Source organism: Colius striatus, chromosome Z (assembly GCF_028858725.1).
Source record: "Colius striatus isolate bColStr4 chromosome Z, bColStr4.1.hap1, whole genome shotgun sequence".
Lineage (NCBI taxonomy): Eukaryota > Metazoa > Chordata > Aves > Coliiformes > Coliidae > Colius > Colius striatus.
The window spans coordinates 2355978-2480539 of record NC_084790.1 but is presented as its reverse complement, the minus strand read 5'-3'; the positions used below and the strand labels follow the sequence as shown (position 1 = coordinate 2480539).

General features: G+C 44.4%; 5 protein-coding genes across 10 annotated transcripts; 3 read left to right on the top strand and 2 right to left on the bottom strand.

The window, feature by feature from the left end:
• Nucleotides 1–21362: 21362 nt before the first annotated feature.
• Nucleotides 21363–46725, bottom strand: BRCA1 (BRCA1 DNA repair associated). Its single transcript, XM_062019432.1, has 22 exons — nucleotides 46675–46725; nucleotides 45814–45912; nucleotides 43230–43283; nucleotides 42820–42900; nucleotides 42329–42417; nucleotides 41276–41418; nucleotides 40490–40598; nucleotides 39564–39609; nucleotides 38959–39101; nucleotides 35102–38440; nucleotides 34362–34447; nucleotides 32630–32811; nucleotides 30699–30865; nucleotides 29938–30260; nucleotides 29280–29367; nucleotides 27782–27859; nucleotides 27312–27352; nucleotides 25903–25986; nucleotides 25430–25484; nucleotides 24160–24233; nucleotides 23579–23639; nucleotides 21363–22567 (listed from the first exon to the last, which is right to left on the bottom strand). The coding sequence occupies exons 2-22, from the start codon at nucleotides 45891–45893 to the stop codon at nucleotides 22464–22466; spliced, it is 5427 nt and encodes a 1808-aa protein (XP_061875416.1). The 5' UTR covers nucleotides 45894–45912; nucleotides 46675–46725; the 3' UTR covers nucleotides 21363–22463.
• A 623-nt stretch (nucleotides 46726–47348) lies between these two features.
• On the top strand, nucleotides 47349–67668 carry NBR1 (NBR1 autophagy cargo receptor). Of its 3 annotated transcripts, none has more exons than XM_062017228.1 (21): nucleotides 47349–47588; nucleotides 51425–51487; nucleotides 53372–53390; nucleotides 53772–53794; nucleotides 54652–54870; nucleotides 55448–55522; nucleotides 56624–56841; nucleotides 57904–58068; nucleotides 58560–58766; nucleotides 59048–59207; nucleotides 59708–59995; nucleotides 60382–60534; nucleotides 61006–61081; nucleotides 61414–61524; nucleotides 61988–62176; nucleotides 62289–62423; nucleotides 62760–63123; nucleotides 63419–63513; nucleotides 64058–64136; nucleotides 64851–64956; nucleotides 65340–67668. In XM_062017228.1, the coding sequence occupies exons 1-21, from the start codon at nucleotides 47418–47420 to the stop codon at nucleotides 65511–65513; spliced, it is 3090 nt and encodes a 1029-aa protein (XP_061873212.1). In that variant the 5' UTR covers nucleotides 47349–47417; the 3' UTR covers nucleotides 65514–67668. The 3 variants fall into 3 exon arrangements, with proteins under 3 accessions (XP_061873212.1, XP_061873211.1, XP_061873213.1); XM_062017227.1 differs by having other exon boundaries at nucleotides 65337–67668; XM_062017229.1 differs by lacking the exons at nucleotides 47349–47588; nucleotides 51425–51487; nucleotides 53772–53794 and having other exon boundaries at nucleotides 65337–67668.
• Nucleotides 67669–67757: 89 nt separating this feature from the next.
• On the top strand, nucleotides 67758–78250 carry TMEM106A (transmembrane protein 106A). 2 transcript variants are annotated; one of them, XM_062017230.1, is made up of 8 exons: nucleotides 67758–67936; nucleotides 70285–70517; nucleotides 70960–71023; nucleotides 71368–71527; nucleotides 72017–72157; nucleotides 72700–72743; nucleotides 73379–73432; nucleotides 76655–78250. In XM_062017230.1, exons 2-8 carry the CDS (start codon nucleotides 70319–70321, stop codon nucleotides 76773–76775), a joined length of 783 nt encoding a protein of 260 aa, XP_061873214.1. In that variant the 5' UTR covers nucleotides 67758–67936; nucleotides 70285–70318; the 3' UTR covers nucleotides 76776–78250. The 2 variants fall into 2 exon arrangements, with proteins under 2 accessions (XP_061873214.1, XP_061873215.1); XM_062017231.1 differs by lacking the exon at nucleotides 67758–67936 and adding an exon at nucleotides 67962–69665.
• Nucleotides 78251–80109: 1859 nt separating this feature from the next.
• DHX8 (DEAH-box helicase 8) lies at nucleotides 80110–97294 on the top strand. The gene is made up of 23 exons (XM_010195501.2): nucleotides 80110–80257; nucleotides 80614–80699; nucleotides 81740–81812; nucleotides 82253–82338; nucleotides 83527–83636; nucleotides 83723–84034; nucleotides 84334–84478; nucleotides 85167–85370; nucleotides 85832–85919; nucleotides 86257–86354; nucleotides 86856–87003; nucleotides 87365–87546; nucleotides 87686–87880; nucleotides 88737–88922; nucleotides 89405–89615; nucleotides 89922–90103; nucleotides 90746–90886; nucleotides 91117–91272; nucleotides 92066–92203; nucleotides 92594–92722; nucleotides 93702–93898; nucleotides 94011–94190; nucleotides 95231–97294. The coding sequence occupies exons 1-23, from the start codon at nucleotides 80146–80148 to the stop codon at nucleotides 95448–95450; spliced, it is 3579 nt and encodes a 1192-aa protein (XP_010193803.2). The 5' UTR covers nucleotides 80110–80145; the 3' UTR covers nucleotides 95451–97294.
• An 11062-nt stretch (nucleotides 97295–108356) lies between these two features.
• Nucleotides 108357–121855, bottom strand: ETV4 (ETS variant transcription factor 4). 3 transcript variants are annotated; one of them, XM_062018301.1, is made up of 12 exons: nucleotides 121776–121855; nucleotides 121580–121676; nucleotides 121349–121396; nucleotides 117445–117498; nucleotides 112670–112796; nucleotides 111904–112062; nucleotides 111269–111510; nucleotides 110935–111009; nucleotides 110776–110844; nucleotides 110280–110449; nucleotides 109209–109310; nucleotides 108357–108619 (listed from the first exon to the last, which is right to left on the bottom strand). In XM_062018301.1, exons 1-12 carry the CDS (start codon nucleotides 121818–121820, stop codon nucleotides 108398–108400), a joined length of 1410 nt encoding a protein of 469 aa, XP_061874285.1. In that variant the 5' UTR covers nucleotides 121821–121855; the 3' UTR covers nucleotides 108357–108397. The 3 variants fall into 3 exon arrangements, with proteins under 3 accessions (XP_061874285.1, XP_061874286.1, XP_061874289.1); XM_062018302.1 differs by having other exon boundaries at nucleotides 110280–110467; nucleotides 121580–121661; nucleotides 121776–121820; XM_062018305.1 differs by lacking the exon at nucleotides 110935–111009 and having other exon boundaries at nucleotides 110280–110467.
• Nucleotides 121856–124562: the final 2707 nt, after the last annotated feature.

Here is a 124562-nt window from a genome sequence, read left to right as displayed (position 1 = left end):
GGGGTTAGAGGAGCTTCTGACCCCTCTTGTGAGGGCTGATAAAATGTCTGTGTGCAGGCCACGCTAGGTCAGCAGCTCTGCAATACTCTTTCCAGTAAACTGGTTAATGAGAGATAATTAATCAGCATATGTGGGAATGGCAAGGACTGTAATAAAACTCTATTATGATTCCAAGTTGGGTTTTAAGTGTTAATTAATAGGCACCTTCCAAGGCAGGATAACGTTGCAGTGACACTTTCCTGTCAGCAATCCCATCTTTACTAATTAATCTGGTATTTAGTGTAATAGCATCGTCCATAATTAACTTCAATTATTGAAAGGAGATATATAAAACTTTTATTATTCATTAATACCATCTTCCTGGTGTATTATTTTAATAAAGTTCCATGACCTGTAACATTAACAATCAGGACCCGAGGGAAAAGGAAGCAGAACGAATGATCAAACAGAAAGGAATCAAGAGTTGCTCTGAAGAGTTCATTTCTTCTGTTTCAATTTACTTTCGAGCTCACAAATTGCACTAAGGGCATAAAGTCTTTCCAGGTTTGACCACTAAGTTAAGGGTCCTCTTGCATTAGAAGGAGAGGCTACAGGAGGATGGCCAAGATGCAGCATCTATTTGAATGGAAAGTGCCTTTTTTGCTTTCTGACAGCGAAGTGAAACGAATATCAAAGATGCTTCAAATGGACCGTCTGAAATGGAAATCTGTCATGGCTCACTGCAAAATGGACTGAAATGAAGGTTCAGTGTGCTCAGGCAGAGGTTTTAAAGCACACAGGGCACAGTGCAACTGCTTACTGCAGGACCTTAGCTGCAATGTTAAGGTGTAATTGCTGAGGATGCCATTGTTTGCAGGGGAAGGGTTGCATGGCACTGCCTCATGGTCTTGCACTAAGCTTTGGTGTCTTATCAACAGTGTATTGTCACTCAAAAATGTCCCCTGTGCTCTTTCAAAACATCTGCTGCTTCCTACATGCCCAGGATGATCCTGGAGGTATGTGCAATCATCTCTTACTGGTTGTTTTGATTGGCTCTAGATAAATCAAGCAGTTTTCTAGTTTCCTGTTGGTGCTTGCTGTGAAATCACAGGATCCCAAGGGTTAGAAGGGACCTGCAAAGCTCATCCAATGCAACCCCGCTGCCAGAGCACCACCTAGATCAGGGCACACAGGAACTCATCCAGCTGGGGTTGGGATGGCTCCAGACAAGGAGCCTCCACAGCCCATCTGGGCAGCCCCTGCCAGTGCTCCCTCACCTCAGCAGGGAACAAATTCTGCCTTGTGTTGCTTTGGAACCTCTTCTGTTCCAGCTTGTCCCCATTGCCCCTTGTGCTGTCATTGGCCATCCCTGAGCACAGCCTGGCTCCAGCCTCCTCACACCCACCCTTGATGCATTTGGAACATGAATGAGCTCACCCCTCAGGCTCCTCTTCTCCCAGCTGCAGAGCCCCAGCTCCCTCAGCCTTTCAGCACAAGGCAGATGCTCCACTCCCTTCAGCATCCCTGTGGCCCTGAAATTCTGCTGCAACTGCAGCCACAGTGGTCTAGAAATGAAGATTTGATAGGTACACTGATAATTAAGCATGGTGCCAAATGTCAGTCGTCCCTCTGACGTCACCCACACAAGTGTTTACGGCAGATGACACGTTTCAGACACACTACTCTTCCAGTACAAGAACCCATTTGCCTCCAGTATCTTTTGTGATGTTTTTATCCCCTTCCAGACCTTTTAGACTTCCACCCTGCCAGGAATGAAATGAGATCATTTGCTCCAAAGCCATCAGCCTCAAACCTTTTGCTGTGATTTGACTTTGCAGCCTCCAAGTGCTGTGATTTAATAATGTGGTTTTTAGTCAGGGCAGTGGTGAGCAGACACCCACACCCTCTGGATACGTGCATCTCTGTAAGTTTGTTTTTATTAGTCCAATCATTGCAATGCCTGGATAAATCATGGTCTTGTTATGCCTAGTGCCAGCCTTACATTTTTTTGCATGGCAAAGCGTGTCTGTTTTACAAGAGCACGTTATTTGCTGTTTCTTTGGAGCTGTGTGGTGCCCAGGAAATGGTGCCATTTGGTGTGCTTGATCCTTCTGATTATTGCTCTACCTCTATTATCATTTTGCCTCTTTGTTTTTCCCCTGGAGCACTGGTGCTCCTTTGCATTAAACTTCCAAGTCTCTAGATTCCCTTAAGCTAAGACATCTGAAAAACCATCATGTCTTCAGCAGCCACCAGCCCCTTGCCTAACCAAGTAGTGTTTTGATTTGGCATTCCTCAGTCCTTTGTCGCTTTGCAAGGGGTTGTGTCAGGAAATCTCACGTCTCAGCTCTGCCCTTTGCCCGCCATCTGAATGATCTGATTTCCTTTGGGTAGAGCATTATCTTGCTGTGTGCAAGTCGACTGCATACTGCTGTTTGACAGTCATAGAGTGCTCTTACAAATCTAAACAGACTGCAAATGTTGAGTTCCTGTAGTATTCAAAAGAATCAGCACAGAGACACGAAAACAAACCATTTAGGACAGAACACAGGCATGGTTCATGCTCAGCTGCCTGTTGGCTCACAAATGAGAAACAGCTAATTACCACCAATCTTGGCCTCTATAAAATATTTCTACTAGTAACAAGAGAAAATACTCTCTGACAATCCACTCCCCTGTTAGCGTTTCTCCTTTAGGAGCAAACGTCTCCTGTGCCCACATTCCCTGGCTTCAAAACCCGTGTGCATTCTCACTCACAAGTTCTCAGCACTGAAATCGAAGTGCATCTGAAGCGGTAGTGTGGAAGCTTTGACAGCAGATGCAGAAGAGGGAGTTGATTTTGCTGCTGATGCGACTGGTACAGCGGAGTCCTGTCAGATACAGTCTTGTCCACTGAGCAAAACCACACAGGAATCAGTCAGCTATAGGTGTCTCAGCTGTAGGTATCTCAGTTAACTCAGCTACAGGTAATTTCAGTACTTTGCCAATCTAAAGTGTTTTCCTCTATCTCAAAATATTCCACACTGCTTTACCAACCTTATTTGCTGAACCTTTGCATGCAACTTCCTTTGTCCACAGCAATCTCTCTCAGCTCCAGCAGCTGAACTGCTTCATGTTGATCACAGAATCATACAGAATGGTGGCAGCTGGAAGGGATCTCTAGAGCTCATCCAGCCCAACTGCCTGCTAAAGCAGGTTCTCATTGATCAGGGGGCTCAGGAACGTGTCCAGGTGGGTTTGGAAACCTCCTGAGAAGGAGCCTCCACACCCTCCCTGGGCAGCCTGGGCCAGGGCTCCCTCACCTCAGCACCAAAAAAGTTTCTCCTTGTCTTTAAGTAGAACTTCTTGTGTTCCAGCGTGTGCCCCTTGTCCTGTCACTGGCCTCTACAGAAAGAAGACTGGCCCCATCCTTCTGCCACCCACCCTTTAGATATTTATAAGTGCTGACAGTGTCATAGTCTTGAGACATTTGCTGCTTAGCAATGGCTGAAAGTGATGAAAACCAACCAAGTATACACAGGGACAATTATGTCAATACTCCAGCTGAAAACTAAGCACCAAATATGTCCAACTACCACACTTCAAGTGTGCACATGAGGCAGGAGACCTTCCTGTGTCTCCTTTGTAGTTGGCTAAGGGCCTTTGACCGTTAATGATGGCAAACTGCCTAACTATGAAGGCAAATGTCTTCTAGTGTGGCAAAGAAGAGAGAAGCAAGACCACAGAGAGCAGTGTCATGACATGGAGCATCAGGGAGCTCACAGTACTCCGGCACAGCAAGAGCATCCTGCCGGGAAGCGTCTCCTAAGCCTTTGGATAGTTAAATCTGCTTCACATTTCAGAAAGTGTCCTGTGTAGATCTGTCTGAGGTGGGACTGATTTTCTATGACAAATCGAGTGGTGGCATCACTTCCCTGGGGAAAGTCTCTGTCTGGGTGCCTAATGGGAGTGGTGTGTGAGACTGGTTCCTCAGCCTGGCAGCCTGCTGTTCTCAGTGGTAAGATCTTTATGGGAGTGTTTCTTCAATGGCAGAGCCATGAAGTAACCAACTGACCCAGAGCTGGTGGAATTCAAATGTGACAAGTCTTGCTCACACAGAGATGCAACCAGGTACCAAGCAGAGACAAGGTGTTCATCTTCTTTGTCTTAGGGATACTTCCTAGTGACCTGGCAGTGCTGGGGGATAATAAACTGCCCATGAGCAGCAACGTGGCCTCGTGGGCAAGAAGCCAGTGGCAGCCTGGGGGCATCCAGCAGAGTGTGGGCAGCAGGGCCAGGGAGCTTCTGCTCCCCTTTGCTCTGCTCTGCCACATGTGCTGAGGCCTCATCTGGAGTCCTGGGGCCAGTTGTGGGCTCCCCAGCTGCAGAGGGACAGGGAAGTGCTGCAGAGAGGCCAGCACAGGGCCACCAAGACTGGATGATGTCTAGGTCCCTTCCAGCCCCCACCATTCTCCAGTTTTGTGATTCAGCAACTACCCTGCAACAAACACCAGCATCATGCAAACGTGAGATGAGCCATTGCAATTTCAGTTCCTTTCTGTCTTTTCCTCTGTGAGCCTCTCTCCCAGTGTTCATAATTTCTGGTTTTTTGTCTCTCCTCTCTTTACACTTCTCTCTCTCTCTTTTCTCACACTCCTCTAAGCTGCTGGGAGGGGATAAACTCTTCCAGAGATGTAGCTACCTCTAGAGTTAAGCTGGAGATGGGCCTGTTTGGCCTTGGAAAAACACTTTTCTAAAGACAAGCTCTCAGGAGGCACAAGATTTCCCAAAAGAGCCTGAAGCTCTTAGGGGTTGAGAAAGTGGATGAAGCGATGGGCAAATCATTTGTATTTGGGGAGAATAAAACCCCACATCTTTCCAGCCATAGAAGCTAAATGTCCAAGAGAAACTTCTGCAGATGGAAGGGAATAGCCAGCAGTAGGAAGCTGTGGGGCCAAGGAAGTGAGACCTGCTCCTAAAGTTGACTTACCAGGAAAAGATCAAAACCACATCTTCATACTTTCAAGCATGCTTTGTAAAAGGCAGTTCTGCTCTCCAAATCTGCAAGGGCTGACACGCCTCCCAAGAGAAACTGAGTTGGAGGACCAAACTGTGACTAGGCAAAGCTGGGTTTTTTCTTTGCCCTTGCAATTTAAGACGTGCCAGATGAATAACAAATGCAAATAGTAATAGTTTGCCAAGAAAAATAACACAGATTTGCAAGCACAGCTGTTAATTTTTATCTATCCTTTCATTTTTTTACCCTTTTTGTACTTTTGTTGTCATAAGATCTATATGAAGATACCAGATACCTTTTGGAAGCACTTGGACTGAGCATCAATCTGATTATTTAGTGCTGTGAATCAGAAATTAGCAAACAAATGTGCAGTCTGTTGTATATCAAACAGGAGAAAAAGAGAAGTAGTAGATATGATGTATAAATGAGAAAATCCCTGTATGTTTTCATAAGCTGCCTCTGGTACTAAACCAAGCAATTAATACCAGGGAGTTTCCATTAGCTCTTAGGTTTGGTGGCTGCTAGCAATGTTTATTTAATATCTATTGGAAAAAAGGTGTCATATTTTAAGGTGGCTTTGCATGATCTGTTCTGTTTAGTAAATATTTGCCTCAAACACATTTAACAAGAGTCTTTTCCAAGCTGATCAATCTGTGCTTAGACTTGCTGATGAAAGCAAACCTGAAAGTGATTCCAGCACAGATCACAAGAGAAACCCCAGAGCCTCCCTGCAGAAGAGACCTCAAGATAAGAGGTAAGAGCCAACCACCAACCAGGTCACGATCTGGGCAGAGCAGGCAGAGTATGGCACTGCAGGTGCTCTCTGGGCACACTGTCCTGTGCTCCCCTCCAAGACTGACCTCTGCCTGAGCTCCTAATCTTGTGACAAGTAGGGATATTTGCTGAGGGCCATGGGTTAGTGGTGGGCTTGGCAGGATGAAGGCAGAGGCTGGACTCCATGAGCATAAAGGTCTTCTCCAACCAAAATGATTCTGTGAGTCTATATCCAAGTCACGTTCAACAGAGTGGCACGGAGGCAAACCTTTGTAGCCAGCATGCATGCTCAGTTTTCCAAACACAAAGCAGAACACAGCCAAGACATGGCATTTCCTCCTTGTCAGCCCCCCTGTTTACATTTCTTTGGCATTTCTCAACACATTCCAAGCACACTATTCAACAAGATAGATGCCTGTGGAGAGAAGGTGTGTGAAACACCTCTGCAGCCAGTGGACCATCGATAGTATCCCATGTGGGCTGGTGAATATGCTCCATTAGTGTCAGTCAGTCCATGCTGGGGAATACAAAGGGAACAAGGATATTGAAATTCTATTCTCAAGCAGTGTGTGACACAGAGCAGTGCTGAATGGCCGTCTCCTTCCTCAGCTCACTCACCAAGGCCCAGGAATGCATAGACAGTATCCCATGGCAAGTGTCTGCTAACTTCAGCAGCTGTTATTAACCTAATCCTATAACTTTTCAGTCCATAGGTTGTTTATTCTTTAATTAATAGCTTATTCATGCTTACTGAGACCAACATCTTCTGTATCATAGAAATGGGAGTGAGTCCCCTGACAGCCCCACCATGAACTGAGCATCCCAGGGAGCTTGTTCCTGCCCATTCCCACAGCTTCCTTGGGATAAACTCAGTGCAGCTCAGTTATTAAAAGCTCAGCAGCAGTTTACTTACTGCAGTAATTTCAGATGGAGCAGGGGCATGCAAATTGGTACAGAGGTGGTCACAACCCTTTTGCTTTCTAGGAGAGACCGTAATCATAGAATGGAACACATGGGTATCAACACCGAGCCCTGGAAAACCTTATTAGTGATGGAAGGGCTTTCTAGCAGCCCACAAGTCCACTCAAGCCAGAATTTAGGCCTTCTCTGAGAGAAGTCTGTGCCAGGCTTCTTACTAACTGTGACTTTCCACCTCTGTCCTGTGCTGCTTCGGCTTTGATTTGAGTTCCTGGAATGCTGTCGTGTCTCAGAAAGTCCAGAAACCAACAGATTAAAACCTGTTTACAGCAGAATGAAATAATCCCATGAAAAGAATGTTGCCCAAGTGTACCAGAAATTCTAAGCAAACCTCAAAGGACCCGAGCTCAGTTCTCATTTTGTTTTCCCTTCGGAATAAAGAAAAACGGTGTTGCGCCTTGCCTAGCGTCACTTGGCACTAAAATCATGGTACTTCTCTAAAAACTTTAGCCACAGACACCTAAAACCACTTTGAAAAAAGAAACCCTCATGGCACAATTTTGTAATGGCACTTCAGCAAAGCTGATCTCAGGAAAGCTCAATGGTGTAATGCCCTGTGCTGGAGCAGCCTCCTCATTCTACTAAATCACATCTCAAGAGTCCAAAGGGGCAGGGAAGAAAACGTGCTGCATTGTTTTCTTCAGATGTTTTGATTTGAAATCCCAACAAACTACTCATCCTGGCCTCGGTTTGACACGTTCATGTATTAGCTCCCACTGCTTCTGTTCAACAAGGTGGTCACAGGAATGAGAAAGGGAAAACCTGGAGGCTTCATTCTTAGGTCTGCTAATTCTTGCTTACCTCTCCCTGACACAAAGCTACACCTACAGCCCATCTGAGCCTTTGTTATTCTACAGGAGAGCCATAACACAAATGTGGTTCTGACCTTATTTGGACACATCCAGGCTACTTTGGCTGCCACTGCCTTAGTGTTCTTGTTTCAAAGGGGAGGTAACCACATTTTGGAGAGAGCTGCACAGAGACTTTGCCTCCTGCAGCGAGAGGATGGTGTAAGGCAGAGCTGATCAGCAGAGCACAAAGTACCCTTTCTGCAGTGCAGGAAAACATGTTGTAGGTTCAGAAGTGAATAGTTATTGTTGCTGATTAGCAGAGCAAAGTGTATCTGGTAACGGTCAAACGGCAAAGATCACAGACTGAGGACTCGGAATGATTTGCTCGGGATTTGTTTGCTTTAGTTCACAACAATACAGCCTTTTGAGCAGTTTGTAAGTGTAATGCATATTGTCAGTGTCCTTCTGTCAAAATGCAAGAAAATGTAACTGAAGGCAAGCCTCCCTCTGCATCTCACTCATTTGGGCTCCCTGATAAGCTCTAATTATGATTTGACCTTGGTCACTGTCTGAGGAAGGCACAGAAGTATGAGATGCTGTGTAATTGCTGTCAGAAGTGGTTTAGCTCATTAAATGTCTACATGAGGTTCCTCAGTTCCTGGCGTTGCCAAGTGGGCTTTAAGGAAATCAAAATCCTGGGTCTTTGTAATCATTCCTCTAGCCAGTTGGGCGATAATTAATGAACATATCTGACATCCTGAAGGCAGCGTGTATTCCTCAGCATCACTGGTCAGCATTAACTACAAGGGTGGCATAAAGAATAGTACTGGAGCATTTGAGGGAGCTGCTGCTGGAACAAGTGGAGGGCTGCAAAAAAATCCCACAGGCTGGAAAGCATCTGGTGCTTCGTGATGATGGATAGGCAGCTTCCTCCTGAATGTATCCAAAGCACTGCATTCATTTACAGGCATCAGGGGCTCCTGCAGCTGACCATTGCAAACCCATGAATTCATTCTTAAAACATCAGGAAATACTGTTTTCCATGCCATGCAAGTGGGAATGGAAGTACACAAGGATGTGGCCTCATCTGGAGTCCTGGGGCCAGTTGTGGGCTCCCCAGCTGCAGAGGGACAGGGAAGTGCTGCAGAGAGGCCAGCACAGGGCCAGCAAGATGCTCAGGGCACTGGAGCATGTTCCTGCTGAGGAAAGGCTGTGGGCCCTGGGGCTGCTCAGGCTGGAGGAGACTGAGGGGGGAGCTCATTCATAGTGACCAAGATCTCACTGGTGGGTGTCAGGAGGTTGGGGCAGCACTTTTTGTCTGTTGTATCCAGTGACAGGACAAGGGGTGATGGGATGAAGCTGGAACACAAACAGTTCTATTTAAACATAAGGCCAAACTGTTTCAGTGCTGGGGTGAGGGAGCCCTGGCCCAGGCTGCCCAGGGAGGGTGTGGAGGCTTCTTCCTTCGAGCTCTTCAAGACCCATCTGGACGCGTTCCTGTGTGACCTGATCTAGGTGGGAGCTGCTTCTGCAAGGGGGTTGCACTGGATGAGCTCTAAAGGTCCCTTCCAACCCCCACCATTCTGGGATTCAATGTGCTCACAGTGAAAAGAAGAATTGGTGAAAGAATTAGAAACAAAACTCTGATTCTTATTTTTCTCTTTATACACAATTGAAGACAAGTGCTCCCTCCCTTGCAAGGATAAAGCTGGTTTCAGCACAAGAGAAATCCTCAGGCATTTGCCTGAGACCTTTCAAAAGCACCCAGAGCTAACAGTGAGCAGTGGTTTAACAACCTGAGTCATGTCCCAGGGAATTATACTGTTGACAAAACTAATCTCATTTTACCCACAGCTTGTATGATCCACCTGGGTACATCTGGTCCCTTCAGCCATACCATGAAAGGCTTCAGAATGCATGTAGCAGCCAATCTGAAATCCTCAGGAATAAACAGGGCTGGTGCCTTTTCTTGTACCTGTTGTGCTCACCAGCAGTGCAGATGTTTCTTGGCTGTGCAGACACACGTGCATGCCTGCCCCCAGTAAGCAGAAAGCCGAAGTCTCAGAGGGTTGCCTGTATCCATTAAAGAAAGAGATCTTGGATACGACAATCAGGACTAACATGCTGATTGTTTTTGTTTAGGAGCTTGGAAGCAAGCTAAAGCAAAGAGAATTCTGACATAGATTAGGTGATCCCTGAGATAATTAGTGGGTATACTGAGAAAATACTGTTTACCTGCATATTAATGTGTCTACTTGTCTGTGAGTATCAGACACTCTCACTCTGCCCTTTGCATCCTCCAGGTTTGGGCCTGACAGTTGTTTGTTCATTATGCAGCACCTCAAGCTGAGCTTTTAAATTTCCACCCAGCCTACTCTAGGACTTAATTCTGAGGATAAAGTCTCTAATTAGGCAGCAGTAATTTGACATTTTCAGTACAAAATGCCAAATCCCCTCTCGGAAAGGAAACGTTTCTGATCCATTCCAGTAGCAGGAAAGCTCTGCAGGCAAAGTTGGGCATTGCTGAGGTTCACACTTGAAGCTGGTTTTTTGGGGTCTTTGAGAGCTGGGGTGGTTTTCATTGCCTTTGTCCCTGACAGCACTTGTGGCATATGACAAGTACAGGCATACTGAGCCAGCTGCCATCCATAGACACGCTGGATTTGGCTTCCTGCAATCTTCTACAGACACCCTCTAACAGTAACCTTTTTTCCTAGTGAAAAGCCCTTTGATTTGCATCATTGTGTGAACTCTCAGAGCCTGTGTGGTTCTGTGCACTCCCTGGGTGGGTTTTACCCACTTCACTCATGTCTTGTGTGGCCCAGAGATCACTTGGTGTTTGCCAGCTCTTTATAGCAATCTTGCTGTTCTGTCCAAAAGGCCAAGGGCAGCAAAGCAAGCTGGAGCAATCCCATATTGGCACACTAGAGCAGCCTCCATCCCAGGGGGAATCTGATGCGAGCTCAGGCACGGTTTGTAAGCACACAGACTATTGCTGTTTGATTTTTTTGAGCAGAGGTTGGACCCCCAGACAACTCCACCAGGCTGCACAGACCCTTTAGATGATCCTACTCCTACCTCAGCAACCTTACTGAATCAGATGTTAGGCACAGGGACAGCTTCACTGTGTTTGAGCTCAGAGAAATACGAGGAGCTGCTGTAGGAAGTAAGGCAGCTTGTTACCAGCTGCCTGCAGTCACACAGTAGCAGAGCCATTGGAAGCAAGACCAGGGCAGCAGCTTTGGTGCTACAGAGTAGGACTTCAACTTCTTGAATGCAAGAAAGGATCCAGCATCATTCTCAGCTTTGATCAGGGCCATTAAACTTCCACAGTCATGGCAAATAGGTGAGAAAGAAATGCCTAGTGTAGCTCTAAGACCAGAAGCAGAGAAGATAGGGGGGTTTGTTTTTCAGTGAGCACTGTCTGCATCTATCCAAGTTCCTTCTTCTGTTTTATCAATGCTCTGTTCCAATAAAGTGCTCAACCCACCCCCTGTACTAAGAAATGACAGAGAACCATTGATCTGAGGTGAAAAATCGAACTGCAAGCGACCCACTTGTCTTTTCCCTGTGTTTACTCTGACCCCAGCTGATTCCTACAACTGTCACTTAATTAATCATCTTCTTTCACATAATCAATCAACCCATTGTAAGTAATTGAAATGTATGTATGCAAAATGGCAAATGCTTCTTTGCAGGAAGGGCCTTGAGGGAAGGTGCTGTCAGCAGCAGCCTTCTGCAAAGCTTCTGCCATTTATAAAAATGAATAAATACAAATGCTGATGACTTCATGGCCTGAATATTAATGCAGGTAATTAAACATGCTCATTCTGGCAGGTAACAGCATGCCAGCCCTTGGCCTGGGGAGGCTTCATGAACAGAACCTCCTCCCTGAGACTCTTGCTCTTTTCCTGTGCTACATGAATATATCCTTGGCCCTTGATTCATCTCCACAGAAAGGTGGGAAGAGGAAGCACAAAGGCAGTCAGATAGTAAGATAATGATGTGCAAGATGAAATTTCCTTCTTTTCAAGTCAGCTTGTTAATATCTCAGCAGGGGAACAAGCCTGGCACGTTGCTTTGAAATTGTAACTGAGGCTGAAGAGTGGCTCCTTCTGCCTGGTGGTTACAGTCCTGTGTGGATGTGTTAAAGACCTTAGTGGGCTGGAGTAGTCTCTGTCCTCCTTTGCAATACATCCCACAGCTCTTAGTGAGCTGGAGTATTGTCTGTTCCCCTCTGCAATACATCCCACAGCCCTTAATGGGCTGGAGTAGTGTCTGTCCCCCACTGCAATACATCCCACAGCCCTTAGTGAGCTGGAGTAGTGTCTGTCCCCCACTGCAATACATCCCACAGCCCTTAGTGGGCTGGAGTAGTGTCTGTCCCCCTCTGCAATACATCCCACAGCCCTTAGTGGGCTGGAGTATTGTCTGTCCCCCTCTGCAATACATCCCACAGCCCTCAGTGGGCTGGAGTAGTCTCTGTCCTCCTTTGCAATACATCTCTGCGAGTCTTTCCAAGGGAAGCCTGGTCTGGGGCAATTGTTAGCTTCAGTGGGAAGGGTCTGCACATACCTGGGGCTCTGTCTATGCTGCAAGCTGGTGAAACAGGCTGTGTTGCTGCAGTTTCCTTTTCCTTCAGGCCCACTTAGGCACCTCTGCACCATGATGTAGTATCTAATACAGACACCACCTCATCGAGCACATCCACCTCTGCTCCATCACTGCCTTTGTCCCATTTGCTCTTAGCAATTAGCTCTAAGTCCAATTAATCTGGACATTTCTTTTAGAGTTATGAGCTTTATGATGAGTTCTGGGATGTTTCAGGGAAAGGAAAACCTTTTAAAACAGTTGACAAGACTCCATCCCTTAGGAGGATCACTTCTCGTTTCACTTAGCAGCACATTCCCCTCTCCTCACAAGCCCATTGAAGAGTTTGTACTTGGAATCCAGGCCAAGAGGTATGTCCAGGACCTGTTGTTCACACATCTGCCAGTCAGAGCACTGAAATGGTGCCAGTCAGTGGCTATCCTTTTCCAGCCTCCTACCTCCATTTGCAGGATCAATCAGAGACAGTTCATGTTGAGACATTGGTGGTCACAAACTTTATCTGGTGGAGGTATTAGAAAACTGACACCACCTCTCTCTGTCTGGTTACTCCCAGCACTGTATCTTAGCCTTAGTTTTTTACAGCTGTTTTTGTTTTAAGCCCTCATAACTGTGGAGAGTTAAAGAAACATTCTATAGGTCATGCACAAGGCCACGTCTTCAGTTGTTTGCCCAAACATGCTTTGCCCACGTCTAGCCAGGTTCTCAGCTGTTTGGTTTTAATTTACAACAGCAGAAGGCATTGTACTTGCTCTGGGACTGTGGCAAGGGAGAATGAAACCCCTCTAGTCTGGTTGCCAGAGTCAAATTAAGATTAAGCAAGGGTCAGTGGGTTTTAGAAAACTGCAGAGCGATCAGCAAAATAATGAGCTGCTGCCATAAAACAGAGTTTGCTGGGCAGGGCTCTGGCAGCAGTTCTTTGATTAGTATTGCCAGCACACACTTGCACAGATACATGTCTGGTTGCTTGGCTAAGGTTAGAGACAATTCAGTCTCCTTTCCTCCTCCTCCTCTGCAGCTCTCGAGAGGAGTATTAACTGCAGGACACACCACAAGCCTCTCTACCATTCCCTTGTATTAAAATGGTGTAATTTTTAGATTTAAAGTAGCATTTCTGTGCCCACAGTTTGCAAGGAAGGGGTACAGAGCTCTATACGACTCAGTGAACTCAGCACTGAGTTTTTTTCCTGGGACCAGGGGAAACACGTTTTATTTATCTGCTGATCCAGAGCAAAATCCTGGTAAGGAGACAAGAACTCAGTTTCCCAGACCAGCAGCAAGAAGACAGGCCATACCTGATGCTTCGAAGAGAAGGAACATCATCAGTCCCTGGAGCTCCCTGCATGTCAAAGCTCTCCAGTCCAAGTAAAAGCTCTAGTTCCCTGCCATGACAAATAGCCACAACCACCACGTGAGAAACAGGGTATAGAACATTCTTTAGAGACTTCTCTTACACACACTCAGTTCTAGCTCTGGTGGCAGTTTGTCAGCACTTGGTTGATGAAGAGGCTTTGGGTACCAACTCCTTTTCCTCTGAAGTATGAGATTTTGATCTATGTATGTTTAATCCCAAACAGGTCTGAGGCATTTCTCTCACCAGCGCTGATTATTTCTTAAGCAATCTCTTGGGGAAAATAGAGCCTCAGTGAATCAAAAAGTCCTTCAAGCCAGGAATGAGAAATGTGTGAGAGCACAAGCAGAGGGAGAAAAACCTTCACACACCTCCCAAGAATATTTCTGGAGAGGTTCTTATGAATAGGAGAAAATGAACAAAAGGAATTAAGAGCTCGTGGGAAATGCTTGACCTAGCATCCCTGCAGGAGCAGCACAAATAGCTGCCCTGACTCGCTGCATTCACATTGGATCAATCTTCCCTTTGTCAAATCTTGCCTGGTACATGCTTGAAGAGTATCTCAGCAGCAGCTCTGCCAGCTTGAAGAGGAGTCTCAATCTTAATTTCAAGGTTTCTTCCTGTTCTGCATCTCTCCATCAAACTGGCTCCTGTAGCCTGGTTTGGCTGGAGGAGCCAAGTCAGACCCTAATACAGCTAAGGCTGTTGGCAACCCTGCCCTTCACAAAGGAGCTTAGTCCAAGTAGCAAGTGGCCAGCACAGTGTTTTGCACTAACACCAGCTTGAGCTGGAATGGTGGTTTTTTATCTGACTCACAAACTGCATTTCAGCAGGATTCATTAGCAGGACACAGCCACATGCTGACAGCTTTTCTATCTTTGGAACTTGTAAAGGTTTTCAGCTCAGTAAAACCCATCACAGTGTGACACATCCAACTTTTCAGCCTAAGACAAGCTGACTACAGCATAGCCCTGACTGAAGCAGTTCCTCTGCTCCAAGTTCAGTATCACTCCTTCAAATTTTCAACAGGCTGCTGGAACAGAGCCCACAGATAAACCAGCCACAGCCTCCACTCAAACCCAGCTAGGGCAAACCTGCCACCGTTAGGACAGGGCACTGATGCTTTTGTTTCTAGATGTACCCTCATCAGCTGGCTTGGAAACACTTGGCAGATACGTATCGACACAAGTGACTGCTATACCCATCTGCAAGATGCACGCATGGAAACTCTTTTGGATCACAGGGAAGAGAACTTCGAGGTTGCCTGGGAGATGTACAAACAGACACACTCTCAGATTTCATTAGCTGATAAAGCTGTAGCAACCAGGAATTTGTTTGCTGCATAGATTGTGACTGGACAGGAACAGAAGAGTGTAACAGGCAGGAGGGTACTGGCTGCATGCCCATTCCATGCGATGGAAACATGAACCCTTGCATGGTAGGCACAGTGAGGCAGGAGAGCTATCACAGAGAGTCTGAAGGGCCAGCTATGCACCTGAACAATTTTTCTGATGAACAGTAGCACTGTTCAGCAGATACTGAGAAGCCAGCTCACCTGTTGTAGGGTACCCACAGGAAACTGGAAGGAAAGAACTGTTTTACTGCACAGCTTGGTCCAGATGAGCACAGACTTTCTTTTTTGCTCTTCACACAGGAATCAGGTCCCCATCAGGGATGGAGAAAAACACCCAGCCACACCAAAAGCTGCTTTTCACAGAAAGAACTTGTCAAATCTTTGTCCAACCAAGTGCCTCATTTCAAAGCCTGCAACAACCAGACTTGCAGCTCATGAAAAAGAATAAGAAATCCTGGCAACAGTTCTTCCTGCAAACTTCTGTTTTCCAACAGCAACTCCAGTACTGGGATTCTTTCCTCTGCAGGTGGGCAGCAAGTCACCTGAACAGCAAAAGCACCTGTCTTGAGTTGCATTCAGATCTCCTCCCTCTGTAAGAGCCAAGTGCTATGGTTATTTTGCAGGCACGGCAGTGAACACGGTTGAAGGGAGAGCCTGGCTACTGTTTTGACCAGGTACACGAAGATACAATTGTTTTGCATCCTGCTGTAGAGAAAAAGACTCTGTTCCTCTAAAAAGCTCAACTTTACAGTAAATAATCTCCTGGAAGCTTTTTTGGTTTTGTTTTTTTAATTGACTGTTGCAGCAGCACTCGACACATGAATAAGTCACGGCCTGCAGAATCAGCCCTCCCTCATGTGCCTGTGAAGATAAGTACCTGTTGCCTGCCAAATGCTGCCATTCCAGCATTCTCAACGTGAAAAGCTCAGAGCCCAATGAGCTGGGAGCCTTTGCTCCACAGCAGAACAAGGAACTGCTTTGCACAAATGCTCTTTGCATCAAAGAAACAAGCAAATAAGAATCCGATGCTTTCCAACTCTAAGCTAAGGCTCATAAGCACGTAATAACTTGCACAGCCTTTCAAAGAGATAAACCTGCATAGATGAGTTCAGTCTAATGTGTATATGACTTGAGAGCAACTGTACCACCCTCCTCTACTCTCTGACTTCTTGAGAATATCTTTGTCCAAAACTAAAACTATCTGAGACCTGGCCCTTCAACAGGCTGCAAGGAATAGAAATTCATCCTCATCCCTCACCTTGCTGCTGCCCAGCAGTTAGTTGCAACTGAAGATGGACTTTCTCCATGCTTTGGGCAAAAGCTTGGAAGGGCTGTCACCACCAACTGCTTTTCTGCTTTCCTTCATTGACTCCTAAACTGAGAACGTTGTGTCTGAGAGAGGTGGCTGAGTCTTGACCAGCCTTCTTTTTGTGTTGGCTGATCCTATCTAGAATCAGAGGGGCAGCACAAGTGACAATCTGCACAGTTTTGCTCTTCTCCAGCAGCATTTACAGGATACAGTCACCGTGTCACCACAGAAATCAAGATTTCTCAACATTTGGGAAGTGTTTCATGGGTAAATGACTTGTTAAAGCAAAGGCCTGAGGTTCAGACATTCTTACGTGAGTCCAACATCATCTTATGAAGCCACCTCTAAACTGCAGAACAGTCTCCAACTGCCTCTGTCACATCAGAAGAACAGAGGAATATGCCTGTTCTCTCCCCTTGGTCTCCACACTTTCTGGCCTCACCCTGCAGGTAACCCTGGCACACATTCCTCAACCTGTCTGCAAGAGCTGCATTGATTCCATAAGCACAAGTTCTTAAACCCCTTCAGAAAAGCCCTTCTCACCTCTTTTTTTGGGAAGGCATCTTTTCTCAGTGCCTGTTCAAGAAAAGCTATTGCCTATACTCCAAACAATTAACTTGATATCAAAGTCCTGTCACTCAGCAGATTCCACTGTGACCCAGGCCCAAAGCTTAACACAGTGCAGAGGGTGCATGGTGCAACTTGCACTAAACAGTCCCTGCACAGAACCTGATGAGTCTGAACCGTCCTTTTGCAGTCTCGGGATCATAGCTAAAGATTCTGAAGGAGAGCCAACAAACACTCAGAACAATGTACAGAGAGGAGGACAAAGCCCTTACCTTTGCTGCTTAGCCTCAGCTCACATCATCTGTCCTGTGAACCAGGTGAATCTGTGGCCATTTCCCACCAAGATGGATCACTACAGATGGAGCACAAGGTTTTTATTCATAATATCAGCAAAATAAAACTAACACCAGAGCCAAGATGAAAACAATCCAGCAAATCACCAAGAATAATTATAGGAACACGCTGAATATTTCTTTGATTTACCATTAACTCTGGTAATGAGTCAGACAAGCATTCTAATTGCATCCGTGAATAAGCTGCTCTCTCGTAAACAGCTTCAGATCTGCAAGGAAGTAACGCCTTGTGCGTGGCTCCAAGTGCAGAGGGAGGATTTTAAAGGGTAAACCACTTCAGTAAAAAGCTATCCATGTAAGTCATTGCTGCTCCTCAGCAGCGTTGGTAGGGCAGGTATCGAAGTATAGACAGCTTTACAGAATTCAAAAGGAACACTACTTCAAATTTAAGGCACTCAGGGCAAAAGGCAGCAGAATAAAGTTGTTGCAAAAGACACCTTTGTTGACTAGATCCCTACCATCCCATCAGCCCTTGTCAGCCTCCTTTCATAGGCAAGGAGCAGTTGGCCTGGCAAACAGACACTGTCAAGGGCTGGGATGCCTCCAGCCCATGCACAAAAAACCTCTCCTGATCTATCTAGGATCATAAACAACTCAAAGCAGGGGCAGTAATGTCTAGCCTTCAGTGAAAGGGGAGCAAGAGAGAAGGATTAATCCTGTCTGTAAAGTGTTTTGAGACTCATCATTTAACCTTGTAATCGAGGCAGTGCCAGAGCCCGTGGTCCTTTAGTCAGCCTGCACCAGCCCTGCTGTAGCAAAGGTTCAGGCACTCTAGAAACCCAGTGAAACAAAGATTTGAGACTTCCCTGTGGGACTGTGTAGACAAAGACCCTAGCCAGACAATACCACAGCCTCACTGGAATCCAGCTTTCTCTTCTGCAAGCCCTCTGACACCTTAACTCACCAAATTCTGCCACCAGTCTCATAAGCAGGGAGCTACTGCTCCTTTGAGGGAAAGAAACAAGTTGGAGTTCCATTAAACTTCTGCAATAAAGCTCCTTTCCAAACAACAGTCACAAGAGTGAAGTGGCAAGGCAGAGACTGTAGGCTAATGAGCTCCCCCAGCCCTTAAACCCCAAGCAGGAACGAACAAGGGAGATGTCTGTCCAGCCCAATTGCCCTAGCTGCTGTCTTCTCCTTCCTTTGCCTCCTATGTAGGTTAAATAGATTTGCTCCTTTAATATTCTTTTAGAGCTAGCCTCAAAGAACATCAGCTGCAATGCACAATGACTATTAGGATCTGCTAGTAGATGCATTTAAAAATATCTACACTACAGCACAGAGAGCAAGCCCTCCCTTCACCTCCTTTTTGAGCAGAAGCTGCCATCCATAACCTATCAGAAATGTAAAAGGTGTTCCCCAGCAAACAGCCACCACCACTACCAATGGCCTTGTGAGACTACAAGTCAAGATGCAGAGTTAGAGGTGGAGAAATGAGTGTGCTGGCACCTTCCTGCATGTTCAGGTTGTAGTAAAAACTGATGCATTTTGGCAGCTGTGTGAAAGGGGCTTCTCAGTTCTGCTCTCTCCCCCTGCACTTCTCTTCTGCGGGCTAAATAAACCCAGCTGGAATGTCTAGCATGTGGACTCTTCATCAGTCTTCAACATGTATGCTATGCAGGTGCTTCCAACATTAAGCACCAGCTGTGGTTGCATCTTAAAGAGTTCTGAGCAAGGAACTGGACCAAGGAGGGAAAGAGAGGAGTGCTAACGTGATTCAGCCTCATTCCCTTATGCAGGGACTGTCTGGTAGAGCAAGGACAAAAGCAGTAGAGGCACTGCAAAAACATTTTAGATATAGATGTGCTGCATCATATTCCACGAGACACTATGCTGGTTTATTCTCTTAAGGACCAGAAATTCCCTTTGAGAAGCAGAATCCTATGTCAAAATCCAATACTGACAAACACAAGGGGCTTGTAAATATTTAGTAACATTTAATTCCGTGCTTTGCTTCCTACAATCCACAGACCTCTCCCCATTGCTTCAATCTGCAGCCTCGACAATAAGCTATGAAGCAAGCAGCAGTTACACATTGATTCCAACATTAACATAACCTGAGTGGGCTCTGTCAGTGCATAACTCCACGCTGCCTAGCAGCAAAATGTAAAGGACAGTCTGAATTGCTAACAGGATGCCTACTCTCTGCTGGCCTCCACATCAGCATGGCTGATAAGGATGCAAGACAAAGCTAAATCTAATTAACATACATGAATTTTAACCAGGAATCCATTCCCATGTACTAGAAAACAAGCTCTGGACAGCTTCTGCCCCCCCATGGCTTGTTAACAGTTTCTCTGGTAAGATAAGGCAGCCTCAGAGAAATACTTCAACTCCTTTTTGCTGGTGGAACGGCAAGAATAGAGCCCCAGAACACCTTTGCAGCACCTGAAGCTTGGGGCTGTGTCTGGTCTCAGATCCAGGCTAAGTTTTTGATGAGCCTGCCTGGTGCTACAGCTGTGTCTCCCGCTCTACATAGCTGAAGCACCAGGCAAAATGTATTACACAGAATTAGATGCTCAGGAGTCTCAACAACACCTTAAGGGGGAGAAAAAGAGATGAGCTGCAACAAAGTGCAGTGGGTACAAGGCAAAGCCAGCCTGGTACTGCCCCAGCACGAGTTGAGCTCTGATTAGCACAGGATGTACTTCATTCTCCAAAGCAGCGATTTCCTCTGCCTTGCATTTACTGTACACTAAAGCATCGCTCTGATGCATCGTCTCCTACCGGTTCAGAGAAAGTGTGGCCTGAACACGGTGTCAAGAGAGAACTGACCAGAGATTGGATCAAAGCTCTGTGTCCAACAGAGTTGTCCTGCAGCTGGGATCACTGGAAGGGTAGATAGACTGAACAGCAAAGCTCAGGTTTCTTGGAAGCTGACCCTGATTCAGCTGCATCTGAATCGAGCAAAGCTCCTGGTAAGTTACAAAAGCAGAGCAGTTTTAATTACAAATACAGCACTTACCCGATGGCAAAGCCTCAGGCAAACCTACAGCAAGCATCAGCCTTTCCTTTGTTCCTTCCCTCACTCTGGTGAATAGTAGAAAAGGCACACACTGCTTACCAGGAGTTTGCATGCAGATCCTTTAACCAGGTGTCTAGTTCTTTATCAATGCTTGATTCTGCTACTCACTACCCTCAGGTAATTACTGTAAAAGGCATAGAGTTGGCCTAGCCATGTCTCAAAAAATGCTTCCTACCCTTGGAAGCATCATAAAACAAGTTGCTCTGGTACCTGAGCAAACAGGGAGCAAGCATGGCTGCATCCTCACATATAAAACAGCATTTCCAACCCCCAGAGAGGCAGTGAAGCTCCAAGTGCTGGGGCTTTATTAAGGAAGCTGCCTGGACATGTTCCTGTATGACCTGATCTAGGTGACCCTGCTTCTGCAGGGGGGCTGGACTGGATGATCTCTAAAGGTCTCTTCCAACCCCCACCATTCTGTGAAGCTGGAAGTCAGGCTTGAGAAGTCAATAGGGATTCTATGACAGAGGTCACACCAGCTCCCTTTAAATTGTCTGCTTCTCTGGAAGCATATCCTTCCTTTAGCTAGCCAGCTGTTTAGTCCAACCATTTCACACCACTCAATTCTTAAATGAGATGCAGATTGCTATAAAAGTTCCCATTAGAAACAGTTTTCACAGGCCTACGCTAGTCACCTCCAAGGAAGAAGGGAAACATCACAGATGTCATTCCTACAGACAATTTTCTAGCTGGTACTACCTTACCTGCTAGAAAGGACAACCTCTGTGTCAAGATCTGAGGGACAATTTCACAATGGCAGATGCAAAACAGTCTTGCTTGGCCTTTAACTGGAATTTAACAGGCAGCATTTAGTCATCCTCCCCCCAGCTATCTTTGAAATGTAGATTACAAAAACCCACAACAGCCAATCTGGGCTCTAGAGATAAAAGGAGCATTGCTCTGAAGGTGAGGCTGTGTTTAACAGCCTTGATAGTTATGAAACACTGTCACATAGGAGAAAACAGTATGTCAGACGAGCAAATGCTTCCAGCATTTGCTGTACCAGTAGCAATGTCTAGTTAGGCCACATTTGCCTCCACTTGGCAACTGCAAGACACTTGATAACACATTTGCTTCTGTGGTTGACGGAAATCAGAACTCTCATTCCAGCTCTGAAACGTCAATTTACATTTCTGACCTCCTCCAGCAGTCTCCCCTCCCTTCTCCCCCTTCTCCCGTTCCAGGAGGCTGGACTTCAGATATTGTTTTTCATCTCTGCCTCGGTGCAGGGACCAAGTGACCGATTCACGTGAGAGCTACACAACACAGCAAGACACTTGCCAAGACAATTTTATTTCCTTTGAACGTTCCAACACTCATAAACATACTTGTTCTAACTTTCCAAGACAACCTTTGCAGCATCTGAGCACCCAACTCTCTGACCTTAGCTACAACGTTATTACTTCTTTTCAAACAACAACTTTATGAAAACAGGTTCTCTTTGTGCTCTTTGAAGCACAAAGTTATTTGTGGAGCTGAATTGCTTGGCAAGAGAAACAGCCAACGTCTTCTCTCCCACAAAAAGCAATTTATTTTCTTTGCAGTCTCATTGTGCAGGCAGGGACTAATAGAAGCAGATTCTTACAGAGCTTATTATAGATCACTGGGATAACTAAAGTGCATGTATTACCTATACATAGGTGCCACAGGTGCTTCTCAGAAATAAGGCTGACACAACTTTATATAGGCTTGTGGTGTTAAGGATTGGTTTGTGCTGAGAATCAAGGGTTGGCTTTTCAAGGGCTGTGCTTGTGGATAATTCTCCTAGCTGGGGCAAGGTGGCATTTTTATATGCAACAGGAGAGCTGTTTGTTTAGGATTCAACAAAACTAAAACCCGTGGCCTAAAATTAACCAGGCTGAGGCATTCGTAATCACAAAATAATATCCCACTGTATGAGCACACACAGGGTATGTATTTACGCAACTTGAAAATACAGAGGCTGCTCAGCAGTGCAAGTACATTTTCAACCCTTGAGCCCAAAATTACTCTTTCAAATGAGTGTTTCCTAAATGTCCTCAAGTACATAAAACCGGGAACTGGCTGCAGTGGTAAACACTGTGTTGCCATTTCTCTGAAGAGGCCACATCCTGCATTTTCTGAGTTTCAAAATCAGCTTTGCATTAATTTAAAGGACTATTCTGAAAGCAGAAATGTTAATCTTTGAAGAGTGGTGGCTAACTCCATCTTTATCTGGAAATGTTGTTTAAGTAACTTTGCCAACAATAAAAATGCAGTTGTTCTACTCTGAACAAGAACACTATGTACATAATCTCTGCATATGTAACTTAAGAGTTCTCAGTCCTTAAAACAGTTTCCTATTGCTATTAGCACAGAGGAGGAATTATGAGCAAGGGAAAAAGAAGTGCAGACCGCCCTTAGGACACAAGGTAAGCATCCAGCTTCTGGCACTCATAGCAAGACACGCTGTCAAAGACCCACTCTCGAGTCACCATGGCAACCTTGTTGTTTAGCTGGATTGCTGTAAGACAAAGACACAAACAATTAAACTGTTACACAAGAGTCAAAACAAGCTTCATGTGAGCTTAGCTTACTGATGGCTTCCAGATTAAGCTATTTGCTTGATCTTTGACATTTTAAAGACCTTGATGAAAACCAAGATCCTAAAAGCAGTAACCTAGTACTGCTACTCCTAACAATGCAGGTAAAATTGCTGTTCCAAAAAGAATAGCTGCTTCGCAAATGGTCAGGCAGGAAGTCCTGAACACCGAGAGAATAGATGCTAAAAGCAAAACCTGCAGTCCTTGTTATCTTTTAATTTAGGACGTCAGTGACAGAGCCTCAGTTCCTGTCTGCTCGGGCATATTGAGTATGTGATAAGCAATGAGTCTCATTAAGAGAGAAGCAACAGAAAATTACTGAAGTGCTCCCAGGCTGTTCTTCAGTGTTTCAGGATCTTTTTTATTTTCTCATTTTCCCAGTACCATAGAAACAGCTGTTGTTTTTACATCATCCTCCTGCTCCATTTGTTTGTTGAACTCCGCTGCAGCCTAACTAGCTCCCATTCATCCCACAACTCCCACCATCTCATTGAGAAGTATGTCAGCCTGGAACACTTGTTCTTTCAAAGTCTCATGGTTTCTCTGGTCCATTTTGATGGGGGGAAAAAAAGGACAAATCTGTACAGTCAATGCTTGGTAGCTGGGTACTCTTTGCAGTCAAAGAGAGGCTTTCTCCTTGATCTTACCAGTCCCCCAAGGGCACACTTCCCCACTTTTTATAGACTATCTCCAATCAGAAAATCTTCTGTAAAGATGATGAAGTGCAGGACAACTGAAGCAAGAACAGGATTTGCCTGCCAGGCTATCTTTTCAGACCCCATTGCTGAATCTTCATATACCTCATCCTTTCAAAACCATCGTCTCCAGATGCAGTAGGTCCTCTACAGACCTCTCCGATATTTGACTGTTAAAGGACTGAGGAGACAATGACACCATGTACCAAAAACCAGTCCATGACAGTGTTGTTTTACCTCTGTAATCCTTGTTCTCCACCCAAGCATCTGGCTGCACAACCACGACAGCAGTAGAATTCTGGGATTTCAAGATAAGAACATAAAAATGCTACTGTTATCTGTCTGTTGTTAAATCACTCTCGCATCTATCTGCAGGGAGCAGCAACTGGGTTAACTCTGCTTCAGTGCACCACTTCAGAGAAGGGTTTAAGTAGTGGTAGAGGGAGAAAGACATTAAATCCTGAGATTTTTTTCAGTGATGTCTCTCCAGGAATGCTGTGACTACGCTAGGGCACTAAAGGCTTTTTGCACCGTAGTGCTTAGTGCTGATTTCTAGAGAGACTGGCTATCTGGCCTATATAGAATACACTGGTCAGTCTTCCACTACAAGTTAGCCTGCCTTCTAACACAGTGTTAGAACACAAGAACAGTGTGCAGTGTACAAGAACTGCCATGCAGTTTGGCATCACTACTGTGCAGACAGTTCTCACTTATCTGTATGCATCAGTCTTTGACAAGGCCATCACCTTTCAACATGTTGTGTATTAGGTCTCTATAGACCATTCACTATGTTAAGTAGAACATCCATTAACACTTACTGGGGAGTGTGTGAATAGATGAAGTTGCTTCACAACAGAGGCACCACAAAGCTCCACCATCCATTCTAAGTGCTCTAGAGAAATAGGATAAACAGTCTGTTACCTGAGTGTTTTACATCACATTGAAACCAACGCTATCTCATAGGCCCTCAGTATTTATCTTGCAACAAACACACATCATAATTTGAAAGAAATATAAGCCCTAGTAGGGAATAAATCCTTTTGCTTTCTAGCCTGCTGAGGAACATCAACTCAACTCTCTTTCCCCACCCTCTAGTCAGGACTAAACAAAAAACCCCTGAAAAAGCAGAACATCAGATGCCCAAAACACAGAGAAAGTCACTAACAATTTACTACTTCCCATCATAAAGATGTAAGGCATGTTATTAAAACGAAAATCAGAAGTGGGAACTGTGATTATCTCTCATTAGCAGAAGCAGACATAGTATTTAATTTCCACAAGTTTGTTGAACCGATAGTGAAGAAGATAAACAAGTCTCTCAAGTATAAGAGGCATAATTGATGATCACTGCAGCAGGTGAAAGCACTGCATCCTCTGTAGCAATTATTGTAAATGTCAAGAGGTGTGAGGATGTTTCACCAAGCCAAAAATAAAGTTAAATTGGACAAATCAGAAAGTACCTGCTGAATGACTCACAGAAATGAGACGAGAGATAAAACACTTCAAGCAAAAAAAACCCTCTAGCTTAAATCTCCAGACTATCTACCACACTTTATGCAATTTCAAACCAACCAAAAGAAGCTATCCTGCATAGTTTTTCCTTTGGACATAAACTTCTGGCTTTGTGGTGTTTTTCACGTTTAACATCTGCTGCTAGAGCAGGAAAATTACACTGAGGATGTGCCAACTGTTAGGAAAATGATACTTAGGAACTGTTTACTAAGATAAAAGTAGAAATGCTCCATTACAAGGGTTCAATAGCATCTAAAGCAATTACCAGGCAGCATGATATTAATGTGTTCCCTTCACTGCTAGAGAATCAGAGATAAACTAGATAAAGGCCCGTTTAGAAATACAGTGAAATTGCCAGAGCAGTTCTCTGAGGAAATTCAAACAAAAGATTGTTTCCATTCTATCTGGAATACCCTACCCTACACCTCATGTAGCTGTTTCAACAGTTGCAGAGTAACAGACCTACAACAGTATCCAGAGGTCAAATGTAAAACTCTGAATGCACATAAACTCCTTCCAAATACTTTCTATGCTAAGAGTTCATTTAATTCCACTAAAATGACTAAAATGACACACCTGTAGTCATATTAGTGAAAGGTCCACAGCAACAGATCTCAAAGTCTTTAAAGATCTGAAAAACAAAGAGTATCTTAAAGTACATACGGTATCTTTAAAGGGAAATACTTAACATGCTGGTCTCATTGCATTTCTGGACTGGTTTTCAAGCTACTGATTGCTACTCCACAAAGTATATCCGAATATCATTTTAACCTGAAAACCAAAGAATATCATCAAAACTTCCCAACCTCGTGCTATCCTGTACTGATGTTATAAAAAGACAGCATTCACTTTGAGCAGAGTGAGTCACTTGAGTATATCTGCTCTGCTGCTGGCAGAGTTCACCTCTCATGTATATAAAAAAAGCTTTATTTATATAACTACGAATGTACAGAGCAGCAGACAAACTAGAAGAGATTCTGGTTACTTAGCTAGCACATCTGAAACAGTCACACAGCAGGACAGGATTTTCATCCCTGATGTGCTCATACCTTTTCAGTTAGAGACTGTCTAGCTCTCTTAGGACCTTGGTGGTTTCTCCCATTGATTACATCCCCTCTCACTTCAAAGGCCTCCTAGAACATAACATAAACAAACAATCAGAAGTTAGAGACCATGAACACTTTCCCCGCTCTGCATTGGAACAGGAAGAAGTCGCCAGACTTCAGAACTGGAAACCTTACAATTAAGTGTGTGCAGAAAATGAATTAGAAAGGCTTTCAAGAAAAATGATGGAGAGCAGTAATGAAACCCCTTCAGCACCAGACAATTTTTTAAAGAAACAAATTATAGTCAGATTGTATACTAGTCTAGCAAGCGGTATAAAAGAAAAGGGCACACTCAAGGACTGTAATTAACCTTTCAGTAAAGTCTCATTTGATAGAAGTTAATTATCAGTACACAACCTCCAGATCTTCAACATCTATTTCTTTTCAAGGCTTCCACTCACTATACAGGAAAACAACAAATACAGAGCTGCATTTGGTAATTTCAGGCCTACGGCTGACTCAAACTCTCATTTCTCCAATACTTTCTTGAAGCCTCTCCAAACCTCCCATGTAGTCTAACCTGCTACAAGAGTATAAGGAACAGCTGTGTATTTTCAGTTTACTTATAATGAAAAACAATTTTTTTTGCAGTTGGAGGCTCTTCTTGCTTAAAGCAATGTGAGAGTGTATGACAATGGCAACAGCTGTCCCATATTCCAGCATTCCCTGCCACTTCTGTAGCAACTCCCCTCTTTCACCCCAAGCACAAAAAGGCCTTTAATACCCCTTCCTAAGGCTGATTTTTCTTCACACTTAGCTTGACAAAAGGGCATTTGGATTTCATACCAGAAAGCACTCTTTTAACCTCATTAGCTAGATGAAAAGCATACCATGTCCCTAACGTGATTGTCTCCAAAAGTCTGTACTAGAGAATGAAAAACTAAGTACTACCCAGGAAGAAAACAGAAAAAAAACCCGACTTGAATCAGAGTCATATGAAATAAGACATTTCTAGTGGGAAAGGTAGTAAATGCTGCAACAAATTTGCAGTAGTTGGCTATTTTAAAACCAAAGCTATTGATATAGCTCCTAACATTCCTGCCTTATACAAAAAAAAAATAGATCTTTTTGTCTGTGCTGTAATCTGTCAACAGCAGTAGCACCACTTATGGAAAAAAGTGCCTAAAACTGTTCCAAAAATAAAAGATCACAAGGATCCACAGTGTCTGCAATAACAATGAATACACACAGCCTACGTGTGGCTTTTGGTCTTAGCATTCGGTAAAACTAGAATCCCAGTTTTCAGAGCCAAGTTTCTATACCTGTCCATACAATATCTGAGGTTGTTAACAGGTCTATGTGACAGCATTGCTCACACCTTTGACGTTTCACTCTTAAGGTAAGAGACCTACCTCATCCAGTATTCGTCCTTTTTTAAAAGACTGGATTACCCCTAAATAAAAAGAACAAGGCAAGTCATTTTACCCAGCAAAACTTCTTCCATTGCCAAAAGCTTGACTTTATTGCTATATTAAATTGAAAGTATTTGTACTAAGGGAAAATGAATACAGCACGATACCTGAAAGAACTTTCATAAGTAACGTTAATTTTGCATTAACTGATGTCACATATCTCAAATTAAGAGGGAGGAAAGGATTTTGTCAAGGCAGGAAGCAATCCAATATGTTTTTTTGGAAAGGAAAGAAGCCTGATGTTGCTGTTTGTTTGGGCAGTTTAGTTTTGTTTAGAAGAATTTCTGCAAAGCATCAGATAAAAGCATGAAGAGATTTTTTTTTCCTCCCCCCCTCACTCGAACAAGTGAAGGAGGATATTTATAGTAGAAGGGAAGAGACCATTTAGCTCCAAAACAAGTTATACTTACATTGATAATTAACTACCCATTTTTTTCCTGCAATACCCAGAAAGTACTTCAGTGTTCGTTCACACACCAGGTCCTTATCTGCAGAACAAACACGAACAAGATGTCTTTCAGTTTTGCTATCAATGAGAATTTGCCAAGCACAGCAGCAAAACACCAAGACTATGTAGAGGAAGGTTTTGAAACTCTAGTGTCCTGACTCCACTAAACTGAAGGAAGGTGAGCAGAAACTAATCACATGTACAACTTCTGAACCCTCTTCTAGTTGTTCAGTAAAGAGCCAAGAAAAAGCATGAATACTTGTCAAGACACAGGATACCAACAGTAGGATTTAGTGCCTAACACTGGCAGAAACTTACAGATGATTAGCCATTTAAAATATGCTTCTACTCTACCAGAACAGGCAGAACTTCAGAAGGCAGTTTATCCTATCAGTATTTTTATGAAGGCAGAACAATCTAACTTTCCAAACAGCGGTCACGGTGTCTGTGATATCCTTCCTGAAGTCAAGGGCAGAAATTGAATCCATAGGTCTGGAGTAACAGGATTTTCTGTCTCCTTTGCAATGTTGGTTCTCAAAACCAACAAAGGTTTCTGTGACGGACTGTGCTCAAATAAGAGCCAGCTAGAGGTGCTTCTATGAAGCAAAGCACAAGCACAGTAAATGTCATTCACACACCCAGATTTGGCTCGAAATATTTTGGATTTTTTTAATAAAATGTGGGTTAAAAGCTAACTAGAAGGTTCAGCAGAGAGCTTAAATACAACTTAATTTTACCAATGAATGTTAGACTTTCCTGAAGTCAATGTAATGCTGTTTCAGGACACGTGTCAAAACTGGAACTGTAGTATCGTACTGAGGTTTCTATAAAAGTTCCTTCAAGCTGGTAATAATGGGACTCTTGAGTTCTACCAAAGAGCCAAACCTAATCAAAGGACATTAATTAAGCACTAAAATAACAGATCAATGAAATGCTAGCACTGCTTTGTATGGAAGCACAACTTCACTACCATCAGTCATATACTTCCCACTTCCAGCTCTCTATTAAAACCAAGTTCCTTTCAAAAATTCAGAATGAAATGGCACCTGTAATCCCCATAAAGAAGGAGGAAACCAAAACAGTATCTCATTTTCAGAATGTCTGTATCTTATTTCTTTAGAGACTACCTTGTTTTCTTTTGGGTTGATTCTGAGCTACTTCAAGTTAACATGCTGTAAATACCTACAAATTGTGACCAAACAGCTAGAGAGAAAAAAATCAAGTAACAGTAGCTTCAAATCACATAGAGAAAACAAAACATACCCTCAGTGCTGGTTCTGTGAAACAGAATAAAAAAGATTCCCAAGTTAAAACAAACAAATTATGATCGAGAACATTTAATACCTTCTCCTCAAAGTTATTAAAAGTTATTGCTGAATTGTCTGCTTGTTGGTTAGCCTAGAGTTAAAATTCTCTGTGGTGTGTACACACTGGACCTGTTCATATAGCTCCCAACAAACCTGTTTTCATTATGACATGGGTTGTTCCTTCAGTAACGTGATTAGATAAAGTGCTCCCAGTTTGTCTCGCAAACTTCTGGATCACCAACTGAAAAGGAGTTAACAGAATGAACAGCTAGCAAAACAGAGTTAAAAACCCCAACAACTCCAGTTGACAGCACTGTAGCATAGTAAGACAGCTGCTTTAAAGTTGGTGTTGGTGCACAGAATGTCTGTTTCCTTAAAAGTCAGTAATTTAAGCACCTTGCAACAGACCAAAGTAAATAAGAGCCCTTGGTCAGTTATTTATAAACCAAAAGCCATATTCTCTTGGAAATGGATCACAGATCAGAAGGGATTAATTACAGAAACCCTCACTGTGGTTCAGAATTTGGGCAAAGCTGAAGCATCTGAGAACATTAAGAGAAACAACCAAACAAGCCTCTCCCCCTCCCATGCCTCAAGACTTTCTTCCTAAAGTCCCCTTGCTTTGGAATGACATGCTTTCCCTCAAAAAACTCAAACTTCACTAAGTTTATTAGCATTTTTGAGTGAAAAAGGTCGACTTGAGTTGCTCTAGTACTAATCTGCAATTCCTGTAAGATGAGTTTCCATTTTACCCAGGTCTCTGTGTCAAGGACTGTACTGGTAACCCCCAAAATTTCTGAAATATACTTACAAGCTCTGTTCGATTCAGACCCGATGCCACAATTGACATTTCTTTCCTATTGGCCACAACTAGACTTGTAGCATTTTCTTTCCCAGCTGCCCTGTGCAGAACAGGTACAGGAAAACTCTCCCTTTTTTTGGATTCACGCTCTCGAGCACAACTTTTGTCAGCATCCTGAGCTACAACAGAACTATTTGTTGCTTCTGCAGTTTGAGGTTGAAGAAGCCTTGCAGCTTTAAGAAGCCTTGGACTGATGGTTCCATTTCCAGAGAGATTTGTTAAGACAGATGCACTGTCCAGTCTGATCTCAGATTTCTGCTCATCTGCACTTTCTGAAAGAAAAAGAGAAATTACTCCTTAAAACAATTTCATCCTTCTGGTAGTCCTGTTGGAAAGCTGTTGTTCCACCTTTTAAGTTTAAGTTCTGCAGTCATTTCATCTAATTTGTTTACTACTTCACCTTTGCCTCTATCATTACTTTATAGCTGAGAAACTAGAGTATCTGTGAAACTTTTAGTACCATTATCTGTCAGGAAGCAGCAATTTATGAGAGACAGATAACTCCGATTATTACCCCATCCTGATGGGCAGCTATACAGTGAGGCTAACAAACAAATAACACATTTTTAAATTGAACGGGAATATATAAATCAGAATCCTTTATTTGCAAGAAAAAGTTGTGTCCTGCTACTACATAAAGACATCAAAAAAACCCCAAACCAGGAAAGAGGCAGAAATCAAAACGACGTTGAATCCCTTTTAAATCTTACCTGCTTCAGACTGACACTGACTGTATTCTTGCACTGCTTCCTGCACAGGTTTTGTCTTTTCTGAAGGAGCTTTGTTTTTCAGGACACTGTCACACTGAAGGCCTTTCTCCAAATGTGACCTCTTCAATACAGAGGATTTAGAAGATGGAAGCAACAATTCCGGACAACTTGAGAGGAAAAAAGTGCCGTTAATGCCTTTTTAATCTTTTAAGTACTAGAACCACAGAGCAGCAGGTAAAGTTACTGCAATTGCTCAAAAGCTGAGAGGTATTTATTTCAAGATTGTTATTTTCTTTTGCTTTTTTAAACACAACATTACAAATGAAAGTAAAAAAGCAAAACCAAACCAAACACATTTACCTGTCTTTTCCCGACCCTATTTCACTCCCGAGAGAATCGCTTGGCAAAACACTGAGGTCACTGGCTGAAGATCCCTTTGAACTGCTGCATTTGTCATTTTCAAAGTTCCCTTCTGAGATTGACTCTGCCCCTTTAGAAAAAGGAGAAATAAACAAGTAAAATAAAAGCAAATGTTCTTAATTGCTTCTTCAGGTACAAAAGTCAAGCATTCTCTAAAAATCTCAACCCAGGTACACATCAGAGATCCAACTGTCCTAAAATAAAAAAAATGTACACAAAATACTAAGCCATCTGAAGCACAGCTAACATTCTTCACTTTCTCTGCCTTCCCTTCCTCCATGAAGAAGGTTCCTGAAGCAGGCTACACTCTGTAAGCTGACTTAACACACAAGCAGAAGACTTACAGGTATAGCTGCCTGATACTGGCTGGTATTTTCAGTGTTTGCATTTTAAGGTAGAGATTATTAATCTAAAGGTCTCACACCTCACAGACCATCATTCAGGGGATCAAAAGCAATCTACAGATCATTTGGTGATATTTCAGCGATGAAAGCTTTTGAAACGAGATAGAAAAGACTCCGCAGTGAAAACCAGAGTAAAGGCGTGATAAGACACTAAATAACTAAATTCCAGGATGGTGTTATTGTAGCTGCCCTCAGAAAACAAAGAGCACTGACTGAAACAAGACCACAGAATGAGAAGTAAGTTTGTGGCAGCATGTAGGACAATAAAGCACTGGTGCAATTTGTCTAACAGTTCAATAAGCATTTCATCTTGGAAACCTTTTAAACAGCACTGTGTGCCTTTCTAGAGCACTGAGAGTTAAACAATGAACATCTGAGCTTAGTGTAGCCTTTGTTCAAAGAATGTTCTACACTGTTACAGATAGGTTGTCAGAACAGTAACCTCAGTCTTGCCTTAAAGAAAAACCTTAAATAAAGCCAGCTCACAGTTACTCAGGTAGCTGGCAGCAGCTCACTTCATCCTCAATGCACAATATGCCTTTGGCAAATACTGAAGTACTCTTTACCATTTATTTACTGCCTTGTGCAGTGCACTTTCTAGCTAGGAACTCGGCGTCCCTGTCCCATTCAGGGGATTTACACACCTCTGTATGTATTCTCTTCCTCTGTAAACACCAGCAGCCTGGCCTGCACTGTATTACTTTTCACATACCTAGACTCAACTACTGTCTTCTTGTTCCATATGCTAGAGGACAATTTCTACCACAGCAGAGGCCAAGTCCTCTTCCAGTTCCTTACCCATTCCAAGGCAAAAAACAAGATTACAGCTAGAACTGACAGAACAGTGACATGAATTAGCCCAGCCCAGCCACAAGGCCTATTCACACTATTTATACCATGTAACCTCATACAGCTCTGCAACAGGAGTTTTATAGACTAGGTATAGTACCAGAGCTGAACAAAACACGTGTCTGTTGCTGGACAGCTGAATTTCAGTTAAATTCTGCTAATGAATCAATTTTAAATTAACACTACCATCTTTGACAGAGGGGAAAAGAACTTGTAGTAGCCACAAACTGTAGGAAAACAGTGAGAACCTTTCACAGCTATTTACCTCTTTTTTGCCTCATTTGTTCCATTCCAAGAGCTCCTTCACTACTGGAACATGCCTGCTCCTTATGGTCAGGTGAAAGTTCGCAGTCCTGACTTCCATGTTGCTTTAGCACTGCTTCAAGTTCAGCCATTTCTTGCTGGAGTTTTTTTAGGTTGTTTTGCATAGCATTCTTCTGCTGCAAACAACACACAATTGTGCCAACAGTAGCAAATTCAGCTTTAAACAGGTAAGATAAGTTTATCTTTAACAAACATCTGAAAAATTAGAAACAGCCAAAGTACTTCAAAACAGTTTTTACCACCCGTTCAATAGGTGACTGTGTTGCTTTTACTGTGCTGAATCAAAAGCAAACCAAAAAACTCCCACCAAAAAACTGCAGTCATTTTACTGTTTGAATTGTTTCAGTTAAATTTAAAAGTAAGGGGAAAAAAAAGACCCCACAGAACTCTTGCAGGAAATTCTTCAAAAGTAATTTTGTCCCAACTGCATCAGCCACCTAAATTTTAAATTAATAACAAACATCAAGTATTGAGATACTGTACTTTTCACTATTACTAAAAGCCCCAAAGGATGTTTAAAAGGGATAAAGTAAAGGAGCCTTACTTGCTCTCTTAAAAATTACAATATCCTAAGAAAAACACATCACATACAGATCCTTCTAAGAGCTCAGGGCTTCAAAGGATCCTGTTAAAAGCCTAAAACCTTCACCATACAGGATTAAACAGTTTCCACAGCACTGGATATTACATTTGTAGCTCTTGCACTGGCACCATGTGGAAATTCCTTGTTACTGAATCAATAAACTCCCCCCCAAGGCAAAGAGAAAACCTCCACCAGACAAACTTCCCACCAATCCATATTTCTGCTATTCCATTTAGCCCAGACATAACCTAGAAACTCCATCAATGACTCTGCATTAGGGAGCAATGCCCTGCCAGTTGAACATATTTTGGGCTGATGCAGTCAACAGAAGAACCACCCATTAAGCACAAAGTGAAATTCAGTCTTTGACATACAATAAAACCCATACAGCTGTTAACCCTGAGGAGAGAGATTTGGCATAAGACATACTTTAAAGTCACAGAGGACAAAAGGGCCCAAATATCAAAAAAAGCCCACAAAACAAAACACACAATAAAAAAAACCCCACATCAATCACATCAATACATAAAGTCAGGCCACTAAGCAGTGAGCAGGAATTTCACAGCAGAGAAAACACTCTGTGCTAAACACTCTTTTCATTGGACACTGCTTGTTGAGTCTTATATCTATAATATTCTAATATGGAATGACTTGATTTAATCTTTACCCTTCTGTGGCAAGTCCCTGTGCTTCTAAATATCATAATGTATCAAATCCAATCCTTATCACCAATCATTATAAATTCCTATCAACGAAGCTTTTAAATACAGGAAGCTGAGGTTTCCAGCAATGTCAAGCCTGGAGACTCATTAACTAGCATAGTGCACAATTAAGCACTGTAATCAGTATCATGTAACAAGTTATACCCATTAGAAAGTAATGTTACCATGGAAGGCAAAGTTGGACAAATGAAGGCGTAGAAGCAGCTCTACAATTCTCCATTGACTGTGCCCTTGGAAGTAATCCAGCAACAAAAAGAATTAGGGAGAAAGCAGTTTCCCCACTGCACTTGACTTCACAGCTCTCACCTACTTGCTTATACCCTAGAATGCAAACTACATTCAGAATTTAGTACAAACTCACCTGGGTAGTAAGGATTTCACCCTGAGAGAACGGATCACATGAATCTTCTACATAACTTGCTTCACTGTCGTATCCAGATGCATCACCTTAAAACAGGTGGAAGAAAATCTGAGTTAGTTAAAGAAAAAGATACAAACCTCAAACATTATCCATAATCTCTTACCACATGGACTTTTTAGCCATTACCTACAACGATAACACAATGAGTTTCGAAGCCACTGAAGTTAGAAGCACAGATGTACTTTAAGTGAACATTTTGAGGAATACCATGCCACACGTCTGGCAAAGTAAACAGTACTCAGTGTTTCAGTAGGGATCAAAGAGCCCTAAATATTTACGAAAGCCATGAAAAAAAAGGTTAAAATGAGCACTGCAGGATTCTACAGTCAGTTTCAACAGACATTTCATCTGGAGAAACAGCTTAGGTAAGCTGTATGAAATGTTGCTGGTAGATGCAGGTTATCACATTGCAGTAAGAAAGCAAGCATTTCACTCAAAAATTAATCCCCATCAGACTCAGCCCAGCCTCCAGGGCCCAGACTATTAATTTCTGCTTGGAAAAAGAATACTGGGAGAACTTAATTTATCAGGAAATAAACCACCGAGGGGTTTTTGTTTAAAGTGGCTTTAAAAGAGTAAGCACCACATAAATACAGCACAAAGATCCCATGCAAACACCAAACATTTAGATGCAACAACATGACAAACACAGCTGCAGAGATAAAAATCTTGGTTTGTACCTAGGTTTGCTCCCATGTTTGGGTCTTCGTGGCATTCATCTTTGAAGCCAGTTTTGCTTCCCTTCAGCCTTCCATTACAACTCTGAGCAGTTTCTTTACTCTCATTCACATTGCTCACTTTGGATGTATGACCTTGCCTTGAAGGTTTCTTCTGCTCTGGTGCTTCATCAGCCAATTCTTCTGACATGCTGGACCGGGAAGAAAATAAGCTGATGGAGCACTCTGACTCCTGGCTTGGTGAAGCACACTCGTTACTTTGGGCAGCTTCAGGCATTTTCTGCAAATCCTTGTCCTCGTGACTTCGATTGGCAGGCAATGTGACAGGACTTACTGAAGGCTCTACCACAGATGTCATCCATTTGTCAGTCTGCAAAGGTGTGCTTACTGGCTGGCCAAATATTAGTTCCTGAAAACAGGGTAAATCTTCATCCTCGCTGGATTCTTCTTCAGAAGACTGCAGTTTCTTAGCTCTTCTTCGAGATCTTCGAATCCCTTGAGATCTTGGCTTTGAACTGACATTTCTATTGTGTAGCTCGTTTACCAGGGCATTGCCACTTCCTTTTACAAACACGGCAGATGTCTCTCTCTTGTTGGTTTCAGAAAAGCTGCTGTTCTCTTCAGGATCCTCATCAGAGCACAGTAAGCCATCAGGGGTTTCAGACAAACCTGTGAAATCACTGTTCCCTTTAGAAGGTCCTTCTAGAGCCTCTGTAACTAAACTCTCAGGTATCCCTGTGCCAGTAGCTTCAGTTGCTTGTCCTTCATTCTGCTTTACTTGGTTTCCTTTGCTACTTTCTTTCCCCATGACTTCAGAGATGTCAGCAGGTCTTTGCTGACAAGTCATTGATCCATACTGAGAATGGAGTATTGATCCTTTGCCATCAACAGCTCCAGCCTCTTCTGGCTGATTGCTTTCTGAAATGAAGCATGTTTCAATAACTGTGTTTAAATCTGTCCTTTTGAAAATGTTCTCTTCTCTATTACCCTGACCACTCTGGCTTATGTTACTTTTGGCTGGATTCTGTCTCAACTCACTTTCTGTCCCTGTGTCGGTTGACCCTGTCTTTTCATTTCCCCGCTCTCCCTTTTGTGATCTGTTTTTGCCTTCAGCCCTAGCAGTGCTCATTCTTCTTGGTGTCAGATTCCCTTGATTTGCAACCTGTGAAGCATCTTCTTTTCCCCCTGTGTGCAGACATTCAGTGTTGCTGGCAACACAAGTCACAGGACTAACACAAGCAGGTTCATAGGTTACAAGCTTCTCTTTCTCACCAACCCCATTCAAGCTTTCAGCTGCTGTTTCCTCTTCTTGCAAGTTTCCTGGTTTTAAGTCTTTGCTGTATTTATTTGGTACCTGATCAGCACATGGTATCTTTAGAGTTTCAGAATCACCATCTACTGCACACACCTTCATGGGAGCAGGGTAAAGGCTAAACGACAGACGTTTTGAATGCCTAAATATATTTCGCAGATCTTGGGTGTCCAATTCACTATCTTCAACTTCCTTGGTCAATTCCAAAGCATTTTTAGCCATTGGTAACTCTGCAGTGCTCAAGCCCCTTGGAATATTTTGTGTATCACGTCCACCATCCTGAGGAAGAGCAGCAGATGATTTAGTCATCTCTTCAGTTGAGTGGGAAGCAGTTTGTGAAACACTGTCTGAAGGAGGCTGTAGGAGCAATGGGCTACCCAGCATTTCGTCTTCTTGAGAAGCAGAACCAGATGCAAGAGAACTGCCATTCAAATGCTGACATGGAGAAGCAAAATTGAAGAGACGTTTTCCAGTTTCTGCAGTGTCAGGTGAATTCTTTGGACTAAACTGCATTTCATTTGCTTCCAGATCACCAACCTTCAGATTGGGAAGGGGCTTGTAACTCGGTGTACCCTGGGGCTCACATGGGTCTTTGCATTCAGAAGTGTGAACTAACACATTCCTCTGGGATCCTTCATGATCACTGTCATGTTTTTTTCCTCCCTTAATTACTGTTCCTTTTCCTGTTTCTTTTGCAATTTCCTCAGACAGTAACCGAAGCCTTCTGTTGTGCCTGACTTGTCTTTGCTCAGAATCAACTTTCCTTGCTTCTCCACTGCTTGGATAGCTATCAATCTGTGGCTCAGCTGGATCAGGGGAAACAGGGTCTCTATCCACTACTAACTGCAGAGCACACATGGTTCTGGTAGAACGCCTGCATCTTTTTGCTGAAGAACTTTTAGTGCATTTCTGATTGCAGTTACTCAGTTCTGGCTCCCCATCACAGTGCTTGCCAGTCACCTTTGCAGCAGCTTTTTTCCACGTGGATCCTCCTCCTTCCTCAAGTTCTGCTACTGTATCAGCCTCTCTGTTCCCAGAGAGGTGACTCTCATTAACAGCAGAGCTTTCATCACATCTTTTCTTTTCAGCACCTTCAAGGCACAAGTTAGCACTTTGAGGGCACCCATCTGCCGTGTCTGTATCTTTTTTCTTGATGAAATCTTCAGGTTGCAGGACACAGGCACTCTTCCTTTTTCGTTTTGGTCTGTCTTTGATGGAATCATTCAAGCACTTCACAGCAGCAGTCACAACTTCCTTTCTTGTAGTAGGTAAAACCTCTTTCAAGATATTAGGGGAATTTGACTTCCTCTCTCTCTTGTAAGTTCTCCCAAATAGTTTGTCTTTGATGCTGCCTGCTGTTTGTTTTGACCATGTCTTGTTTCCTTTAACCTCTGGTATTTCCATGAAGTCTACCATACAGTCATTCTTTTCTGAAATACAGCAACCTTTACCTGATAAAAATGTATCTTCTTCACCTGAAACATCATTTGCTCCAGTAGAATCATCCTGGGAAGAACTCGAAGACAGAACCTCATTGCTTTTTGAAAACCATTCATTGACTTTCTGAATGCTTCGCTTCAGTCTCTTCCTGGAGAATTGCTTTGGAGTAGCACAGCGAGGTGTCTTTGGCTGAAGTAGTTTCTCCACAGGAAGCTCTTTTTCATTACAAGAATCATTCTTAGGTTCATACATTTCTACAGCTTCCACACTTTCTACACAAGTGTCTGTTTCTTGGTTTTCATCCAACCTGCTCTGTGACCCATCTTCTAAGTCGAATTCTTTGCTTTTACTATTGCACTGAGTTTGTTCTGCATTCATTTCTTCTGTGTTCTTAGAGAGAGATATATCCTCATTCCTTAAGGGACTGGCATCACCTGTTCTGTCACGCTGCTCTGTGAGGAGGTCTACAGCAAGAACATTTAAAGGAGAACTCTGGTGTTGAGTCATACTCGCTTGACCAGGTTTGGCATCTTCAGTGATGCTCCCAGTACTTTCCTTGCTCAAGCCTTCCTTTGAGAAATCATTTTCACCTGAAGATTTATAGGTATTATAAATTATTAAGCCCTATTTTACACACACAGGAACAAATGACAAAGCTTGATGGCTACTTTGTTTTAAAAGAACTGACCTTATTTCCCCCCAAATCAAAACACTACCCTGCACAGATGTCCCTCTAGACAAAGGAATAAAGATCAAAGTACATGACATACCTTCATCCAACTTGTTATGTGAATTACTAGAGTGCTCAACTTGTATCATAAGCAATATGTCTTACGTACAACAGTGTAAGTTTTTCACTTTGATCAAGTTACTTTTTTCTTCTCTGTTCTTGTGCACAGAATATCCACATTTTAAGTGGATTTTAAGTCTATAGGTACAGTCTTGTATTATATTGTCACTAACCGTAGGCATCAACAGAAGTACAACACACAAGACTGCAAGTGTGTGTGTATAAATATATATATGTATATACAATCATATGAAATCAAAATGTTAACATGTGGTCTTTCCGCTTTAATTGTTTTTGTCACCAAAACAGCAAACACACCTATGACATTTGATAGAATTATCTCTTTAGCATCAGGCTTGTCAGGCGCTGTACTGCAAGAATATTCACTCCCCTTCTCAGCACTCTGAAGTAGTTCTGGCTTTTCTTGAGATGGAATCTGAAGCATTTCTTTGTTTTTTAACCTGTTGGGAAGGTAAATCTACTTTTGTTACAGAAAAAAAACCAACCACCCCACAACAGACATAACAGAAGATGATACTTAATCTTCCCTTTTTGCTCTCTGAAATAGTTTTTGGAAAAGTTGGGCAGGTTGATTGACACCACAACTACAGCCCTTCAAAGTTTCAGGCCATTTCCTTAAGAGATCTCCTCCCATGTTCCCAAGTTAAATCTTAAATTTCTAAAGCATAGTATATACTTCTCTCTTGAAGGTCTGATATCAACAAAACTTATAGAAAACAGCTTTAAAGCACATTATGTGACAAAAAATGATGGGAATCAATTGCCCACTCTATCCCCTGAAGTTGAAAAATCCTTTGTCAGCTTCAAGAATTCTCAATACTGCTGAGAAACTAAAATATTGGAATGACAATACTGAACTATTGTCTTTAGAAAATACTAATTACTTAACCACATTTACTTACTCAGTATTACTTGTCTGTTTAAAAAGGTCTTCAGATGAATCAGAGCCTAAAAACAAATCAACGGTTACTCTGCTTGAAATATTTCAGAGGAAGGTGACTTGCCAGATTCAGTGTTTCTTATCACAGAAGCATGCATGCTTAGTTCTTTCCAAAAGCAGATGCTTTCAACTCTTGTCAGGTTAAATCAATTTCAATTGTTGCACTATTTTACCTAGTTGTAATGACTTACATGTATAAATATCTTCATGGTTCCAGCATAAAGTTCTGCTGGTAACAGAGCACTAAGAGTTAATTAGCCAAGACTTAATTTCCAACTTCTAAATTTATACATGAAACAGATCATAGTATTTTGAACAGGAAGTTAGAGCAATAAATTCAAACATCCGTCTTGGATCCTTCGATTGGTCTCAGTGAAAGGAGTAAGGAAAAAAGAGAGGCAATGAACACTATTTGTTAAAAGAAGCAATTCCATCCTTGAAGGAACGGGGAGAAAATGAACTATGCACAGCATCTATCTTCTTTTCTCATAGCAGTCAGCACCAGATAAAATTAAAGTTTGAAAAGCTAGGATAGAAAGAAGTGAAATATTCTTTTCTCAGTTAGATTTTATTAATATCTCTGGTTATTAATTGAAGCCTAAAACACTGGTGGCAATATTCTTGATAACAGTACTTGTCATTAGTTATAACAACTGTCTATAAGCATCTTCTGTTTGGATCTTGTACACTGAGGCTGAAAGGTTTACTACAGCAGTATTATTTCATGTAAAAAAGCCATTGATTTATCAACTTAGAATTGTCCATCATTTATCCCTTTGTTCTCATTTTGAGTGTTGAGAAGAAATCGGTGTTTGTAAAGACTTTGAACTCTCATGACCTTTTATTACTCTGCAAGCGTAACACACAAGTTCAAGTAGTGTATCTTACCAAACTCAATATAAACTTCTTTTCGAGAGTCAGATTTCTGGATTTTGCTTCTCAGGGAATACCTCTTGGCCCCAGTATGTGTGAGCTGTGTGTTCACTTTAGCTTCCTGCTGGCAGAAGAAATTAATAGTTATTTATAATTATAGGCTATTTAAAAAAAGGGTAGCAATTACTTCAGCTACAGGGGGGGGGCTGATACATATGAACTAAGTATTTAAATTGGTAGCCTCTAGACAAAAATCCAATATGGTTAATTTATCATACTGATACCAATAGTGGAATGTGTCTCTTTTGAAACAATCACCATGCATTTAACAGCTCAAAGCACTAACAGTTTTCTCTTAGTTAACATTCTATGCAGCACTGAGCAGATGAGGTAAGACACAATGTACCACAAACAAACTCATACACATGACAATCACCCTGTAACGTCTTAAGACATATTCTTGGGTCTTAGCACTAAAAAAGTATTAAAAACTACCAACAGCCTCACTAAACCAGCAGTGCAAAAAAAGCTTTCAACCTGAGTTTCATCAACAGAATATCTTACAGAAATATGATCTTTAACTTCAGGTAATTTTATGCAAAAAACTTTTTAGAGTAGGACAGGAGGAGCAAAATATTATTGTAGAAAAGGACATCTAGAAAGTCACATAGTGACATGGAAGTGACCAGCAACCCCATACCTCCTTCTCCATTCATTGATATACATGCAGGTACACACATTCCAGATAAAACATTAAGCAATCCACAAAAATAAACTAGGGGGAGGGTGTGTGGAAATTACCAAGATGCAGTTTTCTTGTCCATTTTCTGTAGTACTTTTCCTCTTTCTGAAGCCCTTACTTTGGATGACAGAACTTTCTTTACAGAGGAACTCAGCAGCAGTGGCTTCCTTGGATGTTTTAGGGTAGTGAAGACTGTTTGAAACTGAATAATGTCAACAGGAAACAAAAAAGCAAAAGTATTTCCTTACATTGAGGATGACAACAGGTATTACATGTTAATAAAACAGCTTTGCACAGATTCTCTGCAACTAGCACACATACTGCTATAATGCAAGTATCAGGAAAAGAAATCTGATTGAATTATTAGTCTGATCTTTACGAGTGGCCTTGAAGAAAAATTTTGATCTTCCTGAGTAATTTCCCAACTAATTTTGTTTATATGGATAATCTATCAAGGACAGGATTGAATTCTAGTGATTTTAGAATGACTGAACAAGTTTAAAACAATCTGAAAAGCAAGTCCAGTTTTTATAGCACAATACACTGAGAAGAAAACCCCAAACCAAACCCTACAAACCAACACTTGCCTCCAACAACATCTTGTTTCTCAAAGAATAAATGAGCATGTGTCTGACTCGACAACATCTTTCACAAGGCATGCAATACTAGAAACGATAAATTTGGACTTTAAAAGGATACAACTGAACAGAACAAGTTACTATACAGTTACAGCACCTGCTAATTGAAGCTGTAAGACTGCCTAAAAAGTTAAAGCTGCGAGGCTGGGCATAATCTAGAGTAGGACTTTGCCACACAGTTACAGATAAAAGATTGAGATATTTTCAGTTCCTGAAATATAAGAGAATGTAAGACTGATTAGAGTCAAAGGCACAATAAAAACTGTTTAATACTGTTCAACAGGTTACTGAAGGAAAACCTTGGGAACTTCATGGAATTTATACTTTTACATCCAAGAGAAAACCAAACCTTTGACAACTCTTCCCATATTGAGTACTGCACAGGAAAGGAGATACCCTGCAAATACTTGTGATACAAATGTCAAAACCTTATTTAAAATGAAGTGTGTGGGGGTACACAATCACAACACTTACACTTTATTCCCGTGTCAAGCTCAAATGCGTGGATAGTTTCCAATAGTCCTTCAACTAGTTTCTTAAATCTCGAATTTTCTTTCAGGCTTCTGAAACAACATCAGCACATGAGTTGTTTTAAAGGCAAATGTAGGGGTCAGCTAATTAGTAGTTCTCCTAGAACTTAAGCTGAACAAAAAGCAAAGTAAAACTACAAAAGGGAAGATGAGACAATGAGAAATTGATTGCATAGGACAGTCTATAGCACAATAATTTGCTAAGAATGGTGTTTTCACCTGTGATAACTTCAAAAACGTTTATATTGAGGTAAGGCACTGAGTTACTCTTTTAGAAACTGACAGTTTACTTAATAACCACCTTGGACTCAATCTTGAAGGGTTTCTCCCCCCAGCCTAAGCCATTCTATGATTCTGCTAAGACATTTTTAAGACAGTGATTAACTTTCCTCCAAGAGTTCACACTTCTCAAGCCCACTTATAAAGATGCATTACCTCTTGGTAACTTCAGTCTTACACAGGGGACATTGTGCCACACCTTTTTTATTTTTGCTGAGAAGTCTGAACATGCAGAACCTAAGGAAAAAAAAGCCAGTAATCATGATTGTAACAAAAGGGAGGATTTTATTTTCTTTAAACCTAGTCATGCACCACTTAGCAGAAATCCTTCATTACCAAGTCGAATGCCTGTGGTTTTGTTCTGGTGTTACAATCAATTTATCAATTCCCTTTGACACATCTGTGAAACTGCAGTTATTTCTTATTCAGAATTGACTATTTCCTCCCCTAAAATACCCACACATCAAGTTATCAAAACACACCATACATTATTAGCACTAAAGAAGTACACAAGGAGAATAAAAACAGGTTGACTAAGCATTGCAATTACAAGTTTTCAAATCTACCTGCAGAATGTGTGATCGCATTTTGTTGAAATTGGCTCTTGTACAATATCCAAGCTACAAAGAGAAAAGAAAAGAAAACCGAGAACACAGAAATTACACATTAAATAGGAGCATTAAAATGAGATTCAGAAATACAGTTACTTTTCTGAACTTAAAAAAAACCCAACAACACACCTCAATGGGGAAAAAGTAGGACATATTGATAATTTTTCATTTGAGACCCAAGAGGAGTAACAAATCCTGTCATTATGTGGTATGTACATATCTACTAGCTCTTCATAATCTTTGCCTCTGGTAAAAAGACAGAGTTTTCTGGAAATGTGAGTTGAGCAACGCAGGAAACTTGCTGTTAGAACACTGATGTCTCATTTTTCAATGAGGCCATCCCTTGAGATAGAGTAAGGGATTTCCTTTGAGTGCAGGAGTCCACTGGACTCTTATCATGTTTCTATGAGTCAAATGTACAGATGTGTGAACACAAATAAATACCTTAGTTATTCCTTTCTGCCCCTGCAGTTTCCTGCTCTAAACTCAGTCCTGTCTAGCACAGTGTGAAAACTGACATTTGATTTGATACAGAATCATAAAGGTTGGAAGGGACCTCGAAAGACAATTTAGTCCAAACAAGTCACTTGTTCTACTCACTGTAAAATAGAATTGACTTCGAACACTTACTGAACATAAACAAAACATCATTTGAAAAAATACTGCTCTAATCTAAGCATATTTCATGTTACAAACCTTAGTTACATAAGAAAGGTTTCCTGAGTTTCATAGACCATGTGTGCATACAAGGAAGCCCTCCCTGTGACTGTTCTCTGTCTACAACCTAGTAGTAAGTAAAAAGGTTTATATAACTATTGCAATTAACCCACCTCAATCACATAATTTGAAAAAAAGCAGACAAAACAAATACAATCCTATTACTGCAGAACAGTCTTAACTTGTGTCTGAATCAAAATATACAGCAAGAGCCACAAGCAACCCCAGCTTTATTTTTGTGTGCATTACTCATCCACAAGCCTCACTCTGTTGTATTTTGGCATATTTGAATCTTTTAATTTGCCTTAATAGCAAAACAAAGGTTATACTTTTATGCCTTTGTGGCACACATGGAAATCAAGCCAGCGAGACAGGCCCAACTTCACCATATTCACAGCCCAGTTAATTACCAAGGAAACTGCAAGGTGCCTTAAAATCCTGGCTTTGAGCTGCCATCAACAGAATATTAAGGGTTGGAAGGGACCTTAAAAGCTCATGCAGTGCAACCCCTCTGCCAGAGCAGGACCACCTAGAATAGGGCACACAGGAACTCATCCAGCTGGGTTTGGAATGTCTCCAGAGAAGGAGACTCCGCAGCCCACCTGGGCAGCCCCTGCCAGTGCTCCCTCACCTCAAGAGGGAAGAAGTTTTTCATTGTGTTTCTTTGGAACCTCCTATGTTCTAGCTTGTACCCACTGCCCCTTGTCCTATCATTTAGAACTTGCCTTGCTATTTAAGGTCAACAGTACACACTTCCATTAAAATCCTGGTTTTGAACTGCTACTAACAACATGCCTTGCCATTTAAGCTGGACAGTTCACACTTCTATGATCTTTAGTGCATAAATATAAAAAGAGTAGACATTGAAAATCTCCATTCCATGTTGCAGTCAGCTTCCTCCCACCAATCAGCAGTACCATGTTGTGTGTAATCAGTTTCTGAGACTTCTCACTATCCCAGTAAACTCCACGTGCAATAAAGAACAGCAGACGTAGGAAACAGCTTCTATCTCAGCTCTTGTAAAACTGGCTAAGTCAGTGGATAACCAAGCCAACCATCCAAAGGCAACGTTTCAGCCACTGCAGAAAAGTTTGGATGCAAGTTTTCTCTCTTTCTAGTGCCACAGACATTCTATGTTTTCTGCTCTGTGCTTGTAACAGATGTTAGTATCAACACAGAAAGTATTTTGTGTCACAGGAAAATCCTTCTGAATGGATTTAAAATGTAAGGATTTTCTTTTAAGAACAGACAAATATCAGCAGTTTGGTTCAATGCAAGAGTCTTTCCAAAGCTTATCAGACATTCTGTGTTCACAGGCTTGAAAGAGAATCTAGGCTATCTCTGCATCTGTTTGCATTAAAGAACTAGAGACATCACTTCCCACTTAGAGACAAAGGGTAAAGTGCCAGGCTGGTTTACAAACATCAGTCCAATGAGCTACATTTTTTCTCCTAACTGCATAGAGGACTGACACATATAGTAGAAGATCAAAATGCAGGTTCTGTCTTACACTTTCTCACTTGATCCATACCAATTGTCATATAATCTTAAGGGTTGGAAAGGACCTCCAAAGCTCATCCAGTCTAACGCCCCTGCCAGAGCAGGGCCACATAGAGTAGGTCACACAGGAACATGGTCCAGGTGGAGTTTGGAATGTCTCCAGAGAAGACTCCACAACCTATCAATAAACTCGTCTTAAAATACAATTCTTTTTGCTTTCTGATAACCCCTATAACCAGTAAAGCTTTGAAAAGAAAGGGGAGAAAACCACAAGACTTATTAATTATACTAATGTAGAGTTCATGTTATTCTCCTGGCATACCATATGGGGCACTCCAATTTCTCCTCCATAGCTGTAATCACGTTTCTTACATCTTCAATAGCAATTGGTGTCAAGTCCATCCTTTACACCCAAAATATCCTAGAGAAAAAAAAAAGTAATTAGCTTTGTTTAAATCTGCTGCATCTCACAATCATATTTTCTCTGGCATGACTTTTCTGTAACGTGCTGAACAGCATCAAACACTTGGCAGCTACATTTTCAGCACGGTTTTCTGCTAAAACCTGTTGAGTCTCTTGTAGTCACAGAATCTTAATGGTTGGAAGAGAGCTTGAAAAATCTAGTCTAAACCCCCTGCCAGAGCAGGGCCTCCTAGAGTAGGTCACACAGGAACTGATTCAGCTGGATTTGGAATGTCTCCAGAGGAGACTCCACAGCCCATCTCGGCAGCCCTTGCCAGTGTTCAATCACCCTCCCACTAAAGAAGTTTTCCCTTGTGTTGCTTTGGAACCGCTTGTGTTCCAGCTTGTCCCCGTTGCCCCTTGTTCTATCATTGGCCATCCCTGAGCACAGCCTGGCTCCAGCCTCCTCACATCCACCCTTGATGCATTTGGAACATGAATGAGCTCACCCCTCAGGCTCCTTTTCTCCCAGCTGCAGAGCCCCAGCTCCCTCGGCCTTTCAGCACAAGGGAGGTGAGCTGACAGAAGCAGCGCTCAGGAGAAACTCAGCAAGTGCACAGAAAGGCATAACGGCAGGGAAACAAATCAAGAGTTTTCGTTGTGGGAAAGGACATAAAGGAGACAGCTGACATGGAAAGGGGCACAGGAACCGGCTGTTTATGGAAAAGAGCCTCCCAACTGCCCACATGCCCCAGCCCAGGTACAGCCCTACAGCAGTTACCTCAAATCCCGAAGACAAACTCTTTGACCGGCAGCTCGGGAGCAGCGACGTGCCGCGCAGCGAGGCCTATCGCCAGCCTGAAGCGAAGAGCCCCAGCACCCAGCTCATCCGTCGTCCCGCCGCGGCGGGAACAACCGCTCGCCACTCCGAATGTCTACCGAGACGCCATCGAGGCGCAAACAGCGACCACAGCGACCACAGCGACCACAGCGACCACAGCGACCACAGCGCCGGCAGCGCGGAGCCTCTCAGCCGCCCTCAGGGGCTGCCGCGCCGCCTCGCATTTCGCGCCCTTTCCGCCCCCTCCGCCACAGCCTAGTCTCGGCAGCCAATCAGCTCCTCGGGCCGCAGCACGCGGGCAGAGCAGCGCCCTCTGATTGGCTCGTTCTCTCCGCCTGCCACGCCCCCTCCCGCGAAATCGGGGCGCTGAGGGGAAAGGGGAAGCTGATTGGCTCCGCCGCCGCCGCGTGACGCCGGCCGCACGTGTTCCGCCGGAGTGCGCAGGTGCCGGCGCGGCGCATGGGGGGAGCCGCGACACAGCCCCGGAAGTGCGTGTCTACTGCCGCCGCGCCCCCCCCCACCGCGAGCTCCCCGGCTCTGTTTATTGTTATGATCCCACGGCGTCCGCCCCTCCCCCTTCGCTCCCATCAACCAATCAAAGCGCCGAGAGCGATGAGTGGCAGGCGCGACCGCCAATAGCATCGCGGGAAGGGCTCAGAGGGGCCGGCGGCGCTCGGGCCGCCATGTTAGGCTCGTCGGTCGGGCTGACAGGGCGGCTGCAGGCTGCCGGGGAGCAGAGCGTGGAGCCCGGCATGGAGCCGCAGGTCAACCTCCGCGTCACCTACCGCGGCGACACGCAGAGCTTCCTGGTGTCGGACTCGGCGCACACGACTTGGGCGGACGTGGAGGCCATGGTGAGTGCTGGCCGCGCCGGACGCAGGGCGAAGGGCCCCGCCGCAGCGCTGGGGAGCCGTGGCCGTGAGGGGCCCGGAGCGTCAGCGCCTCTCTGAGGGCCCAGCGTCTTCCCTCTCGGCTGTCTGAGCCGTGTCACTCGTTTCACAGGCTGTTGGAGCCGGAGTTTTGTGCCGCCGCCGTCTCGGCTTGTCTTTGTAGCGCTGGCAGTAACTTTTGTTCCTGTTCTATACTTAGAGTGGTGTGAAAAGCCGGTCTTAGATAAAGCTTCTTACGGGTCTCTTGCTTCTCTGCGTGAGCAGATGGCTTTAGCTGTGTGTTTTCCTGTTGTCCGGTTACTGACATTTCATTTTGGCGCTGTACCCCTATAAAGCACAGCCTGTGCCTCTTATCTCCTGTTCTTTTCCTCGTTAAAGTAGATACGGTTGCTTATATGGTTGCTTATATACGGTTGTTTATGTACGTTTGCCTGAAGCCTTACCTTTGCTCTCTGGGGTACTTGAGTCACAGAATCTCAGGAGTTGGAAGAGACCTTGAAAAATCATCTAGTCTAAGATGATCTAAGTCCTAGAGTAGGTCACACAGGAACTCATTCAGTTGGATTTGGAATGTTTCCAGACAAGGAGCCTCCACAGCCCATCTGGGCAGCCCCTGCCAGTGCTCCCTCACCTCAACAGGGAAGAAATCCTTCCTTATGTTTGTTTGGAACCTCTTCTGTTCCAGCTTGTCCCCCTTGCCCCTTGTCTTGTCATTGACCATCCCTGAGCACAGCCTGGCTCCAGCCTCCTCACACCCACCCTTGATGCATTTGTAAATGTTAATGAGGTCATCCCTCAATCTCCTCCAAGCTGCAGAGCCCCAGCTCCCTCACCCTTTCATCATTTAGTTTCTCGCTTCCTGGTGCCTGATGTGTGCTAGTCAAGATGTAACTGTTTTCCTCTGCGGGCCACGCATGCGTAGGCAGTTGCTAATGAAGGACTGTGGATCACGCACTTGGTATATTTAAGAGATTTTTGTTTGGGTGTTTACTTGCAGTGCCATTTAGTGCAAATTCATGTATTGGCTGAGGCAGAAATGGTGTAGTGAGGATCCCTTTGGTTACAAGGAAGCTGCAGCAAGGTTTTTTAATTCTCTAGCAGCTGTTCTATTGGGTTTTTTTTAGCCTGCTCTCAAAGTTGCACTTAAGAGGTCCTTCTGGTGATTTATTTCCTGTCTTTCAGTTCTTTTTCTACCTGACATATTCCAGTGTATCTTGTAGGAGGATCTTGCAGTGTGAGTTGCTCAGATTCAGAGTTTGAACTGTGTTGTTTTCACTCACTGTGAAGAAGAGGCATTAGTTCAGACTTAAAGCCATCGGTGGCAAATAAAGCTTGCAGGAATGTCTGAACTAGTCAGAATGCTACTTGCACCAAAGCTGGAAGCAGATTACTGTGTAGGTATGGTGTTGCCTTTAAGATTAAGTAGCCTGGAGTGAGGGTGTGTTTGTTAAAGGTGTGTTGTTTTATTATGGTGGTGTTTCTGTCACCAAGGCAGCATTGCTGGGTGGTTTGGGTGGGTTTTTTTTTGCTGTGTCTTGTGAATTATTGTTTCAGTATCAGTTAAATTGTGTCATTCCTGGTTTTTAAGGGATTGATAAACATGTCTGGTGTTTATAAGAGTCAACTCCATCTTTGGGGAACAACATGTGTTACTAGGCAGTGTAGATACAGACCACAGTTTCTTCTTGATAAGCTGAGTTGATTATCTTGCTGCACTCCCAAAATTAATTTGGGATCTATCACTGGAGGGAACTGCCTGTAGCACATTCACTGCAGAAGGTACGTGGCTATGTTGCTGTGTTCTTGTGATACTCTGTAAGTTCCATCCGTCTGCTGCCTTCTAAGGGCACTGCTGTTCTGTTAGGTCCAGGCTAGCAGAGTGCTTCTTGGATAGGTCCGTTTTTCAGAGAGGGTTTGTGTCAAGAAGCAGCTTGTGTAGGTAAATGATACAAAAGTGACTGTGAGCCTCAAAGATTATTTGACAAAGGGCAACAACCACCTTTATTCGTGCATACAGCAGAGTGTGGGCAGCAGGGCCAGGGAGCTTCTGCTCCCCTTTGCTCTGCTCTGCCACATGTGCTGAGGCCTCACCTGGAGTCCTGGGGCCAGTTGTGGGCTCCTCAGCTGCAGAGGGACAGGGAAGTGCTGCAGAGAGGCCAGCACAGGGCCAGCAAGATGCTCAGGGCACTGGAGCATGTTCCTGCTGAGGAAAGGCTGTGGGCCCTGGGGCTGCTCAGGCTGGAGGAGACTGAGGGGGGATCTCATTAATAGTTACCAGTGTCTAACTTGTGGATGTCAGGAGGTTGGGGCAGCACTTCTTTTCTGTTGTATCTGGTGACAGGACAAGGGGTGATGGGATGAAGCTGGAACACAAACAGTTCCATTTAAACACAAGGCCAAACTGTTTCAGTGTTGGGGTGAGGGAGCCCTGGGCCAGGCTGCCCAGGGAGGGTGTGGAGGCTCCTTCCTTGGAGCTCTTCAAAACCCACCTGGACATGTCCCTTTGTGATCTGATCTAGGTGGGACCTGCTTTGGCAGGGGAGTTGGACTGGATGAGCTCTAAAGGTCCAATCTCCCACCATTCTATGATTTAAAATTCATGTGAGGCTGGTTTTTCTGCACTATTAGTGCAAAACACGAAATACGCGCTCAGCTTTATTCTCCTCATTCTGATCTCTATAACAGATTTATATGTTCAGATGTACAGTGCATTAGCCAGCAAGTAGCAGAATGAGGTACTTTACTCATTTTAGTACTTGAAATAATCCTACCTTCTCAAAACACAAATAGAGTTGTGGGACAAAAAAAGTCTTCCTAGGGCTTTTTAAGGTACAAGTTAAAAGTTGGCGACTGTTGTCTTTAGTTTCTGTATACTGAAGTCTGTACCAGGACTGAGTCCATTAACCCTGAGCTAGTCCTCCTGTAATGGAAAGGTTATTATTATTTATTTTGTGGTAAACATTAACTAGGGAGGAGAAACGTCAAAGAAATTAATGGCATCCTGACTTGTATCAGGAACAGAGCTGTCAGCAGGAGCAGGGAGCTGATCATTCCCCTGCACTCGGCTTTGGTGAGGCCACACCTCAGATCCTGTGTCCAGGTTTGAGCCCCTCTCTACAAGAAGGACATGGAGGTGCTGGAGAGGATCCAGAGGCTGGGCTACCAAGCTAGGAAAGGATTTGGAGCACGTCTCAGATGAGGAAGGGCTGAGGGATCTGGGGCTGTTGAGCCTGGAGAAAAGAAGGCTCAGGGGAGACCTCCCTCTCTCCAACTACCTGAAAGGAAGCTGTAGTGAGGTGGGGTCAGTCTGTTCTCCTCAGTAACAAGCAATAGAACAAGAGAAAATGGCCTAAAGTTGCCCCAGGGGGAGGTTGAGACTGATGCGAGGAGGAATTGCTTTGCTGCCAGGGTTGTGAGGCATTGGAACAGCTGCCCAGGGAGGTGCTGGAGTCCCGTTTCAGCACCGAGGGCAATGGGCTGGTGGTTGATAGGGCTGGGACAGAGGCTGCCCTCCATGGGCTGAAAAGTCTCTTCCAGCTGAAACCATTCTGTGATTCTGTGAATATATATTTTTTTTTTCAATATAGAAAGTTAGTAAAGGCTGGAGGAAAGGAGCAAGGCACTTGGGAGAATTGTTCACTTCCAGAAGAATGGCTTTTGTAAAACTGTTTATTTCAACAGAGAAACTGGAGGGAGGGATGGAGGAGTTAAATCATTTTTTTCCCTGTTAGTAATCATGATTAACTGAAAATGCCTGTAATTCTGTCTCATTCTGATTTTATGCTCTCTTTCACTTACAGGTTAAAGTTTCATTCGACCTGGACAACATTCAGATCAAATATATAGATGAGGATAATGATGAGGTAAAATACTGTCTGCCCCACCCTCCCAACAAGCCTATCAAATGTGACTGTTGTGAGCCTTCCTGCTCGTGATAATTTGTTGTGGCTCGTTCAGGAGTCTCTATCACAAATGATATTTTTTTGCTGCTTCAATAAGAAAATAGCTGTTAGTCTTGTGGTTTCACTCTTAATGTAGCACACTTCTTTTTCGTAGAGGTACTGCTTTTCTTTTTCCCACCCGTAGAAACAGTCAGTAGCTCCATGTACTCTGAGTCAGGGGTGCTTCTGTTGAGGGACTTCTTTATCTTTTCATTTCATGAGAATGAGGTAGTTGTCAATATTTGTGTTTGCATCCATGGCAAAGCCCTGTCTCTTCAGTCTACACTCCTTCCTCTGTCAAATCTAGGTCCTCTATCATTAGCATATGTTTACTTCAATGACCTGGTGTACTCAAATCCTCTGTTTGTTTTATGCAAATACTATAATCTCCAAGCAGATTACTGACTCAGAAAACAAATTGATTTGGTTTTTGTTGTCCTTGTTGAGTAACTTCCTGTTTGACATAACCTCACCTTCTCATATTCTCTCTGTTTATCTGGAGATTTAGAGTGGAATGTGTTCTCAAACAGAACATAACTGTTGCAAACTGTTTTCCACTACTTGGATTGTAGCTCTAATAAATTGCAGGAATGGGGGTCTTTGGGGTTTTTTTTCCCTCTTAAGAGGCAATGTAAATCTGTAACAAAAAAAAGTCACTCTCCAAACCCAGTTTTTATAGTTTAAAAAGCCAACATTAGTTCAGTGCAGTGCTGACTGTGTGGAGGATCTCTCTTCCTAACATGCACACTGAGAGACAGGAGAGCAATCCTTAATAGACATTACAGAAGGTGAACTACCCACCTGCCATTTGTGCTTGCAATACAGGGTGATGGTTAAAATTATTTGGGTGGAGAGTTGAGGAACATGGTCATATATGTTTAGCATGTACTTCTATTAGCTTGTTACCATACCTAAGTTAACTGCTGTTAACCTTAATATTAAAGGTTAATGAAGCAAAGTTCTCACTCCAGGCACTGTGGCCTTGCTGAAACTATTTTGAAGTTGTTTGTCTGCTTGGGTCCTGCTTTTTGTATCCAAAACTTAACTGTCTTGCTTCTGTAAGGTTCCTATATGTCTGGTTGATTTTTTTTAACACACATAACCCTTTACTTGCAACTCTCTCATTGTTATCACTCAACCCAGTCCAAGTCATGCTTGTATGAAACATAGTACTAAATGAGGAGATGTCTGTGGCAATCCTTGGTGTCAAAGATGCTTCAAGCTACATTTCAGGGAAAGAGTCTCCCCTTATTTTCAAGCCTGTATCTATATAAATCTATAGATGCCTCTGTTAAGGTTCTTTATCAAATACTGCTAGAGTAAATATTGTTCAGAATCAGACAATGCTGTAATAATTAAATAGTTTCTTGCATTAGCAACTTCTATGTGCAAAATTGATAAATGAGCACCTGTAGAAGATGAGCTTAGGTTGTATCCATGTCATGAAACACTTAACTGTTCTTTTGTTAGGCATTAACAGCAACTAAGTCCAACCTGTGTACTCATGTAGTGAACACAGTGGCACTGGCTTGCTTCCAGTAGATGAGACCACGCTTGTTTTGGGTGCTTGTAGATGCCAGAGACTTTGCTTATTGTGCAAATCAAATAAAGAACATGGTCTACTCCAGAACACGACAACATTGGTTAATGATTAAACAAGGCAACAATAACAAGGGTCTGAAGGAGTGGTATTTTGGAAGCGCTGAATGACAAAGTACATTTATTCTGAAAGCATGTTAATTTTGAAGAGAATTGGAAAGAAAAATGTTGTCAGTGGCTCTTACTTGCTGTTATTTCTCTTTGCAGGTCTCTGTGAATAGCAAAGGTGAGCTGAAGTGAAATCAGTAAACAGATACCAACTGTTGTTCATATTTTTGGAGATGCAGTTGAGATTGCTTGCTTTTTTGTTTTCTGGATTTTATATATGATTGGGCATCAAATTCCTTCCAAAGCAAAGAGTTTTTGATCCTCAGGAACAAATTGGAGTTGACTAAGTTAATGCAATGTTAAGTATCTAGGCTGTGAGAACGTGTTTGCCTGTTGCTGTGTGTACAATTTCTTCCTTCAGTAGCACTATTTTAAAAGAATTAGAAGCAGAAGGTATGGGAGACACTCCTTGATGTGAGGGTCCCTAAATACTGTGTGCTAAATTTCAATCTGTTGTTTGAGATGGGGAAAATTCACGCTTCTTTCCCTTTTTCTTTAGAGGAATATGAAGAAGCTCTGAAGGTAAATGGTCTCTTTGACTTTTTTTTTTTTAATATATTCTTCCTTCTCCAAATAAATCTGGCATAGCTGAGAAAAAAAACCCAACAGGATTACCTGGTATGGAGATCAGAATAGCTCAGTTTTCTAGCTTTGGGCACTAGCTTGAATATTTTGCTGCAATTTTCTTCCATCCAGGCTGATATTGATTTGTATAAATTGATTGAATGGGCAGGTGTGATTCAGGGTCATGAGCAGCCAATTTGTTTGTCAAATGACTGACTTCCTCTCAGACACTTAAACACTAACCCCATATTGGGAGACCCTGGGCTCTGATTGGGTCCTTTTATAAGTCTTGCCCACAAAGACTGTGTTGCCGGAGAGTTTAACATTAAAACTTTAATTGGTATCAGTGCTTAGTTATTTTAAAAGCAGTTATTTTTCCTTAGACAAAATAAGAATTGCGTTCTTTTAAATTTCATTTGTGAAATGTTGATGCTTTCTGACTTTTTTGCTCATAGTCTGAAACGGAAAACTGGCAATAATTTGAAAAGAACCATAAATTGAAATTTACTGTAAGCTCCAGAATCTCAGTTGTTTACTGGCTCTGATGAACAGCTTTATTGTAGATTGAAAAATTCCTGTAGAATATCTGCATAATTATCCTTTTGTTTACTATAAACTTTTTATTAAACATTTCTGCCTTTCTTAAAGGTTAACAGAATGTCAGCTAACTGTATTGTGGCCTTCCCCTCAATGCTTCTTTTTGTGTAGTTAGTCTTTCCCCAGCCTCTCCAGTATAGTGTAGTGCTGTAGTTCTACAGGACTTTGTATGTTGATTCTAAGTGGAGTAAATATGTGTGTATGTACTGTTTATTTAGATTGCAGTTAAACAAGGAAATCAGCTTCAGATGAATGTGTACGAAAAGAACTCTTCTCTGAAAGAAGCTTCGTCTCCTTGCTCTTTGCAACTACCTGAGAAAACTGGGACAGAGAAGTTGCCACTTGTTAAAGACGAGAAGAAACCTCTTTTTCACTATTCCATGCTGGCTCGGGAGTTAGAGAAAGGCTTAAAAAATGAAACAGAGCTGACAATTCAGGTAGGATACGGAGCTGAATTGTATATTCATTGAAACAAAGAACTCGTAAGCATAATTAATTTTATAGAGTGGTTGTCGTCTTTCCTCATACATAAAATCTCTTGAGTTCCCAAGTCAGTCTTCATTTTCAGCCACCTGCACCCATTGAAGCTTGCAAAATTATTTGAATGTCTTCAAGAGGGTGTTTTGGTGCTGCATTGAGAAATACAGATTCTTTCATGTTGACTATTAAGTATTTTAGTAAGCAAAGCAGTTGGTATCCTGAAGCCCTGATGACCATCTAATAACTTCTGATTGACTTGATTTCTTTGGCTGTGATGTGTAATTACACTCAAACACTAATGAGACAGAAATCTTCAGGGGAAAATTTCAGTAGCTTCCTTGTATTGTTTTTCCCCTGTTTTCCAAATAACTTGAAAAAGAGTTAGTTTGGTTTTTGTTTTAAAGGTGCTTGAGGGAAGAGCTATTTGAAAGTGTCTGACTTTCTGTATTGAGGTTTTTTCAGCTTTGCCTGCTTAAGGTTTGTGATTTTTGTTTTTGTGGTGTATGTGTTTTTTTCATTTTGTTTTTTCCCCAGGAAAAGTTAAATCACACCGTAACAGGAAGAACAAATGAAAATCCTCCAGAATGGTTTACTAGCTACTTGGAAACCGTAAGTGTATTTTTTTTCCCTGAGTTTTAGTATTCTTAAAGGGATACATAACAGTCTGTGGGTGGAAAAGAGACCTGTGATACCCAGCTGTACATCTGATTGTTCATGCGCTCAATATTTGTGACCAGGATTTTAAAGAGTATTCAGGCATCTAATCACTTTGCTTTATGGCGATGAACAGAAACCAGGTGTCTAACTATGGCTGTACAGTGTAGCTGTTACCTTGAAGTTTGACACATGCCACTTGTTGTTAAGAGAGGACTGTTTGGTTTATGCATTTGATTAGTTTGACTGTAGCTTTGAGTAGCTCCCATGGTAGAATCCCTGTTGCACTCCACATAGTCACAGGAACTTCAGGGCAGTCATAATGAGACAGAATGTGAAATGAGGTGTTGCTGTTGGAGACTCTTGTTTGACCAGTTTCAGTAGGGTCATACTTAAGATTTGAAACATAGCATTTGATGACCTTGCTTTTCTTGATTGTCCAGTTTAAAAAAACAAATGCTTTCAGGCCATTGAGTGTAACCTGTGGGTTAATAAGATGTGGGTGTTAACTTGTTTTGAACAGCTAGTAAACATCATTGAGAAGCAGTTAGATACGAATACCAATAATTAGTTAGCTAGTGAGTTCTTGAAACACTGTACAATAGCATATGCATTTAAGGGTTTTTTTCTAGAGTTTCCGTTCCTTTGCCAGCTCTTAGTACCAACTAAAGATAAGGGAACTTAATGGTTGTATCTAAAACTTCTCTGATGGACAAAATCAGAATCTAATGGTAGAGACTCCAGAGGAGTGTGTTGGGCATTAACTGTCTCAGAGATTAGTTTATTTCCATCTGTACACAGTTGTGGAAGAAGAACCTTAATACTGTAAACATGAGTATATGGTTTTAAGTTTGCTTTGTTAAAAGCTATGGACTGGTATTTTCTACAATATAGGGAATGTCATACTTGTTTAATTTCATCTGGAATGTCCTCAGGGAGTGGGAACTTGATTCTGAACTGCTCGTGTTTCTTGGGAGACTTGGGACAATGTAATCCAACTTTTGAAGCTGCGTAGGGGGGTCTCATCCATTAGTTTGGGTTTTTTTTTTTTTGCAGTTCAGAGAACAAGTAGTTAAGGAAACTGTTGAGAAACTGGAACAGAAGCTATATGAGAAGCTTGTTCATCACAATCAGCCTCAAGATTTTTCCGAGAGCTCTGTTACAGCAGCACCTCCAGCATCTGAGAACCAAGTAGGGAATGGCAACCAGTGTGACTGGCTGATCTCCTGCTGCAACTGCCAGGCCCGAATTGTTGGAGTTCGCTACCAGTGCAGGTAGAATATGATGAGAGATGGGAGGGAGTGGGGAAGCCTAAGTTGTAAGGCATGTGGATGAGTCTGAGAAACTGTCTTGATGTTGAAGACTTCTAGATGTCTGATCTGGAGCATGCTGTATATTTCAGAACATCTAGTATATGTCTCACAAACAGTTTATAGACATTATCTGCATAAGAGCAAGATTAATCCTATTTTAAGAAAATGGGACTGTAAAAACAGAGTTATGGAAGTTTATAACACTGTGTTCTCAAGTACTCTCTGCCCTTTTTTTTTGCTTTTAATGTGCAGTGATTGTACAAGAAAATATTTCATTCCGTTCACTTAAACCAAAAAGCAAAACTTACCACCACCAGTCTATGATAGTCCTTTATTTAGTTCTGACAGTCAATGAGACTAAGGCAGGTGATGTTTTTTTAAAGGATCTCACTGTTGTTGGTTTAATAATATGAAATAGGTTGAAGGTTTTCTTAGCTGAGATGTCAAAAGCAAGGGGTTTTTTAGTTGAGGCAATTGCTGTAAAAGTAAGTATTTTAGGCCTAGGCAGCAGCAGTGAATGGCATGCCAACAGAGGTTTCTCTTTGGATGGTTATTTTGTTTGCTGGCTGGAGATGACAGTCTGATTTCTGCCAGTCCCGTTCCTGCAGGACCAATCTGCTTTGCATCCATGAATACTTCAGTTGACTGTCCTCTGTATTTTCGTATGGTGCTGTTTCTGGCATTGAATTTCAGTATAATGTTTTATCCTTTATAGCAACAATTGTTAGTCACTTGTGCTAGAGGAAGCATCAGACTTTGTCAGTGTGTATGCAAGAAGGAAGTGGCAAAGTGTTGGAGTTCTGTCAAAAAGAGAGATACTGATCTAGATATTCCAGATGGCTCCAAATATTGATGTATAAGTGAGAGAACCAGCTTCTGTTTCACTAAAGGACTCCTTATAATGGTAGAATGATATAGAGCTGTTTCTCTGCAGAAATATAAGGGTTCATTATCCTCAGTGTCTTTTTCTAGTACATTCATTCTTTGTCTGCCTCTCAGTAACCTGCTTTTTCTGGTTTGCAGTGTTTGTCCAGCCTACAATATCTGTGAACAGTGTGAAGCAGGAACATATGCCCATGATCCTAATCATGTCTTGTTAAAGCTGCGAAGACCTGTACTATGTGTTGCTGAAAATTACAGCCTTGCAGAGTTTTCATCTCGCCTGCCTGCTACTCTGGAGCAAGTTAGGTAAATGGTGACACTTTGTCAGTACTTGACAAGATTATCCTGATAGCAAAGTGGGAACACTTGTATTGGGGTTGATGTTCAGCTTTTATTTTAGGTTGAGACAATAAGAAACGGAAATGTGACTCAAGCTTTATTACAAATGGTTAAAAATATCTGTATGCTTAGAACATTTTTAAGTTAGGAATCATACAGCATTTTAAATAACAAAGTAGAGAAGATAGAATTCTCTGTCTTAGGTGGGTAGCAAAATCTAAAAGCTTCCTTTTTCTTTGGGCATACTCTAATCTGCCTTTAAGATTGCTCTTTCACTGAGGCCATTTAAAATACCTTTGTAAGCAACTACAAAGACATTCTTTTCAAGTCATGTAGTATCTAGTCTAGAAGCATAACATATTTCCTGGAGTGTTACCTTTGAGATAAACTGTGTTGGCTAAAGCTAAACTTTCATCAGTTTAATGTATTCTAACAAGATGGCTTTATTGTCTCTGCAGGCTCCAGAAACAGATGGACAAAAGATTTCTGAAGGCAGAAAAGCAAAGATTACGAGCAGAGAAGAAGCAGCGAAAGGCAGAGGTCCGGGAGCTCAAAAAACAGCTAAAATTGCACAGGAAAATTAATCTGTGGAACTCTGTCCATGTGTTGGAAAATAGTGGCTCACCTGCTCTGAAATCGGAGAGTCTCCAACCTAATACCTTCCTGTAAGACATGTTGTTAGCTGAGCAGTTATTGGCTGTGCTGCCTGACTTTTTGTGGTGAGACCCAGTTAAAGCAACGGGAGGAAACTGATGAGTTTGTTCATTTAAAGTGTAATTTTTCCTTGGACCATCTGAGAATCATATCTAAATGAAACTTGCAATGTGGAGGGTTTTTATTGTGGGAGGAGAGCAGGAGAAAAAAGGCAATTGATGGTTATTACCAGAAACTTACAGAATTACATAGTAATTTGGTACATTTGTTTGTTTCCTCCTCCCAACCTCAGGAGTCCCAGTCAACCCTTCCAAGCAATTGTCCCAACGCTAAGTGCAGTATTTGTGGATGAGAATTTGCCAGATGGGACTCGTGTGCAACCAGGAACAAAGTTTATCAAACACTGGCGAATGAAGAATACTGGCAATGTGGAATGGAGCTCAGACACAAAGGTATCTTGCCTTTCACACACTAGAGTAGTTTTGGAAGTTAATACTTGTATGCATTAGGAATCCGAAGGCTCTGTCAGAAGGCGTTTAGGATTTCATTTGGCTTGTTAATTCACAAGCCTGGAATTATGAGGCAATAAGCTGTCTGGTTACTCTTTACAGCTGCAGGCTACAGAAGGAAAAGTCAAGATTAACATCACTGGACATATCTTCCAGTGCTGTTAAAATAATACAGTTCAACCTTGTTTACTACAGCTGCATTGCTTTTCTGACTTCAAAATGCCTTTCTTCCGTCAGTGACTGTACCTGTTGAAAGATGAGGGTATCTTATTACTTTGTGGTGATAGTGATTAATGTGAGAATGTTTGCTAGCAGCCTCTCTCTCCATACCTAGTATCTACAAGGTCTTCCAGCAGAAGGACTTTTAAGTGCTGCTGATTCTGCCCACACTTGGCAGAGAAGCTTGTGACTTTAACTTTCGCTTTTTCTGTTATGCATTTCAGCTGAAACTTATGTGGGGAAATCTGACTTTGGCATCTTCTGAAAAAAAAGATGTGTTAGTGCCGTCGCTTCCATCGGGACAAGTAGGAACCGTTTCTGTCGAGTTTGTAGCTCCAAATATAGAAGGAACTTACACCTCTCACTGGAGGCTGTCACACAGAGGGGAACAGTTTGGGCCCAGGATCTGGTGCAGTATTGTTGTGGATCCCTCTCCAGCTACTGACTATTTAGAAGGCAACTGGAAGGATTCTGACTCCTGTCAGAAGGATAAAGCTTCCAGCACCAAACAGGCAAGTAATTTATCCAAGATTTGAGGCAGTTCTGAATTGGCTAGCAGAAGGAACAATGTGTATTCTTTGGCACAACGATATGGTGTCCCCAACTATAATGATTTTCAGGGGAAGTTGTTTGCTTCTAATTTTTGTTTTTAGTAGAGAAGAAACACAACTTTTATTGCATTTCTAAGTTCCTTTTGAGAGGTGTGGGATTAGTTATCAGTCTGTTGCAGCTGTTTACCTGGTTCTTTGATTGAGCTGAAACTGCAGGATTTCCCTTTGTGCTAGATCTTGTCCTTTTGGCTCAAATTGACTTGAATTAAATCTCTTTCAAGTTACTAGTGTTCTTACACAGAAAATTCAGGCTTTGATGGGCCTCTGGGACTTTTTTCCTCTTGCAGGCTGCCTCTTTAAAGACAGAAGCAGGTGCTCAACTGATGGGTGAAATCGCAGAGCAGACTGAAATACCTCTGCCAACTATTCCTTTAAAGATGAAAAATCTGCCAAGTGAGAGAGAATTTTATATTCCGTCTGTTGATCTCCTCACTGCACAGGTAAAGCACTAAAATTCAGGCAGAGGTAAAACAAACCACCTTGCACTTTGATCTACAGATACATAGACATCCATAGGAATAAAAGCTTCTGAGCTCTAAAATAGCCACTGTGTTTTCAGGAAGAGTGTATTGCATTTTATATAGCAGAACTGTTTTCATGTATGGGGGAAGGTCACTACGTGGAAGATGTGTGCAGGATAGGCTAAGATTCTCAAAAAGGAGTAAGAGTTAGGTTTTTCTCTGGCTCCTAACAAGGGACTACTTAGATTTGCCTCTTGCTGCCTTGATTTATGTAGTATGTTCTGTGATGTGGATGTATCCTATGGGAGAACTGCCCTTAGCCTGAGGTCATGCTGAGTAATTAACAGTAGAGTATTTGTAAGTTTGATGGGATCTGATGCTGGAAAGTTACAGCATAGGATTCTATTTCAGGATTTGCTGATGAAAACTGGGTGGTGTTTCTTTCCCTAGGATTTACTGTCGTTTGAGCTGTTGGACATAAATATTGTGCAGGAATTGGAGCGAGTGCCACACAATACTCCTGTTGGTAAGATTCTCATATTCTGTGTGCTGTCTCTAGCACACACGGGTGTCCTCTGGTTTTTAGTCTTGTGGATGTGAAACTGAAAAGCAGTAAAGACCATAAGATGCCAGACACATTGAAGAAAGGTGCTACTTTCTTTACTCAACTAGAGCCAGTGTAACTCGAAGATAGTTGGTTATTTCAGCAAATTATCTTCTAAGATAACTGGGTTTCATCAGTTGTGGGAGAATAGAATATCCCTTAAAAAAGAATAACTTCTGAAAAGGTTGTGTTCTGGAGAAAGGGAGGTTCCTGCTCCCTGAGTGCCAATTGTCTTTGCTGCTTTTGTTTTTCAGACATGACTCCATGCATGTCCCCTTTGCCACATGATAGCCCCTTGCTGGAGAAACCTGGCTTAGGTCAGATAGAGGAGGAGAACGAGGGGAGTGGATTTAAACCAGTACCTGGTAAGCCGTAGTCATGGGAGCTTGGGGATGAGGAGGGGAGGAGCATGTCACTTCTGTGCAGTCAGCAGACTTGATTTCTGAAGAATTCTAACACTTGTTTTTCCCTTCCTTGGAAAAAAAAGCATTTCCTCTCTGATTGTAGAACCTGGAGTGTCAGATATGTGAAATTCTGAAATACAAATGCCTCTCTTGATTTGTCTGACCACTAGAATTGTTGGGAGCATTAACAATATGCCCTTTATAGGCTATATTACATTCAAGTGCTCCAGGTGTGGCCCCTACTCTTCTCAAGCCCTTTCACATTCAACTTGAACTGAACTGCAAAATCTTTTGGTTTTTTTTTTTTAAAGGGAATTGGCACATAGAGTCAACGTTAGCCTTGGCTAGGCTGAAAACATTCTTCTCATACTTCACATTTCCTTGTGGTGGGGTTAAAATGATCTGTCATGTTTCCTCTTTGAAGGCATGGTGGAAGCCTGCTTTCCTGCAGATACTCGTGTAGTGAAGGTGAAAGCTGAACATCCCTTGAACCAGGAGGAAGGGGAAGAAGACATGAGTGGGACTCAGTTTGTCTGTGAAACTGTAATTCGTTCTCTGACTCTGGATGCAGCACCTGACCATAAGCCCCCACAGAAAAAGAAAATCCTCCAGAGTAAGTACTGTCTTTGGCTGGCCTCTGTGGCTTTCCAGTCAGACATTGGCCAAAGAGTTGCCCTGTACTGCTGGTGGTGGTAGTGCTTTAATTGTTTTTCCTGATTTATTAGATTCTTTACAGACATTGCAAGACACCTTGAATTGCAATATGACAACTGAAGAAGCTCCTAAGATAAAAACTAATCCTGCTCCCAAAAAAGAAGTAAAGATTCATCAATTGAGTGCAGTGACAGAAAATGGCTATGGTAAGTAAAATAGGTTTGAATTTAACGTGACTGTAATAAAGTCTACAAAAAAAGACAGGTGTAGAAAGATCTGCTGCTCTAGGAAACTGATCCGTCATTAGGTAAGAGAGTGGTTATTACTTTGGTAATTGGTGTCAGTACTCTGAAAGAGCAGCTAGTTTAACAGCTGCTTTTAAAAAAAGAGCGAAGTTGAGACCTAAAGGTTCCGGTCATTAATTCAAAGTGCCTTTATATTAAGGGTGGCCAGTGCTGCTGTGTTCTGTACATGTAGCTTGAAGTCAGTGCTTCAGTGTTTCTGATGTGATTATTATTACTTTACTTCTTTTTACCTGTTAGGGGACCTTCTGCAGTCTGATGAGCAAGTAGGCCCCTGTAGTGATACTGGTAATTCTGACCAAGAGGAAGATGATGATAAAGATGATGTTCAAAGTCAAAGCTCATCTGCTTCATCAGAGGATTATATCATTATTCTCCCTGAGTGCTTTGACACCAGCCGTCCCTTAGGGGAGTCTATGTACAGTTCAGCTCTTTCTCAGCCCAGTTTGGAAAAGACAGGAGAACCTGAAACAGGAGCAGGCAATCCAGAAGGGGGAAGCCAGCCCCAGATCTGCAGCATCAGTGACATTTTGACAGCTTCCCAAACACTGGCTGTAGAGCCGCTGACGCCAGAGGTTGTGGACACCACTCCCCAGGCACAAAGGTAGGCTGCTCGGACAAGGCCAAAATGGTTGTGCCAGTATTGCTGGAGATTCTGGAGGGTGTTGTGCCTAAGTTCAGTTTCCAAACAGAAAACATTGCAATAAAAGTTTTGTCGTGTACTGGAATGAATGTCCTAAATCCTGTAATGTTTTGTAAAGCCTCCACTCACTGATAGGTGAGTGAAAGAGAGGGAAAGAAGGGTGCATGTGAAGCTTTTTCTTTTGTCTGTTAATCTTGACTTAACCTACACATGTACATACAGAATGAATGTAGTAAAATGTCTTTTTTGTTCTCAGGAGTCTTGCATCTCTTCAGAATCCCGTCTTCCAAGAACCAAACGTATTGGCTTCAGAGAATACCTCTTCCACGCCTCTTAATCAAATAAGAGAAGGTATGGACAGTACTTAATGAAGGGTGTATCCTGTTGTTATTTCTTATGCCTATGGCTAGATTTGATGTCTTCATGAGGAGAGCAGAAATGTCCCAAGCAATGATTGTTTTTCCTCTGGGTGTTGAAATTGTACTGTATAGAAAATTGTAATAAGGAACTAATTGGCTTTGTGGAATAGTTAAGAGTATCTATTAATTAGAAACAGTAGCAGGGTGCACAGAAGAATTTATAGACAACTGGAAAATTTCCCCTGCTTTGGAATTGATGAGATATGTATCTAAGCTGTTGTTACAGTCACTGGGAGCTCAGACAGCAGTTCATCTCTTGTTAAAGTCAACATCCATTGACTGCTCAGCCAAATGACTGATTAAATTCTTTGATTGTTTTTGATGGCAATGAGAATCCTGTATACCTAGCTTGTGTCTAGCTAACTAAACGTTAAAGTACTCATTTCGGACTGAATCCTTTCCATTTCTGTACATGTCACATCTCTTCAACTGATTAACTGGACATGTTGGTATGATTGTTTTTCATTCTCTTCCAGAACCCAGTGGTGAAGACAGTCGTGGACCTGGGTCTTCTGGAATTCCAACGGGTAAACAGAAGTGCTCAGAATACCCAAGGTAATGAAGCTAAAGCTATGACTTCACAAATACCATTTTAAACGCTGCTAAATTAGGCACCCAGGAGAAAGTACTGGCTTAGAGATTTCACATAGTCAATGTGTTTCTTAAAGGGAACGTTAACTGAATTATGATGATTAATTTTTTAAGATGTTAGTTTTCTGCTTAGACACAAATATGAGGGACACAGAACTGGCAAGCAAAAGTGTATGAAGAGCTCAAGCTGAACCCCTGTGGAATTCTGCCGGGTTTTGTTTAGGTAGAAAATACCAAGATTTCTAAGGCAAGGATTTTTAAAGGTAGCTACAAAGTTAATTATCTTAAAGTACTAGAAGTGGAGTAATAAGACAAAACATTGAATATTATGTGACTTCAGAATTGATGGCAAAGAAGTTACCCTAGCCTGAACGGCTGTGTCACAGTGCACAGCTTTTATGTGTAGAAGCATTCGTTGAGGATACTTAATTCTCTACAAAAGGTCATATTATGGAAAGTCAAATGAAGATACATTAGCAAAAACCCAACATTTAATAGAAGGTATCAAGAAAGAGGGCATGAGCTTCCTGCATAACTCAATTCCCAAACAGCAACAGTTGTTCTCTCCAGCAATAGCTAAATCTCAGTTGACACATCAACAGGGAGAGATTTGCATTTCACATGAAACAAACACTTGTTTGTACTGACCCTAAAAAGTAATACCTGCTTCCTCTGCAGATATCCTCAAGGAAGCAGCATTGCAGGAGAACTAGTTAAAGGAGCTTTGTCAGTTGCTGCTTCTGCCTACAAAGCGTTATTTGCTGGACTGCCCATTATAGAACAGGTAAGGGTCCTTCCTGTATGCAGTGTGAGCTTCATAGAATGCCAACCTTAACACTACAAGTGTTCTGTAAATGTATCAGTATTCTGTATAGGACCTCATGCAACAGCAGAATGTTAAGCTTGATGGCATCCCTTTGAAGCATCGTGCTCCACCAGCAGGTAGGTAAATGCATACTGAGGGATGGAAAGATGTCTCTTACAGCATTGTCTAGGAGTAGTAATTCACCATTGTAAATAAACAGTGAAAGTGAATATAAGCAGATAATTGTGGACAAAAGGGCCTGTATGCTTTAATTATATTCCAGTATCATGCAGGACCAGTGCTTCAAATGGTGAAAATCGTTTTTTCCCGTAGGTTACCTCGTTCTCTTTTGTTTTCAGCAGCCTGCAGCTACAGAAGAGCACACTGCCACTCTTCTATCCAGCCTGAATGAGATGGGCTTCTGTGACAGGCAGTTAAACCTGCGACTGCTGAGGAAACACAACAATAATATGGTTCAAGTGGTAACCGAATTGCTTCAGATCAGTAACAGTGACTGGTACAGCAGTAGATACTGAGCCTTCCTGGTGAAGAGAGAAGTCGTCTTCACTGAGTAAACTCATTAAACAGTGCAACAGCAGCAGAGTGATCCTCAGCTGCTTTCTTATTGGGGATGTGACTAAAACTTTCGCTTTTCTTCGAGCTTTAAACTTTATTTTTTCCTCTCATGGAAGTGTCAAACAGTGCTTGTCACGGCATCTTATGAGTTTGGAGACCAGAATTTCAACTGTTGTTTGTACCTTGTAGTTAAACAAGTAGTCTTTAAGCCTCTAATTTCATATTGAATCCTTTTATCAGGGAATCCTGTAGAATTACTTAAAGTTCCACACAGATGACAACTTCTCCCTTTGTTGTGTGTAAGATTTCTATTATTTTATTTTAGGCAGCTGGAAAGTTGTTGTTTTAACTTCTAACAAGCTTTGGAATAGAAACCAATATAAGATGCTGCTGTAAAATGTAGTTTTGCCTAACTTACAAGAGATGCCCAAAACTAGAAAGTTGTTTCTTATGATATGATTTAGTAATTGATTTGTCAAGTGCATGACAGTAATGTAACTGGCTTTAACCTTATAAATCATTCTTAGCAGAACAAAGGTTGCTCATACACACAAAAAAGCCATCTTGGATCATCAAACAACTTTTGAAATAGATGAGAGTGGAATTGCTATTAAACTGATGAACACCAGGAAAGTCATTGTTCTTTGTAGCAGAGTGAAGCAGGAGAGTGAAATTCACCGGCAGCAATTGAACAACCCTACTGTTCTATGATTCTATTATATGATTCTATTAATGTTAGTGCAAAACGTATCTGTAACAGGAAAACGTAGCCTACATGAAATATTTTGTTAAACGTTAAGAGTAGGAGAAGCCTTTCTAAGATTCTTTTCAGGCTTTTGATAGAAACGTTAAAAAGTTTTGACTGCTCTCTTCTTTTTTTTTCAGTGTAGTGCAAACCTCTTACTCCATTAACACCAAACATAGAGTTGAAGAATGCCTAGGAACCCAGACCTGAACTGGAGTCCAAGTTCTGGTAGTGGTTAGGGACGGGAAGAGTGCTTGAGGGTAGGGATCGTGTGACTCATGTTACAGTTTGAAAAATGCGTTAAGTTAAGCAGTTTTAAGTGTTCAGTCTCCTCTGGTGGTTCTGGCTGCTCCTTGTTACCACAGGCACATGTGTAGGATTCATGGTGTTTTTTTTTTTTTTTCCTCTCACAAGATTTTGCTTTAGTTGCCCTTATTTAATTTGGAAATCCAAGAATTCCATTCTGAATTTGGTGAGAGAGATTTGATTCTGAAGAATCACAAGAAATGAGCAAAATACACTGCTGTGCAGTGGTGTATCCACAGATAACCTGTGCAGAGCCCAGACCCTCTGAAGGTGACAGCAATGTTGGCTACGTTCTTACTTCCATGCAAACTTTTATTCCTTGCTACAGTAAGAGACCATTGATCCTAAAATATTTTATGTTACTGCTGCTTTGAGCTCGGGTGTTCCTGTGTTGCCACAGCGTAGCTGAAGCAGTAGCAGTATTGTGACTGAGCAGGTGATCAGTAGTAGTGACTTTTTTAAAAGGTGTAATACCCTTAGAGATAAGAGACCATTAAAATAATTGAAGAAGAAGATGTATCATACCATTTTCGTTTTACACCTATTTTTATAGATTGTGGAAGATATACTCTTAAATGTTTATTTTGAAATACAGTAGACCTATTTTGCAGTGTTTCCCATCTTTACACCAGTACAACTGTCTGCTGTGGACCAGATAAAGATCTTTTTGTAGCTTGAAACCACAGGGTTGTTCCCACCCCCCCCATTACATCTGGGCTGTTTGAATTCCTTTTGGCCTTTGCCTGCTCTGGAAGAGGAGGAAGAAGGAATGTGAATGAGTTGTAGTAGCTGGTGAGACTTCGAAGGATGGTTATCTGCCTGGATCTGGAATGCCCAGTGGGATATGTGTTGTTTCTGTGTGTACCTTCCTACAAAACACTACCCTTTGGAGGAGGAACACCTCACTTTGGACTGAAATGCAGAGTGTGAATCGCTGTTTTCCCTTGGTTACTTTAGGGTTTAGATGATGTACGCTCAGGCTTAATATAGACCCATTTCTGTTGGCTTTGTATATTTTGTTAATGGATGCATGGTATAATTTATAATATATCCTGTAGCGCAGATACGACGTCTGTATCTTATTTAAGGGGAGGGCTACCTTTCCCTTCCTCCTCACCATAAACCTCTTCATCCCTCCAGCTGTGGGGTGGCAAAGGGGGAGGGCTCTTCCCTGGGGCGAGGCCGGGGCTGCTGCCTGCCGGCCGTGAGGTCCGGCCCCCGCCCCCGCCCCGCCGCCGCTTCCGTGCGTGCTCTCAGTCGCAGCGGTTCCGCCCCCCCTGCGTTTTCGGTTCTGTTTCGCCGGGCCCGGCAGCTGCCCGCGGCGGGCGCCTGGTAAGTGGCTGGGGGCGGGGGAGAATGGCTCCGGGGAGGGGGCCCGGCAGTGCCCGTCCCGGGGAGGCGGCTGACGGGAGGCTGGCTGGGGTTGAGAAGGGAAATGGCCAGAGATGCGCTCAGTCAACGGGCAGGGTCCAAGTGGGGCTACAGGAGTTGGCGGTGGGCCAGGGCTGGTCACTGTGCCTGGGGTGGCACCGTAAAAGCCAGTGGAAGTAAGCTCTCCAAGACTCGGTTTGGAGTTTTAGAAAGCAGGCACTTTATCCAAAGCTTTGGCAATGGAGACACACGGGGGTAGTTCCTCTGAAGTGTGTCTTATCACACTAAGACAGCTATGTAAAGTGGTTTACGTAGTTGTCATGTTCTTCGGGAAGTAACACAGGTAATTAGCTACATACTCCTCATCCCCTTGCACGTGCTCCACAATTTGAGTCGGAAGTCTTTTTGGAGTCTCTTGGTGGTCGTTTGGAAGTGTCCACTGTTTAACCCTGAAGTAGTTGATCTATATGGTTCACCTTAAAAGGAGTTGTTTTTCACCAAGACTTTGCTAGTTGCAGATGTACCTTTTTTCTGAGTTATCTGTTACCTCCTCCCCTTATCTTCGCTTCCTTCTATCTTCAGGGTTAGCACGTGAGTACTTATTTATGTCTTCCTACTGACTGCAGTGTTTCCAATGTGTACACATCTGCATGCTAGATAAGTGTCTTGCCTCAATTCCCCTTAACTCAAAGGGCTACATGACAGTCCTCACTGTTTAATTCTTGTCTTGGCGTGGCCACTGTTCCTGGGGTCCTCGATAGTGGGTGCTGGTCCTTCTTGAACCCAGTGTTAGTGACTGCTTTGGTGTTCTGCTTCCCCTTGCAAAGCTTAGAGGTCTCCATGGCAATACTGAGGAGGTGGAAGGGAGGGGCTGTGTCACTGTAATCGGGAATAAACTCCTTTGTGCTGCTGTAGCATTAAGAAGCAGGCAGGGTTATGGTGACCCTGAAAACAGCTCAAGGCCACTACATGAAGGAGTGAAACTTATGTTTTCACTTGGTCTCTGATACCCACTAAGTTTTGTGGTTGGTCGTTCCAGTTTTGTGGCAGAGCTGCCACTCCCCCCTGCTTGTTCCTGAAAAGCTGGTAAACATTAACTGAGAGTGAAGATAAAGCTGAAGCTTTGCTGCCTGGGGCCCTCAAGAGACTGAAGAGATGGGGACTTGTGGTAGAATACAGTGAGGCTCTTCTGCTAGAAAAGCCCAGATCCTTGGGGCATCATTGTCCTTCCCTTCACCTCTGCGTGCTGCAAGAGGCTGAGGAACACTGAATTACCTTGAGCCTCCAAGCAATGTCTTGCAGATTGTCATAGTCTGGGGTAATGGGCTGCCAAAGGGTCCATCTGCAGCCCCTCAGGGTTAGATGACCAGTGCCTATGCACATTAAATGAGATCCTGGTTCTTCCTGGGTCAGCCAGGAAAACAGCAGCTACCCCTGGAATTGCCCCATCTCCTTCCACCGTGGCCCAGGTCTGTGGGCTGTGGAATGAGCCCTGGGCTCTGCAACTCTGTTGTGGTGGTTCTCTGCTGTCAGAGGTTGATTTTCATCCCCAGTAGAGCCCTGAGGGGTTATTCATATAAAGCCTCTGGATCATCTGGGCAAATGTAGATGCTACTGTTTATCAAAGCTGAACGTCCTGTCTCTCTCTGAGCTGCTGAAGCAAGAGTGCCCAGAGGAAAGACCGGCACAGGTAGGAAACTGCATTCAACTGATGTGTTTGTGGTGAAAGTACAGTTTCTTTTCCTTGGTATTGTTAATGTTTTTGGGAGCATTACTAGGAGCTGATATAAAAATTTTTGATTGTCAGAAGGCTCAGAAAATAAATCCAACTGTTTTTAACCTCTAAAAAGAAACTAGATTCTGTTCATTTATCTGTTTTCAGGTTTTGTTTGATTTTAGTCAGGCCACTGTTGCTGTTGGCAATACTGTGCTTGATTGGGAATGCCAATGTTTTGATATTCAGCTGAGTTCCTTGTTGCATGTGAGTGAATAATGACCTGTCAAGAACTTTGTAGTTCTGGGCTATGTGGTCATCTTGAAACCTTCAAGAGCTTTGAGTCAGCATTCTCTGCTCTGACTAAAGAAGAATCTGCTGTGCTGTTCTATACAGTGGCATTCTCAGACACTTTTCCTGCAACCAGGGTGTCTAGAAGGTCAAATGTTTAAAAGTGAGTTACTTGCAGCAACTCACTTTTCAAAGCAACTTCAGAGCTGTGCTTCAAGAAACTTGCTAAATGTTGGGGTACTTGTGATCTGCTACAAGTGCTGCCCTTGGAGGCTGGTTGATGGTGATATTTTTCTTAATGCAGTTTTGCACTGGACAACGAGTGAGAAATCTTAACTATGGGTGGAAACCTTTCACTGTTCTCAAAAACACCTGACCAAAAGGAGATCTTGCCCAGGAAACGGAATGCTCAAAATGCTGTCACCAATTATGCTAGTGTTGCCAGCTGTGCGGAGTCCCGTGTGCCCTGTGTGTGCGTTGCACGTCGAAGCTATGTCAACTGTCCAACGTGTTGGGGAACAGGAAAGATCCCTAGGGGTAGGTCATTCTTCAGGGTGCTGTGTCCGTGCTTTTTGAGCCCTCTGACCTTGGTATGTGGCTCTTTGCCTAATGACCTTGTCTGAACTAGTTGGTCTTTGTTGTATCCAGTTCAGGAATGTGCTGTCTTGATAACTGCAGCTCACTTGGGACTTCTGTGGGCTGTTTCTGTTGGAGGGGGATGGGGTGGGAAGGCAGGTGATTTCTAGGTCATTGCCCCAAGCCCACCCTGGAGCCCCTGGAGAGCTGTTGTGTCTGCCCAGAGACGGGAATGCTCTAACTGAAATCTTCAGTTGTGTTACACTTACCTTCTAATTGGACAGCATCACCCATAAAGTGAGTGCAGAGGGACACCAGGCTGCTGTGCAATGGCCTGCAATGCAGTCTGCTTTACTTACTTGTGTGTCTAAGGTGGTCTCTGATCTCCTGCCACTTCTTTCAGAGCAAGAGAAGCAGCTGGTGGCTCTGATTCCATATGGTGACCAGAGGCTGAAGCCTAGACGAACGTAAGTCCTGGTAAAGTTTCCCCTTTCTGAACATTTCTGTGTGTGAAGGAAAGGTGTTTTCCTCTTTATGCTCTGTCTTGCAGTAGGTTTGATGTTTACTGTGTGTTTTCAACAACAGGAGATGTTAGGCAGCCTTCTCTACACAGTTGTTGGGGATCTCTGGCAATTTGTACCCTAATGCACCATGTCAGTGTGTGAGACTTTGCTCCTGCTGTGACTTGGTCCTGACAAAGAGTCTGCACAAACTTATCCCGTTTTTCTGGCACCCAGGCTTTTATTGTCTTCTCCCTTTGACCTGCAGCAGAGCTGAAGAGAATGATTGTGGACCTGGTGCTCTTTTTCAGGAAATTGTATGTGTTTCTTGCTGTGACAATATGCCTGCTGACAACATCCCTTGGTACTTTCTTCCTGTTTCCTCGCTCCATTATTGTGCTGCCTGCAGGGCTGAATTCCTCCTCTGCTGCCTTTGATGCCACAGCCACCAGTATATACCTTAACATGACGGTAAGTGCTCAGTTCACAGTCAGAGGATCTAAAAGGGCTCCTTGCTTATCTCCTGTGCCACTCCATGTGGCTCACTAACTAATCATGTCTGAAGTGAGTCTTGCCATTCCTACCATCTCAGTCCACTCTCTAGTTGCTTGGTATCCATGTCCAGAGTGCATTACAGCATGAGCAGTGTTGCTGGCCCGGCTGCATACAAGAACGTCACAGAATGGCCAGAGGTACTGTGAAGGAGCAGTACTGTGATTAACTCTGGGAATCCTTTATCTTTTGCATCCTTAAGCTTCATGATTGTCCCACTTTATCTGATGTGGGAGACAGGTACATGCCTTTGTGGCCAGTGTGGATGGATGCCTGATCATTTGAAAGGGATAATGTGGTCCAGTGTTGCTGTAAGGTCATAGCAGGGGTTGCAATAGTAACATGTGACCCTGCTGCAAGGTGATTTTGTGCTTTGATTTGGGTTTTTTTTTTTGTTTCTCTTTCTAGAATGTGTTGAACATAACTAATAAGAACTTCTACGTGGTCACTGTTGAGAAGCTAGACGCAAAGGTTTTGCACCAGTCTCTAGTAGTAGGGAAGACCACCATGAAAAGCCTACTGAATATCAGTCCTTTGCAAGCTGCCCAGGTGAGCTCTGCTCTTCTTACCTTTTCTCCTAAAGTAATCTGGATGTCCTGGATGAGGGGAGGGGGAGCTCGATCCACTTCTTTGTCATCTGCCTGCCAAACACTTGAAGCTTTTCCATGTGCAGTTTCCCACGTCACACTCTGGTAAGGGGTGCTGTAAGAATTTACAGGTCTCTGGGTTTGAGGCTGATACGTTCCTGGGCAAGGAACATCTGTCTGCTTTTTGGGTAGTGGGCTGAGTTGTGTGCTTGCCTTGAAACAGTGGCCAGCTTGAAAAGAGGTTAGACAAAACCCTGGTGGGAACAGTTTGAGCACAGCTGATCCATTCTTGGTGTAAATGTCAGGTGGGTGGCCTAGGTGACCATTTTAGGGCTTTTTTTCTTCTAGATCTAATTTCTGATTCACTTAGAAATAATTGTTAGGTGAGATCTTGGAATTCAGATACCTAATGAAAGTCCAGTTCTCCCTACTTAGCTGAGCTGTGCACAGATGTAACTGCAGATCTAGTGTGCCTCTTGCTTTCTCTTCTGTTCCCATTTGCAGACCTATTATACAGTGCCCAGCAAGATATTGGATGAGAACACCTAGTGAGTAATTCTTGAACATTCCTTCCCTTGGTTAGTAAGTAGCATTAATTGTTGTAGGCTTTTCATGACTCAGTTTCTTGGGCTGATCCTGTCTGCAGAGTGAAGCTGAGCTTTTCCATTTTAAAATGTGGAGCTCATCTAGATTTAGGTGGATGTCATCTGTCACATCGATTTTAAACTCCTTTCTTCTTCTGTTGGTTGGTATTCACTGCCTAGTGTTGGCTCAACAGTATTGCTTTCCATACATTATAATTATATCAATTTGATGTCTAGATTGTCAACTCACATGCTCTCTTTGTGAGCAGCTAAAGGTACCTTGTACAAACTGCATTTCTCTGCAAATGACCAGAAAATTGTGTGAGGTTCACATCAACCAAAGCATCTGTGCCAGTGGTGCATTGAGTACTTGAGGCCCATGCTTACTAGATCTACAGTTAGAGAGTTAACACCAGCAAAACCATGTTTTAGTGGTGCAGATACTGCTGTGCTTGGACAACTGTGCCTGCATAGCTGTTGTCAGAATATTGCCAAGACAGATCTTTTAGGGGAAGCAGAGAAGCAGTGGAATAACTAAAGACAGGAGACACACAGTGCAGGCAGCTCATGTGAAGTTAACTCTCTCTTTTCTCTTGCAGTAACATTTGCACCTGGAAAAAAGTTAGAGTTCACAATGTTCTCCTGCATATACAGTAAGTGATGCCTGGTTCAGGGCTATAACTAACATCCACGTCACTTACATTGTTTCTCAGCTCTCTTCGAGAAGGTCTGTGGTCACTGTTCTTCAGAACCAGGACTGCCTACAGTGTGAATGTGCTGTTACACAGATAGGTGTGCTTGAGGTGTGAGGAGAAGATAATTCTTCAAAGCTGCCTCTGCTCTGAGAAGTCCCCTGGATTCAGGCTTACTGGCAGCTGAGAATGCCAGTGTTGCTTAAGACAAGCTGGCCTGGCAAACTTCCTTTGGGAACACTGATTGTAGCTGTTGGAAAGTAATTCTTTGGTCTAGAGCTAGAAGTACTGACTGGTTTGATGCCTGCCTGTCTTGTGATATTGGGGGCAAATTCATCAGCCTGGACTCTGTGTGGATGTGTGGCTGGTTACCTCTGAGCGTTCTGATAGCAGCTGCTGAGAAGCTCTTCTGCAGATTCTATTGGCTGAGGCAGCTCCTGTTCAGGGATGGAGCAGGGGACCATACTCAGCTGGACTGTTTTTCAGAGTACAACAGGCCTTGCGGAGAAAGCAAATGCAGGTTAGTTGTTCCTCCCTGCCTGGGAGAAAGGAGCACAACTGCAGTTTCCTTGCTCCTGCAAGGACAGGTTGCCACTGTCAGAGTTAGAGCTCACCCCAGTGTGTGAGATGGGGAGGCGCTTCTGAGGTACAGCAGTGCTAGGATGCTCCATGCAGCCGTGAAAGAAGAGTGGGCTTCATTATCTGAGGTTAAGCCACTTTAGAAAACACTGCAGCAGAAATTATCTCCTTGTATAGCCTGTGTCCACCACAGAATCTCGCTTCACATTGGTGTGACACGCTTCAGGTTGTGAGCCTACTCCTGAAAGGTGGACCTCTAGGTTTGCCATCTACAGACTATTGTCACTGAGTCCATGATTTCTTAAGGAAGAACTGCTTTTGTATCCTGATCTTTTGTGCTCATCTAAAGCCAGGGCTTCACTTGCTGTATCTAGAAATGGACTGTGGAAAGTAGGAACAGTATTTGATTGGAGACAGTATGTGAATCTCTTGGAGGCAGACCAGACTGGAATTCTCCCAAGTCACTAAAGAAATGTCATTGATGATCTCCTGAAATACAGATGTTTATTCTTCATCTTCTGTTGCAATTTGAAGGACTGCATTGTCAAGGTTTCTTTTGGGTGGTCTGTTTTGTGGGTCTTAATGCAGGTTTCAACTGTAACCAGTGATGAGTGATGCAAAGTTCAAACAGATAAAGCATGTAAAGAAGCCCCATGCTACTCAAAGCACAGTAAAAACGGTGCATTTTGGACAGCATAGAGAATAGTTGTTAATGCCACTTTGTCCTTAGTTGATGCTGTGGGCTGACAGGACCTTTACTCTCTCCTGGCAAGCTCTCTGTTAGCCAGACACTGAAGATGATGCCAGTCATCTTTACACTCCTCTGCACCACGTCTCCTCTTGCAACTGATGAGTTGCACGGTGTTGGGAGAACCTACATGGTGTGAGCAGCTCCTGAGGTGACACAGAAAGGTAGTGATTGAAAGAGAAATGCTTTTGTCTAGCTAAATCCATAGGAGAAGGTATGCAGTGAAAAGGCACAGGAGTGTTATGCTGGGGTATGGGGCTTAACTACAGACTGGTCAGCCTCACCTCCATCCCTGAAAAGGTGATAGAACAACTTATCCTGGCTGCTGTCTCCAGGCATTTAAAGGACAAGGGGGTCATTAGGAGCACTCAACATGGTTTTACCAAAGGGGAATCATGTTTGACCAACCTGACAGGCTTTTCTGAAGATGTAACCAGGTGCATGGATGGTGGTAGTGCACTGGATGTGGTTTGTCTGGATTTCAGTAAAGCATTTCGCACCCTCTGCTACAGCATCCTCACAGCAAAACTGAGAGTCTGTGGGCTGGATTGTCAGGGAGTGAGGTGGGTTGTGAACTGGTTGAAGGGAAGAAGGCAGAGAGTTGTTATCAATGGGGCAGGGTCTGGTTGGAGGCCTGTATCCAGTGGAGTCCCTCAGGGGTCGGTGCTGGGACTGGTGCTGGTCAATCTATTCATTAATGACCTTGCTGAGGGAACAGAGGCACTGGCAGCAAGTTTGCTGATGATACTGAACTGGGGGCAGTGGCTGCCACCCCAGAGGCTGTGCTGCCATCCAACCAGCCCTGCACAGGCTGCAGGGTTGGGCAGAGAGACATCCAATGACATTCAGCAAGGGCAAGTGTAGAGTCTGGCATCTGGGAAAGAACAAGCCCATGTAGCAGCACAGGCTGGGGAATGAAGTGTTAGAGAGCAGGGCAGGGGAAAGGGAGCTGGGGGTGCTGGTGGGCAGCAGCATGAGCAGGAGCCAGCAACGTGGCCTCGTGGCCAAGAAGGCCAATGGCAGCCTGGGCTGGATGAGAAGGGCTGTGGGCAGGAGGTGCAGAGAGGTTCTGCTCCCCCTCTGCTCTGCCCTCCTGAGCCTGCAGCTGGAAGATTGTGGCCAGTGCTGGGCCCCTCAGTTGCAGAAGGACAGGGAGCTGCTGGAGAGAGTTGAGTGCAGGGCCACAGAGATGCTGAAGGGAGTGGAGCATCTGCCTTGTGCTGAAAGGCTGAGGGAGCTGGGGCTCTGCAGCTGGGAGAAGAGGAGCCTGAGGGCTGAGCTCATTCGTGTTCTAAATGCATCAAGGCTGGGTGTGAGGAGGCTGGAGCCAGGCTGTGCTCAGGGATGGCCAATGACAGGGCAAGGGGCAATGGGGACAAGCTGGAACAGAAGAGGTTCCAAAGCAACACAAGGCAGAATTTGTTCCCTGTTGAGCTGAGGGAGCACTGGCAGGGGCTGCCCAGATGGGCTGTGGAGGCTCCTTGTCTGGAGCCATCCCAACCCCATCTGGATGAGTCCCTGTGTGCCCTGCTCTAGGTGGTGCTGCTCTGGCAGGAGGGTTGCACTGGATGAGCTTTCCAGGTCCCTTCCAACCCATAACATTCTGGTCTTCTAGAATAGCCAAAGCACCTGTTTTAATGGTAGTGACTGTAGAATGGGCTTCTTTAATGCAGTCTGAAAGACACTTTCTCCAGCGTACGAAATTGAGCTGAGGGTGTCTTGACTGTTGTGTTCTGGATCTATGTAACACGGACAAAACAGGATGGCTCTGGAAATTCACCATGGGACCTTTATATTATGGGAAGTCTCATCTGGTACAATTACAAGTGCAGTTCTGGTCTGCTTTTGTCTTTCAGGGGTACCCTGACCTGCACATACCTATCTTATTCAGAGCAGCTGGCTTTTGAAGACTACCAGTACGTGGACTGCCGGGGGAATGCCACACGGCCTCACCTATTGCAGCACTTCTTGCCGTGACAGGGCCATGCTGGCAGAACTTTTGGGTACAGCATGTTCCACCACTAATGCAGGTCATAAGGAGACAAACTTCTGGATCTTCTCAGTCTATGCCTTAGACCAAAGGCTCAGTGTTTCCTGGGTAAGACTTTTATCTCTCATGCAAAGATGGTAACATACTTGTCTTTATGGACTCTGCTGCCCTCAGACTGTAGCTTCTTTTCTTCAGTGCCTTATCACAGCTGGCACTTCAGCAGAGTGAACAGTGTATGAGGCGTCTCTGTGTAGCTGATGGGAGTGGGCAACACTCCTGCTGCTTTGGAGGTAGTGCCCTGTTAAATCAGGCTAATTCTAGTTGATTTCTCCTTGCCTAACTTTGCACTTCTGTCTTGAATTTAAGTATTTCATAACTTTAAAAAGCAGGACTTTTTGGCTGGATTGCATCTGCATCACCAGAATCTAATGACACTTGCACAACTAAAGTAAGAAGCAGGACTGATGTCTTAAGTAAAATGGGTGCATGTTGTGCCAAAACACCTTGTGAGAATGACTCTTGGGAGACTGCTGTTTTAAAGTGTTCAGTATAGCAGGTGAGAATATGCGGTTTTGTTTAGATATACTTTTAAAACAAGCTCATCCACTACCTTTTCCTTAACAGCATATTTCTCAGCAAGAAGAAAGTCTGTTTTGTGTGTAGTGAGGCAAAAAGGTGACTGCTCTTCTGCCAATGGTATTTGGTTGCCAGCATGTGCTGTTTGTTGTATTGTTTTCTTACATGCTTTGGCATTTAGTGCTTTCAACTTAAACAAGCATGAGAGACTGCGAAGAGCTTAGTTTGCACAAACATCAGGAAACATGTTTTGGGGGATGTGATTTTTATTTGTTGTGTGTGTTTTTTTGTTGTGTTTTTGTTTGTCTAAAACCAACAGATTTTACAGGAGGAGCAACTCTCGCAGCCTTCTCTCTTACAAGAGCTGACAGTTGTGTTCCTCCTAGTGATAGAAACATTAAACTTGACGAATAAAAGTTGCTAGTTTAGCTGCTGCCTGATGTGTTTTAGATGGTAAAATAAGAACCTGTTTGTTGCTGCACTAAAATTGTTATTCATCAGTTCAGTATTTTTATGCATCTGTCCCACCAAAGCATGGAATCAAAAACATCAGAAATGGTTGAAGACTATTGAAAGTCTTTGATCCTGTCTGCAAAATACGTTTGCTTAACCAGTACCTCTCACAGAGCTGTTGCAGTGTTACTCCTCACTGTATCATTCACTGACATCATACTGAAATGGTAACTCATCAACTTCCTCCCTGAAGCTCCATGTCCTGTGCTGAAATCCTCCCTGCTCATCATCTCTCTCCAGTGCTTTTTGTATTTGCCAAATTGTTGATTCCACTGTGCATTTTACTCCCCTGCTGTTGAGTTTCCAGCTGTGTGTTTTATGCTGCTCTTATCCGCTGTACCGTTATAATCTGTTCACAAATAAAGGGCCTTGTGCAACCATGAATGACTCATCTTTGTGCAGCAGGTCTTCACCCTTGCTGTAGCCCAGCTCCTATGGCAGAGCAGCTTCATCAGCAGGGCTGCAGGCATGAAGGGAGAGGGGAGACTTTGATGAGATAGCTTTAAGAAGGCAGAGCAGAGGCTAGGGAATAGGCATTCCCAAGAAAGTACCTGAGGCTGGATCAGATCAGCTGTAGCCAGCTGTGCACTGTCTAGGTGTGGATGCAAACATCACAGTGGACAAAAAATGAGAGTAGCTTGCTCTAGGGACGAGCTGGGAAGCCTCCATCGCTGCAGCCCATTCGCCTTTACCTTCCCCTGCCCTGCCCTTTTTCTGGGCTCTTTGCTGAGGGTGCACCAGCTGTGACCCATATTCACCCAGCCAGATGGGCTGAGGCTAGTTGTGCGAGGAACAAGGCTGGGTCCTTCACTTGGGCCACAACAACTGCCCTACAGGCTGGGGAAGAGGGGCTAGAAAGCTGCACAGAGGGAAAAGAGCTGAGGGTGTTAACTGACTGACTTGCGGAATCAAACTCTATAACTCAAAGAGTTACAAAGAAGGTATGTTTATTCGGCGCCGGGCGCATGGGGGATCGCTGCACCACAAACGTGCGCACCCGACTCAGCAACTTGCTTGGCTTATATTTGTTACAAAGTTACAAAATCATATAATGAGATTATCCGCCTAGACAAAGACACAACCTGTCCCGATTTTCACATGTAAATTAGGTCTTTTCTTCCATTCATTTGCGTGATGTCTCCCGGTGATGGCCGGTGATGGTCTTTGGGGCCTTGGGAGATAAAGGCTGATAAGTCCTGAGGCTTTCTCACCCTTGATCTTCAGATATCTCTTGGCCCCTCCCAGCACCGGTTTCTGCCCTCAAGGAAGTTGGAGGACCCCGGAGGTATTGTGTGGGAGATAAGCGTGACCTTTTACAGCTGGTGTGAATTTTGTCCTGTCTGAGAAATAAGCTTTATACTATTGTGATAAGTTAGGATAAGGTTTATTAGCACCTGTTATTATAAAGCTCTACATCATGACAGCTGTTTGAACATGAGCCCACAGTGTGCCCAGGTGACCAAGAAGGCCAAGGGCATCCTGGCTTGTATCAGAGAGTGGGGCCAGCAGAACCAGGGCTGTGATTGTCCCTCTGTGCTGTGCCCTGGGGAGGCTGCAGCTCCAGGGCTGTGCTCAGGGCTGGGCCCCTCACTCACTGCCACAGGGACACTGAGGGGCTGCAGCGTGGCCAGAGCTGGGGAAGGGGCTGAGGAAAAGGGGGTGTTGAGCCTGGAGGAGGCTGAAGGGAGACAAGAGCCCTCTCTGCAGCTCCCTGAGAGGAGGCTGAGGGGAGGAGTGGCGGCCATCTTTGCTCCCAAGTCACAAGCGACAGGAGAAGAAATGGGCTCAAGCTGCTTCAGGGGAGGTCGAGATTGGAGCTGAGGCAGAACTGTTTCCCTGAGAGGGGTGTGAGCCCCTGTGCCAGGCTGCCCAGGGAGCTGGGGCAGTGCCCAGCCCTGGAGGGATCCCAAAGACACAGAGCTGAGGGCGGTGGGTTAGTGTGAGGGCACTGTTGAGGGCAGAACTGGGACTCCGGGAGCTTCAAGAGCTTTCCCAACCAAAATGATTCAATGTTTTTCTTTTCCTACGACTTTCTCCGCGCAGAGTCCCGCGGGTGACCGGTGACCGACCCAAACCCCGACCCCGGCCCCGACCCCGCCGCCGCCCCGGCCCCGCCCGAGGCGCCTGACGCGAGCCCCTCCCCGCAGCCGCTGCGTGACGCGCATCGCTACGTCACTTCCGCCGCGCGTCTCCACCTCACTTCCACCGCGCGTCGCCACGTCACTTCCGCCGCGCTCCTCTGCGTTGTGCTCGGCTGAGGCAGCGGCCATGGCGGACCCGGCGGCCGTGGAGGAGCTCGCCAAGCTCGAGTACTTATCGCTGGTTTCCAAGGTCTGCACCGAGCTGGACAATCACCTGGGCATCAACGACAAGGACCTGGGTAAGTGAGGCGGGCTCCTGCCGGGGCTGTGGCGTCTGTCGCGTCACGCGGCCTGAGGGCGGTTGCGGGGAGGGCTGCGGTAGCTGTTTCTGTCGGCCAAGGACGCGGGTTTCGAGTTCAGGGGATTAAAAACACACACTGCGCCTTGATTGTTCTTCAGAAAGACTTGTTGCCAGAGTGGAAAAGAAACAAATGCTTCAGTCCGGGCTCCTGCAAAAGGGAACGTGGCAAGCGGCAGGCTGCCTTTCCCTAGGCAGATGGACATAACAGGGGAAGAGCTTTTATCCAAATATGAAGCGATTATGTTGTCTTTTTATTGCTTGTTCTAATTCCCTTTCTGCTTTGTTTCTTCGCAGCCGAGTTTGTGATAAGTCTTGCCGAAAAAAATACGACGTTTGACACGTTTAAAGCAGTTCTTCTGAAGAATGGCGCCGAGTTCACTGTAAGCCAGATGATATTTATGTGTTCTTCTTGAGTTGGGGTATTTTATGGAGCTTTTTGTTTTAAAAGAGAGAGATGTGAGGAGTGATTAATGGTTTTCCTCAGCTTGCTCCCCGTTCCCGAAGGAAAACACAAAACAACCGAGGTCATTTTATGCGGTGCTTTATTGAGGGCCCTAGGGACCTGAGGACTAGTGTCCAAAGTCAGAGCCCCCACTAACAGAAAATTTTACAGAGTTTATATACTTCCACAAATGATTACTTCATCAGGTCCCCGTGATGTTTACTAGTTTTCTTAGACTTTAGGATTATGTCGTGCTCTTTCATGTAGTTACTTGAGACTATGCTTATCTGAATCCACAACCAGAAATTTCCATAGATAACAAACAGGTAACATTCGAGATAACGATTTCTTTGAGAAAAACAAGATTCAGCGTTCAGCATTCTTCACTAATCTCTTTGCTTTGTTTAAGCAAGAATGCACAAGCTCAGCATGCCCCACTAGTTCCCTAGAGTGCTAGGTTACATCAACATACAGACCTTAGCCTAACTACTTCTAACTTTCCATATACAGTAATGCTAACAAGCTGGAAGATGATGTGCTAATTATCTGTTGAATATCCCAGCCTCATCAAGCCATACCTGCCCCTCCCTCTCTCCTCTTCTGAAAACCTTTGTAGTCTTTCCAAAGATTCCTTCTGAGGACTTGAAGTGCTTATTGTCTCCTTGAGCATATAAAATGTAGAAGAAAGAGCTTTTCCCAAAAGGAAATGCTGTCCTAAGTGGTGGTTCCATGCTGGGTTCACAAGTTCCTCAGGACTAGGTGTAGTTGTGTGAAATGTGAGTGATTAAAAACAACAAGTAGAATGGAATTACCATCATCGATTTTGGATTGAGTATTTTACATCTTTCTAGGATGTAGTTCAGTGAGACCTTCTGAAAATGAGCATGTGTCTTCAGAGTTGGTCTTGCTAATAACCTCTCACTTGTGCTTTCTAATAAAGCAAAGTCATTCCTTAAAGTATTTTCTTCACTTTTCCAGGATTCCCTTATTAGTAATTTGCTGCGTCTCATACAGACGATGCGACCTCCACCAAAACCGTCTACAAGCAAAGGTACACATCATCTTGTTGTTTTTATTGGTTCAGTGTAAGAAAGAGAAATAAAACTCTTAGGCTCTTGTAGTTTTTGGCAACGTTTGGTGAGATTGATGTAGTTATTGTAGTTTTACAAGGCAGGATTTTGTCTCTTATTGTTGCAGTGAGAGTCTCTTGGTTGTTAGTGGTAGAGTAACAAAACTGTGTAGGCCCTAGAAACATACCAAGTACACTACTTAGAGATAAATTCTTCCTTTCACAGATTCATTAATATCAGGATTTTGTTTGTAGGAAGGTAGCATTGTAATCTGTTAATTGAATCTCTGTCAAATCTGTATCAGTGTCTGCATTCAGGTGAAAGTGAAATTTTGTGGTGAATTACAGAACACTTAAGATTGAGACATTCTAACTCTTCTAACTTTGTGGTGTTTTTTGTTTATTTTAAATCTCACAATCAGAGACAGCTGTCAAACCCAAATCAGAGAAGGAAAAATTGAAGGAATTGTTTCCAGCCCTTTGCAGGCCAGACAATCCCAACATCAGGGTAAGGTCTTAGTTTCAGCTTTCTTTTATGACTGTATGAAAACTGTCCCTTGCTTCTTGTTAATCTGAGTGTCTGCTGCTAATGTTTGGATAAAAGTGGACTATGAGAAACAAAATACAGAGGAGGCAGAAGGCTGGCAGATCATTAGCAAGAGATAGCTGTTCCAGCAATTAATCCGGGGGGGGGGGGGGGGGGAGGGGGGGGGGGTGGATAAGAAGGTCTGTTGGCAGTAGGTGGAGAGAGGTTCTCCTCCCTCTCTGCTCAGCCTCAGGCTACATCTCAGTTCTTGGGCCCCTCAGTTGCAGAAGGACAGGGAGCTGCTGAAAAGTTCAGTGCAGGGCCACAGAGATTATAGAGGGAGTGGAGCATCTCCCTTGTGCTGAAAGGCTGAGGAAGCTGGGGCTCTTTAGTTTGGAGGAGACTGAGGGGTGAGCTCATGAATGTTTATATATACATCAAGGGTGGGTGTGAGGAGGCTGGAGCCAGGCTGTGCTCAGGGATGGCCAATGACAGCACAAGGGGCAATGGGGACAAGCTGCAACAGAAGAGGTTCCAAAGCAACACAAGGCAGAATTTGTTCCCTGTTGAGGTGAGGGAGCACTGGCAGGGGCTGCCCAGATGGGCTGTGGAGTCTCCTTGTCTGGAGCCATCCCAAACCCAGCTGGATGAGTTCCTGTGTGCCCTGCTCTAGGTGGTGCTGCTCTGGCAGGGGGGTTGTACTGCATGATCTTTCTAGGTCCCTTCCAACCCTGTGAATACTTGCAAGATGAAGCTCATCCTCTTGGTAACAGGATATTTGTAACCTGGCCTTTCTTATATGATGTTCAGAGTAATGATGGATTTGGAAACAATAAAAATTCTGGATGTTCAGATGATATTTAATGCTAAAATATGATGCACTTTTTATTTTATGTATCTGTAATAATTTGGGATCAGAGGTGAAAGCAGACTTGTCTCAATACTGTGGTAAAATAGGAGGATATTTTACTCTCTTTTGTATCACATATTATGTTGTCTCATCTTTTCTTATCTGATATTCCTTCTAAATAGATACACATAGAATCACACAGAATGGTAGTGGTTGGAAGAGACCTCTAGAGAGATCATCTAGTCCAGCTTCTGTAGATTAGTTCTCTGTGACAGACTTTTTAGTTAGCCTTTTTACAGAAGGATTCCCTGTTCTTACAGAATATGCTGGATGAAGATGATGTGAAGGTGGCAGCTGATGCACTGAAAGAGCTTGAAGCTCTGATGCCTAGTGCAGACAAGCACGACAAGCAAAGGAGCAGTGATCACCGGTAGGTTTCTAGTGTCTCTTTGATGAGTATTGCTTGCTCACTCTGTTATCTCTGCAATTTCTCACTTGTAATGTTTGTTTGTTTAGGGCAAAGAAAAGGAAGAGGAGCCGAAGTCGTAGCAGGGACAGAAAGAGAAGGCACAGATCTCGCTCAAGGTCTCATTCTAGGACTCGGGATAGGAACAGGGGAAAATCCAGGTACAGGTCAAGGAGCAGAAGTCAGAGTCCCAGTAGGGACCGTAAGGAGCGAGAGAAATACTCTGAGAAGAGCAGTGAGAGATGGAGAGACAAGCACATAGACCGCCCACCACCCGAGGAGCCTTCCATTGGAGACATTTACAATGGCAAAGTCACAAGTATAATGCAGTTTGGATGCTTCGTGCAGCTGGAAGGACTCAGGTACCTTTTGATATTCACAATAAATCTGTTACTGTTCCACCTGACTTCTCTTTTCTGCTGGTAACTTGAGGTTATGCGGTTACAAAAAGGGAGGTTGGGTTTTGATGCCCAAATGAAGGCTGGTTCAGAAAAAGAAACTTGACAGCAGGGAATATTCTCCTTATAAAAACCAGTGTGATGAGTGTACAGGAGCTGTCAGTGGACAACAAAATCCTTTAATCCAGACTCTAAATGAGCTGAAAGATAGTTAGATAAATGGTGTCTAACATCTCATGCCCCTCTGTCTATTGCACCTCCAGGAAGCGTTGGGAGGGCTTGGTCCACATCTCGGAGCTTCGACGAGAGGGTCGCGTTGCCAATGTCGCTGACGTTGTGAGCAAAGGCCAAAGAGTAAAAGTCAAAGTGTTATCCTTCACTGGATCCAAAACCAGCCTGAGCATGAAGGTATGGAAGACATTCTATAGCATTTATAATAAATAGGGCTTGTGGTGTTCTTTAAAGATTAATGTCTTTTTTTTTTGCCATTTTTTTTCTCTTTTTGATTAAAACTAATACATAAGGCTTTCATTTAATGGCAATTAACTTTAAAAACAGAGTTACTGTTCAGTATTTAAGTGGCACCTTTTCATTCCATTTCTGTAAGTTCTTTTTGATGTAACATTTTTAACAGTTTTTTTAGCTTGATGTTTTAGCTAAATGACAAGGCAAACTGTTGCTGTGTTTGTCTTCCTTTGTCAGTATGACAGAAACATTTCATTTTAAAGGAAATCACTGCCATTACCAGGACAGGATGGAGTGTTCAGGCCTTGGGGGAGTGTACTTGCCTCATAATACCAGCTAAAACAAAAGATAGCTGCAAAGTAGCTTGTTTCATGGATGGGTTGTTGTTGGCAGTAATCTGCTTGAGAAAGGTACTCTGAGAAACATTACAGAATCACAGAATCTTAAGGGTTGGAAGAGACCTTGAGAGATCATCCAGTCCAACCCCCCTGCCAGAGCAGGACCACCTAGAGTAGATCACACAGGATCTCATCCAGGTGGATTTGGAATGTCTCCAGAAAAAAAGACAAGGATCAGTGTTAAGGAAAAGTCAAGCATATGTAGAGCTAATTGATCAATCAATCTAATGCAGGATGTTGATCAAGACACTGGGGAAGACTTGAACCCAAACCGCAGGAGAAACCTGGTTGGAGAAACCAATGAAGAAATCTCCATGAGAAACCCAGACAGACCCAGTCACCTGTCCCTGGTGAATGCCCCAGAGGTAGAGGATGACAGCCTGGAAAGGAAGCGCCTCACCAGAATCTCAGACCCAGAGAAATGGGAAATAAAGCAGGTGTGTGGTTTGTATTTGTATATTAAGGAATTTAATGAATACAGGTCCTTGATTGGTTGTGTAATTTACTCTTTACCTCTAAATTGCTGCCTTCTTGCAATTTGGACCTTCTGACTTTAGTTTCTAATTATGAAGTTTAGCCCTGCTTTGAGGAGGAGGTTGGACCAGATAACCTCCAGAGCTCATTCTCAGCTGGGGATGTCACCATCCAATAGTTGGTATTTGATGACCAGTGCAGTGCTGTTTTTAAACTGGTTGTGTTTAAAACAACAAAAGGACTATTTACTCAGATAACTGGGTGACTTGAGGAGAGATGTGCCAGAGTGTAGGACCATTCCTTGGTCCTGAAATGAAAACATTCCTTTGTTCTTGTTTGGCAACAGCATTGAAACAGATCTTGTAGGCACAAACTGCTTTTTTTCATGGGGACAAATTCATGCTGTTACTTGTTCTCTTCCCAGATGATTGCAGCTAATGTGCTTTCCAAGGAAGAGTTTCCTGACTTTGATGAGGAGACTGGGATTCTTCCTAAAGTTGATGATGAAGAAGGTAGTATTTCCAAGTAGTCTTTTTGTTGTAAATTCCTTGTGTTTTTGGATGTATTTTGGTTCAACAAAGAGATGATCATGATGATTATATAAATGAATGTGAAGCATGTCACAGTTTGCTATCATCTTAAACAAATGGAAGAAGAGTTTCTCCAGCCCTTTCATTGGTGACATGTTTGGATGTGTCCTGCCTGTACATTGTTTTAAATTATGGTGTTTTCATCTAAGTACATCATAGTGAAGAATACACAGGAAGTACTGTTTGAAGAGGTACTTCTGTGTACCTGAAAAATGACAAATTTAACTTCTTTATAAAAAGTATCCCTTGTGATTTTCAGATGAGGACCTTGAGATTGAGTTGGTGGAAGAAGAGCCACCGTTCCTTCGAGGTCATACTAAACAGAGCATGGATATGAGTCCCATCAAAATAGTAAAGGTAAGAGAGTTCCAAGACTGAAACCAAAATATTCAATTTAATTAAAGAAATATTTGGAAATTTAACAGCCATTTTTCTGCTTGGACATTACTGAGAGCCCCTGAAGAACATTACCACTGAACTGAAGATCCTTTCTTTATTTATAAAACTGGATTTTAAACTGGTGCCAGTGAAGTGGAATAACAGAATCAAAGTGAGCACCAGCAACCATTTCACATAGTGTGTTAGAACATGCTTTCTCTGTTGTGCTTTTTCTTATCTTTGGAAAGTAGAAGATGGTAGAGGAGTAGTTAATTTTCATAATCTGACTGGATACTGTAGGGATGCTCCAGATTAATCATGACCATAGAAGTTTATGACCTGGGTAATGGAAATAGCCTGGAAGTCAAACAGATAAAAAGTTAACATATTTTAAAGCATCTTCAGAAGACTCTTCTGAGGCACACTGATGATAAGTGAAAGACTGGGAGTGCTTGACATCTTCTTTTTCTTGCTTTGCAGAATCCAGATGGTTCCTTGTCCCAGGCTGCAATGATGCAGAGTGCTTTAGCTAAAGAAAGACGAGAACTTAAACAGGCTCAGAGAGAAGCAGAAATGGATTCTATCCCCATGGGACTCAACACACACTGGGTGGACCCCCTCCCTGATGGTATGTCTGAACACCTCTTCAGTGTGAACTGTGCTTTTTTGGGTGATAACAGAGCAGTTGGTACTGTCTTTAAAAGTAGGCATAAAAGAAATGATTTTCCACTGAAGTGGAAATAGGAGTGTCCAGGGAAATGTAAAGGATAGCTTGCTATCCATCAAGGATGCATTACTAAAAGCTGTGATGGATGGTGAAGCAATTTTTTACATGGAGCTAAATGTAATAGCAGGAGTATACATACAGGATGTAAAGAAAAACCCACAAGTATAGAAGGCAGGGATGGATAATGGAATGGTAGGAACAGGATCATCAGGATCTGTGCTGTGTGAACCTAGATGTAATGGTGGAATTGTTTCTTTTCTAGTGGATGGAAGGCAAATAGCCGCAAACATGAGAGGTATTGGGATGATGCCCAATGATATCCCAGAGTGGAAGAAACATGCCTTTGGTGGCAACAAAGCTTCTTATGGTAAGAAGACCCAGCTTTCCATCATTGAGCAGAGAGAGAGTCTCCCAATCTTCAGACTGAAGGAGCAGCTGATACAAGTAAGGCTTTTGAAATGGCATGATTTTTGGTCTGGTAACCTGGAGCAAGAGCAGTAGATGCTCAGTCTAGTCCTAGAGAGACTATATTGAGTTTGTTTCTTTACATTTTAACAAATGTATCTGTTCCAACCTTTTCTAGGCTGTGCATGACAACCAGATCCTGATTGTTATTGGAGAGACAGGATCTGGGAAGACAACACAGATTACCCAGTACCTGGCTGAAGCAGGCTACACGTCAAGAGGAAAGATTGGATGCACTCAGCCTCGCAGAGTGGCTGCAATGTCTGTTGCAAAGAGGGTGTCAGAGGAGTTTGGTTGCTGCTTGGGACAAGAGGTGAATTTCCATGCTGAAGAACATGCCAGAATAAGCTTGAGGAAAAGTTAGGAAAGATCAGTTAGGAAAGATTGATAATAAACTAACCATGAGCCAGCAATGTGTCCTCGTGGCCAATAAGGCCAATGGCATCCTGGGATGCATCAAGAAGAGTGTGGCCAGAAGGGAGGTTCTTCTCCTCTACTCTGCCCTGGTGGGGCCTCATCTGGAGTCCTGTGTCCAGTTGTGGGCTCCTCAGCTCAAGAGGGACAGGGAAGTGCTGGAGAGAGTCCAGTGCAGGGTCAGCAAGATGATCAGGGCAATGGAACATCTTTCATATGAGGAAAGGCTGCGGGAACTGGGGCTGTTTAGTCTGGAGAAGAGACTGAAGGGTGATCTTATTAACATTTATAAATATCTAAAGGCTGGGTGTCAGGAAGTTGGGACATCTCTTTTTTCTATGGTAGCAACAGGACAAGGGGTGATGGGATGAAGCTGAAACACAAAAAGTTCCACTTAAATATAAGAGAAAACTATTTCACTGTTCAGGTGAGGGAGCCCTGGCACAGGCTGCCCAGAGGGGTTGTGGAGTCTCCTTTCTTGGAGCTCTTCAAGACCCGCCTGGACATGTTCCTCTGCAACCTGATATAGGTGAACCTGCTTCTGCAGGGAGGCTGGACTGGATGATCTCTAAAGGTCCCTTCTAACCTTACCATTCTATGATTCTATGATCAGTAAGGGTTTGCTTGGGTGTCCATGTATTTGTTCCCTTGTAGGCTATAAAATGAGCTTGCAGAATAACCAGACTGGGAATTAATGGTGCAAATAACTTAATTCAGTAGCTTTAGTTTCTGTACAACTCTTTGTTTTCCTCTAGGTTGGCTACACCATTCGATTTGAAGACTGCACTAGCCCTGAAACTGTTATCAAATACATGACAGATGGTATGTTACTGAGGGAGTGCTTGATAGACCCTGATCTGACCCAGTATGCCATTATCATGCTGGATGAAGCCCACGAGAGGACCATACATACAGATGTGCTCTTTGGACTCCTCAAGAAGGTAATATAGCATTTCATTTTGATTGCTTCTTTGTCCTTGGTCTGCTGTGTATGTATGCACACAGGGAAAGTCAAGGTGTCACAAGTTCATTCCTGTGCTCTGAGAGTCAGTTCTGAAGCAAAGTTCCTAAGGGTTTGGAGTCCAGATTTTCATAGGATGAGCATCTATGTGAAGACAAAGCAAGCAAAATTCATCAGAAACCATAAGAACTGGCAGTTCAGACTGCTTGTAATGATGGATGAGCAGAGGAGTGTTCTTGTTTTGTTCTTTAACAAAAGCTTTCTGATAGGTGCTGTTAAGAAATGTTTGAAATGTGAGCTTAGTGGCCAATTGTTTAGCATTTTTGGATGCTGGGTGAACTATCTCTGTAGTCACGAAACCACTTGATACTACTGGTCATATTTCTCTCACTTGAGTCAAATGCTCTATGTTAAAATTCCCAAAGGCAATAAATGACTTGAGAACTTTCTGTCCTGCTGTAGACAGTGCAGAAGCGACAGGATATGAAGCTGATAGTGACATCAGCAACGTTGGATGCCGTGAAGTTCTCTCAATACTTTTATGAAGCCCCAATCTTCACAATTCCTGGCAGAACATACCCAGTAGAAATTCTGTACACAAAAGAGCCAGAGACAGATTATTTGGATGCAAGTCTGATTACAGTAATGCAGATCCACTTAACAGAGCCACCAGGTGAGTGGTCGGAGGTTATCAGTGGTTCAGGGGTCTTTCTATAAGTCAGGGATCATGTATTAGTAACATGAGCCAAATGCTCTCAGCACTGTCTTCTGTTTCCAAATGCAATAGATAAAATGCTGAGGAAGTTGGTTGAAAGACTGAAGTATGTTGCTTCTGGCAAAGAGTTGTTGCCCAGGGGCTAGTAAAAGTTGGGGATGTTCTTGCTTTAAAGGGAAAAGGTGAGGAATGGGAATGTGGTAACGCAGGAGTTGTACTGAACAGAACTGATTCTGTGGATGTTTTCATTTACTTCCTGTGTAGGTGACATTCTGGTGTTTCTGACTGGTCAGGAAGAGATTGACACTGCCTGTGAAATCCTTTATGAGAGGATGAAATCTCTAGGACCTGATGTTCCAGAGTTAATTATCCTACCAGTATATTCAGCTTTACCCAGTGAAATGCAAACCAGGATCTTTGACCCAGCCCCACCAGGAAGCAGAAAGGTAATTTCAGCTGAGTGTAGCTTCATCTTCTGCTGATGCATTTTAATAATGGAGTGTATTACACTGCTTATATGAAGCTTAGAGCATGGTTTTGGTTGTGTAGGTGCCCATAGATGTTATCTAAACATTTGTAAATGTATATAAAATCATTTGGTGTAGCACACCCCTGGGTGGGATCTTATTGATGTGTTTTTTAATGCTGCCTTTAAAGAATATTAACTTTAGCAAAATGTAAATGCAGTTCCTTTTGCATGGATTGAAATTTCCTGCCAAACAGCTAGTGAATATCTGGAGACATATCCTCTGGAAGATTATTCTCTAAATATAGACTGTGTTTGAGAGATAAGCAAAGATTCTTCCTGCAGTCAGTGCAGCCTGCTTAGAAACTTTAGTCTTTCACTCGCTCCTTTTAATTGTTGTTTTTATCATGTTCTTTCCCATATTGCTCAAATCTAAGCTAAATACAGATACTTTAAACCATCTTTGACTGTACTTCCTGTTCCTCTGTGAACACATTTCCCCTTTCAATGTTAAATGACAACACTTGCATTTGTAACAAGCTGCTTTTATCAGGTAGAATGGATTGTTTGAGCTTTGGGAGCCAAGCACAAATCTGGTACTGAATGCACCTGTTGTTTGCAGGTTGTCATTGCCACCAACATTGCTGAGACATCTCTGACTATTGATGGGATATATTATGTAGTGGATCCTGGCTTTGTAAAGCAGAAAGTTTACAATTCCAAGACTGGAATTGACCAGCTGGTTGTTACACCCATTTCACAGGTAAGCATTCTGACTTCTTTTTTTCTCCTCTTCTTTTTCATTTCCCCTGATAATGTTTATCGTGGAAGCAAAGTGAGGCAGAGATTCCTTGAGGCTATACCTAAGGAATACATCCTTCCCTGGGTTATATTGGAAATATCTTTCTATATAAGTAAAATAATGAATAATTTTTTCTCCTTTTCACTTGTGCTTGTTTGCACCTGCTTACTGAGATACCTTCTTACCTTTAGGCTCAAGCAAAGCAACGAGCAGGAAGGGCTGGGAGAACAGGACCAGGAAAATGCTATAGGTTGTACACAGAGCGTGCTTATCGAGATGAAATGCTGACCACCAATGTGCCTGAAATCCAGAGAACAAATTTGGCTAGTACAGTGCTTTCCCTGAAGGTGGGTACTTCACCAGCTTGTAGCAATCCAACATGATCGTGTTTCAGTGAATGAGCCTCAGCCTTTATGAGCCTTGTGAAGTACTTGTGTAATTTTACATCCTTCTAGTTGAACAGAGGCATTACATCAAATGAAATTCTCAGGCACTGAGCTTCCTCCTGCATTTCTCTTTTGAGGGTTGTGATGTTGAATGTCCACCTAAATTGTGTCTCTCAGCTGCACAGAACAGTTAGTTGCAGGAGGTTTGAGAAACAGGAATGTTATGGGCAGTACACATTTCCTATGTGTGTTACATTTATGTTGTTAACAGATGTTAGAGTGGTTTTTTATCTGTAAACATATGTATCTTCTAAGTGTGTACCATCCCTCTAGGAGTCTGCAAACTGGATCTAACCCAACACACAGCAGCTAAGGGAGCTGCTGCCTTTCTGGGAACAAGGGGAAGGGTGGAGACATAGTTAGTGTCCATTGCAAGTGTCAAGCCACACTGGTTTACAAGGCAGGAAACCAGCATTCAGCCTATGTCTGTCCTCAATTGAATCCTCTTTCTTGAGAGGTGTATGGGACTGCACCACAGAAACAAACTGGAAAATTGAAACCCATGGGCCAGCATGGGTTGTCTCAGTGTAGAAGTACAGCCATGTAGCCCTGATGGTGGTTACAGACAGGATAAGGCCATGAGGCTGCTATTGCCTGAAGTTCTGTAGTGCCTCACTGTTTGATGATTCTGTATCTCTGGAGTTTGGTGTTTTCCTTCTCAGTGTTTTGAGTTTTCTCCACTCTCTCTGTCCAGGCTATGGGCATCAATGATTTACTCTCCTTTGACTTTATGGATGCTCCCCCAATGGAAACTCTCATCACTGCCATGGAGCAGCTGTACACCCTGGGGGCTCTGGATGATGAGGGACTTCTCACTCGACTTGGGCGCAGGGTAAGCAAAACAAAACACTTGTTAGCACTGAATGAGTTGCAAATATTTAGAGGGTGACCTGAGAGTAATTGTATAAAGACTTGATTTGCCTTTCCTATTATTCTCTTGTGTTCTGTTGTTAGCTTTTCACTTACCATAGTTGTGTAACTTCTGCTTTTTAAGGAGCAGCTATTATTTCTCCTTGTTCTTTAAGGTTACTTTTATGAATGTCTAAACATTTCCTGTAAGTGTTGAAGTACTCTTCTCATAGTGAATATAGACAAATAATTTACTTTGTGTTAAGTTCTTCTGGGTAAAGCACGCTGCTTTGGGAAGGAAGCATGGGAGAAAAGACATTGCTGTCTTTTGCACTGAAATATTGCAGACCATCCTGAAACAGGTTTCTTGCAGATGGCAGAATTCCCCTTGGAGCCTATGTTGTGTAAGATGTTGATCATGTCTGTGCACCTGGGATGCAGCGAGGAAATGCTGACAATAGTCTCCATGCTCTCTGTACAGAATGTATTCTACAGGCCAAAGGTAAGGAGTGCGGCCAAGAAGCAGCAGTTGTCGCAGTTTGGGTGGGTTTTGTTTGCCTGCCTTGGATGTTAAGAGAGGACTGAGCATATTTGCCAAAACAAACCTGTAGCTTGGTTAGACTGTGTGTTACGTTTCTGATACAGCTTTTGGTTAAGCATCCTGTAGCTGTGGATGTTGGTGGTCTCTCTGCAGGTGGGAAGATGCAAGTTACAAGTCTCACATGCTTTTTGGTATTTCCTAAGTAAACACATACAGCACTTAAAACAAGTCAGTCCCAGCTCTGAATGTATTTCTTCATGACAGTCCTATCCTGAGCTGATTTAAGTCAGCAAGGAGCAGACTATGCTGTGGTAGGATTCCTCAAGAGCAGGCTCCTCTTGAATCCATTATTTCTTCATTATGATGGCCTGCTGCCATTTAGTTTCTGAACTTCACTTTCCATCTAAGTAGCCACAGCATTTGATTAACGTTTTATCTGCAGATGGGAGAAGTAGGGAGATGTGGGGAGGTCAATGAGGTCAAAGCTGCTGCTTTGTTGAGGAGTAATTGAGGTTGCTTCTAGAGCAATGAAAAACTAGTTAGTTCAATGCACACATATACTTCCTACAATATTAGACATTTGCTTTGAAATGTCCTTTGAAAAATAGGGACTGAAGTGGAATAAAAAGTAGCAGTTAAGAAAACCAAGTTCTTAATCTTTTCTAGTCAGAGCTCTGTCACCTTTAGGAGAGTCTACATGAGGTCTCTCTTTGGTGAGTTCTAGGCTTTGCTTTCATAAAGGGCTTAGTCAGAGTAGTCCCAGGGACCTTTAGATTCTCATCACTTGGTCCTTAGTCACTCACCACTCCAGTTTTGTGTTGTCTTCTCAGTTCTGCATTATCTGTTTCTTGGTAGACTTCAAAAGTCTCCAGGGAACATGTTGACACAGGGCTTGTCTTGACAGTGTGGATCTCTGATTGATACCTCCTTTATGTGTTAGGATAAACAAGCACTTGCTGATCAGAAGAAAGCCAAGTTCCATCAGACAGAAGGTGACCACCTCACTCTTCTGGCTGTCTACAATTCCTGGAAGAATAATAAGTTTTCAAATCCCTGGTGCTATGAAAATTTCATTCAGGCTCGATCCTTACGCAGGGCACAGGACATCCGCAAGCAGATGTTGGGCATTATGGACAGGTGAGCACATCTAGAAGGAAAAGTGACTTTTTCTTGGGTGTTCTTCCACCAAAATGTGCTAATCTGGTATTGGTAGCTGCACCTAAATCTAGAGAAAACTCTTGTCTGACAGGCACAAGCTGGATGTGGTATCCTGTGGGAAGGCAACGGTTCGTGTCCAGAAGGCCATTTGTAGCGGCTTCTTCCGAAACGCGGCAAAGAAGGATCCTCAGGAGGGTTATCGGACACTCATTGATCAACAAGTGGTTTATATCCACCCATCCAGTGCTCTCTTCAACAGGCAGCCAGAGTGGTAAGGAAGGCAGTATCATCTGCTTTTTCTGTTTCAGCTCAGACCTTACAACTGAAAAGGTAGTGGCGTGCACTGTTTGTGCACAGATCAAAGCCCAGGCTGCTCATTTCTCACCAATGAACAGAATGAGAGAAGTTTCAAGTCTACTTTTGGCTCTTTCTGCTTCTAAAGTTAGTGACCCAGCAGAGATGAGAGTGACTTTTTGAGCCAAAGCCAAGCCTAAAGTTCTGTATTTCTGTGTTTGTGATGTGACTTTAAAATGGTGAGGGCTGAGAGAAGGGAGAGAGAGGGAAGGAGCAGGGAGGGAGAGAGAATTGTTATGAATAGTTCTGTGCTGAAGGGTAAGAGAGGAAAAAGAAGATAGCTTTCTGGATCATTCTTTCGGAGCCTGAAATGGAGTTTATAAGGAGCTTTATGCTGAAGAAGGGTCAAATGAAACAGACTGCCCAGGGAGGTTCTGGAGGCTCCTTCCTTGGAGGTCTTTGAGACCTGCCTGGACACATTCCTGTGTGACCTGATCTAAGTGGGAGCTGCTTTGGCAGGGGGGTTGGACTGAATTATCTCTAAAGGTCCCTTCCAAACCTCACCATTCTGTGATTCTGTGAAATGGAGGTAAAGGGGAAAATGTAAATACTCCAGCCCATATCTTATCAGCAGGATCTCGACCAGCTGCAGAGTTGGGCACAGAGGAACCTGCTGAGGTTCACCAAGGGCAAAGGCAGGACAAGAGGAGATGGGGTGAAGCTGGAACACAAACAGTTCCATTTAAACACAAGGCCAAACTGTTTCAGTGTTGGGGTGAGGGAGCCCTGGCCCAGGCTGCCCAGGGAGGGTGTGGAGGCTCCTTCCTTGGAGCTCTTCAAGACCCACCTGGACACGTTCCTGTGTGACCTGATCTATGTGGGAGCTGCTTCTGCAGGGGGGGGTTGCACTGGATGAGCCCTAAAGGTCCCTTCCAACTCCCACCATTCTGTGATTCTATGCTCTATTCTTGTTCAGAAGAAACCCTGATTTCCAAAGTTGCCATTGCTTTTTTGCAGGGTGGTGTATCACGAGCTGGTCCTGACCACCAAGGAATACATGCGTGAGGTGACGACTATCGATCCTCGCTGGCTGGTGGAATTTGCACCAGCTTTCTTCAAGGTTTCTGATCCAACCAAGCTGAGCAAACAGAAGAAACAGCAGCGTCTGGAACCCTTGTACAATCGCTACGAGGAGCCCAATGCTTGGAGGATATCTCGTGCCTTCAGACGACGATGAGCCTCGTTCCCTCCTGGACTCTTCATACTTTTATACCTTTCAGAATGGGATGTTGCAGCTGTCCTGAAACCAAGGACGTTTCTGTTAGAAGCTTACAAAAAAATGAGTATTTTCAGAGATGAAGCACAAGGGGGCAATGTGGAATCATGTCAGCTGCCCTCCAGATTCAACAGCTGCCTGACAGATGTCCTGGATCTCCTCGATGTGTTGCATCGTTTCAGAAATGGTTCTTGAATCACTTCTTTAGTTGTTCCTCTTCTAGGAGACAAAACCTAAGACTCAGAAATCTGGGCACTGAGCTGAACAGCATCAAAAAGATAATTGTTGAAGAGTACTTGTTCACTAACCAAACTATTCTGAATGACCAGACAAATAGAGACTGGAGCAGTTAGTTTCATTGTCCTGCTTGAAGGGATTTATTTCTACTTCCACTCTTGGACAGTGGCTGATTTTTAGGAGCTGCTTGTTCTTCATTTTTCCCATTGTGTGCAGTTTCCTATCCAGACTTTTATTCAAGCCATCTGTGGTGAGACATTTGACATCTGTGGCTTTGGGATAAGGCAGGAAAAATGCCTTGAAACCCAGCTAGAATGTCAGTTACACTTGGGCAATGACACAGGTCAGACTGCAAGTATTATCCTTCATCACCATCTCCTGTGTGCTGAAGGCTCGTCTATCGCACGCTAATTAACCACATCCACTCTGTATCACGGCTCTGTCTGTGTCCATAAGTGGTTACAGATGTTCAGACTTTCTACACAATGTGTCACGTGTTTTATTTCCACTTTACAATGGTTGGTGACATCACAACTCACGGCTTCTTGTTTTTGAGGGAATATACTCTCTCAGCTAAATTGTCTGTAGAACAAGTTCCTTGTTGAAAAAGAAACAGACTACACAGTGTGTCTTGTGTCACGCTGAAGCTATCTGGAAATGGGTTTTTTCCCCTGTTACAAACAGATGAAACTTATTTGACTCCATAGCTGCAGCTACCCCATTTCTATTGCTTCACTTTTTTCTTTCCCAAAGCTGAAATTGAAATGAGTATGAGACTATCTGGTTGTTTTACACCCTATGAACTTGGAAGAATGTTTCACACTAAGAGGTAGCTGTAATGGAAATAATGTTTCAAGTCCACAAAGGTGAGCAGGGATGTTGTATATACTGTTTTATTATGTTGTAGAAATGCTCTGAGCTTCGTAAGGTTAAATACAGTTATAAAGTTCCTGAGTTTGGAGGCTTATTTTTTTTTATTAAGACAGTTGTGCTTTTGAATAGTCTTCCAAGCATGTTTTCCTTCCACGAGCCCTGAGCTGCATCTGTTGCTGTTTTCTATGAAAACTTGTACTGGACTTTTCAAAAGTCAGCTGAATGATGTAAAAACAAATGTGCACGGTGGAAGTCCCAGTTGTACAGCATGTTTGGAGGTGTTGCTGTTCCAAATTCATTTTGTATTTCCTTCTCTTTCTGACACTCTTGGGGATCAACTGAATGAACAGTTATCTGGTTTGTGTGTGTGTTATTTCTTTCCTTGGTGTAGCTTTTTCAGTAATATCCTAAAATTCCAGTTGTGGAAACTTTCCCATGTTGATCTCAGCTGCTTGCTTTGGGAATACTCCACATCCAAAACCATGAAGCAAGAATGCTGGCTTACAGACTTCAACCACTTAACACTTTTATGGTTTTTAAAGCAAGTTTTTTGTTCAACCTGTTACTTCCCTGAGGTTTCTGAGTATAACACCCTAATGTCTTCTGCTGATTCTGTGGGTTTTAGTTGGTATATCTTGTGTAAAGACCTGGAAATCGGGATTTTACCTGATCCTTGAATAAAACCACAGACTTAACATTTTATTCTGGCAGTACTTAGATCACTGAAGGGATGTTTTGGCCCCTTGGCTGGGGAGGATGTTCCTTGCGTTCCAAGTGCTTGTGTAACACTTGGAACCTGCCTCTGTCTAAATGAACTGCGTGATTCTAAATGATATCAACTGTAGCTCTTCTGGTTCTTTTTTGACTCTGCCAAGTTAATGTGCTAGAACTGCTAACACAAGTTGGTTACCTAGAGGCAAAAATTCTGCCAGCAGAGGCCATGTGTCCAGGCTGGAATGTGTTTGGGGGTATTACATTTAGCATAAGTGCTAAAAGCAACCTTTGCATGTCTTAGGTCTTGTGCTGCAGACTGCTGGTGTGAGGTGGAAATTTCTACAAAACCAAGTGCTGAGTCCTGCCCTTGGGCCACATCAACCACAGGCACTGCTCCATGCTGGGGCAGAGGGACTGGAAAGCTGATGGAGGGAAAGGGCCTGGGGGTGTTAACTGACAGTAGCTGAACATGAGCCAGCAGCATGCCCAAGGCCAGTGGCATCCTGGTGTGCAGCACTGGGGTGGCAGCAGGAGCAGGGCAGGGATTGTCGCCTGTGCTGGGCCCTGGTGAGGCTGCAGCTCCAGGGCTGTGCTCAGTGCTGGGCTCCTCACTCACTGCCACGGGGACACTGAGGGGCTGCAGCGTGGCCAGAGCCGGGCACTGAGCTGGGGAAGGGGCTGGAGCACAAGGGGCTGGGGAGGGGCTGAGGGAATGGGGGTGTTGAGCCTGGAGAAGGGGAGGCTGAGGGCAGACAGAAGCACTCTCTTGACACTGCCTGACAAGAGGCTACAGTGAGCTGGGGGCTGGTCTCTGCTCCCAAGTAAAAAGTGACAGGACAAGAGGAAATAAGCTCAAGTTGCCCCAGGGAAGGTTGAGATTGGAGCTGAGGCAGAACTGCCCAGGGAGCTGGGGGAGTGCCCAGCTCTGGAGGGATCCCAAAGCCATGGAGCTGAGCTGCTGAGGGCCAGGGGTTAGTGGTGGGCTGGGCAGGGTGAGGGCAGGGCTGGAACTAAAAAGATCTTAAAGGTCTTTTCCAGCCATACTGATTCTGTGATAGATGTGCTTGCCCTAGCTCCGGTCCCATTCCTGCCAGCAGCAAGTACAGCCCTCTCTCATGCTTGGGTGGCTCCTTCCTTCCAGCAGCGTTTGTTAAGGTGTTGAAAAGAGGCTTCAGCTTTAATTCAAGGAGAAAGCTTAGGTTGCTGGAGCACTGGGGTTGTTCTTATACCCACTGTCAGAGCAAAACTAACTGTGAACAGAGAGGAAAAGCAGAAGTTCAGCAAGGGTGAGAGAAGCTAAGCAAGAGTAAATTGAAGGGTCACAAGGAGTTCCATTTCCACAAGGATTTGGCCAAATGGCACCAGCCTTTGGGGGAAGTGAAGAGGCTGTAGATGAAGGCACAAGCTGTATTTACTGGGGTTTGGGTTGGTTTTATTCCCTCTTCCTGGGAGACCAAGGAGCAATGTGAAATGCTGAATGGTTCCTCTGAGGAAATCGAAACCATCTGGGAATCCCTCTGCTCCCCAACACCCTTGTGACCTGTGGAATACTCAGTGCAACTAGCATAGAGTAAGAATTGCTGGTTCCTCTCCCCTCTCTGGTTCCTCAGAGCTTGCTCTGGTATCCCTTACCTGGCTGGGGACCTCATTCTGCTTGTGGAGGTGTGAATCTGAATGAATGGAGCAAACAACCCTTTGTCTTGGGACTCCAGCACCGTGTGCCAAAGGCCAGTTTCCACGTGTTAGCTGATGGCCACAAGCACAGGATTCACAGCAGAAGAATTAACTCACACGTTCATGGATACACACACTTACAGGTCCAAACCCAACCTTTTGCCCTTAATACAAGAAAGATAAATAGGATTTTAACAGCCAGCCCAACACCATCTGGTATAGTAACTACCTTAACCTCATTAATGGGCTTGTTACCAGAGCCAGTGTGAAAGAAATGTGCTGCTTACACAATGGGGGCTTTGTTTTTCCAGTAATTCACTTTTCATGAGCTTTCTGTGACAATGGCAGGAGGCTGTGCCACTCACCCATTAACAGCTTGGTGGAATGTCTCATTTCTGAATGCATTGTTCTTCCAAACCACCTGGGAATACAGTGAGTATATTTTAACAAAACATGTTTTACATTGTAGATGTTCCATAACCTGTGTAAATCCTCTTGCTGGTCTGTCCATTCACTGAAGGTGGAGCAGTGGGGCTGAACTGCTCTGGCTATGCTGGAATAAAAATGACCTTGTAGTCCTTGTAGCTGGTAGGCCTTTGGCTCAACCTAAACACAGCTCTGTGCTGAAAGCAGGGCTTTTCTCTTGAGTCTAGAAAAGTCTCAAGAGTTCAACATTGATTCACTTCTACTAGAAAAGACAAAAAAGTAGAAGTGAACTGGATCATAGTGGCAAACCCTGGCTAAATGTGGATTTATGTCTGCCACAGTCTGAAAGGCTGGTGATGCAAATTCAGTGTTAGATTTTCTTCAAGTTTAGGCCTTGTTTCCTATTAGAGGTGGGGAGAGAAGCCTGAGCAGTTCTTGTGCCTCTCTTGCCTTTGGTTAATTCTCCACCATGTCCATTTAGGACTTAGGCATGTTGTAGAAGCTTCTGCTCTGCCCTGTCCTGCTACACATAAGCCTGGCTGCCTGGAGACCTGAGATGGCCTCATTGCCCTCAGGTGGATTTGGTTTTTACTCATGCTGAACGTTGTGTTTGCTGCACTCATGATCAAACTCTTCTCTACAGACCCAAAGCTCTTGGCTTTGCTCTGAAGCAGGATTAGTGGGAATTCCCTGGTTGCTTTGGCATCTGAGATTTAGGGTGTTCAAAAAAAACCACACCAGCTGCCACCAACCCCAGGGCTGCAGCCCAGAAAGCTGCATGCTGAGAACACGTGCTGTGTGGCAAAGGACATTACCTTGTACAGGGGAACTGAGCAGGGCTAGGGAAGGGGTGAGGAGATGCTGAGTGACACAGGTGGCTGCTGCCAGTGTAGAAGGGTGAACTCTTAGGCCTTGCCCTCTGCTTGAGGAGCTGGAGGCTGTTCTCTGCCACAAAGTTTTCAGCTCTTGGCCTATAAAACCAGCTCGTAGCCTAAGAAACCAGCTTGAAGCCTAAAAAAAACCCCAAAAACCAGCTCTAAGCCTACTTCATGTGGCGCTCAACCTAGGGTCCAATTCTCAGCTGGATGGGAAGAAATCCAGTCCTACTCAATGTGAGTGATAGCAGAAATCTTCACTTTATTGAGAGCAGGCTCTAACTTATATACACTGCAGGCTTCAAGCTAGCTCAGCAACAGCAGCTAATAGATTACATTCTCTTGTTCATCCTACTTGTGGTTTCTGCGATAAGCAAGCTCCCTCACATTTTCACATCTTGTTGTCCTGGTTTAGGCCCATCAGGGAACAAAGAGCATGATAAGAGGCTGAGAATTGCTCGAGGGCAGGGAGGGCTTAATTGCCACTTAAGGTGCAGGACAAAACAGAGCAGGCTACTGGGTTTGGGGAAGAAAGCAGGAAATAATGTAATGCAACATCAACTAAAACATACCCCCAAAACCCAAAACATAACCAAGATCAAACAACACACAGGAATACAACAATGAAGAGTCCGACCAGCCTTTTGAAGAACACCTTCTTGCCACACCTCCCCTCTTCCCGGGCTCCGAGCCCTGATCCCGGGGTTTTTACCCTTGAGCGGTTCGGGGGGGCAGGCAGTGGGGGTTTCAGTTAGTCTGTTCCCCATAGCTTCTGCCGTTTGTCCCTCCTCAGGACGGGTGAACTCCACACCAGTCCTCCCTGCAAGTCCTTGGGGTAACTCACACACAGGGCAGCCCTGCACGGGCTGCTCCGACGTGCACCCATTCCAAAGGCTGCAGCTCCTCTTTGCTTCTCGTGTGGGGCTGCTCTGGGCCCGCAGGCTCTCCAACACGGCCTGGGCCATGGCCGTCTCCCCACACAGTCCCTCGCCCGTCCCAGCTCACTCACACGGAGCTGCTGTTAACTCTCGGTCCTGCCATGGGTCTCCATAGGTTGCAGGGGCACAGCTGCAATCTCGCCACGGCTTGCAGAGGGGTCTCTGGTCTATTGCTTCTCCTTCCTTCCTCCTTCTCTGGCTGAAGGGCCCGCATGGTCGCCTCCACCTTGTATCGCTCTGACACCTCCCACCAGCACTTCAAATTCCCCTCCCCTAAATAGTGCTGGCAGAGGCGCCAGATTGGCCCAGCCGGGCCGGAGGTGCGTGTGAACCCAGGAGCCGGGGGGGAGAGTCTGCAAACTCTTTACCGGGTCTTCAGTGCAACTCGCTCCCCCTGTTACTAAGCCAAAAACTGCTCCTTGCTAAACCAGAACATTCCACCCCTCGCCTCTGCGAATCACTTATTCAAGTAAGAGAATCTGAACCACCTTCACAAATCAACGCACAGTAACTAAGATCAAACAGAATCAAACACTTCCCCGTGAAAATAAATGATATACACATAACACAATAAATACACATAAATAAAAATCCACCCCTAGACCCAAGGTAGCCTCACCCAGTCGTCTGTTTTGTCCTTTACCACTCCCAATTCACCATCCTTATCACAAATCCCAATCTCCAGCAGCTCGAGGCCCCACGTTGGGCGCCAAAAATGTGGTTTAGGCCCATCAGGGAACAAAGACCACGATTAGCCTCGAGTACTGAAGAGGCTGAGAATTGCTCAAGGGCAGGGAGGGCTTCATTGCCACTTAAGGTGCAGGACAAAACAGAGCAGGCTACTGGGTTTGGGGAAGAAAACAGAAAAAAAAAACAATTTAATGTAACATCAACTAAAACATACCCCCAAAAACCCAAAACATAACCAAGATAAAACAACACACAGGAATACAACAATGAAGAGTCCGACCAGCCTTTTGAAGAACACCTTCTTGCCACACCTCCCCTCTTCCTCTTTACTGGGTCTTCACTGCAACTCGCTCCCCCTGTTACTAAGCCAAAAGCTGCTCCTTGCTAAACCAGAACACTTGTTTTTCCCCAAAGTTGTTTACAACTTTTAGCTGAAAACGACCTTGAGGGAACAGAAAGCGGCCTGCTGTCTACGTGACAGCAACTGCTTTAACCATGGCTCTGACTCTGGTCTTGATTGTGCATCAAATCCATATAACTAGAGCCCAGGCTGCCTTGCTCCAACGGGCCCAGCATTATACCCCGGGATCCATGTCCATGCTCCCTCCTTTTTTCTCCACAGTTCTCTATGTGTTTCATCTTGGAGGGGCTATTGGATCTCGAGTGTCTTTTCTGTGTTTAATTAGGATTTTGGGGTCAGTCAGGGCAGAATATGCCCTACCTCAGGATATCTTTGAAGCCTCCAAGTTGAGGGCTTCCCCAGGCCCCACCAGCTCCTGAGCTTCCTACCCCCAAACACAAGTGGGTGGTCTATGAATGAACAGAGAGTGGCTGGTAAGAGTATGAGGTGCTCACAGAATCCCACAATGGTGGAGATTGCAAGGGCCCTGCAGAGCTCATCCAGCCCAGCCCCCTGCTAAAGCAGGTTCCCCTCGCTCAGGGAGCACAGGAACGTGTCCAGGTGGGTTGGAAACCTCCCAGGAAGGAGCCTCCACACCCTCCCTGGGCAGCCTGGGCCAGGCCTCCCTCACCTCAGCACCAAAGAAGCTTTTCCATGTGTTTAAAAGGAACATTTTGTGTTCCAGCTTTTGTCCATTACCCCTTGTTCTGTCACAGGACATTGAAGTGTTGTCCCATGCTCTTGACATCCACTTTTACAGCACTCAGGACTTTATTTGTTGTGTCTTCAGTCATGGGAGATACATTCAGCTGAATGTGCCAAAGGCCCTATCACAGTTCCATATGTCACAAGGCCTGGCTGAGGTGGTGGGTGGTTTTCTGGGCAAGCTAGGATAAGGCAGTCTCCAGGTGGCATAGACCTGGAGCCCTTTTCTCTAGGCCTAACCCCTGAGGAAACCTCTCAAGAATCAGAACCTGGGAGGCCTCTCAGTGACTCTCCACACTGCTGGGGTCTCTTGGCCCCTACTGACATAAACAGAACAGACACTCCTCAGCCTCTTCTGAGATGTTAGTGCACTTTGCCATGCTCTGTTCTTGCAGGTTCTTTTCACACAAGTAGGCAGATTCCTCTGTTGCATGTTCTTGTAAGTGGCCTTCAAACACTACTTGGACAGTTTCAAAGCTTTCTTTGCCTTCAATAACTCTTCCTCTTCATGGGGTTTAATTCATTTGTACCGGGTTTCTTTTATTATGTAGGTAGAAGTCAGTTTGGTAGATGCAGTGTCAGGCAGTGGGACATGCTCGGGTAACCCTGGCTGAGGAGGGGGAACCAAGTTTCTGCCTCTCAGAAAGGACAGTAATGGTAGTGCCTCTAAAACATCTTTGAAGCTAATTCAGGGAAATGGAAACAGCTGATGAGAACATCAGAGGCACTTCAGATGCTATTACCTGTTTCAACTAATGAGCTCCCCTGAGATACCTCCCTTTTTACTGCTTTGCCTTCTTGCCTGATACCTGGCCACAGTTCCATAATGGCCAGGAGAATGGTTATTAATCTCCTAAGCAAAGGCTCTGACTAAGGACTGACTGTCTGTGATGCAAGGGAATATTCAGCTCCTCTTTCTTACTCTTTCACAGGAAAATCTTCAGGTTACAACTACTTAGGCTGGTATCTGCTCGTGTGTTCCCCAGGAAGAGAAGTGGGCTGTAAAGGGGGTCTGTGCCTGGCTGCAGATTCAGCGAGGGGAACTTGTTCTCTTTGCCAACCTGAGGGACAGATGCTGCTCTAGGGCAGTAAATCCTGTCCTCAGGGTTGACTAAATGGCAGTCTGCTGAAGCTGAGCTTTGCTTTTCTCTCCCTCTGTGTTCAGCATGCTGCCATCACAGCCATTGAGACATAAAGAGATCAATATTCCTTGTGCAAAATGGTTTCTGCTGTGATAGATGACAACGTTGTTCTGATTCAAATGCAGAGAGGGATGGGGGGAAGGTGTGTAGAGGGGGTCAGTAGGGCTGATTCATTTATTGGAGTGAATCTCTTGAGCATATCAACAAAATTCATGTTAATGGCCTTTTGGGAGTGTTCTACCTCCATGAAACATTACAAGGAGTCAAATGTCACGGTGTTATTGCCCATGGAGTTCTCTCTGCTCCCCTGTGGCTGCTTTACTGGTTCAAATGGCACACAGTTTCCCTTGAGGTCACCTCATCCCCAAGCTTGAATTCTGAGCATGTTCTTCTTATGTAGGAGCTGCTTATCTCCTTCCAGAAAGCTCAACTGTGGCAAAGCCAAAGGTTCCTGGCTCACTACAGCAGTGAGTTGGTGAGCCCCACACATCCACCCTACACTCTGACAGGCTTAGGAGATGAGTCCTTCTTGGGCTCAACTTAAAAGTACTGCCCAGAAGGACTCATGGGCAGCTCAGGTTTCCTTTGCTCTGCTGAGCCTCTTGCATAGGTGTGAATGAGAACATGCTGTACACAGGAGTGTCTGTCTGGTACAGAGAGCTCCACGCTCACAGCAGGCTCTGTGTGGAATGGTACCAAAGGAGAAAAAGGTTGTCTGAGGTGGCATTGCTCAGCTTGTGGAGCTTTTGGAGTCAATGTGGACAGGCCAGAATTTGTTCGTGGGCACTGCTAGGAGTGATGTATCGTCCCTTCTGCCCTGCCTGGAGATCCTAAGCACATTGCTGAGGCTCTGCCTAGCCAGGTGATATCAGCCATCTGTGTCATATACAGCCAGAAAAAAAGATGAATGCACTTTCTAGTAACACTCTTGCCTTCCCTTTTAGTGCTCAACTCATGAGTGAGATTTGTTGCTGTCCTTGTTCTTCATTATCACTATTTATACTTATGATAAGGTTTGGAACCTGGCAATAGAAGTGTCTCCTGGGTTAGCCTCAGTAAATGGCATCAGATAATTCCCCTTTGCTTAGGAACCCATTAATAGCAGAGGTAATTCCTTTGCCCTAGACAGTGCAATCTTAAGGATACATCTGGGACATGCTGTAATGTTACATGTTAATTATTTACTAGGACCAGAAAGGAACTTTGCATCATGTTCTGGGGTAGAGATTTATGGTGCTTCCTGCTGGGTTTTGTCTTGGTTGATACAGCAAGAAGAGCAACCATGCAGACAGAAGAAATTATTATAGACAAAAATGACATTAGGAAGGAGTGACTGCTGAGAACTTATTTCTGGCTGGTCCCAAAGCATTGTCACAGCCTGAGGAATAAGCAGCCAGAATAAATCTTCGCTATAACAAGTAAACAATACTCAAAGATTGTCAGCATGTTGTATGTTTGCATCCAGATGTCACAGTGTTTGCCATGAGCAGGACTCTTGTCTTCAGAGGGTTTTTCTATGAAGAACAATGTCTTTCTTAGCTGCCTGATGTAGAGCAAAGCTCAGCTGTGAATTTGCGTGGTGAAGGGACCACTTTCAGGACCAGCACAAGAAATTTATGACACTTGTCTGTAACCTCTGACATCTTTCCCTAATCATCTGCCTCTCTGTCTTACTGAACTGGAAACACAGAGTATATTTATTAACTCCCAGCTCTCTGATGATCAGGCTATTATAAATCTCTGCCCTTTGGAGGTCACTGCCCCCTCAATTATGAGAACCTGATCTTGCTGGTTCCCAGAACTGCTCTGCAGCTATTGATCTGTTGCACTGAGTTGATAAAACTGAGTGAAACATGAAGCTAAAATTTCATCCAAACGTGAACTACCTCCCTGAATTCCCTTCCTGGAAGGAAGATTGGCTGGGAAGAAGGCAGCCCAAAGAACACTGGATAAATACCAGATCCTTGGCAATCCTGCAGAGCTGAGGGATCAAATAAAAACAAGCTATTAGTTTAATTCATGAGAAACACAGGCTTGCAGTGGGCTACAGCCTGCACCTAAAAAAATACTCCCCTTGGGAGGTACCAGATTCTCTTAAGGTGCAATATGGAAGAGCTTTACTGCTTCAGGGTGACTCCTGTCCTTGTTGTAGCCCTTGCTGAGGCTCCCTCAGCCCTCCTGCCTCCTCCCCTCAGCTCACAGGGTACTGTGTCCATACTGACATGCCCAGCTCTGTGGAGCTTTCCTAGCAAGCAATCTGGAAGTGCCACTGCTCAAGACAGAGCTGAAGTTCAGGGAGAAGCTAATGAAAACCATGGAGCTTGGCTCAGGGTCAGCGTGGGCGATGTTCTTTGCAGCTGCAGAGAGCTGTTTCCCCTGACACCAGGTGCAGCCAGAGGTTATATAGTTCATTGTGATCTTTCAGTGCTGGTTCTGTGACTGGCTGTGAGGATGTCAAGGGAGGGAAGTGTTCATTTCTTGAACTCCAGCAAGATTCAGAAGTAAACATGCATCCCTGAACCCTCTCCATCAGCTACAAGCTGGTGCCAAGGAGATGGGCAAATCAAGTTCAGAAGGTGAGGGAGGACTAACCAGGAGCTGAATGAAGGTGCACTGGCCAAAGACATAGACCAATTTATTAATTATAGTATTTTTACACTCATAAATAGTAAACAGGGCAGCTTATACCAATGGAAGTATTCCCCTTCACCCTTATTTTGGGGACGCCAGAGGATGTGTGCTTGCCAAGTGGGAGCAGGACAAAGCAGGAGGGCCAGGATCTGCAAAAACACTGAGTCTCTGGGCTGCACAGAGCAGGCAAAGGCATCAGCAGGGCAGGATGCTCTGGCTATCTGGCCTCTCTTCAGGCAGGGAAAGTAGCCTTGCCCACTAACAAAGCTGGGAGGGTTGGCATTAGCCATGCAGGGGAGTCATAAGGGGGGGATCAGGCTTTCAATCAATATACTACAGGCTGCCACAGCAGCAGGACTGGTAGTGCTCTATATTAGGAGCTGGATCATCAGTCTAAAGCAGTAGGAACCAGTTTTGTTCTGTTAAGAGTACATTGTACTGCTCCTTGCCTAACTGGGCACATGGTCAGAGCTGCTAATTCAGAAGTGAAGCACCTCTCAGTGAGGATGTCATGCCCATCCTAAACATCCACTGTTGTGGAAGACCAAAGTCCAGTGAAGCTGCAGGTGCTGTGTTGGGTTGCAGAGGCAGCTGCCTTTCCACCACATCAGAATTTCCTTCAAACATGCAAAGGAGGTTAAGTCTAAATCCAGCTATGACAGAACTACCTCTGGTTTGTAAAAGCTTTCTTAAAGCATCTCCATCAGGCTCTTTTTTTGCCTCAGGTGCCAAGCCCAGGATGGGCACACTCAAGAGCCTGACAAGTCTTTAAAGATCCCCCAAGGATGTTTGTTGAAGAAGTTGTGCATTTTGGAAAAGCCACAACACTGCAAGGAACTGGTGGCTCAGACCTTGCTGCCTCCTGCAATGCCTCTGCCTGAAGGGGATGTTGGCTTTGAACTGTGCCTCACACCAATGGAAGCAGGGAGCTCTGTAGTTCCCCTAAACTGTGTTGTGCCATGTACTGCTCTAATCCTGGCAGTGCCTCCAGCTCCCTGCTTGGGGTGTCCAACTACCACTGAGCCCTGGCATGAAGTATTATGAGGGAGGAGGGGATAGGCAGGAGCATGCACATACAAGACAAAAGGCATTCCCTGTTCCCACAAAACAGTTCACAGGGGAGGTGTATGATCTGTGATCAGTGTTGCAGCCATCCTGGAGTGAAGGCCAGACTGGCCATGCAGAGGTGAGGAGTCACCTCAGCTGAAGGACTGGAGTCAGCAGCAGCATTGTAGAATCCCCATAACTGAAAACAAAAGCCTAGTAGGACAGCATCTCCTCTCTTACCAAAGAGAGGGACTGTAACAGGTTCCTATGTTCTGGCTGGAGGCACCAATCACCTGATGTGCTACTGAAGCTGCAGCTCTGCTCCTTGAAAGACATCTGCATCACTGAATCCCATCCTGACAAAGCACGCAAGAGCCTTGTCAACTGTCAGGTGATTACCCACAGGTGTACCTGACCACCTTTTCTGACCAGAGCAAGGATTCAGGGTTTAGTGCCACCTTAGACTGGCCTGCAAAAATGCTTATACTGATTGAATATGAACCAGATGTCTACTTATATACACAAGCAAGTGTGGCAGAGAGTGCTGCCAGCAACGCTAGTAAGTGTAGCCTTTGTTGTAAAGCTGAGAAGGGAGGTTTCCAAGGTCTGGCAGGTAAGTGGCATTCTCATCCAGGTGAGAAAGAGGCACTGTATCCTCCTCACTGATCTGCCGGTCTAACTCTGCCTTCAGGGTTGGCCTTTGGTTGTCAGGGAAGGCCAAAGAGAACAAGGCTTCAGGCTCACACACAAACTTGTACACGTAGCGCTCTCCAGCCACCTGCAAGGAAGTCAGGATGTGAATGCTCCATGCACACAGGCTTGCATAAGCTTTTGGCTGCTCTAGCCCATTGGCCTGAGACATATCTGAGTTGTAAACTTCTCCCTCTGCTGCCCTGGTCTCCCTTGGAACAGCTCCTGGGAAATGGGATGCTGCCAGTTGACTCTTTGTCCAAGCAGCAACAACATCAACAAGCCCACATCAGGCCTTGCTGTGACATATTACACTCCCAGTTATCCTCTCCAGTGCTCTGGAGCTGGAAGACACCATCCCTGCCACATAAGACCAACCCCCAGGCAACCTTTCTGTCACTGACAGTCTAAACTGATTGTATGTCCTTGCAGCTGCAAGAATTCCAACTCTCCTGACTGCAGGCATACACAGAAAAGAAAGAGGAAAGCAAGAGTCCCCTTTGGTTTATTTCCCATGTGTTGCTTCACTTCAGCTTCTTCTTCATTTAACTGCTGCAAAAGAAGCTCAGGCTGCCTGGCAAGCTCAAATGCATTCTGTACCTGTAAGACTTCTTGTCTCAAACAACAACAGAAGCCTTACTGAAGGTTTAACAACTCCTTCTGCTTTGCAAACTGACCTTCTGCATGATGCCTTTCTCATAGTAGTAGCGAAGGGACCGGCTCAGCTTGTCATAGTTCATGGCTGGACGGTTCTTTTGGATACCCCACAACCTGGCCACCTGTAGAGTGAAGCATCCAAGCACATAAACGTCTGGGAAGCCAACCCAAGGAGATCAAAAGAATGTTGTCCAGCTGTTTCTCTTTTGAGGGATGGTACCCCATCAGATTATGACTCGACAATTAGCTAGCAGCTCTTCAATAAGAAGAGCAGAACTCAAGCTGAATCACCCTGTATCAGAGAGGCTTTCTCCTTGCCACCACACAGCTCATTTGCTGTCACCACTTCTCACTTTTCAAGCTGGAGAATGCTAAAGGACTGCCTTCATCCTATGCTACATTTAATCTTCAAGTAACACACGTTTACCAGGAGCCCAAGTACAAGGGACACCTCCATGGAAGACCCCTGTGCCTTTCTTCCCACTGCTACACGATTTTCAGCTTTGTCCAGGAGAGTCAGCAATCTGTTGTAAGCATGTGGCAGCCCACCAAAACAACTCATTTGCCTGTAAAGGCTGATATGCAGCAAGAACAGTGCTAAACGTAGCTCTAATTGGAGCAAGATGTGAACAGATACAACAGACAGGTCTCCCAGGTATTATCAGCTAATACTGGGGTGGGGGTTGGAACGTGACAGAGCCAGAAATTCCACCTCAGTTAAGGTCATTATCCAAATATCTTTAGACTGGGACATATTTTTCTTCTAGATTTTTACGAAAGCTGCTGTAATCAGGTGGGTTCCAAACTGCAAACCTCAAGTTGGGAAGCTTAAGACAACACAGGGAGGCAACAAGCTTGAGAGTGAAGTGGCTAAGGAAGTGGAGGTAGTGGGTGATTTCACTCACTGTGTTGCTGAGGCTCTAAACTGTACAAGCAGCCTTTTTTAAACCTGATGTGCTCTGATCTCTTCTACCTTGCTACAGAGTCTAAAGAGTAGCACTGGTAGGCAGGAGCCTTCACAGGGCAGAAGAAAAGCAGCTTAGTCTCAGAAACAGTGGCTGTTCCTCTTTATAGAAGCCAAATGGTTTCACCTCTTCTGGCTCAATGAGCTTGAATTCCATCCCTCTGCCAGTCCAGGCAATGAAATGGGAGTTGGTTGGATCATCCAATAAAGCCACCAGGAACTGCCAAAGCTGGAGAGATCCCCTTCTCTGGTAGGGAGGTCCTTCCCTGTATCCTCCAGCTTCTTGCTTGATGTCTCCTGCCGAGAGCAGACAAGCTATTTCTCAAGGTAACAGTTGCCAAAAACACCACTCAAACCTTTCCCATCAGTTTACCTGCAACATTTCAGTTCACATAAACCAAAGCAACCTATTCACCAGCAGCTCTTCCAACAGGAGCTCTGATGAACCTCATGGTTAAGCTACTTTATGCTAGAAAAGCTCAAGAAACAGGACACCCAAAAGCTGGGTATGAGCCACAGCTAACACACCTACCAGAACACAGCGTAAGGAACTATGTAGACAGTGGTCAAGATGTTGGATAACCCTATATCACACCCAAACTGCAAGCCATTCTTTCTCTGACCTTCAAATCTTTCTGGAACAACACAGGTATCATCAGTGAAAGGCCTCATCTGCTTGTCATAGCTGCAGCCTGAAAGAGGATGCACAGGCAGTTGTAGCCAGGGACAGGGTGGTAGTAGAGAGCAATGCAGGGAGAGAAGACAGCCCATGAGTTTCTTACCTGATGTATCCTCTGGATTTGAATGGTTTGGGTAACTCTCAGCATTTATGTACATGGAAGGACAGCCAGGAACATCTACAGAACAATGAACAGGTTCGTTTAATGAACAAGCACGGGAGGCAGAACGATCTTGCTCTCTAGAGGTGGAAAGTCATCTGCACCTCCTGCCCACAGCCCTTCTCATCCAGCCCAGAATTAGACAAGAGCTCTGAGGGTCCCTTCCAACCTCCACTATTCTATGATTCTAGAACTATTTCAGAGCCCAAAGACCACCAGTGAGGCTGCCCACCCCCCTGCCCTGATGTCTGGTTTATGCAGTCAGAGCTCTGCCTACCTGAGTCATACATGCAATCCACTTGCTCCTGCTTTACCACCACAGCTCCTGGGTATCGGCTGCTGCCCGCCTGGCTCGCTTGCTCGTACTGAGGGTCGTGGTACTCCTGTTTGAAGCCCTGATGAGGGTACTGGAGGCAAGGTTCAGACATCTGGTGCTGGTAGGAGATGGGATCTTCCTGGGCCATGCCCTGGGAGGAGGGGAAGGAACGGCACATCTCCAGAGGTGGCTGGTATGCAGAGCTAGAAGAAGGGGAGGATATGGGATGGCTGCTTTCTTGGCAGTCTGATCTCAGCCCCGGTGCAGGGCTGACTGAGGGACAGACACTTCCTTGACCTCAGCCTGTTACTGGGGCTGTAGGAGCTGCATAAGTAGCTGTGCCAAGGAAGGAACCTCAATGAAAGATGTTTCCAATGGCAGCTCCACAGCCTATCATTCACAGAATCAGGCTGGCTTAAGGTTACAGACATCAAACCCCAGACAGCAGTGGTGAGCCCCAGATACTTTGGATGAGGGATCCTGTCATTCCTGACAACTGAGCACTTGAATCTAGATGCTGCAGCCTCTCCTCCCTGAATCACCACGGAGGGCAGTCCTTCTCACCAATAACTGCCCCTTCCTGGGCAGTAACTCACCTGCTTTCGTTTAGGTATCCACGGCTGGATGTGGGGTGGGGTGGCCCTGTAGGGGTCAGGAAGCTCCTGTCCTGTCTAGAGAACTGCTGGAGAGGTGATTGTATCTGGATTCCTGGGCTGGAAGACTTGATTCCAACTTGTCTGGGTTGATCATAGGCACTAGGAACAGTCAAACAGATAATGGAGTATGATCCTTGCCAAGAGAGGGACTCGTGGCAGCATCTGCATCACAGGCAGACACATTGACCCCCTGTGCAGCCACCCAGGCTAGAAAGCTCTCAGCATCAACACTTTCTTCACTGATAACTGGTTTCCCCCACACACAGTAGCAACAACCCTTCAAGCAGCAAACTGGAGAAGGTATCTGTAGTGAAGAAGCCATACTATAACTGAGGCAAGTAGCTGGGACTGTGGGCAGTGGTGTCAGGGACCTCTTTATGTGACAGATTTTGTAAAGCAGTGGGGAGAGAGACACATGCCCAATGTCAAGACTGCTCTTAGCATCAGGACAGCTGAGGAAGAGCACTAAGGAGAAGAAAAAATAGAGGCAAGCCCAGCTCTACTCTGTACATGTCTGAACCATCCAGTGCAATAAATGGCAGGCTGAGCGCCGCCACAAGCTGACCCATTGGTTAATTTAGATAGCAGTAGGTGTGCATCCCCATTACCCAGCAGGCAGATTGCTGTCAGAATGCTTTATTAGTAGGTGATGCAGCAGCCCTTGATTTCCTAATAGCTCCTGGCCCTCCCCTGTGTGAGGTGTTACCTGGTGTAAAGGCACTGCTCGCCATTGTGGTACTGGAATGGCTGCTTGTGGTTGCAGGACAGCGTGGGGTCAGAGGAAGGACTCTGGGGCTCCTTTTTAATCTTAGCAGGAGGACTGTGAAAAGCTACTGTGGGAGAGAAATGAAAGGTCAGGTTGATACTTTTGTTTAAGGTGAGATGACTTTTTCATCAGCCAATAAAACCAGTTGTGATGCCACCACCATGTCCTTGTTCAGCTGGCTCAGGGAAATAAAATACCACCAGAGTGGTTGCTATTTTGGTTTAGTGGTTGGACTTGATGACCTTAAAGGTCTTTTTCCAACTGTAATGATTCTATGATTTTGAAAGCATCTGTTTTCAGAGAAACCCTTAAAACTACATCATAATGATTCTATGAAAATGCACAACTCTTCACTGGAGCTTCCTGAGCTCTGCCCTTCACAGAATCTCAAGGGCTCATCCAGTGCAACCCCCCTGCCAGAGCAGCACCACCTAGAGCAGGGCACACAGGGACTCATCCAGCTGGGGTTGGGATGGCTCCAGACAAGGAGCCTCCACAGCCCATCTGGGCAGCCCCTGCCAGTGCTCCCTCACCTCAACAGGGAACAAATTCTTCCTTGTGTTGCTTTGGAACCTCTTCTGTTGCAGCTTGTCCCCATTGCCCCTTGTCCTGTCATTGGCCATCCCTGAGCACAGCCTGGCTCCAGCCTCCTCACACCCACCCTTGATGCATTTGGAACATGAATGAGCTCAGCCCTCAGGCTCCTCTTCTCCCAGCTGCAGAGCCCCAGCTCCCTCAGCCTTTCAGCACAAGGCAGATGCTCCACTCCCTTCAGCATCTCTGTGGCCCTGCACTCAACTCTCTCCAGCAGCTCCCTGTCCTTCTGCAACTGAGGGGCCCAGCACTGGCCACAATCTTCCAGCTGCAGGCTCAGGAGGGCAGAGCAGAGGGGGAGCAGAAGCTCTCTGCACCTCCTGCCCACAGCCCTTCTCATCCAGCCCAGGCTGCCATTGGCCTTCTTGGCCACGAGGCCACGTTGCTGGCTCCTGCTCATGCTGCTGCCCACCAGCACCCCCAGCTCCCTTTCCCCTGCCCTGCTCTCTAAGCGTAAATGAACAGAGCCCATTAGTCCCAGCACCTTGAACCCTAGGAATTCTTTGATATATTGAAATAGAAATCTACTACTGAATTAATTAAAACTAAATAACCGGAACAAAGTCTGAGCTGTGTCTCTGGCTACAGACTAATAAACATGTAACTTAGAACAGCATTTTAGGCAATGGGTATTTCCTAAACTGTTCCAAGGCCGGGACAGACATTTTCTGTTATGTCATAAGGGTCAGCACACACATCCTCTGCTTTTTTAAACACAAGAAAGCAAAGGTTTGGGTTGCGTCATGCAAAATGCTTGTTCATTGCCACAGCTGCTGAGCATGTCTTGTCAGTGGCATTGCACTAAATGATGAAGTACTAACATGACGACACACTGTAGATTTCCTAAGAGCATCATTCCTCTTGTGGGACAATAAATGCAAAGTTGTTGCAGGCACAACTACAAACACTGAGCAGCCCCAGGGCCCACAGCCTTTCCTCAGCAGGAACATGCTCCAGTGCCCTGAGCATCTTGCTGGCCCTGTGCTGGCCTCTCTGCAGCACTTCCCTGGCCCTCTGCAGCTGGGGAGCCCACAACTGGCCCCAGGACTCCAGATGAGGCCTCAGCACATGTGGCAGAGCAGAGCAAAGGGGAGCAGAAGCTCCCTGGCCCTGCTGCTGGATCCACACTCTGCTGGATGCCCCCAGGCTGCCATTGGCTTCTTGCCCACCAGGCCACGTTGCTGCTCATGGGCAGTTGATTCTCCCCCAGCAGTGTCAGCTCTGTCTCCTGGAGCTGCTCTCCAGCAGCTCACCCCCAGCCTGTGCTGCTGCAGGGGCTTGTTCCTCCCCAGCTGCAGGACTCTGCCCTTGCCCTTGCTGACCCTCAGCAGGTTCCTCTGTGCCCAACTCTGCAGCTGGTTGAGATCTGGCTGCCTGGCAGCACAGCCTCTGGGCAATCAGCCAGTGCTCCCAGTTTGGTGCCAGCAGGGCACTTGCTGAGGGTCCCTCTGTGTCCTCACCCAGGTGCTTGATGAAGATGTTGAGCAAGACTGGCCCCAGAACCCATCCCTGTGCAACTCCACTGGCCACAGGCCTCCAGCTCCATCCTGTGCCATTGATCACCCCCCTCTGGGCTCTGTCATTCAGCAGCTCTGCATCCACCTCACCTCCACTAGTAGTGGTCTCAGAAGCTCCTAACTAATTTGGAGGGTTCAAATCCTTTTCCTAAAGGCACTGTATCAATGTGAAAGCACAGTACAAAACAGAAGTCTGACTTCCAAGTCCTTGCTTTCATTATAGTACACCTCCAAGTTCAAAGAGCAGCTTGAAGTCTGTTCAGTAGCCTCCCTTTGAAGTGCTTAACTTCATTAATTCTATCAGTTTTATACTTCAGCACTCAGGAAAAAGAAGGGCAGGCTCTTCTACAGGCTGCTGTGGTTCCTGAGCAGGAGGTTGCCATGTTACACTAAGCTGCTATCTGCACAACTTAAGTTTCCCTTTGCTGAATCTCTTCTATGCTAACAATCCCTCACCCCTGAATATGGGATTGGGAGACTCTCAGAACCCAAAACAGCAGTTACAGTCCATGTAGAAAGGTTCCTTTTCACTTTCAGTGCACAGCTCTGTGGTCATGGCCTGATGCAGATGAGGAGGGATCTTTTCTGGGCCGGTTAGAATGTCATGAATAACAAAGATGGGTTGCAGTTTACAGCAAGCACCAGGATGTAGGATATGAGTATTGTTACTTCTTAAGCTTAATTAAATCCAGGAGGGAGAAAAACTTCCTTTACTAGCTCTTCAGACAAGCTTAACCTGGCTGAAGGACATGGTGAGCATCTTCTGCCTTTGCCTTCACTCTTAGGCCACTTTCTACTGCAAACATTCCTCCTAAAAACTAATTTTCTCAGCAAGAAAGAGGAAGAAAAATCCCAAACCTGACTCCTTCTACCTTTCTTCAGTTTGAGCCTATGCCAGAAGGCCTCACCTTTACTCTTGACAACATGTCAGCACCCAAAGGGACCCAAACAACTTGATAGAATCAATATAAGTAATTAAATCCACACCAGAGCCTGATATCGCTGCTTCCCTCTTCTCAGAGACAAGGGAGTCCCACAGCCAGCCCTCAGGCTGTTGTCAGTCCTAGAAGGAGAACTGCTCACAAACAGCTCTGGGCATTGTCTGAACTGATAGCAGGTGAGTTCTGAGCCAGTGCAGCTGGGATGGAGCCAATATCACACACATAGGCACTCACATCGGTGCTAACACCCCAGGGCCAGGGAAAGGTTGAAAAAGGTCTTTCTATGCCTGAGGTATCCATTTCCCTTCTGTCTGCAGCAGCTCTTCTCAATGTATGGACTAAAAAGATATATAGAATCCATTCAAAAATACCAATGTGTTGGCTGAGTCTCAGAGGGGACAAAAAAAGAAACCTCACAACAAATTGTTCTGTCCAGTACACTGAACTCCATTGAAGTTTCAAGAAGCTCAGTGTGCTAGGAGCAGCCAATTCTTTCTGGCCTCTAATAGCTGGAACAGGCTATCACATTACAGCTGGCTCATTCATTCCCTCAGAGTGAAACATGGGAGCAGCCTCCTCAGTTCTAGGTCAAAAAGAGGAAGAAATAAGATATATGACTCAGAGAGCAAGCCAGCTGTGCTGCAGGGCCAAGTCCAGGGAAAGGAAAGAGGCAAAAAACAATCAGGAAAAGGGCTTCAGTTTGGTTTTCATGGGAAAACTGCCCTGGGCAGAGGGAGATATCAGCCTAAAGTTTCTTGCATCAGCTTTAAATAGATGTCTTTGCTCTCAGTTAGCTGCCAGCCATGTATGTGCCTAGGGAAGGTGTAAGGCATCTTCTTGTAGCCTTGACATGCCTGTCAGAGTCAGGCTCTGGGTTCTTTGGGCTGCTTGCAAAGCAGAGCTGTTCAGAACAGTCTGTATTCACTTCAGACATTCAGTCTGAGCTCAGACTCAGCTTCCAAATGAGATGGTGGTCTGCTGGGAGAAGCAACTGAAGGGAAGAGCAGAGAGTTGCATGGCTGTTGTGTGGGAGGTTCCTGCACATACACCTGTACCTGTTTGGCTCCTTTGTAAGGCAAAGTGCTTGGACCAGTTCTCAGAGCAAACATTTGTGGTACAGTCTGTACACTCCTGTGCAAACACAGGCCATCTGTTAGGAGACAGCTCCTAAGAATAGGGAGGGAGCAGACTGGCAAGCAGAGCTCTTGGAAGATGCTGTAGCCAGCAGCACAGCCTTGAAAAAAAAGCACCTACAGGAGATGCAAGACCCGTAATTCCATGTAGGACACAACTTCTTCTGCTTTGAGGGGAATAACAGCAGAAATTTGACCTTTGATTGGCATGGTAGTGCATTTTCTCAGCTCCTCAGCTGTGCCTCAGTATTCATCCACACACCAAATAAAACACACATCAGTTGAAACCACTCAGCCTAAGGGACAGTGATAGCTGTCACCAAACAAAACCACTTTTGCCTTGTCCAGATGTGGACAGTTTAGCCTGGTTTGGAGGTGGGGTTTTTTGGTCACCATCACAACAATGCAGAAGCAAAACAAGTGCTTTTGAGCCTCAATGTCTCTGTGTGTTGTATTTCCTAGGTATTGCTTTGGTTTAAGTGTCTCCAGCCCTCCTTCCCTGAGATATGTGATTGCCCCGTCCTACTTACAGTTTTCTGAATGAAAGTCAGGCACAAATTGCTCATCACTGTCTGGAACCTGAGCTGCCAGGGGAGGCAGAGGAGAGAGAGAGAGAGAAGAATTAGATTTGGCACTTTGTATGGTATAATTAACAGTACAGCAAAGTCTATGCAGGAAAGATCTGTTGGGATGCACTTTAGCACTAAAGGTAGTTTCCCTTTGGGACTGATGAACTTCTGCCTGCAGATTTACCCCTTCACAGCCTGCCAGTTTCTTTCTCCCTTCCCTTGGAAAGAAGGAAAACAGTAAGTTTATTTGCTTGGGGTTCACATGTTTCATGGAGGGATTTTTAATCATTCAGGGTCAGAAAAACAAGTATGAAATGATAAATGTGGAAGCTACCAAATGGGAAATGTAAGATGAAGTGCTGGTGTAGTCATAAAGAGCCTGACCACAAAGAGCTGCTCTTCACCAGCACAGTAAAGCTTATTTCTAGGCATCTGCCCTGAGGACAGCATCATCAGTACAACTCCAAGAATAACAGCAAGGCATAAGCTCTCTGAATGTTACAAAAATTGCCTAACAAAGATGTCTGGAAACCTGCAGTGGCCTCGTTTACCTTGGAAGAGCCTCCTGGAAGGAGCTCACTGGAATGAGAACTGCTGGATGTAGTGAGCAGTGAAACAACAGTTAACAGCATTAGCATCTCAATGTTATGAAGCTTCAGGCTTAATGTCTCCTTTTTGACACACTTTTGCAGATCAGGTGCATTGTGTTAAAAAGTCAGCAGCACACTTTATCAAGTCTATGTCTCTTCATAACTCAGTGGGGCTCATATTTATTCCAATTGCCATGAAAGCTTAGACTGCAAAACCTGTAAAGCCCACGTGGATAAGAGTTTCCAGCAGCATCTCAAATGGTGGCAATGAAAGAGACTTTCACTGGGTACTTCATTATTTCATCATTGTCTGTTTCATCACCTTTTCTGACCTATATCTCAGATCATTCTGCTCATGGATCACCCATCAGAATGTGGCCTTAGCCCACAGCTGAGTTGCAGTGAAGCCATTGCAAAATCCATACCAAAGTGAGATGTGTAATAATGAAATAGCACAAGGGAAGCAAAACTGAGGTTGACTCAGCAAGGTACACAGGTGTGTCCTTGAGAGATTATTCTAACAGCTAAAATCAAATGTTATAATAGTCCATAGTTCCATTTTGCTAAAATTCCCCTCTTGAAACAGCACCTACTTAATCAGGGCTTTTCTGATTCCACAGAGGAATCAGCTACATAGTCTCCTCTAGCTCCTGCTTCCTCTGTTTACTAAGAAAAGCTTTTCTCAACATCTCCCCTCACACATTCAGAGGGAACAATTCATTCAGACTTTCCAACTGCTTGCCCCATTCTGCCAAGGTGCTTTGTGCCCATCTTTTCTTTGCAAGAGCTGTAAGAGCAGGACAAAGCAGTCACTCTTAGTCTGCACAACCTAGAATGCCCAGTTTTGTACAAGCCCAGCTCACAATCACACCTTGAAGCAGTAAGACATGCAGTCTGACTTTCTCCTGACAGCAGCATCTGTGTTTATTTACAAACACGTTTGCATTCTTCCCTACCACAGAAAGAAGAGGTGTTAAGGATGCAAAAGAAGCCCATCAGTATGTCAGCAACACATTACTAGTAAGAGTTTGACCCATATTTTAGTATAGAGCTATTTTTTCTCCATTAGCTAGAGCCTAGTTCAGATATAGTCTTGGTCAACCTCCTGAGTAGTCCTCTACTACCCACGGACAGCACCTAACATGATAAATTCAGGTCTGATACAGATGGAGAAACCAGGGAGAACCTTAACCACAGCACATGTCATGTCAGAGTGTTTTAACAACTACTTTTACATCCTTTTCACAGAAGCTGCTATTTCCTTCAGAAACTACTGCTGAAGGAAATGCTGCTGCCAGTACAATACAAACACAGAGGTTTTGTTATTGCAGAACTGACTGAAGATTGCACTCTTTCAGCTCTGAAGCAAGGGTGATGTAGTCAAAGCAATGAGACATGAGAAATGGAAGCCCAGTAATCTCAGTCACTTGAAGCTAAAATAGATATAAAGAAGGTTTAGGGACTAGCAGAATGTTAATGACAGGCACTGGGTTAGAATGGAACTAGACATGCTCTTGTTCCTTAAAATGACCTGTATGATAACAAACTGGAAATAGAAATGATAAAAGGTGGGGAACAGGAGGAAAAAACCTCCAACCTACAAAATCCATTTAATGAATTACCTTTAAAAAGCAAGATTAACAACTTTCTTATGAGGAAAGGCTGTGGAATCTAGGACTGTTCAGCCTGGAGAAGACTGAGCTGGGATCTCATTAATACTTACAAATATTTGAAAGGTGGATGTTAAGAGGATGGGGAGACACTTTTTGCTGTAGTGTCCAGTGATAGGATTAGGGGTAATGGACAAAAGCTGGAACACATATGGTTCCACACTTAAGGAAAAGCTTCTTTAAAGGTGAGGGGGCCCTGGCACAGGCTGCCCAGGGAGGGTGTGGAGCCTCCTTCTCAGGCTCTGAATTTCTCAAAGGTTTCACTTGGATTCTGACTAGGTGCTATGAGCTATATAAAAAGAATGTCTCTGCCTATATTCTAATAACTGACAACAGATTTCACATGCTCATTTCTTGATCAGGTAGAAGAGCCCTGCTCCTCTGTGGTACTAGGAGGGCAAATGTGACCTTCCCTTTACCCCTGAGTCTGGCTGAATTTATTCCACAAACCTTCTGCTACTGCTAAACATATTGTAAGAGTCTCTGTGTCACTTTAGACTAGTGAGCTAGAAATGTTATCAAACATTAGAAAGCCTAAAACTGAAAGCCTATCAGAACTCAATCTGGAGGCAAATGGATCTTATTGGCAGCTCAGTTCTGAGGATTTAAGAGAAATCAGCCTCAAGCTGATGTGTGCATTCAACTGCTCCATGACCAGCAATTCATACCCTACTTTTTTGCTCCAATGTAAGTTAGGAGAGAGCTTCAAACCTGAAACAGCCTCCAGGTAATTCCCCTTACAACCATCTACAACACTTCTGAAGGCTGCTTGATCAATGTCACATCAGTTCAGTTTGAAACGGACATAAACCATTTGATTCCCTCCCCTAATAATCCTCATTAGCAAGCATCTTTTTTGAGGTTTAAAGAAAGGGAGAACTGACAGGATTGTCCTTCACTTGTAGTAAAATTAGAGGAAATAACCCTGCTCAAAATGCCACTGTATTAGTAAGCTTAAACACTTGCACCTATATCACAGTTAAGTACTTTGATATTTATCAAGACCCTCTACTTGAGGATACATTTGGAGTTTTCTAGAAGGGAGATTGTTAATACTGGAATTAAAGCAAATTCACCATGCTGGTTAAAACCAGTTTCACTGAGATTTAAAACTTGACACTCTGGGATTGAAAGTTCTCTGTTCCTTAAAGTCAAAAGGTAAAACAATTTAGACAGCAAACTAAACAATGTGTATAATCCAAGAAGGTCCTTTCAAAGAAAGAAAAATAAAGAAGTTAGGAACTTTTTTCCCCCTCCCCAAATTAAGAGACTAGTTTATTGTTTATTGAAGAAATATCAACGTTCTGGCAACCACCAAAGAAAAAGCGAAGAATGAGAAGAAAATCGAAGCAGTTACAAGCAGCCCGAAATGAAAATTGTAACCAGGAAAGCGGGCCAAGTGCCAAGTTCCATTCATAAGCAAATCCCCAGCACAATAGTGTGATTCATGCGTCTTCATTTACACAAGCCAGAGGATGGCAAGTCTGAAATAAAATCCTTCAATGTTTGGAGCTCGGCAAACAAAGCAAAGGAGCAAGACAAGCATCAAAAGACAAACAACTGAAAGATGAATAAAATAGAGCTGAGCGAGGGGAAGGAGCTTACCTTCTGTCAGCCAAGTCTCCTGGAAGCGGCTCAAGTCCTGGAAGAGGTCTGCGTGGAAAGTGAGAGGTTTCCTCAGCGGAGGGCTGGGGAAGGACAGCGAGATGCTCCAACGCCAGAGACGCCGGGCGGAACGAGGGGGTGGGGGTGGAGGCGTAAGGGGAGGATCTGCTCCCTGCCCAGAAACCTTCGCTGTTCTCATTCATCCCTCCAACCCCCCCCACACCCCCTCACCTTCCGAATCCTGTGCCGGCGGCAAGCCCGGCTCCGCGGGTCTCTTCCTAGCGCCCATCAGAGCTCCGGCACCGGGAGCCGCCTGGCCCGATGGCTGCTGTGGAAAGAGTGGAACAAAGTGGGGGTCCGAAGCTGTGTCCCGGAGCGGGACCCCAGCCCTAAGCCTCGCCCCTCACCCCCTGGAACCTCCACTCACCTGCGGGAAAGTGAAGGGCACCCTCTGGTCCAAGTACCCCTTCATCCTGCCGGCCCGCCTGTACCTCCGCGGACGCGGGGCTGCCGGTGCTCGGAGGGCACCTGGGGAAAGGCACAACGGGAGGACGGCGGCGAACCGGACCGACCCTCACCTGCCGAGATCAGCGGCCGCGAAGAGACAACCCCCTCCCCACCAACGGCCGGCCGTGAGAAGCAGCGATCGCTCCGCAGCTGCCGAAACTCGGGCGAGGAGGCGGGAGCTGCCCTCGCCGCCCCGGGCCAGCGGCCCCCGCCCCGGCCGGTCCCCGGCCCTCACCCGCAGCGGCTCCGGCCCACGCGGAGCCCGGGGCGACCCCGCCCCACGGGCGGGCGATCAGGCCGGGGCGGGCCCGAGGGCGGTCGCCCATTGGCACATCGCCTCGCCCAGGGCCCCGACTCGCCCGCTCCTTTGTTTCATCGACTTTGTGAATGAAGCTCCGGGTTGGGACACGCCCGCCAATCCCAGCTCCGCTTGGGCGGGGCTTGAGCCTTCCCAGCCAATCAAATCGCAGGACGCCGGGATTCATTCAAGCCCGGAGCACCCATTCATAAAAAAACACCCCCACTCCTGGCGAAGTTCATTCATAAAAGGGCTGCGGAGCCGCTGCAGCCTGAACTCTCGGGCTCTCTCTCACACGATCGGCTTTGCGCGTCCTAACGCTCGCCTCAGGCTTTTTAAAAAGCATCTTCAGACCTGTTCTGAGTTCTGAGGAAGTTCTTGCAGTTTCAACATAGAAACCCCAAATCTCACCCCGTGCAATTTGGAGTGAGATTAATTAAAGCCCCGGCTGCTGAAATCGGTTTAAGCCTTGCAAAGGGCAAGGGACAAGAACACAAAGTAAAAATCTAGTCCTACAAGCACACACACACACCCCCACAAAGTGATTTTGAGTGTTTCTGTGAATACCAGGTGCCATCTTCTGTGTCCTGTGCATTCATCCTGTTGTGTTTTTTATTGTCTTCTTTGAAGTTCCATGCTCATATTGATATAATCCATGATCACATTGATATCATATCATTTACTGATCCAATATATCCTCCCAAAAACATTTAGAATCAGAGAGAATGAGATAAACATTAATGGACTGTCATCTCCTGGAAAAGACACAGATATTGAGGAAAAAACAAAGAAGGAAAGGGAAAAATTATCCCTAAAGCTAAAGGAAACTGTACATTTGGGCCATGTTTTCTCTAGAGCTGATATCTCCAGTGAGAGGTGCTGATATGCGTGTTACAAAAGGAGTATCTGTTATGCAGAGTAATGTGTTTAAATACCTAGTCAATATGAATGTTCATCTTTCTGCTGGCAGGCTACAGCTGCAGTGTTCCCAGGACCCCAGGAAACCTGACAGAAACACAGCTCTGAACTGTCTGTGGGAGGAGAACAAAAATGTGCCAACTGCTAGGAAGTTTACATCCAGGAACAGGTCCCACATCCCCAAACCTTGTAGCTATGTGGTTAAATGCAGTGCTGGAATTTGAACTGACTCTGGTTTGAGATGATCACTGAACCATATGAGTTCATCTCTGAATACTCAGGCTGCTGCTGTAGGAGAAGCCTTAGGTCTCAGCACTGTTGTCTTTTCACTTCCCTGTTGCTGTAAAGAGGTACTAGAGACTCTCTAGAGCACAAGTCCTGTGAGGAGTAGCTGAGAGAACTGGGGGTGTTCAGTCTAGAGGAGAAGAGCGTGAGGGGAGACCTCACTCTTTGTAACCACCTGAAAGGACATAGTGGCCAGATGAGGGGTGGCCTCTCCTCCCAGGTTACAAGCAGTAGGATAGAAATAGCCTCAAGCTGCACCAGGGAAGGTTTAGTTTGGAGACTTGGAAAAATGTCTTCCCCAAAACAGTTGTCAAGCCCTGGAAGAAGCTGCCTCAGGAAGTGCAGGAGTGGTTACCCTGTTCTTGATGGAGAGTTAAGTATCACAAGGTGAAACTGATGCTACTGATCATGAGCAAGGCCAATCTCTGATTTATCCCTCCATGACAACAATGAATCATGCTTTAAATCTGTTTTGCCTGTTCACCTCAGTCTTTCTGTGACCAGTGTTTTTCCTTAGTGACCTACAGTAATGCCTCCATCTGTTTTCATCAAGTTGAAACAGTAAAAACACTGCTGGGGAATAAGTGGGAGGATGTAGAGTTTATAAACAGGGCGTGAGGGAAGAGAGAAGGCTTGGATTCCTGCGAATGCTGCTGACTTCACATTGGGAAACATTCAGGATGAGTGACAGGTTCAGTAGCTTCTGCTCCATTCCTAACGTGCCTGTTGTACAAACATGTCACATTTGCTTTCGAAGGCTGACTATGAGAGGATGATTCTGGAGTTTCTCTTTGCAGGCTCAGTAATTAGCATTCAGGGTGATTGTCTTCTGTCTTTTTCTTAAAGCATAGAGGGGCAGAGAGGAACCTGCTGAGGTTCACCAAGGGCAAGGGCAGAGTCCTGCAGCTGGGGAGGAACAAGCCCCTGCAGCAGCACAGGCTGGGGGTGAGCTGCTGGAGAGCAGCTCCAGGAGACAGACCTGGCACTGCTAGGGGAGAATCAACTGCCCATGAGCAGCAACGTGGCCTGGTGGGCAAGAAGCCAATGGCAGCCTGGGGGCATCCAGCAGAGTGTGGATCCAGCAGCAGGGCCAGGGAGCTTCTGCTCCCCTTTGCTCTGCTCTGCCACATGTGCTGAGGCCTCATCTGGAGTCCTGGGGCCAGTTGTGGGCTCCCCAGCTGCAGAGGGACAGGGAAGTGCTGCAGA

Excerpts from the sequence above, each read along its gene's own strand:
- TMEM106A (XM_062017230.1), top strand. The coding sequence starts at position 70,319 with ATGGGTGGAAACCTTTCACTGTTCTCAAAAACACCTGACCAAAAGGAG. Across the intron at positions 71,528-72,016 it reads GTATATACCTTAACATGACG|AATGTGTTGAACATAACTAA; the intron begins GTAAGTGCTCAG and ends TTCTCTTTCTAG. Across the intron at positions 72,744-73,378 it reads ATATTGGATGAGAACACCTA|TAACATTTGCACCTGGAAAA; the intron begins GTGAGTAATTCT and ends TTTCTCTTGCAG.
- DHX8 (XM_010195501.2), top strand. The coding sequence starts at position 80,146 with ATGGCGGACCCGGCGGCCGTGGAGGAGCTCGCCAAGCTCGAGTACTTA. Across the intron at positions 84,035-84,333 it reads GTGCAGCTGGAAGGACTCAG|GAAGCGTTGGGAGGGCTTGG; the intron begins GTACCTTTTGAT and ends TTGCACCTCCAG. Across the intron at positions 85,371-85,831 it reads AGAAATGGGAAATAAAGCAG|ATGATTGCAGCTAATGTGCT; the intron begins GTGTGTGGTTTG and ends TTCTCTTCCCAG.
- BRCA1 (XM_062019432.1), bottom strand. The coding sequence starts at position 45,893 with ATGGACTTGACACCAATTGCTATTGAAGATGTAAGAAACGTGATTACA. Across the intron at positions 42,901-43,229 it reads TGCGATCACACATTCTGCAG|GTTCTGCATGTTCAGACTTC; the intron begins GTAGATTTGAAA and ends TTTTTTCCTTAG. Across the intron at positions 32,812-34,361 it reads GTGAAATCCTTACTACCCAG|CAGAAGAATGCTATGCAAAA; the intron begins GTGAGTTTGTAC and ends TGTTGTTTGCAG.
- ETV4 (XM_062018302.1), bottom strand. The coding sequence starts at position 121,820 with ATGAAGGGGTACTTGGACCAGAGGGTGCCCTTCACTTTCCCGCAG. Across the intron at positions 112,797-117,444 it reads TGACTTTCATTCAGAAAACT|TAGCTTTTCACAGTCCTCCT; the intron begins GTAAGTAGGACG and ends TCTCTCCCACAG. Across the intron at positions 111,010-111,268 it reads GGATTGCATGTATGACTCAG|ATGTTCCTGGCTGTCCTTCC; the intron begins GTAGGCAGAGCT and ends ATTGTTCTGTAG.
- NBR1 (XM_062017227.1), top strand. The coding sequence starts at position 47,418 with ATGTTAGGCTCGTCGGTCGGGCTGACAGGGCGGCTGCAGGCTGCCGGG. Across the intron at positions 55,523-56,623 it reads TTACTAGCTACTTGGAAACC|TTCAGAGAACAAGTAGTTAA; the intron begins GTAAGTGTATTT and ends TTTTTTTTGCAG. Across the intron at positions 63,514-64,057 it reads TCTTAATCAAATAAGAGAAG|AACCCAGTGGTGAAGACAGT; the intron begins GTATGGACAGTA and ends ATTCTCTTCCAG.